This window comes from Pleurodeles waltl, chromosome 2_2 (genome assembly GCF_031143425.1).
Source record: "Pleurodeles waltl isolate 20211129_DDA chromosome 2_2, aPleWal1.hap1.20221129, whole genome shotgun sequence".
Lineage (NCBI taxonomy): Eukaryota > Metazoa > Chordata > Amphibia > Caudata > Salamandridae > Pleurodeles > Pleurodeles waltl.
Window position 1 is genome coordinate 1,161,578,715 of NC_090439.1, and position 144,179 is coordinate 1,161,722,893.

At 47.7% G+C, this 144,179-nt stretch overlaps 1 protein-coding gene across 1 annotated transcript; it reads right to left on the reverse strand.

The window, feature by feature from the left end:
• Positions 1-1,997: 1,997 nt before the first annotated feature.
• Positions 1,998-96,699, reverse strand: LOC138274973 (cytochrome P450 11B, mitochondrial-like). Its single transcript, XM_069219064.1, has 9 exons — positions 95,969-96,699; positions 72,592-72,747; positions 24,004-24,203; positions 23,037-23,240; positions 19,347-19,501; positions 14,307-14,473; positions 9,670-9,748; positions 3,140-3,331; positions 1,998-2,957 (listed from the first exon to the last, which is right to left on the reverse strand). The coding sequence occupies exons 1-9, from the start codon at positions 96,487-96,489 to the stop codon at positions 2,844-2,846; spliced, it is 1,788 nt and encodes a 595-aa protein (XP_069075165.1). The 5' UTR covers positions 96,490-96,699; the 3' UTR covers positions 1,998-2,843.
• Between the last annotated feature and the right edge of the window lie 47,480 nt (positions 96,700-144,179).

The window sequence follows — 144,179 nt, forward strand, 5'->3', positions numbered from 1 at the left end:
GTGTATCCACAGCCACACCTGCTACGAAATGAAAATGTTACCCTGTAACTATCTGCTTGTAGATTCTCCTGCTCCCCAGAAGCTAGCAATGATCACAAGTTTCGTATAGCTTTTCCAAATTATCAGTTTCTGATGCTCAACACATTCTGTCTAAGATAATACAATCCACTTACACTACTTGCCTGGTGAGTGTGGAGGAAATCTGACGAGAAGCCGTTGTGCTTATGCATTCTGGAGCAAGGGAGGAGTCACAACAGGTTTTGTGACTAGGACTTCCTTGAAGAAAAACAAGTTGGAAACATCTGGTCCCAAACCTAGATGACAGAAGTATGCAGACCATGTGAACTTAGAGCACTACATGCTACGAGCAAACGGTTGCGGGTAAAGAACATTCAGATCTCCTTATAAGCATGTGACATCTGTGTTTTTCAGTGATACTATAAAGTGGATAAGATGGGCTGAAAGGATCCGGACCCTCAGGGTGACTGCAGGTGGGAGGGAAGATCCCATACCAGGCTGAATGTTCCTGCATGAATGGTGCTGCTGTGCTGTTTTGTATCTGGAAGGGTGGCACTTGGTTGTTAAACTCATTGCTCTGATCCTGTGAGGCCTGTGCAGAAGATGCTGAAGATGGTTTGTGGTATATTTCACACTTAGACAATTAGGACCAATGGGGCCCAGTAATACATTCAATTCTATTTTAGTGAACAGTTTGTGACTCTCTGTTCAGTGTGCATGGGGCCCATAGTGAAGGGATTCAGAAAACGTCTGTTTCTCCACCCCCTTTGACCTTTATCATGCCTGTTTTCTACACTGTCAATGTCTGTACCCACCTTAGGGTTTGAGATCTATTGCTCCACTATATTGGAGCTTGAGGTACCTTAATTGTCTAGGCTCTGAGGTGCTAACTTCAAAGATGGTATAAGAAGGAGCCTCCTTGTGGACTTCAGGTGGCTCAGCACTGTCACTAAGATCCATGCCCACCTAAGACCTTGAAACAATGAGATTGTTACACGCATGGAGCTGCTGGCCTTTTGGAATGCAGATCGCCCTGTTGACCTCGAGGCACGCTCATCAGGTACCATGACTACCATTGCTTTTCACATGGATTATGGCAACCCATAACATCTAGGCCAACCTCTGTCATCGCTGTCTGACCAGAATGCCCCACTCGGTTTCAAGTAGGTAGCTGCACATTCTAACCTACTTCTTCCTACCTGAGGGCATTCCACAGGGTGCCCGGACAGGAGAGGACTTTCTAGCTAAGGTGATGTGCATGGCTGCCATGTTCTTCTAGCCCTCTTCTTACCAGTATGACATCACTAGTTCTTGTCCTGTGCATACCTGTGTACATAAAGTGTTGTTAACCCCAGACATCCCGCCCCCAGCAGGTGATAAATATCCTCATACTGCCCCTGTCAACTGGGGACTGATGCTTGCTTCTGCCAGGCACTTACTGCCCTTTCATTTCTGGGGAATGTGTTGGCTCTTTCCTGTATGGTGAGGACTGACCAGTGTCTTCTCTTCAAAGCTCGGATTGCATCTCGACAATGTAGGATTTGAAGCAATCGTATTGTTGCCATTATCAACCTCTAGCAGTCTGGTTTATGTGCCCGTTCACCCAGTGTCCAAACATTGCCTTACCCAACAGTAAAAGCAATGGCCTTGGGCCTGGGTGGTGTGGGTCGGAGATCCAGTAGCGTAGGCATCATGTCTGGTGGTGACATTTTAACTCTTGGCTCAACCTAGCCGATTCTACACACATGGCCTGTCTTCTAGACCACACCTCAGCTCACTGACTTGCAATCAATGGACATAGTGATGGAACGATGCTTGGATGGAGGTCTTCGACCTATGTCTGTTGCACTTGGACAGGGACAGAGATAATCCCAGGATAAGGCAACCTTGGCTGAGCTAATGAACTTCATTGCTGTCTGATTGCCTACCGTGAAACAAGTTCAACATGGACTTCAAAACCACGAGATAAGAGCCTTTAATGTCAAAAACAGAACAACAACACATACATTAAGTTAGAGGCTAGGTGGAAGGTGGGGGTTGGATTCCAGGGGATGAGACCATCTGACCTTCCGAGGGCAGGAGAGGTGAAGACAGAAAGACATGAAAAATGAGAATGGATGTTAAGAGCTTCTAAGGCCACATGTGTGCATCCTGGACTTGTGGGAGTGGCAGCCTCTAAGTATCAACCATCCGTTATGCTCCCTGCCACTGATAGGTTCACAAAAGATGCAGTATATGTGCCAGCGATACAGTCTTGGAGACCAGGCTGTGTGTAGACAATGTGATGAGGAGATGGGTAGGCATAATGAACTGACCACGAGCAACAGCTGCGCGCGTATGATAGACAGACCTGAAGAACGGGATGTGTATGGATCAATCAGTCGGTACTTGCAGAGTGCAGCTTATCACCCATGAAGGTATTCAGGTGTTGGGTTGCTGGGCTTGGTCGAAAAGCCAGATGATCAGCTCAGAAGGTAGGCCAGGGGTAATGAAGAGACCTTGCAGATGTATGCTGATGATGGATGACAGGAAGGAAGTGATGGACGGACCATGCGGATGCATGTGGATGATGGATGACAGAAAGGGAGAGATTCCTAGACCTGAACAATGCAATGAATTGGGCAGGGGAGCAATAGAGCAGTGGAACATGTTCTGCAGCTGGTAATATCAGCAGGATAGGCTGTTGAGATGATAGAGTATGAGGATGGGCTGGTACGAGAGCCTAGATTTCTTGAGGACAGCCAGTGCAGAAAACTTGAAGTTCTACAATGGGTGGGAAGGTGAAACATCGCGTTTAGAGGTCAGCTGCTTAGCCATTTATTGCCCTAGCTGATGGGCCGGAAGGTGAGCAGTGGAGGCTTTTCTGGCATGAGAATGAATCTGAACACAGTCTTCACATCTTCTTTGGAAACTGTATCAATTTGAAAGTTTCTCAGAACCTAGAAGGAAGCGGAAAACAAGATGAGGAAATATAGACATACATGGTAGGAAATCACACCCCTCACATGCACCTGCAACAGCAAGAACCAGCCATGTCTGACCTTCCTCTTCATACCCCACCATGTGGTGATCGCAGATACCAGAACATCAGTGAAAGGCCCGCTACCCTCTAAGAACTTACATGGACAAGGAACAGCATCATCTCCATTTCTGCAATTCGGCGCCCAATGCACTGGCGTGAGCCAAACCCAAAAGCCAACGCCTTGAAGCCGTTGTCATCTTTATTGAGCCATCGTTCAGGGTCGTAGCGCCCAGGTTTTGTGAAAACCTCTGAACTTCTGCCCATGGCATATAACCCAACCTGCACCAGCGTCTAGAGGAATGGAAAGTGACAGTGAAGAAACAATTTCAAAAACATTGTGTCCTATGCAGTGTACAGCCGAACTGTCAATCACTTCAAGAATATTCAGTCCTATAGCAGGTACTGCTCCACTGTCAGTGATATCAAGCAAACTACGTACCACATTGTCATCTACACCTTGTACTGTTTTTCTCTCACTCATTTCAAGCACATCATGTCCTGTACTATAGACTGCTGAACTGTCAACCATCTCAAGTACATTGTGTCCTACAACACGTACTGCGCAACTCTCAATCAGCTTATAAAAGTTGGCCTACACTAGTACCACTTGTAGCATCCTCCCCACCCTGGGTACCAACCAATGACTACACCACACACAGGTGTTTATTCATCTGCCTGTAACCACAAACTCAACATTATAAACTTGCATTCAATTCACCACGTTCTATCACTTATGTCACAGCTCTACGGAATTCTTCAGGAGCCAAAAGGGTTTCGTCATTCATACTCACTACATCTCCCCCTCTGTTAACATATCCACAATCATAGCTCTTTAATAAGCCTGCTTTGGCGCTTTGATTACTCGTCCCGATCGTGTCTTTAGAAACTGGAATCAGTAACAGGAGTGCCCATGACCTGCGTTAGCGATGTAGGAGCACAGGTACTCTGGGGTTTTCATATTGTCCTTTCTGAACCATCAGAAAGGACATTAGTATATGACGGGTGATGATCAGCCTGTCTAAATGTGAGGAATCTCGCGTAGTGGATTTCCCAGGACATTGGGCAGTCACCATGTTTCCTTTGCTGGTTACAACATAGAATGGCTCGGCATCAAATGGAGCATCAGACTTACGTTTTCTCAGAGCACTCGATCTTCTCTTGTGAAGGCAATGTCTTTTGCATGAAGTCTCACGCCTGCAGAAGCCTCAATTTTCTTTTTATGATCCAAGTCTTTTGTCAGATTTCTTCTTTATTTCTGGATCTTGTATTGGTCCATTGAGGTAACTTGGTCGTCATTGATCTCCCAAACATCCTCGTTGCAGGGCTTTCACCTGTGGTCAAGCGAGCAGTTGAAAGGTAAGCTCGTAGAGTAGAATTCAATAAACTCTTGCGGTTGAGCTTTTCTAATAGAGCACGCTGACAAGCTTTCTATAATGTACTCACGAAATGTTCAACAAGTCAACTAGCCTGTGGCCAGAGTTGTCCTCTTCTGATGCTTCACCTTAAGCAGATTGAGAAAGACTCTGAATTATCGAATATTGAAATGTGGTCCATTGTTAGATTTTAAAATTACAGGAATACCCCATGTTGCAAAGATGCAGTCTAATCCCTCAATGACTCTTTCCTGATGAGAGATCTTCTGCTAGAGGAAAATGGGAGTATTCATCCACAATCACCATCATGGTGATGCCCTTGTCAAGTGGAAAATGTCAACAGCAATTGTTTCCCATACCTGCTTTGGCAACCCTAACATGTTTAAGGGGCATTGAGTAGTTTTCGATGACAGGCAATTGCATAAGTGACAGGCCTTTAACTCCTGTTCAGTCCTTTCATCAAGGTGAGAAAAACAAACTCAAGCTCATAGAGCTCGTTTTGAGGCAGTGATTCCATAATGTCCTTCGTGGACCACTTCAGTTATCTGTTGTCGCAGACTCTCCTGAATGACAATTCCCAAACACCTCCGGATAATGCCTTCTTGTGTCACGGACAGTTCATCTTAGACATTTTTTTACATTTCTAGTATCTACTGTCAAAGGTGAGAAGTCGAGTATGTTGGTTCCATGACTAATGGGTAATAATGTCTTTCAGTTTTAACATGTCACTATCTAGAGTCATGACAGTGACAATTTGTTCCAAGAATAGGGCAAGAGGCGTGTTTGATTTCACAAAGGCATTTATGTAGGCTTCAGCCGTCTTAGAAGTGTTACCTTGACACTGTATAGGCATTCTGGAGATGTAGTCGGCAGGGTTTTGGTCTTTCTCTGGACAATGCACAATTGTGAAGTTGTACTCTTGTAATCGTAGGTCCCAACATTCATTGCATGGAGGCATCTTGGCTTTTGGATTGCCAAAGATGGTCAGCAATGCTTGATGATCGGTCACAAGCATAAACGTTTTCCATATAGGACTATGTGGAAATGTTGACAAGCCCACACCACTGTTAAACTTTATTTTTCAGATTGTGAATAAGCATGCTCAGTAAGTAACAAGAATACTTGCATATGCCTCAAGCATTTGGACGTCCTTTGTGCTGTGCAAGGATCGCACCAAACCCGACCATGCTAGCATCATCAACAACATCTATATGTAGGTTTGGGTCAAAATATGTCATTTCGGTAGCATTTCAATAGCTTGTTTGATTCTTTTCAAACTTTGCTCGCATGCTTTTGACCAGTTTCATCAACTCCCTCAATGGAGCACTCACAGTGGTAAAGTCTTGTATTTATCTGTAACAGTAACTGGCCAATGAGCATAAACATCTTGTGGGAGACTGGCAGTTGACAGCTCATGCCCTTTAGCTGGATCTGGTGTCATGCCCCAACAGAAAAGAAATGGCCAAAGCATTTTAGTTTTTTTTATTGCATTCACATTTCTTAACTATCAGCTATAAACCTACACCAACAAGTAAATGACATACTTGCCTGAGAGCTTAAGTGTGTTCCTTCTGTGTAGCTCCAAAAAATAAGATGCCACCTTTATAGTTGAAAGCATTCATGACAGCCTGTATGATACATCTAATGACAACTTGAAAGATCTCTGCAGCTGATGACACACCTAAACTGAGTATTTCGTATCAAAACAGGCCAATATGTGTAGAAAAGATTGTAATGTACCTGCAATTCTCCTTGAGTTCCAACTGATGATATTCTTTATTTAGATCAAGGTGAGAGGAGACTTTTGCACCATTCAAATTGTGTTATCATGTCAGCAATGTGTGCATCTAGATGTCGTTCTCTTTCAATTGCCTTGTTCGCTTGATGCATATCCATGCAGATACGTACAGCTTGTGCACTGTCCTTTTTGGGCACTATCACAAAGGGAGAAACCCCTTGCATCAGACAAGTAGAATGCTCAATGATATCATGCTTAAGTAAGATTTGAGTTCCTTTTCAACAACTTCTTGTAAATGGAATGCAATTTGTCTGTGTCTTTGAGCAACAGAAAGGACATCCTCATTAATATTTAATTGTACTTTCATAGTCTTATGTTTTCCTAACCCATGAAACAATGAAGGGAATTGACTTACTATTTTGCAACGAGTATTCAGGTTGTAACTTACTGAGATCAGTCCGATATCAGCAGTTGTGCTGAAACTGATTAAACAGGCACTTCATGCTGTACCTTGAAGAATGTTGATGGGTGCTTGTGCTTTTGTTTTCTTGTGTTTCATAGTCTCTAGGAATGAACCTTTCACTTTCAAGGGTGTCGATGCAGCCCATGGGTACACCTTAGTTTTTGATTAGTTGTGCAATGGAGATAGTTCATTGTATTTCTCCTCAGGCATCACATTTATTGACCCGCCACTGTTGATGATGAAAAGTATGGAACAACCATTTATTTTCAGTGTAATCTTGAGTGACTTTGATGCTTTTTCATGTTGACTTTTCTTTGACTGGTATTTTTATTCACATGCCACCAGTCCAGCATGTGCACATTTTTCTGACTTAAATATCGATATCGCACAATCATGTTCTTCATTTTCACTTGATACTGACAAACATTATGATGATGATTTAGATCATGATCAACTTTGTTTGGTGTTGATTTGTCTCAACTGAGCTTGTCACTTAGCCTTGTGGGCGTGCATCGAACGTTGCTTCTGGAACATTCGGTCAGGCAATTTGTTGTTTCGCCATGATCCACGTACTTTTTCCTTCACCCTACAAACCATACCAGAATGGTTCTCTTTCCCACAGCCTTTGTATATCTGTCCATTGGCAGGACATTTACCTTTGTGTGGAAACGACAATCCACCCCTGGAATACAACTTCTTTTTCGTGTACTTGCTTATCATGTTCATGACTGACTCGCTCTGGGCACCTCCGGCCTCCATGTCAGCAGCATGTCGATTAGCACGCTCTACAGCTCTGGCAGCCATGAGAACTCGCTCCAGACTAAAAGTTTCTTTCAGCATTCATCATCAGAATGAACTGACAGGTATCCGTCAATAACTCTGAGACATATTGCTTCTTCATCATGAAATTCATTGAATCTACAGTGTTTGATGAGTGTATCCAATCTCTCAAAAATTTTGCCTATGGTTTCACCAACCCTTTGTCATTCTTGACTAAAAATGTACGTTTCGTAACCTACATTTAACTTTTGATTGAACTTGTGATTTAAACTTCTTTGATTTGACAGTACGTAACTTTGTCAGCTCGCTGCATTTACTGTATGACTTCTTTTACACCATCACCAGCAAGATGCTTCAGGTACTTGATAATCTTTTTATCTGTTTCCTCTAGTGCATCAATGAAATAATCAAATGTCTCTATCCAAGCTGTCCATCTATCCTGAATGTTTTGCGTTTTGGCTGTATCGAATGGTGGTGGTGATTTCAGAAAGTTGGCAGCAGTGTAACTGTTTATGGAACTGGCTGACACTGCGACTGGAGTTCTCTCCAATTCCTCTTGGTGGTCTTTGTGAATTTGTTCATGCACACCATCTCTGACATCTTGTGACGTGCTGGCCTCCGGGTCATCTTGGACAGTTTGTGGAACAGTGACCTCTTTTTTGGTCTCCATTGGGGCCATTCACTTTCTGGAGACTTACGAAGTTGTGCTGAGCCTCCACCTGCTTTGGTGGTGTGCCGCTTCAGGTATGGGACAGCTCAGTAAGTGCAACCCTTGTGCTTTTCCTTGGGTCTCCTCGCCTGCTGCTGAGGTTGTAGACCTCTTCTGCTCACAGCTCTGGTAAGTGTAACAACAGTATGCTTTGTTCTGTTAGCTAGCACTCTTTTCTGTATCTGTTTGTGGCCGCCTTTCCCACTATCACTCCATTTATCCTATAGATTTATATTGGATAGTTGCGCTGTACCTCTCTGCACGGCATTGCCAGTAGGTTCTTGACCAGTGATGCGTAGACTTCTCAATGAAGCTTTCTTTAGCTTCAAATGCTTCACACTGGCTGGAGTTAGAATGTGACTCCACAAATGCCAAACGTTGACTCTACACTTCGATGAAGGCGCACGTGGCACGCACAAGCAGTTTGCTTGGACCACGGCAAACTCTCTGGGAGAGCACTGTCGATCTTCGGGTTACTCATCCCCTATCTTGTCGCCAGTCGTAGCGTCCTCCCCAGCTTGGGAACTCACCGATGAATACGTCAAAAACAAAGCTATGTACTACACGTCTTTATTCGTCTCCCTGTAACCCTAATTAAACATTCCAACATTGTAAACCTGCATTCACTTCACCACATTCTACACCTTGTACTGTTTTTTCTCACACATCTCAAGAACATTGTGTCCTGTACTATAGACTGCCGAACTGTCAACCACCTGCAGTACTCACAGCAGTATGGTCACATTAGGACTTAGTTGTACGCTCTAGTAAAGACTTGGTAGGAAGGGCGCAGGTACTGCAGCTAGAACACAGTAGGCATGAAGTACGTATGGACACAGTAGGAGTCAACCACTCAAGAAAAGTACATGATAGTGAGGGAGTGAACACTGACCTCTACATGCCCCCGTAGGGATGACATACTCATACCTATAGGGACATAGTAGGAATCAGTTATACACTTTAGTAAATACATGTTATGGAGAGAACAGGTGCTACTCATCCATTATGGACATGGTAGAACATGTACTCACATAAACATTACATGGTAAGGAGTTGATAGGTACTACTCGTATGGACATGGTAGGACAAGTACTCACATAGAAATGACATGGTAGGGAAGGAGTAGGTACTATTCATCCTGTGTGGAGGACATGCTAGGGCATGTACTAACATGAGAAGGACATGGTAGGGAGGACATAGGTAGTACTCATCCGGTATGGACATGCTAGGACATGTACTCACTGGAGAAGGACATGGTAGGGAGGAGATAGGTAGTACCCATTCGGTATGGACACGCTAGGACATGTACTCACATAGATTTGACATGGTAGGGAGGAGATACGTAGTACTCATCTCGTATGGACATGCTAGGATATGCATTCACATGAAATGGACATGGCAGGGAGGAGGTAGGTAGTACTGATCCAGTGTGGAGGACATGCTAGGACATGTACTCACATGAGAAGGACATGACCGGGAGGGCATAGGTAGTACTCATCCGGTATGGACATGCAAGGACTTGTACTCACACAGATATGACATGGTAGGGAGGGAGTAGGTACTCACCCCAGCTGGGACCCGGTAGTTGTGGAGAGTCACATCCTTGGTGGGGTAGCGCTGAACTGTTATCCCGACAGGATACAACCTAGAGATAGACACACAGAGCTGTATGTTCAGTGTGTCTTTTTCTGCAACAACGTCTTTCCAGAGACTCTCACTCCCTCATTGTCTCTTTTTTTAAAGCTTCTCCCTTCTCCATCTTATCTTGTTAAATGTCAAGCTCTCTATCCCTCAACTCTGGTATTCACCTCTCACTGCCTTGTCTCTTCTAACTCTTTCAGGCAGTCTCTCCTCACTCTCTCCATCTTGTTTGTCGCTCTGACAGTCTCTTGACAGTCTCCCCATCCATTATGTCTTTCCGACTGTCTCTTACGATTACCAACATATCTCTCTGTAAGTTTCTTCCTATCCTCTGAACCCTCATGTCTCTTCCCTGCAGTCTCTTCACACTGTCTCATTATACTCAACACACTCCTCTCTCTGATAGTGTCTTCCAACTTTCTCTTTCCTCGTGTCTCTATCTGACAGTCATCAGTACCTCTCTTCCCCCTTACAGTCTCTTCCTGCTCTCTCATTCCTCATGTCCCTTTCTAACAATGATCACTCTACCCTTTACATCGCTCTACGGCAGTCTCTTCCGACTCTCTCATTCCTCCTGCTGGTGTCTGAGCCATCACTCTTTCCATCTCTCATGTCTCTTCCTTACAGTCATTCTATCCCTCACACCTCCCTACAGCAGTCTCTTTCTACTCTCTCATCGCTTGTGTCACTCCCCCACAGTTATTCTATCACTCACCCCTCTCTACAGCAGTCTCTTCCTACTCTCTCATCCTTTGTGTCACTCCCTTATAGTCATTCTATCTCTCATGTCTCTCTAGGGCAGACTCTTCCTACACTCTCATCCTTTGTGTCACTCCCTTTCAGTCATTCTATCTCTCATGTCTCTCTAGGGCAGTGTCTTCCTACTCTCTCATCCTTTGTGTCACTCCCTTACAGTCATTCTATCTCTCATGTCTCCCTAGGGCAGTCTCTTCCTACTCTCTCATTCTTCATCTCACTCCCTTACAGTCATTCTATCTCTCATGTCTCTCTAGGGCAGTCTCTTCCTACCCTCTCATCCCTTGTGTTTCTCTCTTACAGTCATTCTATCTCTCATGACTCTCTAGGGCAGTCTCTTCCTACTTTCTCATCCCTCGTGTCTCTCTCTTACAGTCATTCTATCTCTCATGTCTCTCTAGGGCAGACTCTTCCTACTCTCTCAACCCTCGTGTCTCTCTCTTACAGTCATTTTATCTCTAATGTCTCTCTAGGGCAGTCTCTTCCTAGTCTCTCATCCCTCGTGTCTCTCTTACAGTCATTCTATCTCTCACCCCTCTCCACGGAAGTCTCTTCCTACTCTCTCATCCCTCGTGTCACTCTCTTTCAGTCATTCTATCGCTCATGTCTCTCTAGGGCAGTCTCTTCCTACTCTCTCATCACTCGTGTCTCTCTTACAGTCATTCTATCTCTCACCCCTCTCCACGGCAGTCTCTTCCTACTCTCTCATCCCTCGTGTCACTCTCTTTCAGTCATTCTATCGCTCATGTCTCTCTAGGGCAGTCTCTTCCTACTCTCTCATCCCTTGTGTCTCTCTCTTACAGTCATTCTATCTCTCATCCCTCCTGCTGGTATCTAAGCCATCACTCTCCATCTCTCATGTCTCTTTCCAGCAGTCTCTTTTGTTACTCGTTCATCCTCAGGCCTCTCTCTTGGCCCAGTCAGTGCCATTATCAGTGAGAAGGACCAGCTTCCTTCTTGTATGGACTTTGTTAGATATTATGCAACATTTGCCTAGATGTTTTCAGACAAAACAGAAAACCTGCACATTTTCTTTATAAAATGGAGAAGATACTTGTGGGAGGAATAAGTGCAGCAGAGAGCTCCTGAGAATGGTAACGGGGCAATGGGCAGTGCTGGCAGTCTGACACCTTCTGATCTGAAGAAACCTGGAATGACAGAAGGTGCCTGTGCAGCTAGTCTGGGTTTAACACAGATGAGTGGCGGAAAGAAAAGACAGACTCGTTTGCGTCCAGGGCCCTTTCAGGCACTGAACATAACCACTCAGTCATTGAAAGAGAGGCTCTGGCAGCAGTCTGGGGCACTGAGTATTTTCATAGGTATCTGTGGGGTATTCCTATAATCCCGTGGACAGATCACAAGCACCTCTTGAAAGTTTTGAAGCTGGGGGGGGCAAACAATGGTTCGTGAGGCTGGCTGCTCGTTTACAGCATTTCAGTAATGAATTAGAGTACATACCTGGCTGGAAAAATAAGGTGGCTGATGGTTTCTCTCAGGTGACAGACAAAAAGGAGCCCTCCGAAAAGCTGGAGATCTGAAGACATGGCTGCCAGTGTGTGCAGTGCTATGGAGGTTTCGGTAGAGCTCTTTCAAAGGACGTTTGGGAGGTAGCCATGGCTGAAGACGTGTTTTGAGGGAGGTTGTGTGGTGCTCATCTCAGCCAATTGGAAACTGAACTCGCTTCGTCTATACATCACGGAGCTGTGTTCCTAATACACTTATCCTGCATCATCACTGTGGCAACAGCGCCTTCTTTACAACGCGCCGCATTCCCAATCCACTACAACTGACTTGTTTCTTGTTTGTCACTTTGTATTTCCTCCTGCCCACTGCTTCCTTTTTCTTCTTATGTAAAGAACCGTAATTGTATTTACATAGCACTTACTACCCCTGACGAGTAGTCAACAGTACCAATTTATATTAGTGCTCACTGACCCTTTAAGCTACTACTTTTAGCCCCAGATGTATCAAAACATTTTGCATTCGCAAACGGTGCGAATCGCAAGATTCCACCCTTTGCGAACGGAAAATAGTCTTTCACGATGTATGAAAGGCATCTCAGTCCAATTTTAGGGAATTGCAATTTTTAGCCATTCCCTAAAATTGCGACTCCGAATAGGAAATCACAATTCGCGATTCTCTAACTAGGAAGTCGCGAATAGGGAATTCCTATTAGTGATTTCCTATGCACATGGATCATGCATTTCCTAAATGCGAACTTACCGCCAACTCCAAGTTGGTGCTACCCATGTACAATTTTAAAAAATGCATTAAAATTGCATTTTTTGAAGTGCAATGTAGTGCACACATGGGGCATGTGTGCACTTTACACATGCACATTTTTTAGGGGGGGCATCAAAGGGAGCCTTAGACCCCCAGCACCTCTGGATTTGCATTACCTAATTTGCGAATTCCTAACAGGAATTCGCAAATTAGGAAATGCACAACCATTCGCACCTATGTGCCTTCAGGCCAATAGGAACAAATGGAGTCTCATTCCCTAATATCGATTTCAAATTTTAAGAAATCACTATTAGGGAATTGCTATTTTGTTACAATTCATTTTGCATTACCTAAATAGTGATTTCTTAAAATTCGCTATTGAGGTAATGCACACTGGAACTTTTAAACTTCTGACCATTAGTTTTTAATTTTTGTTCCACGGATTCCTGCTCCTGCACTGTATCACTCCTGTGGGTCCTTCTGGAAGTTCTTCTGCATAGGGTATTTCTTAACTCTGGGTTCAAGGTTGTTCTGTTATGCTTTTAGGGCTTTTCCTTCTCACTACTGGAGGCACCTTTTGTTCACGTGTGACTGCCACTGATGTTTAGCAGCACTGTGGCTGCAGGAAGGAGATGCCCTTGCCACTGACAAGCAAGGAGAGGGAGAAGGCCTGACAACTGCGTCTAACTGTTGACAAAGGCATTGGCTGGCATGAGAATGGTGGGTACGATTTGCCATGCTGGACCCTTCTACAGTTCTTATTATTATGGAGCTGTCAACTCGTCTGAGGGAGACTTCCTGCCACTCCCAGTTTTTCAGGTAACCACTCAAAGCGAGATGAGTAGGCCCACTCCTATACAGGGAAATGTGAAAGTCCTACTATCCTTAATGTCTTGTGGAGAGACATAGGGCCTCAAAATCAGTTTGGCAGACAGGAAAGCCTGTCTACCAAACTCCCGACAGGGTGGCCACCGCCTACACATCGACTTCGCCGCCGGAGTCATTATGAGTTTCCTGCTAGGTCAGCGGGCGGAAACCTGAGTTTCCATCTGCTGGCCTAGCGGGAGACAGGCTACAGCATTGTTTCTGGCTTGTACTCAAGCCAACGGCAATGCTGTAGCCAGCAAGGTGCACCAGCACTCTCGCAATGTTCTCTGTCTGCAAAGCAGACAGTGAACATTGCAATGGTGCTGGGCAGGGGGGCTCATGCCAAGTGCATGGGCAGTGCAGTGGCCCCCCTGTGGTCCCCTGCACCTGTTCTCCGCTAGCCTTTTCATGGCAGTGTTACAGCATGAAAAGGCTGGCGAAGAACAAGCTTGTAATCCCCAAAGCGCTGTGCTGGCAGATTATGATCTCCGCCACCGCCAGGCACCCGGGATCCATGATCCTGGCAGACCTGACAGTTCCCTGGCAGTCTAACTAACAGGGTTTTAATGTGGCGGTAGGACCACCGTGAGTGTGGCGGTTGTAAGACCACCACACTTGTAATGACCCCCATAGTCTCATACATGGGAGTATCCCCAAGCAGGAAGGAGAGGCCTCGTGCAGGGGGACGTGGTCTCCTGCAGAAAGGCGGTTCTTACCGTAAAGTCTCCTTGATGGCCCCCTTGAGCAGCGGCAGTGAGTTGAGCAGCTTGGTGATGTCCTGATGCCCCTGGGAGTCGGCAGCCTTGATTTCCTCTCGAAGGAGCGTCTGCACTTGTGGGTTTCGCGCCAGTTCGAAGAGGGTGAACAGTAGGGGCATGGCCGTCTGGCATAGAAAACAAGAAGGGGGGCCATTAATGCAAAGGAAGAGATGGGAAGGAGAGAGGGCTGAGAGTTGCATCATTTCAGGTATAGCACTTATAGGCATGCAATAATTTTCCTTGGTGTTGGCCCTGTTTTGAACCCTGGTAAGGTTTGGGCATTCATAGTATATGTATCAATCCCATTGAACCATTCTTATTGTACATCACTTTGAGGATGGTATAGGTTAGATCTGTTATTTTTTATTCCATTAAAGTCAACATCGCTTTGATGAGAGGGCTCTCTTTCCTGATCAAATGTAATCTGGCTAGTGGAGATGTAGTTTTTGGCTGGTTAAGGTTCTGTACAACATGCAAAGCAATTTGCTATTATCAGGACATTTTCAGTTTTTGGGTTGTAAAACATCGATACACCCCAAGCCCAAGGCCAGTTGATCTTCCTTTGGTTTAGCTTTTCTTGGTGCGGTCTCTCTAGAAATGCACTGGGCACAGAGCTTACTGTGGTTTTCACCAGCAGTTATGTTTCCAAGCCCAGATGACTATTGTGACCTCTGGTATTCTTCAGATAGTACCAGTTATCGAAACCAGTTGTTGACATGACTCTAGTTGTGGTTCTTAGGCGCCTCTCCAAAGACCTCTTCCATTTGTTTTTAGTTTGTCTCTGTACCTGACAAGACTACAGGCCTAATGTAGATGCAGCCTGTAATGAGACTGGCTAATTTCATCTCTCATCATTGTGAGTTGCTTATTCAGCTCACTCTAGTATCTCTTGGCGCAGCCATGTGAAAGCTGTGAGATACACATTTGGGATGTTTGAGTAGAATGCTGGCCGGGCTTAAGTCTTCACTTGTAAACTTGTAGATACCTGGTAATATCCTGCCTTGGATGGGTTGACACAGTCTTGCAAAGAGCACATACCTATTCTGCCATCATGTTGATCCAGTCTGTCTTGGTGGTCTCTGGGTGAAGGTGTCTTGACAGGGCATCAGCATAGAGCCCTTGACAGGTTGGTACTGGAGCTGGGATTTTGTAGACTGACAAAGTGCCAAGGGATCACTGCCCTTTAGCATTGAACTTGGTGACATCCCACTCACTGATAACTTGGGGCCAGATGTACGACCCAGAGTTTTGCGAATCGCAATTTGGAACTCATTTGTGAGTCCCAAATTGCGAATCGCAAAACCATATGTACAACAGTGTATGTCACACTGTTTGCAATTCCCGATGGGTCACAAATGATCTACCTCTATAATATTCACCAGGTAGGTCGCAATTTGCGACCCCATTAGGAATGGCTGCACTCACAGGGATGGTGGCCTGCTGGGGACAGCATAAAACCATGTCTGTGACTGCTTTCAAATAAAGCAGTTTTAAAAAAAAAAATACAGCTTGTTTTCCTTAAAAGATAACGGGATGCATTTCAAAAGCAAAAATTCAAAGATTTCTTTAAATTTTGTCAGCTCTGAAAAATTATTTTCGCTACCATTCACAAAAGAGGAGGGGTCCCCTGGGGACCCCTTCCCGTTTGCGAATGGGTTAGCACCAGTTTGAAACTGGTGCTAACTGCGATTGTTTTGTGACCACATTCACGGTCACAAAACAATCATACATTGCACTGCAACTCGCAATTTGGAAGGGAACGCCCCTTCCTGATTGCGACTCGCAAACCTATTTTGCGATTCAGTAAATAGATTCCTGAATCATAAAATAAGGTTTGTACATACCAAAATGATATTTTTCTTGTCGCAAACGGCCCGATTCAGTGAATCGGGCCATATGCGACAAGAAAAAAAGCTACAGTCATCTGGCCCTTAGTTTTTGGGACTGTGCAGTATAAAGCCCTAAAATCTCTGGTGCTCTTCTAAAATGAGGGCATCAGGCTTTGTAAGACCTACTTCAGTTCCATGTCCAGTGATGATGTAACCCACATACTTTCTTGTGCACTGATATTTGTCCAGAGACTAAGAAGCATATTTATACTTGTTTTGAGCCGAATTTGCATAATTTGTTTTACAAAAATTCGGTGCAAAACGAACTCCGTAGTTCTACTTTGGCGCTAGACCTGTCTGGCGCCAAATGTATGGAGTTAACGTCATTTTTTGGACGTGAAAACCTACTTTGCGTCAATGAGATGCAAGGTAGGCGTTCCCGTGCAAAAAATTACTATGGCCTTAGTGCCGTATTTATACCCCGTGCTAAAATCACGCATGGGGGAGGAGACGGCAAATAATGGTACAAAGCTTACGTTAGTGGACCTGTGGGCCTACTTCCATGGTGGAACACCATGGAATAAGCCCACATGTGCTCTCCCCAGGCCCCAGGAACACCCCCATCCACGCCAAAGGGACAGTGGAGGATGGGGGACCCCATCCCAGGTAAATATAGGTAAGTACAGGCAAATATTTTATTTTTTAAAGTGCCATTGGGGGCCCTGAAATGCCCCCCCCCCAACATGGCACTGGGTGCAATAGCCATGCCCTGGGGACCCTGGTCCCCTGTGCTGGCCATTGGGGTGTTGGGCATGACTCCTGTCTTTTTTAAGACAGGTGTTATGTGATATGGATGGTTTTGTGTCAGAAAATGACACTAGGCTGTTTAGAGTCATTTGTTTTTACTCTAATCTGCCTAATGTCATTTTTTGGTGCAAAACCCCCTTCTTTCAAACCGCCAGACCCACCCGGCTAACCTCATTTTTTTACACTAGCCTACCCTTTGCACCGGCTTGCACCATTCCATAAATATGGTGCCCGGCTGGTGCTCAGAAATGCTGCAAGCTGGTGCTAAACTTTTTGGTGCAAAACTGCGTTAGTGCACTCTTAGGGCCAGTTTTAGAAGTGGTGCGCCAAAATTAGCAGCGATGCACCAGTTTTGAAACACAGGGATGCACCGTATTTCAAAGAATACAGCACACTCCTGTGTTTCCCCCTGCGCGGGTGCTAAATTAGGCAGCCTGCGCCAACGCAGGCATTCTTGCACCATAGTACAAGGGTGTCTGCATTGACGGGTGTGATTGTTTATGTGCAGGAAGGCGTCCCTTGCTGTATCCATACTGCCTGACACGCTTACCATGGCCGTCACTTCAGTGACCGTTGCTGTGTCCACACTGCCTGACACTCTTACCATGGCCACGCCTTCAGCGACCCTTGCTGTGTCCACACTGCCTGACACTCTTACCATGGCCACGCCTTCAGCGACCCTTGCTGGGTCCACACTGCCTGACACTCTTACCATGTCCATGCCTTCAGTGGCCCTTGCTGTGTCCACACTCGCTGACACTCTTACCATGGCCACGCCTTCAGCGACCCTTGCTGGGTCCTCACTGCCTGACACTCTTACCATGGCCATGCCGTCAGTGACTCTTGCTGGGTCCACACTGCCTGACACTCTTACCATGTCCATGCCTTCAGTGGCCCTTGCTGTGTCCACACTCGCTGACACTCTTACCATGGTCGTGCCTTCAGTGACCCTTGCTGTGTCCACACTGCCTGACACTCTTACCATGGCCTTGCCTTCAGTGACCCTTGCTGTGTCCACACTGCCTGACACCTCTTACCATGGCCATGCCTTCAGCGACCCTTGCTGTATCCACACTGCCTGACACTCTTACCATGGGCATGCCTTCAGTGACCCTTGCTCTGTCCATACTGCCTGACACTCTTACCATGGCCACGACTTCAGTGACCCTTGCTGTGTCCACACTGCCTGACACTCTTACCATGGCCAAGCCTTCAGTGACCCTTGCTGTGTCCACACTGCCTGACACTCTTACCATGGCCACGCCTTCAGTGACCCTTGCTGTGTCCACACTGCCTGACACTCTTACCATGGCCACGCCTTCAGTGACCCTTGCTGTGTCCACACTGCCTGACACTCTTACCATGGTTACGCCTTCAGTGACCCTTGCTGTGTCCACACTGCCTGACACTCTTACCATGGCCACGCCTTCAGCGACCCTTGCTGTGTCCACACTGCCTGACACTCTTACCATGGCCACGCCTACAGCGACCCTTGCTGTGTCCACACTGCCTGACACTCTTACCATGGCCATGCCTTCAGTGACCCTTGCTGTGTCCACACTGCCTGACACTCTTACCATGGCCCCTTTACCTACAGTGGCTCTTTCCGTGTTCACTTTGACAGCCATGCATAGTGCATCCTTTACCTTCATTGACTCTTAACGCTTCTATGCTGACAACCATGCATAGTACACCCATGCCTCCAGCGACTCTTACTGTGTCCATGCTGAGAGCCATGCATAGTGCACCTTTATCTACAGTGATTCTTTCCGTGTCCACGCTGATAGCCATGCATATTGCGTCCATGCCTCTAGCGACTCTTACTGTGTCCACACTGACAACAATACATAGTGCTGCCATGCCTCCGGTGACTCTTACCATGTCCATGCTGAGAGCCATGCATGGTGCACGTTTATCTACGGTGATTCTTTCTGTGTCCACGCTGACAGCCATGCATAGTGCACCCATGCCTCCAGTGACTCTTACCGTGTCCATGCTCACAGCCATGCATAGTGCACCCATGCCTTTGGTGACTCTTACAGTGTCCATGCTGACAGCCATGCATAGTGCACCCATGCCTCCGGCGACTCTTACAGTGTCCATGCTGACAGCCATGCATAGTGCACCCATGCCTCCAGTGACTCTTACCATGTCCACACTGACAGCCATGCATAATGCACCAATGCCTGCGACTCTTACTGTGTTCATGCCGACAGTCATGGAAAATGTGCATATCCTTTCCAGTGATTCTCACTGTGCCCATGCTAACATCCATGCATAGTGCACGCATGCCTCCAGCGACTCTTTCCCTGTCCATGCTGATAGTCATGCTTAGTTCACCCATGCCTCCAGTGATTCTTACCGTGTCCACGCCACCAGCCATCAGCTCTGTGATGTTGGCCTTGATGGAGTCCAGTGACAGCTCTCCTTGCAGGAGCAGCTCGGCCATGATCCCGCAGTACTTCCGCTCTTGGCCCAGGCAGAACTCTTGATAAATGTTCTGGATACACTTTTCAGCTGAAACAAGAGAATACAAGCAGTTTGCTTACCATCTGTACCGTCCAATCTCTTCCTACAAATGCCAGCTCTCAGGGAGAGAGTGCATGGGAGGAGAGCTGACTGCTGGCTCTGGCACATAGTGTAAAATGCAAGAGAGATGCAAGTGCAAAGTTAGAAGTATTATATCCTGAAATATTGGCGGAAACCACCGGATATCACCTGCAATGTGCAGCTTGCGCTGCTTGGGGGCATGGAGGCAGTCCGGGCTCCAACCTTTCCTGTCTCCTCCTGTTGCAGATCTTCCCCCGGACGTTGGTCCTGTTCCTGTCCTCTAATCTCAGATGCACTGTATTAAATTACTTTTGGTACTTATTTCACCTGCCTTGAGAGCATAACTGGCCTTCAGAGCTCCTCTCAGGTCACAGACAGCAGGCCCAGTCCTCTCATAATCTTCCACAGGTCCAGAAAGTATTCTGAAGAGGACTCCTGGGGGTGGCACATTTATGTTGGGCACCAGCTAGTGGGCGAGGGTGATGCCTGGACAATCCCTAAACAATGAGGTAAAAATTCCAAGGGGTAACCCTACTCACTTTTACATTGTTCCTGTTTGCCTTACTACAAACAGGTTGAAAATGCCACATGCCGGGCATTTTAAAGATTACAGAAGTCTTCAGCACCAAACTTGGGCTGTGAGGGTTGTGGATGTGTTTGGAAGTGCACTATGGGAACCCCCGGTGTCCTCCCACACCTAACACTAAAATCCAAATGGAAGCAGGTTCTATACCCACAACAATGTAGGAGTAAGACGGCTGGTCGGACAAAGGCAGGATCCTACAGCACCCAGACAGGGGATTCACAACAAGTGTCCTGGCATTCTGTCCCCCCCCATTCAACGGTGGAGACCTCTCAGGCAGGATTTGACACTATGGTGTCAAAAGGATGCCCAAAGCCGCCACCCAGAATATTCTCCTGAGCTTAGAAGAGAGATCTGTGCTCATTTAGGTCAACCTATCGTGTAGCTCCTTGGAGGAATTTCACACCCATTCGGACCAAGTATTGGGCTGGGCAGCTGATGGAGGGTAAATGGAAATTGGCATACAGCAGCTTCAGGCAGGGTAAAGGTAACTTTCTAATTTTGTAGATATTCAGTAAAATCTGACATTGCCATTAGAGTCGATCTTTATTACATATAAAAAAAAACATTTTATGGAATATGTAGCAGGTACATGTCAAACGTTATATATTAAAGTGCATATATTATCTATACTACGATTTTTCTTATGTGCCAGCTACAGCCTGACCAGTGACGATATTGTTTTGGGCCCAGCCACTGGGAGAACGTGTCATTTCTAATTTGACACATTTTCCACTTTGAGTAGGTGTGCTTCGGGGTGCCTTACTTAATATTTAAAATCTTGTTTCCCTACCTGCCAAAAGGGTACACAGGTATGTGCAGAATGGTTCAAGCTGCCGCTGCTGTTTGCACTGCCACTGTGGTTGATGGAGCAATAGGCACTGCAGTCCACAAGTGGCATTTAACTTTCCATAACATGGGAGTAGTTCTTTGCCATATACTATGGGCTCATAGGACAGTTAAATAAGCCAATCAGGTTTTAAGCCAATCTCGACATGTTTTAGGGGTCAGAAAACATACACTGGGCACTGGATACCAGTGTCCCAGGGCTAGAGTTCCAGGTCACCAGCAGGTGAGTCCCAAACAGAAATGTAAAAACTGCGAGTGACCACCCAAAAGGAGGTCACTTTGCAGCAGACGCAGCCCCAGAATCCCATATTATCTGTTGTCTCCAGGAGGAGGCCATTGTCAGATATGTGAAACACCCCTCATAGAGCGCTCCTAAAACACAACCCTTGACTACCCTCCTGAGGTCATCACAGATAGTGGAGAGCAGAGGTCTTGTGTTGCTCTGTGTCTCTGTGATGGGGGCCATTGCAGGACATGGTTGGTGATTGACAGGCAGTGGCTTGGCTGGTGTGGAGTTCTTTGGGAGTGGTTCTGTCTCTGTGATGGATACCCTTCTCCCTTGCATAACACTGGTGATGACTGAGAGAAGGTGGCATGGCTGGTGTGGCGAACAGTAGGTTATACAGAGTTCTTTTGGTAATATCGTATCTCTGTTATTGAGGCTCTCCACCCCACAGGACATGGGTGGTGATTGACAGGAGGTGGCGTGGCCAGTGTGGAGAGCAACAGCTGTTGCAGTTCTCTGGTTAGTACCATGTCTCTGTGATGGAGGTCCTCCACCCTTGCAAAACACTGGTGGTGATTAACAGGTGGTGGCTTGGCAGGTGTGGAGAACAGCAGGTGTTGCAGAGTTCTTTTGGTGGTTTTGCGTCTCTCTGATCAAGGCTCTCCACCCTCACAGGACATTGGTGGTGATTGAGAGAAGGTGGCATGGCAGGTGTGGAGAACATCAGGTGTTGCAGACTTGTTTGGATGGTTTTTTGTCTCTCTGATCAAGGCTCTCCACCCTCGGGGAATAGTGGTGGCGATTGACAGATGGTGGCTTGGCTTGTGTGGAGAACAGCAGGTGTTGCAGAGTTCTTTGGGTGGCATCGTGTCTCTATGATTGAGGCTCTTCACCCTCGCAGGACATGGTTGGTGATTGAGAGAAGGTGGTGTGGCCGGTGTGGAGAACAGCAGGTGTTGCAGAGTATTTGGCTGGTACAATGTCTCTGTGGTGGTGGTGAAATGAAGTGCAGTTGAGTAGAATGACCTGTGATGAAGGAATGCTTTTCTGTTGCAGCATGACTGGCATTCCATATACATATATGGCATTGGCATCTCACCAATAATGATCAAGGGATTGCTGAATATAGAAGGGAGGTGGGTAAACTAGATTGTGAGTCAGAAGTTTATCAGCGCAACAGAATGACATAATGCCTAGAGCAGAGGTCCAAGGAGGTCCCTGATTTTCAGTGGAAGGGCAGATGGTGGAAGACTGCAGTAAGGAGTCCTTTTATAGCTCCTCTCTTCCTAGCGCCGTTCTCCACAGTTTGAAAGCCACTATGCTCATTGGGGACAGTCCTGGTGCCGCTGCCCTCTCACTCTGCCAATACCAGATGTACAGCTGTAGGGGTGTGTTCTGGCCCTCTTTATGCCCACTCTGGAGTGCCCTGCTGCAGCCGACCTATCCACGCACTCACTGGAACAGATTGAAGATATGCCATCTCTATGCCCACTATAGATAGCCCAAGCCCAGACTGCAGTTCACTTGTTTCAGCATCTAGTGCCAGTCTAACCATGGTTGAAGGTGGCACCCACTATGGGTAGCCACAGTGCACTCACTGTACCACTGCACCCAGGGACAGTCTTACCATGGCTGAAGATGTACACCTCAGTGCAGTCACCCTGGAATTGTACCTGGTGCCTGTCCTACCATTGTTGAGGATGCCTTCCCTCAGTGCAGTTATCTACCCCTCCACACAGAGCCAGTCTTACCATGTTTGAAGATGGCACCCCTGCCCTGTTCCCAGACCACTATAGGTAGCCTCAATGCAGTCACCATGGGACAGTACCTAGTGCCAGTCTTACCATGGTCAAAGATGGTGTCCCAAGCAGTGACGTGCTCGGTCCACAGCTTGCTGTTCATCCTCTGCAGCAGCGCTGGTGGCATGAAGAGCAGGGGCAGGGTGGTCCTCAGCATGGTCTGCACGGCTGTGATGAAGCGCAGAGACTCGGAGTTGGGGTTTTCCTCCAGGAGTCCTAGTCGCGCCCCGTACAGGACATAACTACTCGCTGGGCAGAGGAAAGAGGAGGTGATTGGCATGTTCATCCACGAGGACACGTATATCAGTCTATCCATCCATCCATCCATTCATCCATCAATCCATCCATCTATCCATACACATCCATCAGGCCAGCCATACATGGAGATGTCATCATTACACAACCATTTATCCCCCCCCCCATTTTTCTGTCCGTACACACCCAGGAAACCCTCCACCTTACTCACCTTTACCTTATATGTGGATCAGTCCATTGATTGAACAATCTAGTCATCCATCTGCCCTGTCTGTCCATCCATCCATCCACCCACCCACCTAGTGCTTAATTTGTAAAAAACATAAATGCAAGGGCCCCCGTCAGGAGGACACCGCAGCTTGCACGGTCTATTGCCTTTGCCAGCATAGCCAGTGATAGCACCTACACAACTACGAACCATCACACAGGTAGAAGGGTGACTATTCAGACTGTTCGAGGCCCCCAAAGCTTCAAAAATGGCTGGGGCAGTAGGTATTAATTGTTGTTCATGTATATTGAATAAATAAATAAATATTGTTCTACTCCTCTTTAAATTACAGAAACAGCACCACCATGTGGCAGCTGTCATAAGTGCCGATGTTGGCAATTAAGTGCCAGTGCCGCACACCGGAAACCACCGGCTCAAATAAAGCACTGCATCTACCCACTCATCCATCCATCCATCATCTATCCATCTATGAATCAATAAAAATCCATGAACCCCTTTATCCGCCGTCCGGGTCCCACCAGCACCCACCTTCCAGGGTGAACCGGAAGAGATCGGAGTAGAGGTCGACAGTCAGGGTGCCGCGGCTGTTCTTGTTGACCCGGCGCTGCATGAAGGTGACAAAGTCCTGTGCCACCTGGTCCAGGAAGGGCAGGAACTTCCTGACGCCGCCCAGGGCCATCACTTCCTTGTTGAGCACCAGCCGGTCAGAGCGCCAGTCCTCGCCGTTCCTGCAGAGGAACCCAGGGAAATAGTCACCCCTCGTTTCCAGCTGTGCTGTATCTGTTGTACCATGATTTTCTGTCAGTCCCACGAGATAGAAAGACATGGTCATAGCTCTGTGAGTTGGAAAGCAGCGCTAGAATGGGAAACAAACATTGGCGGAGCCAATGGGTTTTGACTATGTGAGAGTTATTGGTTTAGCCAATGTATTTTACCCATGTTGTACAGCAGCGTGGAGTGGAGTAGAGCGACCTAGAATGGCGAAGAGTGGCGTAGAGTGAAGTGGTGTAGAGTGGAGTGGCATACAGAGCAGTGGCATTGAGTAGAGTGGTGCAAAATAGAGTACAGTGGTCTAGAGTGTAGTGGCAAAGAGTTCAGTGGTGCAGTGGTATAGAGTGCAGTGGTATAGTTTATAATGGTGCAGAGTAGAATGGATTAGAATGCAGTGGCATAGAGTGCATTGGCATACAGTGGAGTGGTGTAGAGTAGATTGGCTTAGAGTGCACTAGAGTAGAGTGCAGTGGTGCAGAGTAGAGTGATGTAGAGTGCAGTGGCATTGCGCATCGGCATAGAGTGTAGTGGCATGTAGTAACTTGGCATACAGTGGAGTGGTGCAGAGCACAGTCCAGTTGTGTAGAGTAGAGTGGTGTTGAGTACAGTGGCATACAGTGCAGTGGCATAGAGTTGAGTGTAGTGGCATAGAGTGTAGTGGCATAGGGTAGAGTGGTGTAGAGTTCAGTGGTGCAGAGTAGAGTGGTGTAGAGTGCAGTGACAATAAAATAGTGCAGAGTAGAGTGGAGTGGCGTAGAGTGAAGTTGCATACAGTGCAGTGTAGTAGAGTGCAGTGACACAGAGGAGAGTAATACAGAGTAGAGTGGCATAGAGTGTAGCGGCGTAGAGTGCGGTGGCATAGACTAGAGTGGCGTAGAGTGCACTGGCATAGATAAGAGTGATGCAGAGTAGAGTGGCATAGAGAACAGTGGCATAGAGTGAATTGGCATAGAATATAGTGGTGCAGAGTAAGTGTAGTGCACAGTGGCATAGAGTGCAGTGGTGTAGAGTGCAGTGCTGTAAGGTGTTGCAGAGTAGAGTGGCGTAGAGTGCAGTTGCCTAGAGTAGAGTGATGCAGAGCAGGCTCAAGTGGCATAGAGGGCAGTGGTGTAGAATGCAGTGGCATGGAGTGCAGTAGCAGAGTGGAGTGAGGCAGAGAAAAGTGGTGTAGAGTGCAGTGGCATAAGTGCAGTGGTGTAGAGTGCAGTGGCCCAGAGTAGAGTGGTGCAGAGCAATGTGGAATGAAGTACAGTGGCATAGAATGCAGTGGTGTAGAGTAGAGTGGTGCAGAGAAGGATAGAGCGGCATAGGGTACAGTGGTATATAGTGCAATGGTGTAGAGTACAGTGGTGCAAAATAGAGTAGAGTGGGTGGGATAAATTAGAGTGGTGCAGAGTAGAGTGCACTGGCACAGACCACTGAGGTGTAGAGTACAGTGTCATAGAGTAATGTGGTGCAGAGAACAGTGCAGTGACATAAAGAGCAGTGGCATAGTGTGGAGTGGCGTAGAGTGGCGTAGAGTGCACTGGTATAGATTGCAGTGATTTACAGTAGAGTACAGTGGCGTGGAGTGCAGTGGCATTGAGTAAAGGGGATGGGAAGGAAAATAAATAACATGTAAGGGGGAAGATGGGAGTCAATAAAAGCTATAGGGACGGGGATATGGGAGACGGACTAAAAACACAAGCACTCACATGGAGAGCTTGAACTCAAAAAAAGTAGCTCCAAAAACGGGAGCAGTGGATGGACCAAAGTACTTGGTCCATGCTCCAGGGGAGGGCCACACATAAGAAGAGGATATGACATCTGCATGCCGTGACAAACGGTAGCAAAGCAATGAGAGAGATGCAGAAGCGTAAGGTGCAGAGACAGTGCATGCTTTGTCTAGACAAAGCCTAAAACTATACTCTGAGAATCCATAAATTGGGTTTAATGCGTGACAGAGGAAAAGACGGAGCTTAAAAACCTGATTCTGACAGTCAATTATACAGTTAAAAAAAAATCTGTGGCAAAGAAATTGGCAACAAGGACAACTGTGACAGTAAATCTGTATCTGTTCTAGGTTACTTAAGTGGTCACAAAGAGGCTGCATTTTAAAATACCTTTCTGCAGAGCTCTTTTTGTGTCCAGCAATGTTGAGGGGATTATAAAAGCAGTGAGATAGCTCTAGTGGTTAATGCAGCTCTGGGAGAGATCTGTGCTTTGTCCAACCACAGTTTCGACTCATTAAGAAGCTTAGAGGGTTAATGTGCCTGCTGAACAGCACATCGCGTAAAATGCAAATCACAGGTTTGTATTTTATGTAGATATGTAAGGAAGCGATTTCTTTTGACACCCAGATAATGTTGTAACTTCCTGTTCATAATGTGCAGTCTTTCTAATATAGCACAGTGATGATCTATTTATTGCACCAAGGAGCAGCATGCAAATTATAAGTCCTGGGTTTAGATCCTTATTGCTTGTTTCCCTCAATCAGTTGTTAAGATTGCAAAGAAAGGCTCTTCTGGGAATTCCAAATTCTTGTTAGACCAGACAAGGCCAATCACTGTGTTGCGTTTTATATCCTGACTTTGTGTTCCTCCCGACCATGCACTCTTAACATGTAGGGCCAGATTTACTAACATTAACCCAGGACAGCAAGCAAAGTTGCTGTGTTGCGTTGCATGAAAGGGAGACAGCAGAAGTGCAACATATGTACTACAATATGGCAGCTTTCTGTTCTCTCCTGGTGCTGATGCACTGTGTGCTGCCTAGCGTCAACACCGACACCCTTGTGCCATACTGCATGGGTGCCTGCATTATGGGCAGGCTTTTTTGTGTGCAGGAAGGAAGACCTTCCTGCACAAAACAATCAATAAAACGTTTTTCTCTTTCGATGTGTGCTGCAGAATTCAGCCTGCATAGAAAGTGGAAGTAACAAGGAGAAAAAGCTAGATTTCTCTTTGTTACGCCTTGATAAGGGAGGCGTAGGATTTTGGCACCATCTCAGGTTTACTCACCTTAGTAAATCTGGGATTGCGTCAAAATCCATGGGTGGATGCATGGGAATGCCCTTGTTTCACCCATACAATGCCCTGCAAAGCAAAGTAACGCAAGGCAGCATTTTGACTTGTGCTGGGTTACTTTTTGGGAAAAATCTGATGCAAAGCTACAGAAATCTGATTTACGTGGCTTTGTAAATCTCAACGAACATTTCGCACCATATCTGTGCCAAAAAGGTGGTGCAACCACGATGCAAAATATTAGCAAATCTGGGCCATAATGTGTGTAAGTTTGGACGATATGTGACGTTTTACACACTTGTATGATTTTTTTGCCTCTAGGTGTGAAGTAAAGTGCTCTGACATTCTACACTGGGATGAGTAGAGCTATCAAAGAACTAAGAAAACAGATTAGTAGGTGCCATTTCAATAAATGTTTGTGTAAGTACTCATGCACACCTATAAATCTTTCGTTCTTACAGTGCATGTGCATCTACACAGGGGCGTTTGGCCAGTCAAAAACCTATCTCCAAGCCATAGTTTCTCGAAAACACCTGTGAAGTGATAATCTACATGCCTTTATTTCCTTCCAGTGCATTGACATTTAGGCGTCAGATGGCTCCCAGCCAGGAAGAGACTAGAACAAAGGAAGATCTGATGGCCCTTTTGTAGGAAGTTTGCTCTCCATATAGCGCACTAAAATGCAGTACACTGTGCAGAGATTCCAGTGGATCCCTAACTGGTATTGGAAAGGCAAAAGTAGATAGGACTAATGCTTTGTTGTGGTAGTGTGGGTGAACAGTTAGGATTATCAAGGAGTCGTGTTAAGCATTTGTTGTACTCACAGAGACAATAAATGAGACACACACTCAAAGAATAAATCTGAGACCAAACTAGAAAAATAAAATTTCTTTTTATATATGTTTCAAAACCAAGAACTTCGTAATCTGGTAAGGAGACTTATAAGCATAAAGACTTTTCAGTTTCGGAAGAAGACAGTGAAATTTTCAGAGTTCTCTTAATGCAATGCTATGGAGGAAAACAATGTTCAGCAACCACAGGGTTAACAATGACTTACAAAGCCAATCTCAGGAAGTTAAGGTTAGTACTGGGCACTGATCAGAACCACACCAGCAGGTCACCCCGGGCAGCGCTGGGGCGGCCAGGTGCAGTAAGGCATTGGGTGCCCATTGGTTACCTATGGGAGTTTGGCCCTTGTGAAAAACAAGTAGGTAGTAGACTTAGGGTACTCGGGGACATAGATGCACCTTTGGTCCTCTTCTCATGTGCACAGGGGCAATGGATGCCGAGGTGTCCTTATGTGTCGGGTTTTCATGTCTGGGAAGAACTTGCGGTCAGGGTGTCCTATATGTTGAGGCTGCAGGCGTCGTAGGGGAGTCCAGCAGGGGTGGACCCAGGATGGGCTCAGGTTCCTAGGAGCCAGGGGATGTCATTGGCACTGATGACCCGCCTCAGGTGGGTTCAGGGGTCACAGGTGCAGTGGCTGCTTGAGATATCGGATTTTCTCTCTCCACAAGCCTGTGGTACATGGGACCTGTGCGCAGAGGCTGCAAGCATGACAAGGGAGTCTAAGAGGGGTGAGTCTCTGGGCAGCTGGGGACCCGCGTTGGCACCATCGTTTGGCTTCACCTCGGGTCTTGGACATTGGGTGCAGAGGTCACTTCAGGTGTCGGGTTTCTGGGGTTCCAGCAGATACAGAGTCCTTTTCTTGGAATTTCCTCTTGCAGGGCAGGTCCGGTGCCCATGGGAAACTCGAGTCTTTATTGAAGTCTGGTCGAGTTGGCTTTTTTGTGCAGGATTCTTCAGGCTCAGCAGGCAGGTCGGAGGGGCTGGGTCCAGGTCAGCTGTTTCTTCTTTTCCTCTTCTGTGGGTACAACTTTTCTTTGTCCGGGTCTTCTTAGGTTGTCGAAATCTTGGGGGTGCCATCTGAATACTCAATTTAGGGGTGTTAAAGGGAGTGCCAGGCAGTAGCCCAGGGGCTGCCCACCTTAAGGGTGACTACACCCTTCTTATGACCACTTCCACTGGGAAGTGGGCATAACCCTAACCCCAGTGGCCTAATTTATTGCAAACAAGATGGAGGAATTTGAAAAGTAGTGTCCACTTCAGCTCGTCCACCTTAGGGGTGGGACTGGTATGAAGTGGGCACTTCTCCTCATTTAACTAATTTTCCCACCTGAGTTGCCACCAGAAGTGGAGGTCAGGGGAGTAGGTCATCTCCGCCATCTGGAGAGACCTGGGTTGCATTACAAAGGCAGCAAGGCCTTTGAAGCTACCTGCCCTGGAATGTCCATCCTGTCTGGGAGAGGAGGTCACACCCCTGGCCATTGCAGGCTTTTGTCTCTGGCTTTCAAGAGCACTGGCTCCCACCCTGTCTGTGGTGTCTGAACTGGTCAGAACCAGTCAGTCAACACACTGGTAGTTGGTAGGTTTTCAGGGGGGCACTGGTAAGGTGCCCTCGGTGCATTTTTTAATAAAGACTTCACTGGGTTTAGTGAGGGTTTATTATTGTGAGATGTTTGATACCAAACATCCCAGGATTCAGAGAAGCCATCATGGAGCTGGGGGAACTCGCACTGACCAGGGTCCAGCACATGCATTTAAAACAGCTTCCCTCCACACTTACTATGCCTCAGAATCGACAAAGACATAGCAGAGGCCTATTTGCTCATGCATATATGCCCACACATGTAATATAATGCACCCTGCCTTAGGGCTGTAAGGCCTGCTGGAGGAGTGACTTACATATATTGCATGAAGTGTTAAGGGACATGGCACACAGACTGTGTGCCATGTGTTTTAAATTTTGGGAGCATCTTGTCACGCAGCCTGCAATGACAGTCTGCATAAGGTTGATGCTGGGTCCCTCAGAGAGGCACAAGTTATGCTGCAGCTCTGAGGGGCCATCATCAGTACCCATGCCCTAGGTACTAGGGGTAACATTTACTAGGTACTTACAGGGGGCTGAAGGGCCTTGTGACTTTGGTATCAAATGATCAGGTGTCTTGTTTTAGGGAAGGAATACTGGCTCTGGGTACCTGGTTAGCAGGACCCCAGTGTACTTCAGTCAAGGTTGCATCTAAAAATGAGGCAAAACGTGTGTTGGGAGGGTACTGCAACCAGAATCCAGCTCCCTACACCTTTAAATTAGGTCTTTGTCCCAGGCCGGAAATGAAAAATAAGAAATCTCCCCTGCTGGCTGCAGGTTGCTACACCAAATGGAATGCAGACAGTGAGTGGGTGCTCCAGAAATGACACCAGGACAAATTCAGCATATTTCCCCTGCAAGAAATAGCTGCTGGAACCTGGATCTGGCATGTTCTCCCTACTTTCCAGCACTGGTTGAAAGTCCTTGTCATAGTTGTCATGTTTCACCTTAGTCACCACTCTGGAAAACCCTACTTGTGTCCTATGTCATGAGACCTTTGAGACGCACTCTACGTCCTCAACAAGTGGCACATCAATAGGGTTGCGGACTTTACAGAATGTGATGGGTGTACACAGAGCCATACTCCTTTTCTCATGTGTGACTAAAGTCTGCATGACCAGACCCTGGCATGACTGGTGCTTGCAGGGAGCTGGTCTGCAGTTGTGGGGTACGCCCCCTTTTTCCTTCACCCCAGAATGATGAGATTGCCTATTGGCATTCCCTGCTTAAGTCCATGCAGCCTGTCATAACTGAGCCCCCGGGATTTCCATGAATGTAAGAAGTGTGTGGAGGGGGAGTGGGTTACTCACCCCTTTTCATCTCAGTGAAGACCTCATGGTCTTAAACAATATTGAATTATATGTTAATCCTTCAGAAACGGGACACACAAAAACAGCTGAAAGCTTGAGCTGTCTGGTGTCCGACAGCCAAGTGGCACCAAAACTAAGCCTGAACAAGCACTGATAAAGCCATTTTTTTAGCTTTGAACTTTTCTTTACTTGCAATAACAGCATTTTATGTGGAGTTCAGTATCTAACCAGCATATTCTTTCCTGTGTAGGAAAAACATGCTAATGGTGGCTTGGTAGGTATTTAGTGCACTCTTGCATTATATTAAAATAAGACATATCCATGTAGCATTTGAAATTGTAGCTTTAGTCGCCAGATATTTGTAATCACAGTTATATTGCCCTTTATTACAGGTGTTGTTGCTGCAACCAGTGAAAATGGAAGTGTTGCTCTGAGGATTCAAATCTGACATTTTTCAACTCAATTCTCTTCCTCTGCCTTGTTCTTCTTCCTGCCGAGTAGGAGAAGTTGGACAGGGTAAGATACTGGGGCAGGAAAGAGACATCAATATAAGATTATTGCTAGAGACGTGGGGTACAGGGAGCATGTGGTAGAACGATATGCAAGGTAGGGAGAGAAGTTAAGTATACAGAGAGCGGCGAGGTAGCCAGAAGTAAAGGTAAAGAGAGGTAAATAGAGGAAGATGTAGGTAGCTAACTTCAGGAGCTTGACATCTAACAAACCAGAGCTTACTTCAGGAGTGTGAGAGCTCACAGCAGAAAGCTAACTTCAGGGACGTGATATCACATAGGACAAGCCTAACCTTAGGAGCATGACATCTCACCGGCCAAGGTTAACTCCAGAAACATGACATCTCACCGGCCAAGGTTAACTCCAGAAACATGACATCTCACCGGCCAAGGCTAACTCCAGAAACATGACATCTCACCGGCCAAGGTTAACTTCAGAAACTTGACATCTCACCGGCCAAGGTTAACTCCAGAAACATGACATCTCACCGGCCAAGGCTAACTCCAGAAACATGACATCTCACCGGCCAAGGCTAACTCCAGAAACATGACATCCCACAGACCAAGGCTAACTCCAGAAACATGACATCTCACAGAGCAAGGCTAACTCCAGAAACATGACATCTCACCGGCCAAGGCTAACTCCAGAAACATGACATCTCACAGACCAAGGCTAACTCCAGAAACATGACATCCCACAGACCAAGGCTAACTCCAGAAACATGACATCTCACAGACCAAGGCTAACTCCAGAAACATGACATCCCACAGACCAAGGCTAACTTCAATAGCATGGCATCTCACAGACCAAGGTTAACTTCAGAAACCTGACATCCCACAGACTAGGGTTAGCTTCAGAAACCCTACACCTCACAGACCAAGGTTAACTTCAGAAGCATGACACTTCACAGAAGAAGGCTACCTTCAAGAGCATCACATCTCGCAGACCAGGGTTGAGTTCAGGGGCAGCAGAGCTCACAGAACAAGGCTAACTTCAGAAATATGATATCTCATACACCAAGTTAACTTCAGGAGTGTGACGGCTCATGGGACAAGGATAACTTCAGGAGCATGATAACAGGACAAAGATAAATTCAGGAGCTTGTCATTTCACAGACTGAGGTTAACTTCACACAGACTAGAACTAGACTAGTGTCTATAGAGACACTATATGCTGGTCCAATTATAAGAGTAAAATCACTCCACGCGGTCCCTTATTTAGTGAACACTCCTCATCCATCAATAGATATTTCATTACACAGCTAGCTCTCATCCACACATTTAAGAATCTAGTTGAAACCCTGCCACCTCGATATGTCCTCGAACCACAGCGAGCCAATCCTGTTTGATGGTCCAAAAGTGACACTGAGGTGGGACTTGTGATCAAGTGTTCTCGTTAAAGCCCTAGAGACCCTGGAATGCCCTCCCTGTATCTGAACTCCAGCTCTAGAACAAACCTTCTTGTTGTGTCCTCAAGTGCTTCATCTCCTGCATGAGACAGGGCTTCTAGATTACTTTTTTCGTAAAATGGAATGTGTGTTTTGAATGGTGTTCGGAGGTAGGGGCCGCTGGAGCCAGGGAGTGGAGGAGACATGTAGTGTGGAGGTTTACAGATGAGTACAACTTCCTTTACCATTGTGGAGTGCTTTCATTTGGATACAACAGAAGTGGCAATGGCCCCGGCAGGGAACCCACGAAGTTCACAAGAGAAATCCAGGGCGTGTTGGATAGAGGCACCAGAGCAGATGGAGGTGCTTGTGGACCGGTGACACTTCCAGAGAAGGCAGCAGATCGGCAGTCTGGTTTGTGGCAGCATGTCCACCTGCCTCATTCACATTGGATCGGCTCGTGTACCTGCCTCGATCACATTGGATCAACTCGTGCATCTGCCTCGAGCACATTGGATCGGCTCGTGCATCTGCCTCGAGCACATTGGATCGGCTCGTGTACCTGCCTCGATCACATTGGATCAACTCGTGCATCTGCCTCGAGCACATTGGATCGGCTTGTGCATCTGCCTCGAGCACATTGGATCGGCTTGTGCATCTGCCTCGAGCACATTGGATCGGCTCGTGTATGTGCCTCGAGCACATTGGGTCGGCTTGTGCATCTGCCTCGAGCACACTGGATCGGCTCGTGTACCTGCCTCGATCACATTGGATCAACTCGTGCATCTGCCTCGAGCACATTGGATCGGCTTGTGCATCTGCCTCGAGCACATTGGATCGGCTCGTGCATCTGCCTCGATCACATTGGATAGCCCTGTGTACCTGCCTTGAGCATGTGTGCATGCTGGAGTCCACCCACTATAGTGAGGGTACGCGCTACATAACATGCAGCAGGGTCACCCTGTGTGAACCCTGGGGGCTGCTATATTGTGTTACCGGTCTTGTGGTAAAGAGAATTGATGGCAGGGCCATAAAGGAGGCCCCCGCGGCCTCTGCAGTGCAGGGGGGCCCCCAGGGTTGCCTGTTTTGGAGGGGCCCGCACTCATCCTCTAATCCATGTCATTGCTTGCCTTGTAAAATGCGTGCAATGGCATGGAATAAGAAATAGTTAAAAGCTCGGTAGAGCCACTATGCTTTCCCGAGCAGGCCCTGCAGGGTGGGGCTGGGGGGGGGGGGGGGGGGGGGAGGGGGTCAACCGTTCATGGAGCCCCCATTGAACTGAAGACCAATGAATATCTGTACAAGGCAGGAGACGCCAGGCCCCTTCTTCACATTCTACAGGGGGCCCCATCATTTAGCCACTGTTTGGTGGTACCTTGTGACCGCCTGCCATGTAACTCTGTTCCGATTCCCAAGGGACAGCTGATCTCCAGAACTACTTATTTCAAGGGTGCAGTGTCTATGGGCAATTCTTGAAGTGAAAGGGGGCTGTGTGCACTGTGCCCAGTACATTTTCGGTTCATATTGCATGCAGAAGAAAAGCAGGACTATTTTATTCACAGTGCATGCCTCGCTGACACCTCCACAACCATGTTTTTAAGTGCCTGGGGATGCATGGAAGGAACATTTCTTAGATACTATTGAAGATGAAGGTTTGAGTCAAGAAAAGAAAAAGAAAATATTGTAACATTCACTTGGCCCTCAAGGCTTAAAGGGTTATAATAAAATAGAAAATAAACTAAGGGCCAGATGTATCAATGGGTTTTACCCATTCTGTGTCTATGGAAAAATGTGTTCAGACATGTGGCCCCAAGACTTCCAGAGGACGGAAATGTATTTTGAGAATGCTTTCGCTGATCTTGACAATTACCATTCACTTTCAGGGTGTGTTGCTAATTTCTTTCACAGGAAACAAGGACAAACAGAATCTATAGAGGCTTATGTGTCGGCCTCAAAGCAGTTGGCAATTAATTGCAAGTTTGGTCCCAAACCTATTGGGGATCACATAATAATGCATGTAAACAATGAATATGCATGAGACATTGTGGGCAGATGGAGATTCATTGTTGGGGAGGTGACTGCTCTGGTGACAAAAGCAGAAGTATCTAACAGAAGGGAGAAGGCAGCATTAGAAAACTCGGTGGGTGGAAGTTTTAGTGCATAGCAAATCTGGAAAAAAGAAAAATGTGGAAATTAAGGAAGTGGGGACGGCAAACAAAGAAGGCAGTGAAAAATGTTAAGTTAGAACCAGTTTGAGAAAAGAATCCCCCTAAAACATGTTAAAGATGTGGTAGTACAGAGCACTTAGCGTAAAGTAACAACTGTCCAGCAGTAAATCAAAAATGCTCTGCAGGTGGATTTAGGGTGCCCTTTGCTAAGTGTTCAAAAGGTAAAATAGGGAATCAAGGGTGAAAACCATTAAAGACAATAGTAGTTCAGACATGGATTTGCACACTACAGTGGAAGAAGTTTGGAGTAACAAAAGAGATTGTTTTTTGAGTATGGGTGGAAGGGAACAAACTTTGTTGGGGTTGTGAGTAGTTTGGCTAAAACCTGTAGAAACACATCTGTGTGTGAGATTAAATTAGGGAGATGTACAGGTCTTGTTAGTGGAAAAGTCAGGGTCACCTTACATTATTGTGGACAAGGAGGTGTGGAAGGAAATTGTTGAAGGAGTGTTGGTTCTCAGCTCTTACAATTCAATATTGCCCTAAGAGTTTTGCAGGTGAACCCATACGTATGGAACAGTACAGATCAGCCAGTTTTGAATTTAAAAATAGAAAAGGGGTGACTAAACTGTACATAGCAGAAGAAGTCCATCATTTTTGGGCTGAATATAATTTTGGACCCTAACTGTCCAGAGCAGGTGTTAGTAGTTGGAGGTGGCGAGAAAACAGGGAAAACCTTCTTGCAGGAATTCCCTAAATATTTTTGGGAAGTAGGTGTAGCAAAAGGATTACCCCATATGATAAATCCTTAGGGGAAATGCACAACCTAAGGTGCATCAAATGAGGACTTTGCACTGGAATGTGAGAGAGGAGGCAGCAATGTAGATTGAAAGATTGTTGGAAGCTGACATTATTGAAACAGTAAACGCTTCAGAATGGATTGCCCCCACAGTGGTGGTGAAGAAACCTAATGGCAAGATTCTATACTTGGATCTGTGATACTTGAATGAAAATATTGTAGAGGAGAGATTTGCCTTAATGAAAATTAAGAAAATGTTAGCTATGACAATGGAAATGGAGTGATTTTTAACGGGTGATTTATCATCAGCTTATCAGATTTGTTTGCACCAATATAGTAAGGATTTGACTGCATTTATAACACCCACTGGTTGTTATAGGTTTGTTAGGATGCCGTTTGACTTCGCTTGGGTGGTCGCAGTCTTTCAAAGAATCATGCATAAACATTTTAAAGGAAGAAGTATAACTTTTTTTTTCAAGACAACATATTTATGATGGGAAAAGACAGGGATCAACATGATTGTCGCTTGAGGAAGTGTTGACCACTCTCCAAGAGAAGTGTTGTCAGCAGAATTTTCTAAATGCAAAATTAGGGTGCAAACATTGACCTATTTGAGGCATGAAGTGAGCAAGGGTGGCATGAACTCAAAGAAGGAATTAGTTAGTGCGATACGTGACACACCTGTACCGTCAAACAAAGATGACTTAAAGTCTTTTCTGGGCCCAGGACAGTTTTATGCCAAGTCTGTAAAGACTTTTTCTGAATAAACTAATAGAATGAGGCAACTGTTGAAAAGCAAAGTCAAATTTGAAGGCACAGGAGTAATACAGGGAGACTTTGAGTCTATCACAGAGGAATTAAGTATGGCAAATACCTTGCATGGATTTGACCCTAGTAAGACATGTAATTATTACACATGCAGGATGCAAAGGAATTTGAGCTGTATTATCACAAAGAGATGATTGTGGCAAGGACTTAATAGTGGCCTTCATGTCTAGAGCACTCTCTTCAGCTGAGGAACATTACTCGGTGGTATAAAGGGAGGAATTGGCTGTGATATGGGAACTGGAACACTTTATAAATTTTGTATGGGTTTTGAGGTGTTAATTAGATGTGATCAGAAACCCCTGGTAAAACTATTATCCACTGAAGGATTGTTAACAGTTACACCCAGAATTGCCAGACTATTTGTATGGCTTATGAATTATAACTACAAGGTGCAGTATGTACCAGGTATAAATGACAAGGTGGTGGAGTATCTTATTTATCTACCTTTGCCGTTAAGTGAAGTACCTGAAGAAAATTGGGAGGAGTGTACAGTGTCTTGGACATGAGAAGAAGATAACAGGGCTATAACTAAGGATGAATGGAGTGAAGTCTTGCGCAAGGATGCTACGTCATATCACGTGAAATCAAATCTGATGGAAGGTTGGACAGACAAGATATTTATGGAGTGTCATAAATTTTGGGAGATTCGTGAGGAGTTGTGTATGTGGGATGGTAATTTGCTGAGGGGAGAGTGAATGGCACCGCCACAAAGTTTGAGGAATAAATTAGTGGAGTTATGTCACAATGGACATCTAGGCAGTGTGAAGAGTAAGAAAAGGATAAAGGAAAAGTACTGGTGGCCAGGGATGGATGGTGATGTGGAATGGGCGGTGAGAGAGTGCGTAGAGTGTGAATGTGGGGACAAATCTAAAATCACATTAAGGCCTTCTCTAGGTCCAGTGGAAGGGCTCTGTGTGGCTTAGGAAATCATAGGAGTAGATATCAAGGGTCCTGCGACGAATGAGAGTGGTGATTGTGTACATGTTTTTGTGGTCATGGATTACTTCTCTAAATGGCCAGAGGTGGGTTTTGTGAGAGTCGCCAAGGCGGAAAGTGTGCTCTCATTTCTGGATGCGTTGTTCCAGAGGTCAGGTTAACCAAGGAAGGTAATTACTGATAATGGCCTGTAATTTAAGGCTGCAGAAGTTGAATTGTTTTTTCAATGTAATGGTTTGGATCATAAATGTACTGCTATGTACCACCCAGAAAGGAATGGTAAAGTTGAGAGGTTCAACTGTGTGATCAAGGGTCTTTTTACACATGGCAAATTATAAAAAGAAGAAATAGATGTTGGAAGTAAAAATAAAAATAAAATGTGTTTATGTATTGTATTACACTTGGGGTGACAGGCTACAGTCCCTTAACAGTTATGGTGGGAGAGTTCCATACACTAAGAATGCTCATGGGTGGAGGGGAATTCCAAACAAGGTCAGTGGTCACCAGAAGTGGTTAGGAAGAACACCACAAATGGTGCAGGATAAGTTTAAAGTGTATCATAACAGTAACTCTGGTGTCAAAAATATGAGAATGTGAGAGGGTGAAATGGTACGAGTTAAAAAAAACAGGAAAGGCAAGAAAGGAAGAAAGCAATTTTTCAAAACCCTTGAGAGTGGAGGAAGTTTATGTAAATGCTGCCAGGTTGAGTGATGGATGTGCATGGCATATGAGCAGGATGGCAAGATGTAAAAGCGTAGGGATGGAAAGTGAGGATCATACGAGGAAGAGGTGGTATGAGTGGTTGAATGAGGAGGACACAAGGTCTGATAAAGTTGTGGAAGAAAAGAATAGACAGGAGGTGGGGATATATACTGCAGTGGTGGTCAGGAGGCTGATGGAAGAATGAAACCCAGTTTATGTGACGTGGGTAACCAGGCGCAAAGTAAATCTGCTTTCAATGTTAAGAAAACAGTGTATTTAAAGAATTATGTTATGAGATATATTTTTAGTCAGTAGTGTGAAGAAACTGTGGATTGAATGATTATTTATAGTATGTGTTATTAGTTTATGTATGAACTCCCTGAGTTAAAATGCACCTGGTGAACTCCAAGAGTCAAAATGCCTGCAGACAACTGGAATGAAAATGGAGAAACACCAAAATTAACCGCAGCCCACACAGTCTACAAAGATGCAGTCACTACACATCATCAGCGCATCAGAGCCTCCAAGAAGGCTTCCATTGAAGAACCCATCAGCACCAACGCACACAGCAGCAACAATCGTTTCACCATAGTCAGGGAATTCACGAACCCTGGAATGGACACTTCAGACACCCCCACCTCTCAAGACCTTTGTGACAACCTCGCCAGCTTTTTCCACTGTAAAATCCAGGACATGTATGAAAGATTTGAGAAACAAATCCTGCCCCCACGGCCCACCAGCACCACCATGGATCCCACGTCACAGCCGACTCTGAGCCACTGGACCCCTATCTCCACAGGAGATACCTGGAAACTCATGCGCTCCATCCATTCAGGGGCACCCTCGAACCCATGTCCACATCACATCTTCAACCTTGCCAGTGCCACCATCGTCCCCGAGCTATGCCGGACTATGAACTGATCCACCGAAACGCCAAATGAAAGCACGCAGAGATCAATCCCCTCCTAAAGAAACCCACAGCCGACCCAAGGGAGATGAAGAATTACAGACCCATCTCTCTGCTCCCCTTCCAAGGTAACAGAAAAGGCCATCAACATGCAACTAACGGAGTTCCTTGAGGCAAACGGCATCCTAGACCCCTTTCAGTCCATATTCAGGAGCAACACCAGCATGAAAATGGCCCTCCTCACAGCCACCAACGACATCCGTGCCATAATGGACCACAGAGACACGGCCGCCCTCCTCATCCTTCTCGACCTCTCCGCCACCTTCAATGCAGTCTCCCCCTCCACCCTATGCACCAGACTCCACGACACCAGCATTCACGGCAAGGCACTGGAATGGCTCTGATCCTTTCTAACCAGAAGAAGCCAGAGTGTCAGACTTCCACCGTTCACCTCGGCACCCAAAGAAACCTGCTGCGGAGTACCCCAGGCCTCCCACTAAGACCGACCCTCTTTAACATCTTCATGGTTCTGCTCGCTAAATTCGTCTAGACATCATCTCCTAAGCTAACAATACTCAATTGATCCACTCTCTGACCGATGACCCAGCAACAGCCAAGAACAACTTTCACAACAGTATGAGAGCGGTTGCCTGGAGGAAAGCCAGCTGCCTCAAACTCTAACACGGACAAGACAGAGATACTCGTTCTGGGCCCTACCCCCTCCACCTGGGACATCCCTTGGTGGCCTACCGTCCTAGGTAACACCCCCACCCCCACCGACCATACACGTAACCTGGGCATCATCCTGGACTCCAAGTTATCCATGACCCATCAAATCAACGCCATCTCATTGTCATGCTTCGACACTCTCCGTCTCCTTGGGAAGATTTTCAAGTGGATCCCCACCAAGACAAGAAGGATGGTCACCCACGCACTGGTCAGCAGCAAACTGGACTATGGCAGCGCACTCTACACCTGCATCACAAGGAAGCTACAAACAAGACTACAGAGAATCCAGAATGCAGCATCCAGACTCATCCTGGACATCCCCCGCCACAACCACATCTCCGCCCACCTCAGAGACCTCAACTGGCTCTCTATCAACAAACGCATCATCTTCAAGCTACCGACTCACACCTATAAGGCACTACACAACATTGGATCAGGCTTCCTCAATGACTGCCTGGCTTTCGACACCCCGTCCAGACCACTATGATCCTCCCAACTCTCTGCCAACCCCAGAATCAGGAAGAGCACAGTCGGAGGCAGATCCTTCTCTTACCTCACAACTTGGACCTGGAACACGCTCTCACTCAAACTCAGACAGGCCCCCTTGCTGAAGCACTTCAGGAAGGACTTCAAGACCTGGCTCTTCAAATGATCAGCGCGCCCACAACAGCACCTTGAGACCCCACAGGTGATAAGCCACGTTATACAAGTATCTGATTGATTGATTGATTGATTGATGTATAGGGGGTTTTGCCACTTTCATTGGCTGGGTTTTGTTGTAGGTATTTGTAACGTATGTTCATTTCTGGGATTGTTGTGGGTATTTTAATTAATCGTTATTTTTGTTAAGGAGAGGGGATGTGTTGTGTCCTCAATAGCTTTATCTTCTCCGTGAGACAGGGCTTCTAGATTATTATTACGTCAAATGGAATGTGTGGTATGAATGGTGTTCGTAGGTCGGGCAGTTGGAGCCAGGGAGTAGAGGAGACATGTAGTTTGGACATTTCCTGATGTTCGTCCCAAATCAAGAGAGCACAATTTATTTTATCGTTAAGAGGTGCTTTCATTCGGATATAACACTTCTCAGCACACATCTTAGCTGTTAGAATTTGGGTTGTTTATTGACTGGTGTGTAAACCTTAATCAAGCAACCACTACAATCCTAGTCAGAGTAAGTGTCAGATACACCTAAATTAACCTGTGCTCACCCTCTGGTAGCTTTGCACTGAGCAGTCAGGCTTAACTTAGAGGCAGTGTGTAAAGTATTTGTGCAGCACTTCAAACAGTAAAACAATGAAAACACCACACAAAGCAATTCCATACCAATTTAGAAACATAACTCTGATTTTAATAAATAAAACAAAATCAAACCGACAAAAAATACAATATATAGAACTTGAGTTATGAATTTTTAAAGATTAAACTGTAAATTAGTGCTTAGAAACAAGGAGCGCCAAGTGAGGATATCTGGTCGCACCAGACTGTGACAAAGTGAAAAATTTCAAATTGACTGCAATGGAATGCGGACTAGTTACAGGGACCCAGCTGGGCCCGCTGAACAAACCTACCTTCAAGTAGCGGAGCGATGTGTTGATTCCGAGCCACGCAGTAGAGGGAATGCATTGCTTTTGACCGCACATCAGCAGCGATGTGTTGGTTCTGAGATGTGGAGAGGCTGCAGTGCAAGTTCCTACTGCTCCTACATCGAGGATCTGATGTGCAGTTGAGGCGATGCGTCAGTTCCGATGAGCACAGAGGCTGCAATGCAGAGTTTCATGGTTGTTTTCGAGACTTCTGTCAATGGGGATGTGAGGACTTTGTGCCGAGAAAAACGCCATAGTGTTTGTTCCGAGGGTGTTGCACTGGTTTCAAGATGCAAGGTACAGCGGGGATCTGATTCTGGTTGCGCCGTTTCTGACCCAGGGAATAGAGGTAATGCGTCGATTTTCTCCACGCACCAGCGGCGATGAGTCGATTCTGCTTCCACAGCTGAGGATTCGTCAATTCTACTGGAGCAAACACCTAAGGCCCACTTCCAAGGGTCTAGGACTGGGGTGGCACCACTTGGCAGGACTGACTCACAGAGGGCAGAGTCCAGGTGCAGGAGCAGGGTGGTTGGAAGCCTGAGACTTTTGATCAGGAGGCCAGTCGACAAGCCCTTGAAGTCACTCTGAGTTCATGTGATGCAGGTCCAGTCCTTCTCACCCAGGCAAGGGAACAACAAGCAGCAGGGCAGCACAGCAAAGCAGGAGTCCAGCATAGCAGCAGTCCAGCAGAGTGGCAGATCTCAGCAGCACAGCACTCCTTTTTCCTGGCAGAGTAGTCACAGGTCTAGAAGTGACCTGAGTTGGTGATGTCAGAGGTGCCTTACTTAGGTCCCCTACTTACACCCAGTTGGGCCTTTAAATTGGAGGAGACTTCAAAGACAGGCTTTTGAAGTGCACAGAGATCCTCCTTTCCTGCCCAGGCTCCAGACTCACTACAGGGGGTTGTGCAGCCCTTTTGTGTGGGGACAGGACACAGCCTATTCAGGTTGTAATTGAGGCTGTGGCCAACTCCTCCCTCCCATCCCGCCCAGGATGGCTGAGCAAGGCCAATTAAGTCACACTTAAGCTCCCATTGTGTTTGGCTGTCTCGGAGGAATACACAGAGCCCAGCTGTCACCCCGCCCATCACAGACATGTAATCAGAGGCAGGCAGCAGGCACCAAATGGTTCAAATAAGAAAATGCCAACTTTCTAAAGGTGGCTTTTTTAGAATTACAATTTAAAGTCCGACTTCACCATAAGTTGTGATTTTTAATTGTGATTCTAGATACACCAAAATCGAAACGTTTATCTTTTCCAGATTGCAAATTACACTTATAATATGTAATAAGGTAATCCCAATATTATCCTATTGGAGAGATAGGCCTTGATGGTGTGAAAAACGACTTTAGGAGTTTTTTGCTACCAGGACATTAAAACTAAAAATACATGTTCTGCCTTTTAAATACATTGCAGCCCGCCCTCTGAGTTGTCCAGGGCCTACCTTAGGGGTGTCTTATATGTATAAAAAGGGAAGGTCTGGGTCTGGCAAAAGAGTTATCCTGCCAGGTCGACATGGCATTATAAAACTCCAAACAGGCTATGCAATAGGAGTCCTGAGACATGTTTAAAGGGCTGGTAAAGTGGGTGGCATCATCAGTACTGCAAGTCCTCAGGTAGCATTTAATGTACAGGCCCTGGGCACATGAAGTGCACTTTAATAGGGACTTATAAGTAAATTAAATATGCTAATTGGGGATAAGTCAGTGTTACCATGTTTAGGGGCGAGAGCACAAGCACTTCAGCACTAGTTATCAGTGGTAAAGTGCAACAGGTCCTAAATCCAGCAAAAACGAGTTCAGCAAAGTAGAGGAGGTTGGAAAAAAGTTGGGGGGGGGGTGACTTAAGGCTGTCAGGTCTAACATTTCCACAATATTCTAGAATGAGCCCTCTCAGCGCACACCCAAAGCCTCCAGAACAAACTTCAGCGTATGCCTCAAACTCTGGAAGCAAGCCTTTTCTGCAGATTGACCACAGAGTGTGGAACACACCTTTCTTTTCAGGGTATGCATAAAGACTCTGGAACAAATCCTCTCTGTGTTTGCTACCTAATCCCTTGAACAGCCCCCCTTGCCTCCGGCCTGACCCAAGGCTCTGGAATAAGCCTTTTCAGTGTTTCCCCCCCAAAACACCTCTTCTCACTGGGCACCCACAGATTCTGGAAATAGCCCCCAAACTCTAGGCCTCCTCAGTGCTGATGGGTTTCAGAATAAGCCTTCTCAGCGTACAACCCCAAGGCTTTTGAACAAACCTTTTCAGTGCAATCTCCAGAAGAAGGATTCATAGAGTGTATTCTAAGACATAAGAAACCTTCTCAGCGTATCCCTAAAACAATGGAGCATTCTTTGTATGTGCAGTATCCCCGTCTCTGGAACCTGAATGCTCAATGCATGTCCCACACCACGGATACTTAGTGTGCGCAACCAGAGTCTAGAAAAATGTTTTTGCTATCTGTACCAGGTCATTGAACCATGGCTTCCTATGGTACGCCCCAGACTCTGAAACACACTATCTCAGTGTGTCGACAGATTCTGGAACACACCTTTTCAGTGTGCACCCCCAGACCTGGCAACACATCATCTCAATGTACACCCTGTACTCTAAAACAAGCTTTCTCAGTGTACAACTGAGACTTTTGAACAAGCTTTCCTGTGCATAGTCCAGACTCTTGAACAAGGCTTCTCAGTGTACACCCCAAGAATCTGGGAGAAGCTGTTTCTGTGTACTCTCCTAGACTCTGAAACAATCCTTCCCAGTATACATCGTAGATCCTGGAACAGCCTTCTTCGTGTACACATCCAGACATTGGCAATCCGGTGGGAAACTGGCACCTTGTTGCAGTAACCTCCTCTCCTAACCCCCTCCCACACACACACACACACACTTTTTGCCTGGTTTCTGGATGCAACTTGGACTGGAGTGCACTGGGATCCTGCTAACCAGGTCCCCAGTGCCAGTGTTCTTTCCCTAAAAATTACAAAGTTAATTGGCAACACCTTTAGCTGCCACTATAAGTCCCTAGTAAATGGTATGTAGCTACCCAGGGCATGGGGTACTAAGGGTAGGCCCCTGAGGGCAGCAGCACTGATAATTCCACCCTCTAAGGACATGCATCCAGATGCACCCAGAACTGCCATTGCAGGCTGAGTGTCCTGGTGCAATCCCAAAACGCAAACTCAACATAGCACACAGCCTGTGTGCCCTGTCCACTACAAACTGCATTCAATGTAGATAAGCCACCCCGTAGGCAGGCCCCCCGTAGGCAGGCCTTCCAGCCATAAGGCAGGGTGCACTATACTGTATGTGAGGGCATAGCTGCATGAGCTATATCCCCACTGTGTCCTTGCAAAACCTGGGACATAGTAAGTGAAGAGAGCAGCCATTTTAAATGCATGTGTTGGACACTGGTCAATACAAGTTTCACAGCTACATGATGGCCACTCTGAACCCTGGGTTGTTTGGAATCAAACAACTTAGAATGAGAAATCCAAACTGGTACCAGTGTTGAATTTATTAAAACATGTACCCAGGGGTCACCTGAGAGATGACCCTGCAAAAGCTACAAACTCTGGCATGGTTGTTGGCCGGTCCCAACCAGCCTGTCCCTTCCAGACACAAGTCTGAACCCTTGGTGTGAGAGCTCATGCTCTCTGGGATTCAGAACAAAGCCCTTCCTGGGTGGAGGTGCTAACACCCCCTCCCTCAGGAATGTGCACTGCCCTGCTGGTGAGCTTCAAAAGGGCTTACTGCCCTTGAAACTTGATCCCCAGGCCTGGTGCTAGCAGCAGATGGCCGTCCCTGTTGAAAACCCCCAATTTTGGCGGAAGCAACAGCGGTGAATTCAAACAAAGGATAGGAGGCGTTGCTCTACCTGGCAAGCACCACCCATAAGGTGTTGCATGTGAGGTGGACCCTCCATTCCATTTTCCTCCCTCTTGGATGGAAGGAAAATAGGCAATCAGGTGTAGGGAAGCCACCTCTACCCACAGGAAGTGGTCACTTAATGGGTGTAGCCATCCTAGGGTAGATGACCCATTGGTCACTACCCGGTTCCCCCTAAAACGCCCACTAAATATAGTATTTAGTGGGCATCCCTAGACCAAGAAATCAGATTTGACGGACAGAAGAAGACCAACACTAAGAAGATCCGAAGCACGAGAACTGTGGGCCCGCTGCACCACAGAAAAGGTGCCAAACCCTGCCAGCTACACCCAGGACCCAACAATCGCTGCTGAGGAGCTGCTGGACAACTGCACAACTCTACAAAAACCCCAGAGGACCTCCAGGCTTTGCAAATCACCAGAGAACTCCCTCCAGAGTGGAGGTGCCACTCTAAACCCACAAGAAACCAACAAGCCAGTGAGGGACACTTGACTGACCAGTTGCTAACTCCAGAACTGAACACTGCAGCTGGACCAAACTGCATCCCGATGACCACAAGGACAAATCCTGTCAGTGTGCCAAGATTGGTGGCACTGCGCTCTCTAGGGGCCAAACCGTGTCAATAGCCTGGGTATTGGTCAGCCCACACCGGACACCAAGAAAAACAGCAAGCCCAGGGCTGCAAAGGACCAGGAGGAAGGCCCAGTCAAGGGACTTCAGAAACAAACTGGACCTCCCACCCGAGTGCCCCCGTTGTCCTGCAACTGACCCTTGAACCAACTTACCTCCTGCTCTTGAGTGCATCCTTATGCACAGGTCCTGGCTCTCCGATTCGCTGTGCACCGGGCCGCCCTGTGCCCTTCACCGAAAAACCCACTGCTCCCTATGGGTACCCCACCCCTTGTGACCTTGACACTGCAAGGGGACTCCCAGGATTCACCTTTAAACTTACCTATGCAGTGCTTTTCCAAGTGGTCCCTCGCCGTGGCCCTGCACAAGCTTCAGAGACTTTCTCCTACTGCTTCCACTGGGACCGGGAGCCGCCCAAACTTCTCCAGCTTGCACAGTGTGCCCACCGACAACCTCAACCAACCTGCAAAAGAAAATCTTGGTAAACCTACTGTGTGATTTGATGTGTATTTTTAAAAGTTATCCTCTATTGATTCCTATGGTGCATAATTACACACAAAAAGAAAATTTTTATTAAACTTCAAAAATTCATATCACTAAAAGCACTCAACCAATTTTGATGATCTTGGTCTTAAATATTACTTAGAAATCTGAAGTAGTTTTTTTAATTGGTCTCGAGTTATTTGTCTGAGTGTGTGAGTTGCAAGATTGATGCTGCGAGTACAACAAATGCTTTGCACTTCTCTAAGATTGGCCTAACTGCTCGACCAAGTTACCTTAAAAATGAGAGCACTGGGTAAATTAGCTTTTACCCCGGTAAACCAATTTGTGGTTGACTGGACCCCCTGCACAGTGTGCCTAGCTTTGCACACTACATGGAGGGCCAGCCTTCTACAAATCCTTCTCAGTGTTCACCCCAAAATGTTGAACAAACTTTTTCTGCATACTCTCCTAGGCTCTGAAACAATGCTGTGGATCAGGCCTTCTTGGTTTACACACCCAGAGACGTTTTAAGGCATGGGCAAAGTGGGCTCTAGCCCAGGGCCCCAGCCTTTTAGGGGGCCCCAGATAGAGCTAGCCCTATTCTGCAGAGAGTCTTGCCCTGATAACCTTGAATATGTCTTAAGCAGATTGTTTTAAATACCGTTTTCCTTTAATTTATTTTTATTGTAGGTGAAGTGTGAGAGTCTATTACATACATTTTGCAGAGCAATTGTTGTGTTTATGTTTCATGCAGTATGCACAAAAAGTTTCTTTTAGATCAAAACAGGACCTTCCATATGAGAATCAGGAAGTGTCATTGATATTATTTGCAGTAATATTAGTGACCTGCTGCTGTTACAATATTGAAAACACGTCACCATCCCTGAATATTAGATGTAAACACATTTAGAACTTGAACCAGTGGCCTGTGCAGTGTCAGTGACGTGGCCAAAGAGGGCATGAAAGAGCTGAAATTGGATCATAAATCCAAAGCTGGTCCAAATAAGGGCCCCCAAATTACGTTTGGCCCAGGGCCCCCAAAATGTCCCTGTGCAAACCTGGACAGTAGGCAAGCCTTTTCAGTGTAAACACAAAACTCTGAAGGAAACCATCTCCATGTACACCCCAAAACTGTGGAACATAGATTCTCAGTGTACACCAGCAGACCCTGGAGCAAGTCTTCTTAGTGGGCTTACGAGTCCAAACACCTCCAAACTATGAAAGAACCTTGTCTGTGTACGCCCCCAAATGATGGAAAAGACCTTGTCGCACCAGACTCTGGAACAGGTTATTCCCCCGGCTCGTGAACAGAGTTTTCAGTGTTCACCCTTGGGCTCTGGAACAAGCATTTAAAGTATTCCCCCATGTTTTATAGCAAGTCTTCTCATTGTATGCCACACGTTTCAGAAACAAATCTCAATATCTGTTTCTAGGCTCTAGATCAGGCATCTCCAACAAGTAGCTTGTGAGCTACTGATAGCTCTCCAACTACCTGTAGTTAGGTCCCCTCTGTGCAGCCCACCTTATTAGCTAGAAGCTTTTGTTTATTTATGTATACGAAATGTAAAAATGTGTAATTTCAGGACTCGTAGGGTGATGTTTGGAGAAAAAAAATTAAATTCCAAAACATGTTTCATGCTGATATTTGAATGTTAAATCATGCTGCAGTGGGGAGACTTATTACTAATATTATTGCATTGATGCCACGTCTTTGCAACTATGGCGGTTGTGTTACCCACTTTGAGGCATTACAAATTGGTACAGCATTTTTTGACATTACGGCTGATGCACCAGCGACCCCGCAACCGGTGATCTTGCACAGAGTGACAACTAAGGCTTTCCTTTCTAATGTGGTCACAGTTACAACACAGATAATATTTATTAATAGCTAGAGGTGATTTGTATTGGATATAAGTGGCTCTTGTTAAAAAAAAGGTTGGAGACGGCTCTAGAACAGATTTTCACATCACACACCCCTATGATCTAGATCACGCCGTCACAGAGTAACCCGCCCAGGCGGACTTTTTTGGTGGTTGTGTGTAGAGATCTGAAGGCTTGAATTGTGAGGGTATGTTGGAGATGGTCAGACTCCTCCAAAACTAAAGAGGCCCTTTCTCAGGCTGAACTCATCTCCTCACTTCTCTCCAATATACGGACATTATATTATCTTTTATGGATAAACTGATACCTCTCACCCTAAGAAATACAACTGTCAGTCTATGAATCATAAAAATTAAAATTAACCTGACAGGGTACCTAAAGACAATGAAATGAAATGCTGTCAACTATTTCAGTGAACTGTTGAGCTGGGCCAGAAATAGAGCAAGAAATCCCTTCCAAATGAAACGAATCTTGCACAACAACAACCAAGAGTGAAAAAAGAGGGCAGGAAAAGGAAATTATTTGATTATGCAAAGTTTTCTATAATAAACTGGATCTGTTTCGACTGGAGTTATGTTCCTCCACCTTAGAGATTTCAGGAAAGCCTGTACCTAAAAAAAATCCAATGGTCTAATTTTAATCTAGTTGCTGAGAAGTCTGTAAATCGGATGTAACCCCCATTTGTGTGCTGACACAGTACAGCCATATTTTGGCAAAGAAACCAGTAAATCCCTAATACCTAACAAGCTTAAAATGATAGATCCTCTTTTAGAAGACAGTTCAGTTCCTGACCTTCTGAAACTTAGACTTGTTAAATCATGAAAACCCAACTGCAGACCCAAACTGCCTTGAGATTGTCCATTCAATTAGATGGCAATCGTCTTTCATGAAAACCACATTGTATTCAAGCTCAAGAACTAGCTCAGAGCAAAAGAACCTTACGCGAGACGTCCATTCAGGCGTCGGAACGCTGTACAGCAAAGAAACATCAGTGGAGGACACAGGAGGTGAATCCTAAAGATTGTTGGTGTGCGTGAAACTGCCTTATGATCCTCCTAATGTTTAAAGAACAAGCCTGTCTGCCCACGTGGACCAGGGAAGGTATGCATTAATACAGCAATTGTCAGATTGGACTCATTCAAAAGAGGTACCTTCTTATGTGTCTTAGAAGGAACCCAGAGTTACTTAGACGTATTCATCAGACCAAAATTAATTACAAAGGAAAAAAACACAGGACTGATATAGATTGCACCTTATTTTGTTTTGACTAGGGATGGCCAATAAATTCCGCTACGCCGTCAGAGTTCACAGAGTTTTGGCCAATGTGTAAAGTGGGATTCCTGCCAAATTCTTCACTCTGCTGCGTGGTGGAGTTTTTTCTTGCGTCTGGCTCACTAATGAGGACTTGGCGAGCATGAGCGAGAATTGGTGTCCCTTGGCATATGCAAGATTTTCAGATGCCGGGAGGGCATCTGCTGAGCGATTCCCAACATGGACGGTTGCGACCGTTCGCGTTAGGAAAGCTGCTGCACCAGTAGAAAATCTACACGAATAGCAGCAAAACCAACTCATGCAGCAATGCCCTCTTGCATGCGGCATGGTGCCATTCGTGCTCATTTCTCAGTGCAGAACAAACTTTAGGTGCTAAAAATCAGTGCGGGCAGTGCAGCGTTCTGATTGCTGCCCACTTGCGGAACTCCATGGAATCTCGCTGAATTTTTATGTAACTCTGCAGAATTCCGCAGAGTGAAACACTGCAAGTTCCGCCCACCACTAGTTTTAATTTGAATCAAGTTTAACAATCAACAAAATAAGTGATCATATTGCAGACGATGCACTGCTCCAATGGTGACTTTATACATATAAAGAACATTGATAAAAGACACTATGTGTAGGAAAGTGCCTCTTTTGACATGGTCACCCCGCCACTTTTTGCCTTTTTCTGAGGAGATTTGGACTGTTAGTGCACTGGGCCCCTGTAGGAGGCTGGACTGGCTTGTAGTGAGTACCTAGGGGTACTTACACCTTGCACCAGGCCCAGGTATCCCTTATTAGTGTAGAGGGGTGTCTAGCAGCATAGGCTGATAGATAATGGTAGCTTAGCAGAGCAGCTTAGGCTGAACTTGGAGACGAGTGAAGCTCCTACAGTACCACTAGTGTCATATGCACAATATCATAAGAAAACACAATACACAGATATACTAAAAATAAAGGTACTTTATTTTTATGATAATATGCCAAAAGTATCTCAGTGAGTACCCTCAGTATGAGGATAACAAATATATACAAGATATATGTACACAATACCAAAATATGCAGTAATAGTATTAGAAAACAGTGCAAACAATGTATAGTTACAATAGGATGCAATGGAGACACATAGGGATAGGGGCAACACAAACCATATACTCCAAAAGTGGAATGCGAACCACGAATGGACCCCAAACCTATGTGACCTTGTAGAGGGTCGCTGGGACTATTAGAAAATAGTAAGGGTTAGAAAAATAGCCCACCCCAAGACCCTGAAAAGTGAGTGCAAAGTGCACTAAAGTTCCCCAAAGGACATAGAAGTCGTGATAGGGGAATTCTGCAGGAAAGACACAAACCAGCAATGCGACAACAATGGATTTCCAGTCGAGGGTACCTGTGGAACAAGGGGACCAAGTCCAAAAGTCACAAGCAAGTCGGAGATGGGCAGATGCCCAGGAAATGCCAGCTGTGGGTGCAAAGATGCTGCTACTGGACAGTAGAAGCATAGGTTTCTGCAAGAACGACAAGGGCTAGAGACTTCCCCTTTGGAGGACGGATCCCTCACGCCGTGGAGAGTCGTGCAGAAATGTTTTCCTGCCGAAAGACCGCCAACAAGCCTCGCTAGCTGAAAATCGTGCGGTTAGTGTTTTTGGATGCTGCTGTGGCCCAGGAGGGACCAGGATGTCACCAATTGCGTCAGGGGACAGAGGGGACATCGAGCAAGACAAGGAGCCCTCTCAGCAGCAGGCAGCACCCGCAGAAGTGCCAGAAACAGGCACTATGAGGATGCATGAAACGGTGCTCACCCGAAGTCGCACAAAGGAGTCCCACGTCGCCGGAGAACAACTTAGAAGGTCGTGCAATGCAGGTCAGAGTGCTGTGGACCCAGGCTGGACTGTGCACAAAGGATTTCCACCGGAAGTGCACGGAGGCCGGAGTAGCTGCAAAAGTCGCGGTTCCCAGCAATGCAGTCTGGCGTGGGGAGGCAAGGACTTACCTCCACCAAACTTGGACTGAAGAGTCACTGGACTGTGGGAGTCACTTGGACAGAGTTGCTGGATTCAAGGGACCTCGCTCGTCGTGCTGAGAGGAGACCCAAGGTACCAGTGATGCAGTTCTTTGGTGCCTGCGGTTGCAGGGGGACGATTCCGTCGACCCACAGGAGATTTCTTCGGAGCTTCTAGTGCAGAGAGGAGGCAGACTACCCCCACAGCATGCACCACCAGGAAAGCAGTCGAGAAGGCGGCTGGATCAGCTTTACAGAGTTGCAGTAGTCGTCTTTGCTACTTTGTTGCAGTTTTGCAGGCTTCCAGCGCGGTCAGCAGTCGATTCCTTGGCAGAAGGTGAAGAGAGAGATGCAGAGGAACTCGGATGAGCTCTTGCATTCGTTATCTAAGGAATCCCAAGAGACAGAGACCCTAAATAGCCAGAAAAGAGGGTTTGGCTACTTAGGAGAGAGGATAGGCTAGCAACACCTGAAGGAGCCTATCAGAAGGAGTCTCTGACGTCACCTGATGGCACTGGCCACTCAGAGCAGTCCAGTCTGCCAGCAGCACCTCTGTTTCCAAGATGGCAGAGGTCTGGAGCACACTGGAGGAGCTCTGGGCACCTCCCAGGGGAGGTACAGGTCAGGGGAGTGGTCACTCCCCTTTCCTTTGTCCAGTTTCGCGCCAGAGCAGGGCTAAGGGGTCCCTGAACTGGTGTAGACTGGCTTATGCAGAAATGGGCACCATGTGTGCCCATGAAAGCATTTCCAGAGGCTGGGGGAGGCTACTCCTCCCCTGCCTTCACACCATTTTCCAAAGGGAGAGGGTGTAACACCCTCTCTCAGAGGAAGTCCTTTGTTCTGCCATCCTGGGCCAGGCCTGGCTAGACCCCAGGAGGGCAGAAGCCTGTCTGAGGGGTTGGCAGCAGCAGCAGCTGCAGTGAAACCCCGGGAAAGGCAGTTTGGCAGTACCAGGGTCTGTGCTACAGACCACTGGGATCATGGGATTGTGCCAACTATGCCAGGATGGTATAGAGGGGGCAATTCCATGATCATAGGCATGTTACATGGCCATATTCGGAGTTACCATTGTGAAGCTACATATAGGTAGTGACCTACATGTAGTGCACGTGTGTAATGGTGTCCCCGCACTCACAAAGTCCGGGGAATTGGCCCTGAACAATGTGGGGGCACCTTGGCTAGTGCCAGGTGTAGGAGGCTGGGCTGGCTTGTAGTGAGTACCAAGGGGTACTTGCACCTTGCACCAGGCCCAGTTATCCCTTATTAGTGTATAGGGTGTCTAGCAGCTTAGGCTGATAGATAATGGTAGCTTAGCAAAGCAGCTCAGGCTGAACTAGGAGACGTGTGAAGCTACTACAGTACCACTTAGTGTCATATGCACAATATCATAAGAAAACACAATACACAGTTATACTAAAAATAAAGGTACTTTATTTTTATGACAATATGCCAAAGTATCTTAGAGTGTACCCTCAGTGAGAGGATAGGAAATATACACAAGATATATATACACAATAGCAAAAATATGCAGTATAGTCTTAGAAAACAGTGCAAACAATGTATAGTTACAATAGGATGCAATGGGGAAACATAGGGATAGGGGCAACACAAACCATGTACTCTAGAAGTGGAATGCGAACCACGAATGGACCCCAAACCTATGTGACCTTGTAGAGGGTCGCTGGGACTATTAGAAAATAGTGAGAGTTAGCAAAATAACCCTCCCCAAGACCCTGAAAAGTGAGTGCAAAGTGCACTAAAGTTCCCCTAAGGACAAAATAGTCGTGTTAGAGGGAGAATGCAAGGAAAACACAAATCAGCAATGCAACAACGATGGATTCCTGTCTGAGGGTACCTGTGGAACAAGGGGACCAAGTCCAAAAGTCACAAGCAGCTCGTAGCTGGGCAGATGCCCAAGAAATGCCAGCGGTTGGTGCAAAGAAGCTCTTACTAGGCTGAAGAACTGTGAATACTGCAGGAACGACAAGGGCTAGAGACTTCCCCTTTGGAGGATGGATCCCCCACGCCTTGGAGAGTCGTGCAGAAGTGTTTTCCCGCCGGATGGACGCCAACAAGCCTTGCTATACGCAAATCGTGCGTTTGGCGTTTTTGGACGCTGCTGGGGCCCAGGAGGGACCAGAAGGTCGCAAATTGGACCTGCAGAGAGAGGGGACGTCGAGCAAGACAAAGAGCCCTCACTGAAGCAGGTAGCACCCGGAGAAGTGCCAGAAACAGGCACTACGAGGATGCGTGAAACGGTGCTCGCCGAAGTTGCACAAAGGAGTCCCACGTCGCCGGAGACCAACTTAGAAAGTCGTGCAATGCAGGTTAGAGTGCCGTGGACCCAGGCTTGGCTGTGCACACAGGATTTCCGCCGGAAGTGCACAGGGGCCGGAGAAGCTTGCAAAGTCGCGGTTCCCAGCAATGCAGCCCAGCGAGGTGAGGCAAGGACTTACCTCCACCAAACTTGGGCTGAAGAGTCACTGGACTGTGGGAGTCACTTGGACGGTGTCGCTGGATTCGAGGGACCTCGCTCGTCGTGCTGAGAGGAGACCCAAGGGACCGGAGATGCAGCTTTTTGGTGCCTGCGGTTGCAGGGGGAAGATTCCGTCGACCCACGGGAGATTTCTTCGGAGCTTCTGGTGCAGAGAGGAGGCAGACTACCCCCACAGCATGCACAAGCAGGAAAACAGTCGAGAAGGCGGCAGGATCAGCGTTACAGAGTTGCAGTAGTCGTCTTTGCTACTATGTTGCAGGTTTGCAGGCTTCCAGCGCGGTCAGCGGTCGATTCCTTATCAGAAGGTGAAGAGGGAGATGCAGAGGAACTCGGCTGAGCTCATGCATTCGTTATCTAAAGTTTCCCCAGAGACAGAGACCCTAAATAGCCAGAAAAGAGGGTTTGGCTACCTAGGAGAGAGGAAAGGCTACTAACACCTGAAGGAGCCTATCAGCAGGAGTCTCTGACGTCACCTGGTGGCACTGGCCACTCAGAGCAGTCCAGTGTGCCAGCAGCACCTCTGTTTCCAAGATGGCAGAGGTCTGGAGCACACTGGAGGAGCTCTGGACACCTCCCAGGGGAGGTGCAGGTCAGGGGAGTGGTCACTCCCCTTTCCTTTGTCCAGTTTCGCGCCAGAGCAGGGGCTAAGGGGTCCCTGAACCGGTGTAGACTGGCTTATGCAGAATTGGGCACATCTGTGCCCAACAAAGCATTTCCAGAGGCTGGGGGAGGCTACTCCTCCCCTGCCTTCACACCATTTTCCAAAGGGAGAGGGTGTCACACCCTCTCTCAGAGGAAGTTCTTTGTTCTGCCATCCTGGGCCAGGCCTGGCTGGACCCCAGGAGGGCAGCTGCCTGTCTGAGGGGTTGGCAGCAGCAGCAGCTGCAGAGAAACCCCAGGAAGGGCAGTATGGCAGTACCAGGGTCTGTGCTACAGACCACTGGGATCATGGAATTGTACCAACAATGCCAGGATGGCATAGAGGGGGCAATTCCATGATCATAGACATGTTACATGGCCATATTCGGAGTTACCATGGTGAAGCTACATATAGGTAGTGACCTATATGTAGTGCACGCGTGTAATGGTGTCCCCGCACTCACAAAGTTCAGTGAATTGGCTCTGAACAATGTGGGGGCACCTTGGCTAGTGCCAGGGTGCCCTCACACTAAGTAACTTTGCACCTAACCTTTACCAGGTAAAGGTTAGACATATAGGTGACTTATAAGTTACTTAAGTGCAGTGTAAAATGGCTGTGAAATAACGTGGACGTTATTTCACTCAGGCTGCAGTGGCAGGCCTGTGTAAGAATTGTCAGAGCTCCCTATGGGTGGCAAAAGAAATGCTGCAGCCCATAGGGATCTCCTGGAACCCCAATACCCTGGGTACCTCAGTACCATATAATAGGGAATTATAAGGGTGTTCCAGTACGCCAATGTAAATTGGTAAAAATGGTCACTAGCCTGTTAGTGACAATTTGGAAAGAAATGAGAGAGCATAATCACTGAGGTTCTGATTAGCAGAGCCTCAGTGAGACAGTTAGTCACTACACAGGTAACACATTCAGGCACACTTATGAGCACTGGGGTCCTGGGTTACCAGGGTCCCAGTGACACATACAACTAAAACAACATATATACAGTGAAAAATGGGGGTAACATGCCAGGCAAGATGGTACTTTCCTACACCAGGGTGCCCACACACTAAGTAACTTAGCACCCAACCTTTACCAGTTAAAGGTTAGACATATAGGTGACTTATAAGTTACTTAAGTGCAGTGTAAAATGGCTGTGAAATAACGTGGACGTTATTTCACTCAGGCTGCAGTGGCACGCCTGTGTAAGAATTGTCAGAGCTCCCTATGGGTGGCAAAAGAAATGCTGCAGCCCATAGGGATCTCCTGGAATCCCAATACCCTGGGTACCTCAGTACCATATACTAGGGAATTATAAGGGTGTTCCAGTAAACCAATATAAATTGGTTAAATTGGTCACTAGCCTGTTAGTGACAATTTGAAAGAAATGAGAGAGCATAACCACTGAGGTTCTGATTAGCAGAGCCTCAGTGAGACAGTTAGTCATAACACAGGTAACACATTCAGGCACACTTATGAGTACTGGGGCCCTGGCTGGCAGGGTCCCAGTGACACATACAACTAAAACAACATATATACAGTGAAAAATGGGGGTAACATGCCAGGCAAGATGGTACTTTCCTACAGCCCCTGCTAACCAGTTCGCCAGTGCCACATCTCTTTCCCCAAAACTGCACAGTCGTTTTGCACAATTGGCAAAATCTTTGGATGCCACTGTAAGACCCTAGTAAGTGGTACCCCTCGTACCTAGGGCATGGGGCAGTAAAGGAAGGCCCCTGAGGGCGGCAGCACAAACTGTGCCACCCTCAGGGACTCTCGCACTAAGTGCACACAGTGCTGCTTTCGCAGGCTGCGTGTCTTGATGCACAACTAAATTAAAAACACAACATGGCACACAACCTGTGTGCCATGTCCCCCGAGCACTGCGTGCAATATATGTAAGTTGTCCCTCTAGCAGGCCTTACAGCCCTAAGGCAGGGTGCATTATATTACATGTGACACCATATCTGCATCAGCAGATATGCCTCTGCTATGTCTCTGTCGATTCTTAGACACAGTAAGTGAAAAGAGAAGCCATTTTAAATGCATCTGCTGGACACTGGTCATTACGAGATCCCCAGCTACACAATGGCTTCTCTGAATCCTGGGATGTTTGATATCAAACATCTCAGAATAATAAACCCATACCGACCCCAGTGATGGATTTATTAAAAACTGCACACAGAGGGCATCTTAGAGGTTTCCTATGAAAACCTACCAACTCCTAGCGTGGACACTGACAAGTCAAAACCAGTGCAGCCACCTTAGACAGAGTTCTGTCCCCTGAAGTGAGAGCCAATGCTCCCGGGGGCTCAAAACAAAGGCCTGCTCTGGACGGAGGTGCTAACACCTCATCCAGGCAGGATGGACGTTCCAGACCGGGGAGCTTCAAAGGCTTTGCCACCTTTGTAATGCGACCCAGGTCTCTGGTAGAGAAGGCCGACACCCATTTCCTGACCCCACCTTTGGTGGCAGGGCTGGCAGGAAAATAGGCAGATTAGGATGTGTGCCCACTTCATGTCAGTCCCACCCCCTAAGGTGGACGAGCTGAATTGGACACTGCCTTTTAAATTCCTCCATCTTGTTTGGAAGGAATTTAGGCCACTAGGGTTAGGGCTATGTCCAATTCTCAACGGAAGTGGTCATAAAAAGTGTGTAGTCACCCTAAAGGTTAGTATTGACTACCAATTGGCACTGCCTGTAAAGCCCCCAAATTCAGTATTTAGGTGGCACCCCTGAACCCTAGAACTCAGATTCCTGATGACCTAAGAAGAGCCGGAGACTACAGAGTTGCATCAGCAGAGAAGACTGCAGACACCAATTGACTTGGTCCCAGCCCTACTGGCCTGTCTGCAGCCCTAGACTATCCTACGCCAGAAGATGACCTGTCCTGCAGCCCAGTGACCTCCAAAGCTTTGGGAGGGCTGCTTGCCTTTAACAAAGAGCAAGATCTCCTGACAACAGCAGACCTGTTCAAGAAGAAACCAACTTTGAAAGAAAAGTACTCTGCTCTGAGGAACTGCAAGACCACCTCTGGACTCACCTCTGCGCCCGACGCCCACAGCCCAAGTCGAAGTGGGTTCTCTCTTTCTCTACCTGGATTCATACCTGTTGCTCTCTTGCAATTATCTTAAAACGAGCAAGTACCTGTGGTTATAACCAGAGAACTGTTTAGAAGGTTGTAATCTCCCTTGGAATTTGTTAAGCAGTGACTGCGAGTTAACTCCGTCATCCTGCTGCTTGTGTCTGTAAGAATATGTGATACACTTGCATATGTACCTCTTGTTATATAATGTATAGGATGGACTAAAGAACCCCCTGTTACACAGTATAAAGATATTACAAGTCACCAAGCGGTTCCAATGACAAATGGAGGAAATACTGGGAAGGCCTGGTTCCTTTATAAGGTCATAAGTCTCCAATGTGACTTTCAATATCCTTATAACATATTGCAGAATGTATTTTATTCCTTAGGGGGACAGGAGTACATAGAATGGAGTTGCAAAGTTGTTGACTTTTACAGTTTCCATTCTATTTTTGCAAACCGACCTATGTACTAATAGGTTGCTTCACAGAAACTTGATTTGTAGTGGGCCGCAATGTGACCTACCTCATCAAACCCAGTGTGGAACTTTAATATAGTACTCACAAGACTAACGGGCCCACCATTTAGGAGGAGCCAAGATGGCGACCGGAATGGACGGCTAGTGCGAGAGCTCCGTCCCGTACTCGCTAAAAACATCCTGCAGGGCGCCTCCGGAGCCTAATCAGTGCATGGGGGCGTGGGATCGGCCACCGGCGTACCGGCGCGAACCGGAGGAGTCCAGCACCGTCGAAATCGGTGCCGCTACCTCGGGCCTTTCCATCGATCGGGTGTCGGTGCACGAGGCATCTGAATCAGCAGCGCCCGGAGAGACGTGGGCGGCGACCGGAAGATCCGATCGCGAGCCCCCAAATTATTTGATCGGCGCGACGCCTGGAGGTTGCCCACATCGGAGGCAGACTGGGGAGATCGGCACACCCGGAATGAGCGGGCCCTCTCTCCCGGCCCTCCGCCTGGAGCCCCATCAAACTGAGCGAGGGACCGGAGCGGTTCTCGGGAGCCCGCGGAGGGAAGCGGTGTCTGGAGACGGTGTACGCGTGCCCTTTCCAATAAGAGCCGGGACGCCTGTCGGGCCCCCGAGGGACGAGGTAGGCCTGGGCCAGGATAAGAGGGGTTGCCTAGCTGCAGCGCCGCGTTGGAACGGGCGCCCGAGGGCCCGCGCCCCCCCGGACCGCGCTGGTGAAAGACGCACGTGGAGGCTGAATTTCATCATACTGCGGTAAGAGGGGGATTAGACTGGGGGCCGCGGCTCCCGGATGCGGGAGGAATATTGCCGCCGGGACTGCGCCCCCCCTCCCCGCTTCTGTATCCGTCCACGGAGGGCCGCGCGGGATTATCTCCCCCTGCGCTGGCATCTAACTGAGCGGCCTCGTCAGGGAGACCACTGGGCGAGGAGGTGAACCCGGGCTGTGCGAGTGGTGATCACAAAAAAGTGCTGAACGGGCCGACACCGGGCGGATTTGCTGGTTATTTCTTTTCCGCTCCAGGGGCCCCTGGACTCCGTCCGAGTGGACAGGGGGGATGGCACGAGGAAGGATCCTCGCGCTCCCTCTGATGCCCCTTGCTCTCCTCACTCCGGCCCCAGCCACTCCCCCCCCGCTGGATAACTCACGCCTGTCTACACTGTTGTCTCCAGGCTGAGCAGCAACTACATTAGGTGCCAGGTGACTCTGTAACCTTAGGAGACATACGATGCACCCCTAAGGTGAACTCAAAACTGGGGTTGCTGGGCTAGTCTGTGGGCCCCCTGCACAATCCCGCGAGCAAGCAGGGGCACGAGCTAGGCAGCCAAGATCGTGAATAAGCCTCGTATAAAGCCCACTCCCCTGCGCGGAACCTGGAATGCAGGGGAGCACACACTGAGTCAGTAAAGGGTGGCAAAAGGGAGATCTGCTGCTAAATAGCGCCGAGAAGCACTCCGTTGTGCCTTATAAGGCACCTTTTAGACTGGCACAATGGCGAGCAGGCTCAAATCAACCAAGACTGAACTATGCATGGCCCGGCACCCAACGACCAACAGACAAACCCGACCCTACAAACACTGGAGAGCACACTCACGACACAATCCGCACAACTTGAGAAAGTACTACAGGCGATTATGGACACTAAAACTTCTTTGGAAAATAGAATAGATGCGGTATCGCAAGACCTGAATTTACTCCGGGTGGATCATCGCAAGTTGTCGGAAAGAGTTAAAATGGCAGAAGCAGGGATGGCCGATCTGACCCCCATGGCCCAGGATAATCAAAAACAGATCCAACGTCTGGAAGCGGAGCTGAAGGCGCAATGGAAGCGGACGGAGGAAGCGGAGAGCAGATCACGCCGCAACAACGTCCATTTCTTGGGGTTCCATGAAAACACACAGCAACTAAGCATGGAAATATCTCTAGAACAATGGTTAATCAAAGAGGTGCTAAATGGAGCCCCATCCAAGTTCTTCTCTGTGGAAAGGGTGCACAGAATCCCGGGTAGGCCTCCGCCCCCTGGACAACCACCCAGGCCATTGATTGCCAGATTCTTAAACTACCGGGATCGAGATGCAATCTTACAACAGTTCCGCAACAAAGGCCCATTTATTTACGAGGAATCAGTTATTAATACATACCCAGACTTCACAGAGGAGGTGCAAAGACAACGTAACTCATATGTTAAAGTCAAGCAGCGTCTGCATGAACACAATATTAAATACGCTTTATTGTTCCCCGCTAAATTGAGAGTGGTATCGGAGGACCGAACCCACATATTCACTTCTCCTGAGGATGCCTGGACATGGTTGCACGCTAAGGGCCTTGCGCACCCCCGAGATGGCACGGAAGGAGAAGAGGAGTGGTTAGCTTCTGCGGCAAGGAAGCGATCCAGGAGGCGCGCCAAAGGACAACCTTCTGCCCAACAAGTAGCAGAAAAAAGCACAAAAGTGTTGAAAGAAACCCCCTTGCTAACACAAAATAATTTTGAAGTAATCAGGGCGACCCCTGAGATCAGCATGGACTCGGACACGGCCAGCTCCGATTCTACTATAACGGGAGAACTGAAGGGGCCGAGGGTTACCCCCAGAACTGCAGACGAACTCTGACCACGTACAACAGCATTACCTCCACACTAGCACTCATAGTAGTTATGGCCGGATGACACGGGGGGTCCCGGGGCGGCGGAGGACCCCGGAAAACGCGCACCCCCCAACAACGTTTATCTTTTACATAAACTCATTTGTCTGAAGAAGGCGCACTTTGGGGTCTGGCGGGGCACGGGGGGGGAGCTGGGAGGATCATACACTTCGGAGGCGCCCATAAGCATTTGCAGACTAAGTCTGCGGTCGGATGTGAGCCCCACAAAAGAGCCACATCTGATCGTAATGATAATACCACCACGGATATCCAGACGGATACAGGTTTTTTCACACATTTACGAGTTAAGTAGTTTCACACTAGTTGATAGTTGGGAGGGGGATTTAGTTGGGGGGGTGGGGAGAAGTAAGTTAGCAAGAATGTACACTACAGATCCATTTCAAACACAGGGAACACTGCTGCGAAAGGCAATTACAACAGATAGCACTATTGGAGGGGCTGCACGCTGGAAGGCCACGGTGTATGGCAGAAATACACGAACAGGCTTACCCCATAATCCCACATGGCACCACAAGTCAAACGCAACAGCAATCAGTATGACATAGTGACATGGAATGTGAGGGGCATGGGTACACAGAGCAAAAGATCTCGAGTCTATGCACGCCTCAAGCGACTGGGCATACACATCGCTATCCTTCAAGAGACACATTTGCTGGAGGCAGACCTGCGGGAGCTGCGCACGAAGTGGGGAGGACAATTGATAGGCACAACATACTCAGCTTTCGCAAGGGGAGTATTGATATGGATCACAGGCGGTGTCCCATTCCTCCAAACGGCACACAGAATAGATCAAGGGGGTCGATTTGTGGTGGTGGAAGGCCAGCTTGACGGTAGACAACTCTCTGTAGTTGGCATATACACCCCTAACAGCGGTATAGCGGGATTCTTGGGCACACTCACGCCAACATTACTATCAAACCCGTCAGCTCCGGCTATTTGGGACGGAGACTTCAATAGCACACCGGATGCCACTTTAGACAGATCCAACGCTCAAGTGAGCTCGATAGCGAGGAGGAACATCACAAGTCCACTGCAACATTGGGCAGGAGATCTGAGACTCTATGATATATGGCGCATAAGACACCCACAACAGAGGGAATACTCATTTTATTCAGCCCCGCACAAAACACACACTAGAATAGATATAATATGGGGAACCCACGACATAGGTGCACTGGTCAATGGGACAGAATACCTAGCGAAGACATTGTCAGATCATTCACCATTGAGAGTAACATTAGACAGGGGCAGGAGACGACAGGGGATCCCCACGTGGCGCCTGCAGGTAGATGCTCTCCAAGACCAGGCATTTGTAGAAACACTGAACACCACACTACGACAGTACTGGGAAACAAACGACTTAACCGCAAATTCACGTGCCGTGGAGTGGGATGCCCACAAAGCGGTGGTACGAGGGCAGTGTGTCTCCACTAGCTGGGGAGTAAGATGCACTCTGCATGCCGAAATTGCTAAATTAGAAAAGGAGCTAAGAACAGCAGAAATAGCAGTTGCGCGGGGGGAAACCCCTTACACAGCACTAAAAGTAGTGCGCATAAAATATAACGAGGTAGACAGTAGACTTCGGTGCCACGACTATAACTATCACTTAACGCGACTGCAAACAGAAGGCGACAGGTCGGGGAAAATGTTGGCGTGGTTGTTGCGGGAAGACAGACAACAGTCCCCCATTGGGGCTATCCGGGTCGACACACACACTACGGTCACTACGCAAGTTGAGATAAATGAAATGTTTAGAGAATACTACGCAAATTTATACACCAAACGCACCTCGTGCACGTCTACACAACTTGAGTCCTTCCTGGGGGGCTCCCCCCTACCGCAACTATCTCAAACAGACAGAGACATACTTGAAGCTCCTGTCACAACAGGGTAAATAGACTTAGCTCTAGCGCAGATGCCTAGGAATAAAGCGCCGGGTATAGACGGCCTCCCGATAGAGTATTACACTGCATACTCGTCCCGCTTGAAACCCCAACTATTGAAGGTGTTCGAGGAGGCGTGGGCCAATGAACTGTTTCCCCCATCCCAGAGAGAGGCTATGATAGTGGTACTCCCCAAACAAGGCTGTGATTCCACAGATGTCAAATCTTACAGACCACTCTCGCTCTTAAATCTAGATTGCAAAATACTGGGTAAAATACTGGCTAATAGACTAGCTCCCATTATGCACACCCTAATTCATGACGACCAGAACGGTTTCATCCCGAAGCGTAACACTTTCTTAAATATCCGCAGACTCTTGGGCGTGATGGGAGATACACCCCCGGACGCATATGATGAAATGGTGCTATCACTCGATATTGAAAAGGTGTTTGACACGCTGGAGTGGGACTTCCTCTTGGCCACAATGCGGCGGATGGGAGTAGGTCCCAATTACGCGCGCTGGGTCCGGACATTATACTTGAATCCACAAGCTAGAGTGAAAACGGGCGGAGTGATATCTGACAGTTTTCCTATCTTCAGGGGTACAAGGCAGGGCTGCCCCCTTTCCCCATTACTGTTCGCTATAGCAATGGAACCACTTGCGTCTAAAGTACGCTCCATGGTAAATAACTGGGGAATAATCAGGAATGGGGTTCATCACGTAATTTCGCTGTATGCTGATGATGCTTTAATATACACCCGGAAAGGAATGGAGACGATACCCTCCATAATAACACTACTAGGTGAGTTCGGAAGGATATCTGGCCTAGTGGTAAACTGGGAAAAGTCGTGTGTGTTCCCATTGGTCAGGTGGCCGCTGGGAAGGCAGGAAACGGCACCACGGGGGCGCCTGAAATGGTGCTTCGAAACATTTAAATACCTCGGGGTACACATATATCACAGCACAGAGGACCTCAGAGACGGTAATCTGGGGAGAACGCTGGCCTCCATGAAGAGCTCACTACGCTTCTGGAACAAACTGCTGCTATCGCCGCCAGGCAGGGTGGCGGTTGCAAACATGCTGATATTGCCCAGGTTGTTATATTACTTTGTGGCCTTGCCAATCAACCTTCCACGAAGCTTTTTCAGTAACCTGAATGCAACGCTGCTACAGCTTATATGATGTGGGGGGGGGGGGTTTGGCAGAGCATGAGTGGCACTAACTACACTGCAACGACCGGTGGACGCGGGTGGATTGGGAGCTCCCAACTGTGAACTTTACTATGCGGCAGCAGAGCTGCAGTGGCTGCAGTATTGGTTCCACAGACCAGCATCAGCTGAGTCTGTATGGTTGCAGATCCGGCTAAAAGGAACCCCACTGTTAACATGGCTGTCAAACAAGCATCCCAAAAGCGAATCTGTCAACCCACTGCTTGCAGTGGCACATGCTTGTTGGGGGAAATATGTTCAGAAGGGGCACAGGACAGTCCCATACACCCTGTATATCCCGCTGGATCGTCTTCGGGGGTGGCATACGGCTGCGTCGCACCCACCGTCGGTGTGGTCAGAGGCAGGGGTACGGATGGTGGGTGACTGTTTAGAAGACGGTAAACTAATGTCATTTGAAGCCATGCAGGCTCTCACTGCAGTGAACCCCGGTCAATTCTTGGCATATTACGCCATATGCCACGCAATCAAAAAAACATGGGGGGCAGGAGCCCTAGAACCAGAGACTTCTCCCATAATACATCACATACTACAGGATGATGCCCAAACAAAAGTAATCTCAAGCCTATACCAGATCCTCAGCAAGCCCCCAGAGCCCTACTTGGAGAGGGCCAGGGAGAGGTGGAACACTGTCCTCCCTGACCCGATCCCTCAAGAAGACTGGCCGAAAGCTCTATCTCACGCTCGGGGTGTATCAAGGAACCCCAGATTCCGCTACACCCAGTTTAATTTCATACACCAAACATATCTGTCCCCAGCCAGGATAAAGCGAATGTTCCCCGAAACGGAGCCGACATGCCCCAGATGCACGGCACCATCGGCCCACTTTCATCATATGGTTTGGGAATGCCCCCGGGTGCAAACAGCATGGAACAAGGTGGTGAAGGAGATATCAGACTTGACGGGACTTGCATTGGCAGTGGATCCCAGGTCTTGCTTACTGGGGGTGAGGATAAGAGCAAAAAAACATAGGCATCCACACAAATTCGCGGACTTAGCCTATGTGATGTATAAAAGATTGATTGCAATGCACTGGAAAGCGCCCAACGCCCCTGATCAGAAATCCTGGCATACCCTTACATTGCGTTGGGCCTGCACAGAACATCAGGTGCTAAAAAAATTGGCACGTGACGGTCAACAACACACGGGGTGCGACACTTGGGAAACACTGGTAAGCAAACTTGAGGCTAAAAACGATGATAAACCTCCATGAAGGGGGTTGTATATCAAACAAATTGCATTCAGCAGAAACCCACCCAGACATAACACAACAGGACGTCACTCGGACACGAAACTCACTGACAGGGCGTAAGCTCCCACACACCCCCGCGTGGATAACACCGGCTTGTACATTAACACAGGTGCATTAGTAAATGTAATGGGCAAACACTCGGGCATGACCATCGCCTTTCATCACTGAACCCATGATACAACATCACTAGCCATTGCAGGGGGTAGGCTCAGAAATAGCTGGACCACCCCAGTAGGCGCACGAGGAGCCCCTCAGCGCTGCAGCATAAGCACAATATCCTAACCATCACAGCAGGAAATAATATTGAATGTAATAAATGGATCTGTAAGTGTGAAAACGGGGGGGTTAGTTGTTTGTACGTAATTTTAATCAGATAAATGTGATCCTGTAGCAGTCAGGTTCAAAAGCTTGTATTATGTATCTGGGCTATAAAACCAATAAAAATATATTTTTTTTAAAAACGGGCCCACCATTTGAACCGTTTCACTGTGGATTTATATTTCTTAACATGGAAAGTTGCCTTCTTAGTGGCTATCATCCCTTTACGAAGAGTTAGTGGGCTTCACACGCTCAATATTCAAGAAACTTTTCTTCAGGTTCATTAGTATAGAGTGGGCAGTGTTAATTTGTAAATAAAGAAAGACCTTCTCTTAAACGCGGGCTGCTGGAATTAAATGGGTGAACGGAGAATACTGAGGCGGCATAATCCTGAAGCCATCTCGGGCCTCTTCAATCCATATAAAGCCCCTCACTGTGTGTATCTACGACAACACGTGCAACGAACGGAAAATGTTACTTACTGTGTAAACTGTAGATTTACATGGGCATTGTCAGCATATATTTTATAATTTATTACGCAGTGGCCACAATGCATGGGTTTTACAATTATGTACACGTATGTATATTTACACTGTGGTTAACTGTCTCTAACTCCTGCGGGTCCGGAAACAGTGTAAGGGTGGGGGCGAAGGCCATGAGCATTGTGGCACAAGGGAGGAGTGACTCGAAACCTCCTGACTCGAAACTTCTTGCAAGAACAACCAGAGATGTCTGGAGCCTGCAAAGCGTGTGAATCTACAGCACTGCGCGCTCAAAGGAGAGGCTTACAGGACAAGTAGTGCTTTCCTTGCTTGGACTGCAGCTGGGAGCTGCCTTCGCCAGGTCTGCTGGGTGTAGCGGCAGGCATTGTGACGTCAGAGCTCAGCCCTATAAGTTAATATTACAGACCAGCAGCGACGTCATTACAGGTGGCTAGAGAGGGCACAACTTGACTGGCATAGCTTTCACCAGCTGAGCAGCTGGGAGACGTCACCCCATGTAGTAAGGAGAGAAGAGACGAGCTTCTACACGGAGAACTAGAAATTGTAAATATGTAAACAACTCTGTGACTCTACATAAAACTTTTGTAAAGTAATCCCAGGGGAAGCCATCCTCCCTTTACCAGTTCCACGGGCCCAACACACACGCACTTAGGACACCCCCGTGTCGAGCGTGGCGCCTCCCCAAGGCCGGGCTAGGAGTCATGGTCTGTCTGGCAGGGGCGGCCTGGCCTTGCTTGTCACTCTTCGGGGGTGGGGGTTGTTTACACAGAGGGGTGCAGGCTGGGGCTGTGGGGGCACGTGGCAGGCATTCGACGCACGTGGTAACACTGGGGTGCACGGGGAGGACAAGGGGTGACGGATCTGTCTGAGTGTGCATGTACGTGCATGTGTGTTTGAGTGTGTGTAGGTGCTTGTGTCTTTCAATGTGAGTGTGTGTACTTGTGTGTGTGCAGATGTATCTTTGGGTGTGTACTTGTGTGTGAAGATGTGTGTGTGTGGGTGTGTGCGTGCTTTGTGTGTAGATGTGTATGTCTGGGTGTGTGCTTGTGTGTCTGTGTTTGAGAGTCCGTATGCGCTTGTGTCTTTCAGTGAGTATGTGTGTGTTTGCAGATGTGTGAGTGTGTGTGTGTCTAGTGTCTGCATGTATGTGTTTTTGAGCGAGCGTAAGTGCCAGGCGTAGTCTGCAGGTTTAATGTAGGTGGGGAGCAATCACGTGCTTGTTGCAGGGTGGTTAGGCCTGGTGTGTGTGTGTTTGGGGGAGAGGGGGAGGGAAAAGGTGAGCTCTAAGGTGGCATCAGTTTTAACGTGTGGAGTCCTCAGCTCACGCCCCTTACAGTGCTTGTTGCTGGGGTGTGGCCCGAGGTTGTAGCTAGCTAGCAACGGGTCATGGGGGGCCCATGGGTCCCAGGTCGGAAGTACTCTTGAAACCCCCATCTCTGGGTCGGCTCCATTCTCCCATTGTCGTTGTTACGGCTCCAACTTGAGAAAAGTGAGGAAACAGGTAAATGTGACCATAGCGCCAAGCTTCACCCGGAGTTAAAGCGCTCCCAGGTGCAAGAAGCTTGGGAGCCCATCTGGCAGCTTTCCAAGGAATTCTGAAGAAACAGGCGCCTGTCTCTCTGAATCCGACCTAAAATCCTGTCAGTTGTTGAATCATTACGTCCCCTTCCAGGGTCAGTAAAACTGGGGGGAGGCGGGGAGAGGGGGCATATCGGAAGGAGTCCTATGTGAGGAAACAATATTCTGTAAAATAACCAATATTTTTGAGATCTTTCCAAAAAGAGAGTGACAGAGTTTGCAGAAGCGTTTCACCTTAGTACATCAGATTACAACACTGCGTATAGACATTTATTAAAAGTGATAGTTTTTAGAAACATTCATAACCAGCCCCCAAACAATGCCATCAGCGAACTAAGAAGCAAGTCAGTCATGTAAACCTTACACGTGGTATGGATTATTATTATATAAGATGAAACATTATAGTCCAGTAAATCACACATAAGAAATGCTCGGGGAGCGCACATCCTAAACTCAAATATTTAAAAGTGCGCTCAAATGTGATAATGAAGAAAAGGCTCTGTGAAATAAAATATTTATCTAGCATCACACAATTTGGACAAGCAGGGAAGCCAGTATTGATTCCAGGTTATCTGATTTCACATTTTGAAATATAACCACAAGATGGGTAGCTCTCTCTCTCTCCCTCCCATTTACATCAAAGGTCACTGTTTTGTCTTTCATTCTAGGATCATGACAAGAAAATCCAACACAGAGATAGCTGACCCGACTCAGGACCCCCCACACACCTACCAAGCCAAGAATGTATTTATTTGGGGAGTCTCACACCTCCCCCCACTGAAGACTAGGACCTGGTAGCAGAAACATCCTCTAACATGATGGTTAAACCCCTTTTTTGTTTAGCACTATGTTACACACAGTAAGGGATTGCTATTACACTCCACTTACCTAGGTGTGCAGTGCTGTTTTGCAGCAAAAATTAATGATGTTCGCCAATTGTATCCTCTCCGCTTTGTCCAGGAACTAGTGGCCCAGACACAGCTAGCCTTCTACTGGCATAAAGAGAACCAAGGAATAACCACACAGACTCCCCATCGACTGCACAGCACTTACAGCATCTCTCAGCATCCTCAGCATCAGGACCACTGCATTGAAGTCTATAGCGGTCTTAATGTAAAGTGGAGAACTGGACTTGAGACTACATTAGTGACACTGTACCGATCCAGATACTCCTTAGTGCCCCTCCTGTCCTTCTCCGTGCTGGATTTGGTCACCCCATTCAGGCTGAAGTAGCTAAACACAAGTCTTTCAAACTTTTGCCAAGTTTCCAAACTTTACGGTTACCAATGCGTTGTTGCACTCTGGACTAAAAAACTAAGCTTTAAGTTTTCTTTAAAGTTCTATACCTCTGGAACCGTCTGGTGGATTCTGCTCATCTTGGTGTCTAAAAATTCATTAAAATATATTCTATTTTTATAAATTGGTGTCAGATTTCTTTAGTTTCGTTTGACTTTCTTATTTCTTGTTTGGTGCTGCTAAATTCTTTGTACTAGTTCCTTTGTTTAAGCCTGACTGCCAGAAATCACAGCTACCCAGGGTTGAGATATACGTTTTATAAACAAGCCTGACTGGACCCAAGACAGTTTTGGGGGGGTGTTACACAATAAGGTCACACAAATATATAATACTCCACAATCCTCACAATATTTGAACTACAATATTACGTTCAGAGCTAGACACGTGCTAGGAGTTTACAATGACATTGTGGATGTGTTGTTTTGTTTGCAGTGGAGGAAATTCTGTGGCCCAGCACCAGAAGCCGAGCTGGTGAAGACTCCAATGCCAGTGCAGTTATTGAAAATAAGACCCTTTTACTAGGAGGGCATATTATCATGCATGGGAGGAGTTTTTGGTATCAGGAGTGAAGAGGCGAAGTTTGGAAAGAGACGGCAGGAAAGCCAGCAGAGAAAACTTTTATAACGCTCTAGCATGAGAAAGTTTTGTCACTGGTGGCTACTGCGGGTAAGCTTGTGGAAATAACAATAATTGGTAAGTTGTTTTGGGGATATGAACCATTGGACGGAGAAATGGGGAGGGGATCTTGGAAAGTTGGGCCAGGGTTAAAGGTAGGTCTAAGGAGAGAAGAATACATGTGACGTGAGGGTTGTGCTAGCATTGAGGGAGGCCGTGTTGATGATTCAGAGGTGGTATTGCTTTCCATGGCGATGGTGTAGTTGTTTTTTGGGCCTCTTAGGGTATCAGGGCTCTTGGGGAGCTAAAAGTTAATAGAGCGAGCAAAGGGCTGCAAAGGCGGGTGGAGCATAGAGAGACAGAGAGGAGTGAAAAGAGTCCCTTGCACACTGTAATGGAAGCACTTGACCTCAGCAGTGGAAGGATACAACACCTTCAATCAAAGCACAATGAAAAGGTAAATGTTCCTAGTGTGGGACAAACACAATTCTATGGAGAACAGCCATCAAATGAAGAGCAGGGAACTGAGACAGAGGGAAACAAATACAATTGAATAAAGAACAAGAGGCAAATACAAAGGTACCTTAGTACAATGGTCTGTTTATCAAATGAGACTTAAAAGGGAGAGTGAGACTTACACAGGAAATACTAAAAGAGAAAAAATAAAACTCAAGAAAAAAAACCTGACACAATATGGGGGAAACGCAAAGTGTAAAAAAGGATGTAAATACTAAAACAAGTTAAAAAAAACTGAGAAGTGAAAAGTTTGAAGAAAAACATTTTACTAGATGATGCAATAAATCTGGATTAGAACAGGATTTCAGAACAGATGATTCATAGAGTGTTAACAGGAGTAGACTGCCTAGGTCTACTGGGCTTGTTGTAGTTTCCATATTAAGCCTGGCATCCGGACAGCTTTGACAAGAGTTCCCTATTGGTCCAGGGAGATACGCAATTTTGACTGCAGAAGAATAGCACAGAGATCTCCATCAGTGCTGCTGCTAGGCTGCTACACCTTCATCCCAAGGTTGAGGAATCACAGAGCCATACTGTTTAATGTTGATGCTAAGAAGCCTGGTTGGCCTAGTCAGGGCCTGCTGGGGAAGATAAGTTGGTTTCAGAATCTGGAATGGTGTCAAATTGTGGTGGCAGGGACATGTCTGAGGTTTAGACTGGGAGGATCTGAGACAGAGTTGTGACATACAGATGGAAATTGAAGGTAAGCTCTTAGTGGTACCTTGTACATGTGACATCTGCTGGGCGACCTGGAGAAATCTTTATTTTGTTGAAGTGCTAGAGGTGCTAACCCTGTTTGCCGATGAGGCCCCAGAAACAGCATCGTGGGAAGCACTAGGGGGCATTCTTACAAACAATAGGCGTAGAGCTGCGATGAAAGTCTTTTGCTGAATGCCCCTACACCAATTTGAAAGGGCAGGAATACACCATATTTACAAGATACAGCGCATTCCCCTCCTTTCAGCCAGTGCACAATTTGGTGCCTAGCGCCATGGTGCAAGGGTGTCTGCGTTGTCGATAAGATCGTTTTTGTACAGGAAGGCGCACCCTCCTACACAAAAACAATCCATGGAGTCTTTTTAATCTTTCTATGTGAGCTGCAAAATGCAGCACACAGAGAAAGAGGAAAAAAAGATTAGAAATAAAGACATATCTCCTCGTTACTCCTCCCCTGGGGAGGCGTACAGTTTTGACGCATTCTCAGGTTTACACGTCCTTGTAAATCTGGGAATGCGTCGAAACACATGGATGTTGTGTGGGAAAACCCACCGCAGCGCCCACAGAATGCCCCCGACTCTGCACTTGCGCTGCGTTGCCTTACACCATATCGACGAGGACATGAAAATCCATGCAAAGTAGCTTTCCGTGGTCTCGTAGATACAGGTCTGCACTCTGCGCCACCACAGCGTCAAAAAAAGTAACGCACCAGCGGCGCAAGGGGCTTGTGAATATGCCCCTAGGTTTGGACTGACATTAGCTGAGTCAGTTCACAACATTAACATCCCCAGAAATGTCGACACTGCATGGACTGTTGGATGTAGTATATTTACCGGCTCAGTAAGCACTTCAATGATGGGACCCTCAGGGATTGGTCATTGACTCCCTGAAATTGTGTTGTTTAGGTTTGAGTCTTCAAGAGGGGATATTTGGGGGAGTTTTTACTTTCCTGAGATGGTATCTCTGCAGCAAGATTTGACTCCACCAAATAGCCTTGTTGGAGGTATGGTCTCCTTTCACTGGTGTTTTGGACCTTGGTCTGAGGGATGTATGTTGGATGATGTATGACTGGATGTGTGTAATAGGATGGGGTGTGTTTATAAACAGGTAGCAAGGAAAATGGGGTGAGCTTAATCCAGAAAGGCATGTAGAGTCCTGACCCTTTTATGTTTGATCAACAATGTTGGAGTTCATATTTATGTCTCACAGGCATCTTGAAGCAAACTGTCACTCAATGGGTGAGAGTAGCAAACTGTTGAACTTCAGAGCTCTAGTTTTTCTCTTATAAAAATATTTGATCTGAACCTTAAAATCACATCCTACAGGGCTCAATCACACAAGTGGTCTCTGATGAAATAAAGTTACCCGCACCTGCTTCAGGTGGCACCAGACTGGTAGCCCAGCCACAGCTATCCATCTACCGGCTCAAAGAGGACCAAGTAATAACCACAAGGACACCCCTGTCGACCACACACCACCCAGAGCATCTTTCAGCATCCTCAGCATTCTGCATCCCGAACATTAAGACCACTCCATTGAAGTCTTCATCTAAAGTGCTCTGACTGTGGAGCTCATTCAATGATAGGTCTCTAGGAGCAGACCATCCAAAAGATGTCCCCTCTTTCAATGACCCCATTCACTCATTCACTTACTTACAGGAGGAAGACCCCGCACTTGTGGTTGCGCAGCTGTCGGTGTGCTGCCCAGGCCTCTACCCTCATACGTCTTGGGAAGATGCCTTCAGACTGGAAGAGCTCTGCCACGTCCCGGGGGTGCATGATGTTCACACTGTGGTGAGTACCTATGTTCTCTCTGCACAAATGAGAGAAAAAAGGTCACAATTTTGAATGACACATTAAAATGTACAGTTTTCCCAAAATAATAGACAGCTGTACACAAGACGTGCATAAGGTTTGGGTGTCTCAGCTCCTGAGCTCCCCACCAGACTTTTACTTTGAAGTTTGGTAACTTTTTGTAAAACTTTCAAATCTGAGACAGTTTGAGTCAACTGCTTGGTTTTCTAGCAAATCTTGCCTAAACCTTGACATCTGAGTAACCAGAAAATCAGATTGTTGGTGTTTTCTGTATGGGAAAGAAGAGGTCACATTCATGCCTTTGCATCTGAGTGGAAAGGCTCTCTGTCTACCACCTGCTTGATTAAGTGACTACCTTCCACCCCCAGGTGTATCATGTGCACATGCTGTAGCAGGAACCATAAGTGCTGAACATATATGGGGCAATGTAGAAGAAGATGGAGGTTTCCTGCATCAGAGTCCATGGACTAGCCCCTGGTGCTTGAGGCTTAATGACCACAACGCGGTTTCGCCCATTACTGGCTTCAGACCAACAATGCAAAGTCAGCCAGAATGTACCCTGTACCAGCACAAAGACAGTTCTGATCAAGAGGAAGGCCCTGTCCTGCCCAGCAAATGCTTCACCCAGTTGGGATGTTTGACTTGTGGTCCCTCCTTGGACATTTCATTGAGCATTTCCAGCTCACCCGCTCTCCATGAGCACCCTGAAGTGGTTGGCAGGAAACCTGGAACTCTAAAGTGGCACAGCTTGTGATTCTGACCTGCTCACCTTCAGTATCTACAGTTTCTCATCAGATACAGGCAACTGGAGGATCCTCTGCCTCTTCCTCACGCAGCTGCTGGTGTGCGTGCACAGTCTCTTCCACCTGCACCAATGGTAAGCCTGCATGGCCTTTTCACCTGCACCCCTGGTGAGCCTGCATGGCATCTTCCACCTGCAACCCTGGTGAGCTTGCATGGTCTCTTCCACCTGCACCTGTGGTGAGGCTGCACAATCCCTTCACCTGCACCCCATGGTGAATCTACACTGTCTCTGTCACCTGCAGCTGCTGGTGAATCTGCACTGCCTCTTCCATCTTCACCTGCTGGTGAATCTGCACTGCCTCTTCCATCTTCACCCTTGGTGAGCCTGCATGGCCTCTTCCACCTGCACCCTTGGTGAGCTTGCATGGCCTCTTCCACCTGCACCCTTGGTCAGCTTGCATGGTCTCTTCCACCTGCACCCGTGGTGAGCCTGCACAATCCCTTCCACCTGCACCCCATGGTGAATCTACACTGTCTCTTCCACCTGCACCTGCTGGTGAATCTGCACTGCCTCTTCCATCTTCACCTGCTGGTGGGCCTGCACAGCCTCTTCCATCTACACCTGCTGGTGAACCTGCACTGCCCCTTCATCCTGCAGCTGCTGGTGAGCCTGCACAGTCTCTTTCTCTTGCTCCCCCTGGTGAACCTGCACTGCCTCTTCCATCTCCACCTGCTGGTGAATACGAGCTGTGTCTTCCATCTCCACCTGCACATCCTGGTGAATCTGCACCGTCTCTTCCACCTGCTGGTGAGCCTGAACAGTCTCTTCCATCAGCACCTCTTAGTGAACCTGCAGTGCCTCTTCCATCTCCCCCTGCTGGTGAACCTGTGCTGCCTCTTCTATCTTCCCAAAGCCTACTCTTAACCCCTTAGCTGCTGGGCCTTTCCCCCCCCAGTGCTGAGCCCTTTTTTGGCTATTTGGGGTAGTTCGCGCTTAGGGCTTCATACCTTTTTGTCCACATAAGCTAACCACGCCAAATTTGCGTCCTTTTTTTCCAACATCCTAGGGATTCTAATGGTACCCAGAGTTGGTGGTTTCCCCTGGAGGAGACCAAGAAAATAGCCAAAATACAGTGAAAATTTAGTTTTTTCCAAAAAAATGGGAAAAAAGGACTGCCGAAGAAGGCTTGTGGTTTTTTCCCTGAAAATGCCATCAACAAAGGGTTTCTGGTGCTGAAATCACTATCTTCCCACCTTTCAGGAACGGGCAGACTTGAATCAGAAAACAAAATTTTTCAACACAAATTTGGCATTTTACTGGGACATACCCCATTTCTACTATATTTGGTGCTTTCAGCCTCCTTCCAGTTTGTGACAGGAATGGGTGTGAAACCAATGCTGGATCCCGGAATGCTAAACATTTCTGAAAACTAGACAAAATTCTGAATTCAGCAAGGGGTCATTTGTGTAGATCCTACAAGGTTTTCCTACAGAAAATAACAGCTGAAATAAAAAAAATATTGAAATTGAGCTGAAAACAACAGCCATTTTTCTTTATGTTTTACTCTGTAACTTTTTCCTGCGATGTCAGATTTCTGAAAGCAATATACCGTTTTGTCTGCTGGACTCTTCTGGTTGCGGGGATATAAAGGGCTTGTAGGTTCATCAAGAACCCTAGGTACCCAGTGCCAATAAATGAGCTGCACCCTGCAGTTGGTTTTCATTCTATACTGGGTATACAGCAATTCATTTGCTGAAATATAAAGAGTGAAAAAGAGGTATCAAGAAAACCTTTGCATTTCCAAAATGGGATCAAGATAAGGTTTTGAGGAGCAGTGGTTATTTGCACATCGCTGAATTCCGAGGTGCCCATACTAGCATGTGAATTGCAGGGCATTTCTCAAATAGACGTCTTTTTTACACACTCTCTTATATTTGGAAGGAAAAAATGTAGAGAAAGATAAGGGGCAATAACACTTGTTTTGCTATTCTGTGTTCCCCCAAGTCTCCCGATAAAAATGATACCTCACTTGTGTGGGTAGGCCTAGTACCCGCGACAGGAAATGCCCCAAAACACAACATGGACACATCCTATTTTTTTTATAGAAAACACAGCTGTTTTTTCCAAAGTGCCTACCTGTAGATTTTGGCCTCTAGCTCAGCCGGCACATAGGGAAACCTACCAAACCTGTGCATTTCTGAAAACTAGAGACCTAGGGGAATCCAAGGAGGGGTGACTTGCGGGGCTCGGACCAGGTTCTGTTACCCAGAATCCTTTGCAAACCTCAAAAAAGTGGCTAAAAAAACAAGTTTTCCTCACATTTCGGTGACATAAAGTTCTGGAATCTGAGAGGAGCCACAAATTTCCTTCCACCTGGCGTTCCCCCAAGTCTCCCGATAAAAATGATACCTCACTTGTGTGGGTAGGCCTAGCGCCCGCGACAGGAAACGCCCCAAAGCGCAACGTGGACACATCAACATTTTTGGAAGAAAACAGAGGTGTTTTTTGAGAAGTGCCTACCTGTAGATTTTGGCCTCTAGCTCAGCCGGCACCTAGGGAAACCTACCAAACCTGTGCATTTCTGAAAACTAGAGACCTAGGGCAATCCAAGGAGGGGTGACTCGCGGGGCTCGGACCAGGTTCTGTTACCCAGAATCCTTTGCAAACCTCAAAAAGTGGCTAAAAAAACAAGTTTTCCTCACATTTCGGTGACAGAAAGTTCTGGAATCTGAGAGGAGCCACAAATTTCCTTCCACCCGGCGTTCCCCCAAGTCTCCCGATAAAAATGATACCTCACTTGTGTGGGTAGGCCTAGCGCCCGCGACAGGAAACGCCCCAAAGCGCAACGTGGACACATCAAAATTTTTGGAAGAAAACAGAGGTGTTTTTTGAGAAGTGCCTACCTGTAGATTTTGGCCTCTAGCTCAGCCGGCACCTAGGGAAACCTACCAAACCTGTGCATTTCTGAAAACTAGAGACCTAGGGCAATCCAAGGAGGGGTGACTCGCGGGGCTCGGACCAGGTTCTGTTACCCAGAATCCTTTGCAAACCTCAAAAAGTGGCTAAAAAAACAAGTTTTCCTCACATTTCTGTGACAGAAAGTTCTGGTATCTGAGAGGAGCCACAAATTTTCTTCCACCCGGCGTTCCCCCAAGTCTCCCGATAAAAATGATACCTCACTTGTGTGGGTAGGCCTAGCGCCCGCGACAGGAAACGCCCCAAAGCGCAACGTGGACACATCAAAATGTTTGGAAGAAAACAGAGGTGTTTTTTGAGAAGTGCCTACCTGTAGATTTTGGCCTCTAGCTCAGCCGGCACCTAGGGAAACCTACCAAACCTGTGCATTTCTGAAAACTAGAGACCTAGGGCAATCCAAGGAGGGGTGACTCGCGGGGCTCGGACCAGGTTCTGTTACCCGGAATCCTTTGCAAACCTCAAAAAGTGGCTAAAAAAACAAGTTTTCCTCACATTTCGGTGACAGAAAGTTCTGGAATCTGAGAGGAGCCACAAATTTCCTTCCACCCGGCGTTCCCCCTAGTCTCCCGATAAAAATGATACCTCACTTGTGTGGGTAGGCCTAGCGCCCGTGACAGGAAACGCCCCAAAGCGCAACGTGGACACATCAAAATTTTTGGAAGAAAACAGAGGTGTTTTTTGAGAAGTGCCTACCTGTAGATTTTGGCCTCTAGCTCAGCCGGCACCTAGGGAAACCTACCAAACCTGTGCATTTCTGAAAACTAGAGACCTAGGGCAATCCAAGGAGGGGTGACTCGCGGGGCTCGGACCAGGTTCTGTTACCCAGAATCCTTTGCAAACCTCAAAAAGTGGCTAAAAAAACAAGTTTTCCTCACATTTCTGTGACAGAAAGTTCTGGAATCTGAGAGGAGCCACAAATTTTCTTCCACCCGGCGTTCCCCCAAGTCTCCCGATAAAAATGATACCTCACTTGTGTGGGTAGGCCTAGTGCCCGCGACAGGAAACGCCCCAAAGCGCAACGTGGACACATCCAAATTTTTGGAAGAAAACAGAGGTGTTTTTTGAGAAGTGCCTACCTGTAGATTTTGGCCTCTAGCTCAGCCGGCACATAGGGAAACCTACCAAACCTGTGCATTTCTGAAAACTAGAGACCTAGGGGAATCCAAGGAGGGGTGACTCGCGGGGCTCGGACCAGGTTCTGTTACCCAGAATCCTTTGCAAACCTCAAAAAGTGGCCAAAAAACCAAGTTTTCCTCACATTTCGGTGACAGAAAGTTCTGGAATCTGAGAGGAGCCACAAATTTCCTTCCACCCGGCGTTCCCCTAAGTCTCCCGATAAAAATGATACCTCACTTGTGTGGGTAGGCCTAGCGCCCGCGACAGGAAATGCCCCAAAACAGAACGTGGACACATCACATTTTTTCATAGAAAACAGTGCCTACCTGTGGATTTTGGCCTCTAGCTCAGCCGGCACCTGGGGAAACCTAGCAAACCAGCACATTTTTGAAAACTAGAAACCCAGGGGAATCCAAGATGAGGTGACTTGTGGGGCTCGGACCAGGTTCTGTTACCCAGAATCCTTTGCAAACCTCAACATGTGGCTAAAATACCACGTTTTCCACACATTTCGGTGACAGAAAGTTCTGGAATCTGAGGGGAGCCACAAATTTCCTTCCACCCAGCGTTCCCCCAAGTCTCCCGATAAATATGATACCTCACTTGTGTGGTTAGGCCTGGTGCCTGCGACAGGAATAGATCACACAACGGTCAATGTTGGTCCTTACGTGAGGCAGCTGTTAACCCTGGGGTGATCCATTCCTGACACAGGCACTAGGTGTAGGCACTCAAGTGGGGTAGTGTTTTTATCAGGACAGGTGAGGAGTCACTGGGTGGTAGGAATGTTGTGGATCCCAGCATATTCCTGTAGTTTGTGTGACAGAAATGCGAGAAAAATAGAGTTTTTTTTCAACATTTCAGCTTTGCAGGGTATTCTGGGTAAGAAAACTTTGGGGAATCCACACAAGTCACACCTCTGTGGACTCCCCCGAATGTCTAGTTTCCAGAAATGTTTGGGTTTAGTGTGTTTCTCTATATGGCCGCCGAATCCAGGACCAAAAACACAGGTGCCTGCCTTACAAAACCAGTTTGTTTTGCCATAGACAATTTTGATGTCTCCACAATATGATTTGGGTGGTGGAATTTGGGGCTGAACTAAATTGGTGAGCTCCCAAGAGAGCACTCTCTCTCTGCTTGCCGCCGCATTCACCTGCTCTCTGGGTTGGCCTAACCCACTATTACCCAGTTGCACGAACAGCTTGCGAAGGGACAGCAGGACTGTCCTCATCACCTCCCTCATAATGTACTGGAAGAGGAGTTTTTGAATGGGACTCCTCTGACTGAAAAATCACTCCCAGAGTCTGCGCCATTGTCCTATCCCTCAGATGCTGTCTCAGTATCTGATGTCTCAGTCTCTGATCCTATGTCAGAGCGGTCCTCTATAACCCGAGTGCAGGCAGCAGTCATCCATCAAGATGCCATCTCTGCTATTGGCTAAACTGTTGCTCTAAAACACTAGCCTACGTAGACAGTCACAAAATCGATGGTGTGTGCGAGATACGTGCAACAGTAGAGGCCACCTTACCTGCACTTCTTCCCTCAATCAGCACGTACTTTCAAGACACTCAAAAAACACCTTGTCACATACCATTCGTCACAGTCTTTAGCACCTCCTGCGCCCAGTCCAACAATCATTATTGGTGCTCCCACTCCCTCCTCCTCGGATTCCCTCATTACCACCCAGCAAAAGTGCCCTTCATCTCTCCATAGACTTTACTAATGTACTCAGCTATTTACATAAAATACAGATGTGCTCTTTGCAGTAGGCATATAAACCTTCTGCGCTTCTTTATGGCACTAAAACTGCCACTAGACAAGTCGGACCCTTTTCCCCCCAGGGAAACCACACACATATTGACAAAAGTGATGTATATATGACAGCCAACCACCTGAAACTCAACTCAAGCAAAACCGAAATAATCCTCTTTGGCCCTCACCAAAAAAACCTGGGACCCCCCATGGTGGCCCACCACGCTAGGCCCTGCACCCACCCCCGCCAACTACGCACGCAACCTCAGCATCATCCTAGACTCCTCCCTCTCTATGACCCAACAAATCAACGCTCTTACCTCCTCATGCTTCAACAAACTCCGTATACTGAAAAACATTCAAATGGATCCCCACAGAGACCAGAAAAACTGTCACTCACGCACTCATCAGCAGCAGGCTTGATTACAGAAATGCCCTCTACGCCGGCACCACTCTAAAACTCAAGTGCAAACTACACGCATCCAGAACTCAGCAGCACGACTCATCCTCGACCTCCACCGACACGAACACATCTCTCCACACCTCAAATCCCTCCACTGGCTCCCCATTGACAAAAGGATCACCTTCAAGATCCTCATCCTCACACACAAATCACTCCACAACACAGGCCCTGCCTACCTCAACGAGAGTCACCTTCCACACCCCCACACGAAATGTCAGTTCAGCTGACCTCTCTCTCGCCTCTGACCCCCGCATCAAACACACCACCACCGGGGGCAGATCCTTCTCCTACATTGCACCCAAAACATGAAACGCACTCACAACCCACATTCGCAAGACCCAAAACCTACTTCTTTTCAGGAAGGGCCTCAAAACCTGGCTTTTTGAACAGTGAACCTCCTAGCCCCTTTCCCTCCCCCCCGTCCCCCCCCCCCCAGCGCCTTGAGACCCTCACAGGTGAGTAGCGCGCTTTATAAATCTCTTTGATACAGATCTACCTATATATATATATATATATATAAATATATATCTACATAGATATATCTATAGATATATCCATGTACCTAGATATATCTATCTACATAGATATATATATATATATATATATACATATATATTTTTTTAGTTGTTGTATGGTTTCCTTGGGGGCCAAAATGGCCCCCAGGGAAACCCTAAAACATCTAAAAAAAAAATTGCCCCCACAGGGGGTCACCCTGCCCACGGGCGACCCCCTGTCATTTCATTTTTTAAATTTATTTATTTATTAATTTTTTTTTAAAAATCCCCTGGGGGGGGGGGGGGCGCAATCGCGCCCCCCCCCCCCCCCCCCCAGGGGGCACCTACCTTTTTTTTTTTAAAGAAAATTATGCCGGGGGGGGCGGCCCGTTTTCCGGGGGGGGCCACCCCCCAAAAGTGAAATCCCTGGTGTCTAGTGGGGTTTCCTGGCCCCCGATCGCAGCTGTGCTGCGATCGGGGGCCAGGAAACCGTTTCAGAAGGCCTCATAAGAAAGGGGAGACTCTCCCCTTTCTTACGAGGCCTTTTCAAAATGTTTCCTGACCCCCCCGATCGCAGCTGTGCTGCGATCGGGGGAGCCAGGAAACCTGAAAGTGTTTCCTGGCCCCCGATCGCAGCACAGCTGCAACCGGGGGCCAGGAAACACTTTCAGGAAGGCCTCGTAAGAAAGGGGAGACTCTCCCCTTTCTTACGAGGCCTTCCTGAACGTGTAAAAGGCCGTTTTCCCCATGAAAGCAGGAAGCGGCCGCAAGGCTGCTTCCTGCTTTCATGGGGAAAACACCTTTGCAACGTCAGCGCGCCTCGCGGCGCGCTGACGTCACAAAGGGGCGGGTGGGGGGCGGGGGGAGACACAGTAGCTTCCGTGTCTCCCGGGGGAAAAAAAAAAAAAAAAAAAAATCTGGTGTCGGCCACTGGTCGTGACCCGCACCAGGGAGGGTGTGTGGGCGTCGGCCAGTGGCCGACGCCCGCACTTAAGAGGTTAAAAAATGAAACTGCAATTTTTTTTTTTTTTTAAATGTATCCTGTTTTCCTTTACAGAAAATGGTTTGCATTTTTTTTTTTAATTGCTTTATTAAAAAGCAGTCACAGACATGGTGGTCTCCTAGCCACCATCCCTGTGATGGCTGCGATTCCTAATGGGTCGCAAATTAAGACCTACCTCATTAATATGCATGCGATAGATCTATTTATGGCCCACTAGGAATTGCTACTGAAACTCAACAGGGTATCATACATTAGGAATACCAATTTCCTAATTGTGATTTGGAGAGAACCGTAAATAGAAAATCTGTATTTCTAATATAAGACAGAGACACAATAAAAATCTATCACCAGTTTCTAAAATCATGCTGTATTTTTATCTTCAAAATTACATTTCAATGACAAAAATCCACTGGAGGGTTCTAGAGGTATGAGGTTATTCAATGCAATGAAATATTGTAACGGACCGTTCTCGCAGTTCAACTTTGCAAACTTTGGAAAACTTTTATTAAGTTGTAAACTAATACTCTGGCCCACTGTGGGTGACCCACTCCAGCAGGGAGCAGGCCACAGAGGCCAATAAGGCCTGGTTGGGCAGTTACCTCGCAGTCAAAGAATTCTCCAGTCCAGTTCCAAAATTCTGTGGGTGAACTGCCATAGACTATCATGGAGTGGTCCTGATGCAAGGGATAAACAATGCTCAAGATGTTGAAGGATGCTGAGGATGCTGATCCAGTGACAGGGTTTCCCTGGGCCAACTCCTTGGTCCACAGTCACTGTGGGGTGACTTTGGCCACAGGGGTCAATGTCCCTCTAAGTCCTGTTGAAGTCCAGCCAAAAAACAGTTCCCACTGGCTGTAGGAAAGTACCATCTTGCCTGGCATGTTACCCCCATTTTTCACTATATATATGTTGTTTTAGTTGTATGTGTCACTGGGACCCTGGTAACCTAGGGCCCCAGTGCTCATAAGTGTGCCTGAATGTGTTACCTGTGTAGTGACTAACTGTCTCACTGAGGCTCTGCTAATCAGAACCTCAGTGGTTATGCTCTCTCATTTCTTTCCAAATTGTCACTGACAGGCTAGTGACCATTTTTACCAATTTACATTGGCTTACTGGAACACCCTTATAATTCCCTAGTATATGGTACTGAGGTACCCAGGGTATTGGGGTTCCAGGAGATCCCTATGGGCTGCAGCATTTCTTTTGCCACCCATAGGGAGCTCTGACAATTCTTACACAGGCCTGCCACTGCAGCCTGAGTGAAATAACGTCCACGTTATTTCACAGCCATTTTACACTGCACTTAAGTAACTTATAAGTCACCTATATGTCTAACCTTTACCTGGTAAAGGTTAGGTGCAAAGTTACTTAGTGTGAGGGCACCCTGGCACTAGCCAAGGTGCCCCCACATTGTTCAGAGCCAATTCACTGAACTTTGTGAGTGCGGGGACACCATTACACGCGTGCACTACATATAGGTCACTACCTATATGTAGCTTCACCATGGTAACTCCGAATATGGCCATGTAACATGTCTATGATCATGGAATTGCCCCCTCTATGCCATCCTGGCATTGTTGGTACAATTCCATGATCCCAGTGGTCTGTAGCACAGACCCTGGTACTGCCAGACTGCCCTTCCTGGGGTTTCACTGCAGCTGCTGCTGCCAACCCCTCAGACAGGCAGCTGCCCTCCTGGGGTCCAGTCAGGCCTGGCCCAGGATGGCAGAACAAAGAACTTCCTCTGAGAGAGGGTTTGACACCCTCTCCCTTTGGAAAATGGTGTGAAGGCAGGGGAGGAGTAGCCTCCCCCAGCCTCTGGAAATGCTTTGTTGGGCACAGATGTGCCCAATTCTGCATAAGCCAGTCTACACCGGTCCAGGGACCCCTTAGCCCCTGCTCTGGCGCGAAACTGGACAAAGGAAAGGGGAGTGACCACTCCCCTGACCTGCACCTCCCCTGGGAGGTGTCCAGAGCTCCTCCAGTGTGCTCCAGACCTCTACCATCTTGGAAACAGAGGTGCTGCTGGCACACTGGACTGCTCTGAGTGGCCAGTGCCACCAGGTGACGTCAGAGACTCCTGCTGATAGGCTCCTTCAGGTGTTAGTAGCCTTTCCTCTCTCCTAGGTAGCCAAACCCTCTTTTCTGGCTATTTAGGGTCTCTGTCTCTGGGGAAACTTTAGATAACGAATGCAAGAGCTCATCCGAGTTCCTCTGCATCTCTCTCTTCACCTTTTGATAAGGAACCGACTGCTGACCGCGCTGGAAGCCTGCAAACCTGCAACATAGTAGCAAAGACGACTACTGCAACTCTGTAACGCTGGTCCTGCCGCCTTCTCGACTGTTTTCCTGCTTGTGCATGCTGTGGGGGTAGTCTGCCTCCTCTCTGCACCAGAAGCTCCGAAGAAATCTCCCGTGGGTCGACGGAATCTTCCCCCTGCAACCGCAGGCACCAAAAAGCTGCATTACCGGTCCCTTGGGTCTCCTCTCAGCACGACGAGTGAGGTCCCTCGAATCCAGCGACTCTGTCCAAGTGACCCCCACAGTCCAGTGACTCTTCAGCCCAAGTTTGGTGGAGGTAAGTCCTTGCCTCACCTCGCTGGGCTGCATTGCTGGGAACCGCGACTTTGCAGCTACTCCGGCCCCTGTGCACTTCCGGCGGAAATCCTTTGTGCACAGCCAAGCCTGGGTCTACGGCACTCTAACCTGCATTGCACGACTTTCTAAGTTGGTCTCCGGCGACGTGGGACTCCTTTGTGCAACTTCGGCGAGCACCGTTTCACGCATCCTTGTAGTGCCTGTTTCTGGCACTTCTCCGGGTGCTACCTGCTTCAGTGAGGGCTCTTTGTCTTGCTCGACGTCCCCTCTCTCTTCAGGTCCAATTTGCGACCTCCTGGTCCCTCCTGGGCCCCGGCAGCATCCAAAAACGCCAAACGCACGATTTGCGACTAGCGAGGCTTGTTTGCGTCCTTTCGGCGGGAAAGCACTTCTGCACGACTCTCCAAGGCGAGAGGGATCCGTCCACCAAAGGGGAAGTCTCTAGCCCATTTCGTTCCTGCAGAAACCTCAGCTTCTTCTGTCCAGTAGAAGCTTCTTTGCACCCGCAGCTGGCATTTCCTGGGCATCTGCCCATCTCCGACTTGCTTGTGACTTTTGGACTTGGTCCCCTTGTTCCACAGGTACCCTAGATTGGAAATCCACAGTTGTTGCATTGCTGGTTTGTGTCTTTCCTGCATTATTCCTCTAACACGACTACTTTGTCCTTAGGGGAACTTTAGTGCACTTTGCACTCACTTTTCAGGGTCTTGGGGAGGGTTATTTTTCTAACTCTCACTATTTTCTACTAGTCCCAGCGACCCTCTACAAGGTCACATAGGTTTGGGGTCCATTCGTGGTTCGCATTCCACTTTTGGAGTATATGGTTTGTGTTGCCCCTATCCCTATGTTTCCCCATTGCATCCTATTGTAACTATACATTGTTTGCACTGTTTTCTAAGACTATACTGCATATTTTTGCTATTGTGTATATATATCTTGTGTATATTTCCTATCCTCTCACTGAGGGTACACTCTAAGATACTTTGGCATATTGTCATAAAAATAAAGTACCTTTATTTTTAGTATAACTGTGTATTGTGTTTTCTTATGATATTGTGCATATGACACTAAGTGGTACTGTAGTAGCTTCACACGTCTCCTAGTTCAGCCTAAGCTGCTCTGCTAAGCTACCATTATCTATCAGCCTAAGCTGCTAGACACCCTATACACTAATAAGGGATAACTGGGCCTGGTGCAAGGTGCAAGTACCCCTTGGTACTCACTACAAGCCAGTCCAGCCTCCTACACTGGCCTACTGGGGTCTGGCTACAACCAAACCAGCAGTTCCCTTTAACTGGTGATAATGTCTGTCTTGGGTGACCAAACTGCCCTGTGACAATTCTCTTGGGACGAGCAGACTTGGGTGCAACTCTTGAGGGTTGGGTCTCAATCTCCCAGGCTGCACTTCGTAGCTGTAATAGAAAGTCAGCCAAGTGACCCTTGGAATCACTGCTTCCATCTGAGACTTGGGGATGAGTTTTCCTCGAGCAGGATACCACAGGCACAGCCCTCTCTTTGCTAGCCTGAAGAGCAGCAGGTGCAATCCAGACTTAGTGCAGCCTCTCTTTGCTGGGTCCAGGGAACATTATGGCGGTCCTTCTCCAGTCACTCCAGTACAGACATGAACTGAGGTCTGGGTGCCAGGAGGTGCTACTTTTATGCCCAGATTCTGACTTTGCAGATGTGGCAACTACTAGGCAATGGGCTATTACGTCCCCTCCTGCCTAGTGATGACGTTCTGTCAAGTGTGCCATCTAGGTATTCAAGAATGCAATATTCTGCACCCTCCCAAGATGGCAGAACCCTTCTCCTGGTATGTGGTGTCCCCTAACCCACCCCGGGTGATGTGGCTACCGGTTGACTATATGCCTATCGAAAAGCTGGTTTGGGAACTGTTTTCCTCTCTCTGTTTCCAATGTCAACCTGTCTGCAAGAACAAAAGAGCAGTCCACCATTTGCCCTACAAAGGTGGCTGCCATTTTGAATCTCGCCTATTGGGCTGGCACACAGTTTACTGCCTTCCTGCCAGGGAGAGCTCACACCTCTTCCAACGGCAGGCCCTGAGAGTCGTTCACACCTCCCCCCAGGAAGGCAGAAGGCTGTCTTGTGGCCAGCAACTGTAAATGATCAGTGCAAAACTTTGGGCAACAGAGTGACTACTTACTAAAGTTAATCAAACACCAGCAGACACTCCTCGGTATGCAGAGCTAAGTCTCTAATATTTGTACTCACAATCTCGACGACTCATACAATAAACAAACCTTCATCCAGCATCAAACAATTCCGGATTCCGGAGAGCTAGATATATATGTTTGTTTTATTCCAATAAATGTTTATACATATTTAAAAAAAATGTAATGTGAGACATAAAACATCATTACAAACAGTACATGACACAATGAAAAAGAGAAACAGAAGAACTAAAACAGACCAAGAAATATGTCTTTGGTCATATACACTTCTACCTTCCAGTCACTGGACTTCCGTAAAGTTTAATTTCTATAAAAACTGGCTCGTGCTTGCAGATAGTGTCAATATATACATACAGCCAGTGTGCACATATGTTCCCCATGAGTACTGGTTGGGGATTCTGGTCCCTTATACAGAACCAGGAGGTCACACCTAGGGGAGCCAGTTGTTTTTTCCAGAAAGTACACACAATAGGTAATACAAGGCGCTGGTAGATCAGTTGGGAAAAAACATGAACATTGAATGATGAGCACTGATCCTATATTATACGTATGGATTTTGATTTTTTGGAGGCTTTTTGGTATTCACTTATGGGGTTTTTCTCCATCAAATAAGTTTTCCCACAAGTGCTGTCGACACGTAAAGTATGTGAAATGATAGTCCCAAGACACAACAGATATCACCCAACACTGAGGACAGTTTTTAAGTTTGGGTGAGGCAAAAGGTATACACCATCCATCTAGCACCCTGACTATTTGCCATCACAGAATCCCAATGTATAAAATTTTGTTTTGCGGTTTAATGTCCTCTCAGCTACAGTAGGACTGAAGTGGGGTCGCTGCATGGCATGTATGGAGCTTGCATAAGGTGCTGGTTTGACAGCTGGTGAGTGAACAGCTCACAGACAGTGTGATGGGAGTGGGGACCCCCAGTGGAGGGGTGGGAGTGAGATAATGGCTGTGTGTGCGTTGATGGGGAGAACCACTGGAAGGTATTTAGACTGTGTTGAATGAAGGGTTTGTTTCAGCTCATAGGGGGCCTGGACTTTGACACTGATTGCATGGTGGTTGGACAGGTTTCAGTATGTGCACGTGGACGACTGACAATAGTACAAATGGGAGATTTTATGCATAGTTTTAGGTATGACTGTGCACATCCTTGTATATCAGGTTGTTTAATTTGGTGATTTAAAACAACAGAATGCAATCTGGCACCAGAATATTTGTTTGTATCCGATAAGGTTTCAAAATCACTATGTCTCAATATATGCGTTATGCATAATATTATGTTGCTTGTTAATCCCTGAGTGGTGTTATATTATGCACACACTGCAGAAGTTGACATTATATTTTTACATTTTATGTTTGTAATGATGTGAAATGTTTGTTTCTTTTAGATGTGTTCATCTGTTTTCCAGTTGTGAGGAAGGCAGATATCTGAGTTGTATCACATTTTCTCAACTGAAAAGCGTCGATACAAAATAATTGGCACTATCTGCGAGCACGAGCCATTTTTATAGGAATAAAAAATTATGAGTGTCCAGTGACAGGAAGGTAGAAGTGTATATGATAAAAGACGTGTTGATTGGTCTGTTTTAGTGTTTCCCTCTTTTTTATTGTGTCATTTATTGCTTCTAATGATGTCGATTTATCTATCAAATTCTACATTTTGAAATATGTATAAAGGCTTCTATCAGATTAAATATATAAATGTATATGTATTTTTTTCTACTACTGTGGCATTCAGAATTGTTTGTTTGTTGATGAGGGTTTGTTTATTGTATCAGTGGTCGAGACTGTGCGTAGAAATATTTGAGATTTGAGACTTAGGTCTGCATACCACTGCAGTTACCCAATGCCGAGGCCCCGCCACGAGTCGGAGGTTCTTTGTGAATCAGCCACTCAGTGCATGCGAGCTGCTCAAACAGCAAGACGCTGCGCGGCCCGCCTCTGGGCGCTCCGCGGCCGGGGTCAGAGGTGGAACAGATGCACTCCTGCCTGAGGGGCTCATTTAGGGTGTCTGTCTTACATCATGCTGGTGTACAGCGCACCTGCACCACCACAGGATGGAGTACAGCACACCTGCACCACCACAGCCTGGGGTACAGCACACCTGCACCACCACAGGCTGCGGTACAGCACACCTGCACCACCACAGGATGGAGTACAGAACACCTGCACCACCACAGGCTGGAGTACAGAACACCTTTACCACCACAGACTGGAGTACAGAACACCTGCACCACCACAGGCTGGAGTACAGCACACCTGCACCACCACAGGATGGAGTACAGCACACCTGCATCACCACAGGCTGGGGTACAGAACACCTGCACCACCACAGGCTGGGGTACAGAACACCTGCACCACCACAGGCTTGGGTACAGCACACCTGCACCACCACAGGCTGGAGTACAGCACACATGCACCACCACAGGCTTGGGTACAGAACACCTGCACCACCACAGGCTGGGGTACAGAACACCTGCACCACCACAGGATGGAGTACAGAACACCTGCACCACCACAGGCTTGGGTACAGCACACCTGCACCACCACAGGCTGGAGTACAGCACACCTGCACCACCACAGGCTTGGGTACAGAACACCTGCACCACCACAGGATGGAGTACAGCACACCTGCACCACCACAGGCTGGGGTACAGAACACCTGCACCACCACAGGATGGGGTACAGCACACCTGCACCACCACAGGCTGGAGTACAGCACACCTGCACCACCACAGGCTGGAGTACAGCACACCTGTACCACCACAGGCTGGAGTACAGCACACCTGCACCACCACAGGCTTGGGTACAGAACACCTGCACCACCACAGACTGGAGTACAGAACACCTTTACCACCACAGACTGGAGTACAGAACACCTGCACCACCACAGGCTGGAGTACAGCACACCTGCACCACCACAGGATGGAGTACAGCACACCTGCACCACCACAGGCTGGGGTACAGAACACCTGCACCACCACAGGCTTGGGTACAGCACACCTGCAGCACCACAGGATGGAGTACAGCACACCTGCACCACCACAGGCTGGGGTACAGAACACCTGCACCACCACAGGATGGAGTACAGAACACCTGCACCACCACAGGCTGGGGTACAGAACACCTGCACCACCACAGGCTGGAGTACAGCACACCTGCACCACCACAGGCTTGGGTACAGAACACCTGCACCACCACAGACTGGAGTACAGAACACCTGCACCACCACAGGCTGGGGTACAGCACACCTGCACCACCACAGGCTGGAGTACAGCACACCTGCACCACCACAGGCTGGAGTACAGCACACCTGCACCACCACAGGCTGGAGTACAGAACACCTGCACCACCACAGGCTGGGGTACAGAACACCTGCACCACCACAGGATGGAGTACAGAACACCTGCACCACCACAGACTGGAGTACAGAACACCTGCACCACCACAGGCTGGGGTACAGCACACCTGCACCACCACAGGCTGGAGTACAGCACATCTGCACCACCACAGGCTGGAGTACAGCACACCTGCACCACCACAGGATGGAGTACAGCACACCTGCACCACCACAGGCTGGTGGTCTGTGGTAGATGACACCTGGCTGTGGTGGGCAGAGGAGATCCACTAACCTGCTGCCACACAAACCTTAGATCGGGGTGAGGGTCAGGCCAAGGTGACCATTGTTGTGCTAATATAATGACACATTTGCAGCTTTCAGGGGAATAACTCCAATTGTTTCAACTGGTGCAGTAGCACTGTGGCCCAAGGGAGTACAGGGCCCTCTGCTCCCCAATTATGACTGTCTTTTACTGGCCAATCCTGAAACATGGCGGGCATATTTCTTGGTCGAATTAGGACACACTGCATTCTTACAACACCTTTAGAGGCTATTAAACAATCTGCCTATGCGAATTGCTCCAGGCCAGGACCTGCAGTAGACATGTGTAATAACTTGACCATCCTTGGCTACATGGGATCCACTCAGCTCTCTGGGCTGTGAGAACATGCACACTCCAGCCAATACTTATCAAAAAATCACACAGCACAACGCAGCAAGCTACACTGCTGCGCTGCGTGAAAGGGAAATTTACCATTATATGGCACATTCCGATCCAGGGAAGTTTTGGCTGCCTAGCGCCAACGTAGGCACCCCTGCACCCTGGTGCAACACACTTAGAAACAGGAAACAACTAGGAAAAATAAAGATATTTCTCCTTATAGTGCCTCTCCTTGGAATGCATAGCATTTTTACGCATTCCCAGGTTTACCAGTGTTGGTAAATATGACAATGCACCGAACTCAATGGGTGGAGGTGTGGGAGCACGCATGCTCCAGCCATGGAATGCCTCCCTGGGGCAGAGTAACACAAGGCAGTGATTTGTGCTGGTTGGTGTTACTCCAGACTTAGCAGGACACTCCGGGCCACGCAAGGATAAATCTGACATAGGTTTATGCCATCTTGCATGGTGGAAGGGTGACGCTAAGCCAGGTTTCTCCAACGAGTAGCTTATGAGCTACTGGTAGCTCTCCAGCTACCACAGAGTAGCTCTCCTGTGTGCGGCCCCACCAACTAAATTAGAAACTTTTGCTTGGTTGAATTAACATGCATATACCAAAATTGAAAGGTCTGCATTTGAGGCGAAAATGTATGTAATTTCTGAACCCATAACTTTAAAAATATACTTACAGCTAATATTTGAATGATAAACCTGCAGCAATAAGAGATTTACTACTACCATTATTCCCTTTATGCTAGGGGGCATTGAAGCTGTGGCTGTTAAGTATTTTAGGGGGCACTGAAGCCGTGGCTGTTAAGTATTTAAATTTCTGCTGGGCATCTTGCACTGCGGTAATCACAGCCGGTATTCTTGCACTGCGGTAATCGCAGCTGGTAATCTTGCACTGCGGTGATCGCAGCTGGTAATCTTGCACTGCAATAATTGCAGCCAGGAATCTTGCACTGCGGTAATCGCAGCCAGTAATCTTGCACTGCGGTAATCACAGCCAGTAATCTTGCACTGCGGTAATCACAGCCAGTAATCTTGCACTGTGGTAATCGCAGACGGTAATCTTGCACTGCAGTAATCGCAACCAGTAATCTTGCACTGCAGTAATTGCCGCCAGGTATCTTGCAATGCGGTAATCACAGCCGGTAATCTTGCACTGTGGTAATCACAGCCGGTACCCTCGCATAGTGTGACCACCAATGCAGTCTTGTTTGAAGTGTACAAGAGTAATAATTTTAGAAATTTGGGATGATGTTCGTTGAACAAAAGTAGGTCTCGTTAGTGAAAAGGTTGGAGACCCTGCAGTAAACTCTTGATAAATTTACACCCCGTGGCCCCCAAGTGTTTCTTTTGAAATCAACCTACATAACACCATCCCAGCAGTGAAACCCCGCGTTTGCCTCGCACCCTTATTTCTTCGTCCACAAGGATGAGGGTGTCCAACGTGGGCCCAGGAGAGCCGCTTCACTGCAGATTTCATGGGTATCCCCTTTCTATATACTTGATTTTCATTTTGGTTTATAGTATGTGAACGTTTACGGAAAACCTATATGTGTGCGACCCCAGCGGGCCTGATTTCGACATGTTGTACATGCTATACATGCGTGTGTCTGAGACTAACAGGCTCTGTGACGTGTATGTAGCAGGTGTCAGTCATCACAGGTGTAGGTGGGCATCACAGCATTAAACAGCTGGTGGTGCCAGCGTGAAAGACACTGCCAGTGGGGCACGCGCTGCGAGGAACCACTCCAGGGGCCACTGCTGTTTGAGCTTCAAAGGAGCCACCATAGAATCTTTACAAAAAATACAAAAAGGTCTGCTTGGGCCCTTTGGTCACAGGTTCCCTCCCGCGAGCATCGCGATGACGCGTCATATCGTCGCTGTGTTGCAATAACGGGGCCTCTCTGGGAGGGAGGCTCTCAATGCTTACTTTCAAATTGACAGCAACAGAAAGGTGAATATGCATTTTTTCTCTGTGTTCCTGTATCCACTTAGCACGATTTTATTTGATTTCATTTGGTACAGCGCTCGCCCTACCCCAAGGCTGCCTCTGAGCGCTATAACAGCTGGTGGTACCGGGACGTCTCTGGTGCGAATGTCTCTCTGGGGAGGGTCTTCGGCTGTTTTCCGCTTCATAAAATCTTTCCCTCGGCATCGGGGAAGCTGGGTGGGGCCGGGTGGGGGGATGCGCGAGGATAGCCTTGGGGTAACAAAATTGGAGTGAAGGGGGGGGGGGGTCGTACTCACTCAGGCTAGGTGCTGTGCTGAGGGCCCCCCTGGTGCTCGCCCCCCTCCCCTCGCAAGGCGGGGGCTGCGGGGGCCTTTGTTACGCCCCTGGAGCTCGGCCCTCTCACCAGACCCTGTGTCAATCCCCGTGGTACCCTCAGTTGACAGTGGCCACAGATGCAATATTGTACTGGGAGTGTGGATGGTAAGAGATGGTGGCATTTGAAATGCTTTCTCAATGCACAATCTCGTAAAAATATTTTAGAACTTTTGCCCTAAATTTTATAAATATTAATAGGCATTTGGAAAAGCACATAGGTTTGCCTTCATTGTGCTATTAAATGGAAACTCTGGCATTTGTGAATGTTGTTTCCCAGTATTACCACACTGGAGCCCGATCTATTGGCGTTGCCAATGCTTGTTGTCATCCCTTCTTACTCCACTTGTCACTGTTCTCCTCTATTTCTCTCCCTCCTTCTTCCCCCGTTGGTGCTGTTTTCTCTCTTCTTCCGGGTCAACGTCTGACGCTGAACAGTAACCCCCCAACCCAAACAATATGTGCAGGTGACCCACATGCACCCACTGACACAGTCTGACCTTCGACCCCACGGGGCCTGCTTACCTGAGTTCTATGGGTGTCATTGTTACCGCACCCCATTTGTTGTTGTTGTGGCCCCTCCCCCTAGCTCTCACCCCACAGAAGCCCCGCCCACTTGTGGGAATGCCTTCCACCCCTACTGCCCCCCCACCTCACACCCCAGTGACCCCGCTCCCCTGTACATACACTGTTGCTCCCCACCCTCTTATACTCAGTCCCTCACAGTGCTGGTAATTAAAAAACACATTACAAGATGTGGCACAGGAAGGGGGTGGAGTCACAAGGGGCGGAGCTTGAAAATCAGAGGTTGACAGTCAACATATATTCTTATTTTAAATATTCAGCAAAAAAAGTGGCAACAAGGGCAGGTGTGGCAGTAACTCTGTTCTGTCACCTAATTAGCCACAAAGAGGGTGTATTTTATATTTTACAGGGGTAAGACACCTGCTGTAGGGATAACTGTGTCCCAATAATTTTGAGGGGATTAGAAAAATACCTCTAGTGGGGAAACAGTTCTGAGTTCTCTGTTTTGTCCAGGCACAGTTTTGACACAAAGTAGCTTAGAGGGTTGATGTACCTGCTGCAAAGCACACAGAGTAATATGCAGATCACAGATCTGTTTGTTGTTTAGGTGGGTAAGTGGGCCACTGCTTTTGACACCGAAGTCATTTGTCACTTGCAGTGCACAAGTTGCAGTCCTTCTAATATAGCACCTAGATCTATTTACCGGCATCAAGGAGCTGCATGCAAGTGTAACTCATGGGTTTAGACCCTAACTGCTTTTTCCTCAGTTGATTGTTTTTCTAAGATAGCACAGAAGGGTTCCTTTGGGAAGTAATAAAGTGTTTTTAGTATAGACAACCCCAATCATGGTGTCGTTTTGTATCCTGACTTCATGTGTCTCCCAGCCATGCACTCTTAACATACAATGCGTACATGTATGGACACTGTGTGATTCCTGCACCTTTTAATCCTCAGTGTGTTATGTGACTCCCTGTGCATTAATGTAACTGGTATGGTTTATTGCGTCTGTGTGTAACGTAAAGCGCTTCGAATTGGGCTGAGTACTGCTACAAAATAAAAAAATACAAACTTGTAGGTGCCCTTTAAATCACTATTGGTGTAATTGCTCATACACACATACACCTGGCATTCTTACAGCGCGTGCACATCTTTTAAATGGGGGGTTGGGGGGGGGGGGGGGGGGTGAACAACGTGAAAAGCCTACCTCCAAGTCACAGTTTCTCTAAAATACTGTGGTAATGATATGCTGGGCACCTTGTTTCCTTCCAATATATTGGCATCTAGGTGTTAGGCCCCAGATGGCTCTCAGCCGGGATGACACTTGAGCAAAAGGAGGGCTGACGACCCTTTAAGTCAGGCATTTGTTTTGGGCCCAGCTGGACGTGAAAATAAGAACGCACCGGGGCTGCTGCACCGTACAAACGGAACCCAGATAATGTGTGGTGCTGCTGAATTGTGTCCCGTGACGGAAAATTACACCAGGACAAATTCGTGTTTCCCTGGATCAGCAGGATCCGAGATCTGGCCCAGAAACAGCTACCAAAACTGGGATCCGACCGGATTCCTCTACTTTTTAGCACTGGTCCTTCCCTCAGCCCCCACCCTGCAGTGACCCCGCTGACCTGTAGCTCAGTCCCGTTGGTACCCGCCACGCCTCTTATTCCCGGTACAGTCCCCCCGCTCAGCCACAGCCCTCAGTGATCCCCACTCACCTCTAGATGGGCCCTCTTGAGTCCTCCACCATTCATGTCCCTTCCCTCACCTGCAGTGACCCCATTCAACCGTTGATGGCCCCCGCTCCCCATGCCCCTGGTACAGTCCCTCCCCGGGGCCCTCACACCACAGCCAGCCTGCACAGAGATGGGAGTTCCTGAGGTCTCCACACGCCACGCCCTGTCCTCCATGACCCACTCTACTGGTGAGGGGGCCTCTTGAGCAGAGACATCTTAAGGATTTTGGGGGCCCTGGGCCAAACGTGTTTCGGGGGTCCTTGTTAGGAACAGGTTTGAATTTATGATCCAGTTTCAGGTCTATCATGCTCCCTTTGGCCAGGTCAGTTACTGCGCAGGGCCCTGGGTCAAATTCTAAATCTGTTTCCATCCAATATTCAGGGGGACTGGTGTGTTTTCAATATAGTAACAGGACAAGAACTCACTAATAATACTGCAAATAATCTCTGTGACACCCCCCATTTCTCATATGCGGGGTCCTGTTCAGATCTAAATGAACCTTTTTTTATGGATGTTGCATGAAACATAAACACATTTCTCTGCAAAATGTCTGTAATAGACTCTCCCACATCACCCACATGAAAATAAATAAAATAAAAAAGGTATTTTAAACAATCTATTTAAGAATTATTCAAGGTCGTCAGGGCAAGACGGCAGAACAGAGGTGGCTCTCTGTGGGGCCCCCTTAAAGGCTGGGACCCTGGGCTAGAGCCGACTTTGCTCCATGCCTTAAAATGTCTCTGCTCTTCCCTCATGTCCCTCCCTCCACTGTCACTCACAGAGACCCTCACCAGTGGAAAGGTCCTGTTGAGTCCTCCAGCCCTCATGTCCCTCCCTGACCCCACAGTGACCCTGCTCACCTGTGGATGAGTCATGTTGAGTCCTCCAGCACTCCTGTCCCTCCCTCCACTGTCACTCACAGTGACCCTCACCTGTGGACTGGTCCTGTTGAGTCCTCCTGCCCTCATGTCCCTCCCTCCACTGTCACTCACAGAGACCCTCACCTGTGGAAAGGCTCTGTTGAGTCCTCCAGCCCTCATGTCCCTCCCTTCACTGTCACTCACAGTGACCCTCACCTGTGGGCAGGTCATGTTGAGTCCTCCAGCCCTCATGTCCCTCCCTCCACTGTCACTCACAGAGACCCTCACCTGTGGAAAGGCTCTGTTGGGTCCTCCAGCCCTCATGTCCCTCCCTCCACTGTCACTCACAGTGACCCTCACCTGTGGGCAGGTCATGTTGAGTCCTCCAGCCCTCATGTCCCTCCCTGACCCCACAGGGACCCTGCTCACCTGTAGATGGGTCCGTACGTCCGGAAGTTTCTCTCCATCACCTGGTGGAAGTACTGGAAGCCGTTGGTCCTCCAGAGGCGGTAGAAGTTGAGCCAGGTGTTTCTGCCGGTGTTGGGGATGGACTCGTAGGGGTGGACTGTCGGGGTGGACTGGGTGCTCAGGGCTCCCACCGTAGCGGCCATCTTGGGAGCTGTGGATAGACACCTGGCTCCAGGTGGATAGGCTTCTCTGCCTGTGCTTGGGATGGACCGGTGATGCTGGGCCCTGGGGATGGGAGGGACACTCAGCGTGGTCGCCTTGGGAGCTGTGGACAGACACCTGGATAGACACCTGGCCCCAGGTAGACAGGCTTCTCGCCCTGTGCTGGGGATGGACTGCTGATGCTGGGCCCTGGGGTTGGGTTGGCCGCCTACCATGGCCGCCATCTCGGGAGCTGTGGACAAACACCTGAAGGGACACCTGGCCCTAGCTGGGCAGAGGGCGAGCTTCCTCCAGAGCGGGTAGAAGACCATCTCGTGCATCTCTGCGCTTCCTAGAGGCGGGAAGCAACACTGGTGTAAAAAAACTCTGCTTGACCGCTCAGATATTTCCTCTAATAGTGCAATGCACTTCTTTTCACAAGTTCATTCTTCCGCCCTGGTTCTTTCTCTCACTTTTTCTTCCTTTGCAATACTAAGCCTCCATCTCTCATTTAACCCCTCTCCTGTCCTCTCTCTTCCCTCTCCACTCCTCTCTTGTCCACTTCCAGCCCAGGCCTCCCCTGCCGGACAGCAGCTTTATAGCACGCCTCTCCCTCCTCTGCCCCACCCTTCCCCCTGGGCAGCACCCCTCTCCCAGGGGCAGGCAGGGCTGGGCGAGGCACAACTCTTACCCAACGCCAGGGAAATGCCAAGGCCCGCTCCTCTCTCATCTCAGGGTCTCTCTGGCGGGAGAGGGCCCTGACTGATGGACTGCACAGGGATGCAAAGCCTGAGTCCACGCCTGTACCCCCAGAGAAGCCCCCTGGCCCCCACCAGCCAGGGCTGGAATGGGTGAGGCTGCGGATGGATCAAAGAGGGTCAGAAGGAAAGGACTGACCCCTCCAGGGCACGTCAGGGCGCCAAACCACTCCAGGGTAGGGGGGGGGGGGGGTGCACTGCTGGGCGCTAGGGCTCGACCAGTAGGAACTGGGAACTCCTGGGTAGGGCCAGGACCCAGCCGTGACTCCAGGTAGCAGCAACTGCAGAACCGAAAGGATCCAACAGAGGGATCAAATGGATCAGGAATCAGTACCCCGGAGGCCTGGGCCCTCCTGGGGTCACGGTGGTACCTGGTGGGAGAGGGCGGTGCTTCCCAGGAGGTAGTCCAGGGGGTCCTTCACCCCTTAAGCTGCTCTTGGCTCGGTTCTCAGCAACTTCTCTGGTTGCTAGGGGTTAGGCCCCCCAAACCGCAGTCTAGGGGCCCTTCACCCCTTCACCTGCTTTTGGCTCGGTTCTGAGTAGCTTCTCTCATTCCTAGGGGTTCGACCCCCACACCGCAATCCAGGAGGGGCCCTTAACCTCTTTCCTCCCTCTTGGTTCGGTTCTGGACAGCTTCTTTAGTCTGTACGGGTTCAACCCTCACACTGCCGTCCAGGATGGGGTTAGACCCATCGCCCAACCCTTAGGGGACCATAGCAGCAGACAGAGCCCTATCACTGGAAAGCTGCAGTCTGGGGTTTAGAAAGTCCACAATCTCCAGATGAACTGCAAAGAGTGGACTCTTTTCTTGGCACTGGCACGAGCCAAGGCTGGCCACAAGGTGATTTGCCTTCATTGATTTCTCCATTGACTTACATTGAAAAAGAGGAGATTCATGCAGAAGACTGATAAACATGACATAAACATAAACATAAACATTTCAAACACTTTGCCAGTCAGGCAAGACTCCATCTTCCTGGGCTCTTTAAGGCCAGGGGTGGTGGTGTGGGAGGCAGAGGGAGAAGCTGGGGTCAGCTTGTGAAACATGTCAAAGTTCAATGTTCTCTTGACCAACACCAACCGGCTCAGCCATGGCCTTCAGGATTGGGACACAACCTCCAACATAACAAAGGAACTAGGAATAGAACCTGGGTCAGGAGGGTCAGAAACTGGGTCGGCTGGGACGAAATTTAGTTTTTTTCCTCCTTAGACCCAGTTGACCCCCATGGTCACTCGAGACAGGGACCCTTGAAGAAGTCAGTGACCACAGCTGTAGGAAAGTGCCATCTTTCGGGCATAGTTACTCCCACTTTTTGCCTGCTGTCAGTGTGTTTGGTCTGTAGTTTACTGGGATCTTGCTAACCAGGACCCCAGTGACTGTGCTCTCCCCCCTAAATTTAGTTGCTGGTAACTTCTTACACCCACAAGTGGCATACTGGTGCCCCCATGTAAGCCCCTAGTATATGGTACCTAGGTACCCAGGGGTCCCAATAGGCTGCAGCATGTATTATGCCACCCATGGGAGCCCATGCAAACTGTGACTTCAGGCCTGCCATTGCAGCCTGTGTGAAATGGTGCATGCACTCTTTCACTGCCAAGCCTGACCACTGCAATTAGACATTGTAAGTCAACCCTCTGGTAGGCCCTTCAACCCAAGGGCATGGTGCAAGTCTCTACGTGTGAGGGTACCCCTGCATGAGCAGGGTACCCCTACAGACCACAGGCCTATTCCTGGACTCTGTAAGTGCGGGGAAGCCATCTTAAGGTATGTGGTGGACACTGGTCAACACGAGTGGTCCAACTACATAATGGCTTCTCTGAACCTAGGCATATTTGGTATCAAACATAATGGAATCCTGCAACAACATCGATTCCCGTGTTAGTTGCATGATAGCAAGTACTCTGGGGGTTCCTTAAGGGATCCCCAAGTTCTGCTTGTGCAGCTTCATGGGGTCTAGCTGCCAGCCCATGCTTCTGCTGACCCCAGACACTGTTCTGCCCTCCTGCAGGTGAGCAGGCTCAGGCTGGAGAAGCAGAACAAAGGATTTCCTGCAAGGTAGAGGTGTGACCCCCTCTCCCTGTGTATAAGGTGTCTAAGGGATGGGGTGGACTCTGAGTGCCACCAGACTGCTTTGAAGGGCACACTTAGTGCCCTCCTTGCATAATCTGGTTTGCACCAGTTCAGGAACACCCAGTTCCCGTTCTGGTGCAAAACTACACAAAGAGCAGGGCAGTGACCACCCCCTTGTACAGCTCCACCCCTAGGGAGGTGCACAGAGCTCTGCCAGGTGGCCACTTGATTCTACCATCTTGGAAATAAGATGTGCATAGGCCCCTGGGAGCATCTGGCTGGTTAGGCAAGGTAGATGACGTCCCTGACCCCCTCGGATAGGTGGGTCACTGTTGAGAGTGACCAACCCCTTTTAGGGTCACTTAAGGGCTTTCTCACGTGGGGGGGTCATCAGATTCATCAACGGAGACCCTACAAGAAACTCTCTGCAAGACATCGGCTCCTGGCCTCTGGAACTGCTGCTGGCCTTCGTTGGAACCAAACAAGTCAGATTCTGGTGGGAAGGCTCAATTGAAACATTGTTTCTCCGGCTCCTGCAAGAATTCTGCAACATCCAGGGCTGTGCATCCTCCAGGGTCACAAGAGCTCTGTTTGCACCACGAAGCATGAAGAAATCTTCCTTGGAGTGAAAGAGTCACTCCCCTGCATCTGCAGGCAACCTCAAGACAATGTCGACCAGCTAGTGGGGTCTGCTGTCCACAGACATCTGAAGATCCTGCAACACAGGTGGTGAATCTATGGCCTCCTCTTGGTCCTACTTGTCTTCTACCCAACTTTGGAGACTTTGGGCCCCTTCTCCTGCCACTGGCCTGGTGCGCCTGTGCACTGTGGCTCTTGAACTTGCCAAGGCTTGTTGCTTCTTCCTCCGGGAGATTTTCAGGTACCAAGGAGCCCCGGCCTCTAGTACTCTGCAAACTGAAGATCAGCTTCTGTCCTGCAACTCCTGCAACGTGAAACTTCTGTTTTGCTGTGCAGGTAAGGTCTCCTTGTGACTCCCTGTGTCCAGCGCCTGTGGGTCATTTCCTGTGTGCTGAGGGCCAGCTCTGACTCCCCCTCCTGGGTAGAGTCTCCTGGACCTTGATGGTCCCCAAAACTTTGCAAACTCTTCTTGAACTCCTGTGTCAGTGCTTATTGGTGACCTGGCTTGTCACTGACCCTCATGCAATGCAGCGACCGTCGAGAGAGAGCCTGTAGGTGACTCTGGGATCTTCTGCAGCTCCTGGACCCCATAGCTGGACTTCTCCTTCCACCGACTTGCAGGAACTCCACCTTCAGGAGGGTGGGCATTGCCACCTGTACCACCTGGGCACCTCTAATGGTGCTGGACTCTGTCCCATTCTTTTTCAGGTCCTTCATATCTAGAATTCCTTCCCTGGGTTCCACAAGCCTGGTCCATGGGTCGTGACAGCAGCTGGACAATCCAAGGCATCCATAGTCTTCAGAGAGTGCCCCTTTATTCACTCTGCGTTCGGGTCCCTGGTGTAGGTACTGCTGTCTTCTCGGCATCCTGGGGTAGGAGCACTCTCCATTCATCCTCTTGCCTATTGGTTTCCTAAGGGTCCAGTGGGAAAGGTCCTGAATTCCAGAAACCCAACACTACGCTTTGTGCTAGTCTATGGGACAACTGAGTGGGTAACTACCTTACTCCTGGTTGCTGGGGTCACTTACTGTACTTACCTCTGGTGTTCCTGACTGCCCCCATTCCCTAAGTAACTACAACACTTACCTCGGCTGGAGTCACTGATTCACATTCCACTTTTTTGGTATATGGTTTGGCCCAAGCTGAATCACTAAAGTCACTAAATTAACCTGAGCTCAACCCCCTGTAGCTTGACACCAAGCAGACCACCTTAACCTAGAGGCAATATGTAAAGTATTTAGGCCATACTAAAACAGTGAAAAGTTGAAAGGCAAAACAATAAAAATCCCAAATTAAATAAGAAAAATAGTGTAAAGTTTAATAACCAAAATGAAACCAAAATGACAGAAATCCAATAAGAGGAACCGGACATATGAATTTTTAACGTTGTAAGTAGAAATAGCACCAAGAAGCACAAAGTGCCAATTATAGTCAATTGTCAAGGTGGGACAAGACCTAGGTCAGGGCCAATGGAATTATGCGGCAAGGAAGGGCCAAATTATGCAGCAGGGTTGAGTAAGTTATGTGGCAAGAAGAAGCAAATTAGGTGGCATTATGCTGCACATTTTGGGTTAGTATTACTTTATTATTTTGCCATTTCTAAATGTGTTAGCACTGTCTGGGCATCAGTTGCAGCTCATTAGTTTAGCACCCAAACACAGCAATAAGCTACATAAAGGGGAGCAGTCAACCTTTGCTAAGGGCCTTCCACTGTGCAGCAACATGTGTCACTGCGTTTTTAGAAACCTTTGAACCGTTTGAGCAAGAAACAATTTTGTTTATTAAAATCTGCAGTTTATGCAACAGATGATAGATTATGTGGCAAATGTATAATTATGCAAAAATCGCCACAGCCGCACAATTGCATAACTCCAGTGGTTCTGACATAGGTGCAATCTGATGCTGACCATGAGGAAGAGTGGGTTGGAAACACTAACCAGGTTCACCCTGGTCAAAGACTTTAGTCTTTTCATTCTCAATGGACTTGAGCCCCCTAAGAACTCAGGTGAGGCACATAGAGACTAATGGGGTGTCAGGCAGAGGCCAACAGCAAATGAAAACAAAATCAAAAACATACTTATATAGCACTGATAATTACCCCAGGGGGTATCCAGGTGCTGTGCTGCGGGTTTCAGTCGAAGAGCCACGTATTGAGTTCCTTCCTGAATTGGTTCAGTGAGGGTGCGGAGGTGGAGGGCGAGGTTGTTCCAGGCTTTGGTGGCGAGATAGGCCTAGGAGCGTCCTCCGAATCAGCTGCTCCAAATGCATAGTGTCTGAGCCAGGGCGCAGTGTGCGGAGCGGAGGTTTCTGGTCGGTAGGTGGAAAGCCAGGAGGTGGTTCGGGTAGGCTGGACCTTGGTTATGGAGGGCTTTGTAAGCGTGGGTAAGGAGCTTGAGATGGCATCTTTTCTGGATGGGGAGGCAGTGGAGGCATTTTTGGTGCCTGGTGATGTGAGTTCTCTTGGGCAGGTTGAGGATCAGTCTGGCTGCTGCGTTCTGGATAGTCTGGAGTCTTTGCAAGAGTTTGGTGGTGGTGTTAGTATAGAGAGTGTTGCTGTAGTCAAGCTGGCTGGTGATGAGGGCATGTGTTACAGTTTTCCTAGTGTTGATGGGGAGCCATCTGAAAATTTTCTGGAGCATGCAGATTGTGTGGAAGCAGGGTGCGGAGATGGCGTTGACCTGTCTTTTCATGGAGAGTTCATTGTTCAGGATGATACCAAGCTTGCGGGTGTGGTCTTTCAGCATGGGGGCCGGTATGAGGTGTGTTGGCCACCAGGAGTCGTTCCAAAGGGCACTGTGTATCTGCCAAAGATCAGCACTTCTGTTTTGTCTGTGTTGAGTTTCAAGCAGTTGTTTTTCATCCATGTTGCGACGTTCATCATGCAGTTGTGGAAGTTGGTCTTTGCCAATGTGGGGTCCTCTGAGAGGGAGAGGTTGAGCTGTGGTGGTGTCGGCACAGGAGATAATGTTAATGTGGTGGGATCTGGCAATCTCTGTGAGTGGTGTAGTGTAGAGGGTGAGCCTTGGGGTACTCCACAGATGATGTGCTTGGTTTGTGAGGAGAAGGGAGGAAAACAGACTCTTGGTGCATCGCATGAGGAAGGATGCCGTCCATCTGAGTGCGTATTCAGTGATTCCAATCCGGCGTAGTCAAATGATGAATATGTGGTGGGAGACGGTGTCAAAGGCTGTGGAGAGGTCCAGGAGGATGAGGGTGGCTGACTCTCCTCTGTCAAGTAGAGCTCGGATATTGTCTGTTGCGGCAGTAAAGGCTGTCTCGGTGCTATGATTGCCTCTGAAGCCCGATTGGGAAGGGTACAAACAAGAGTCGTAGCACTCGTGGTATAAAGACAGAGTTAGAAGTTGTTCGTATGTTCAGTATTCTTCGTAAATTATCAACCAAACTTATGTTTATATCACAATCCGAGTTTTATTAGTACTGTTCAACAATCCTCCACAAGAACAGCTTATTTGAATGTTCAGATATCCTCCAAAAGAACAGCCATTAGTACTGTTCAACAATCCTCCACAAGAACAGCCTATTTAAATGTTCAGATATCCTCCAAAAGAACAGCCAACACGTGTTTCATCCTCTGAGAAGTATCTCTCATTGAGGACTTCATCAGGGCTTACTGTACTTCATAAGTTCAAAACTATCATATCGTTCAGTATTCTTCGAATATTGTCTCCGTCAGAATGTCCGAATAACTTAATAAAGGAAAAAAGGGGAGGAACGCCGCGCGGTCTAATTCACTCGCAGCGTTCCCGAATCTAGTGGCTGCGATGTATCCAGCAGTTTGTTTCTTTCCAGATGATCGGTGAGTTTAAGGTTGAGGGTCTTTTCTAGGACTTTGGTGGGGAATGGGAGGAGGGAGATGGGCTGGTAGTTCTGGAGCTCGATGACGTTGGCCGACGGTTTCTTGAGGGGAGGTCTCACCTTCGTATGTTTTCATGCGTTGGGAAAGCTGACTGTGCTTATGGAGACTTTGAGGATGGCGTAGAGCTGGTGACTGATCTCGGTGCTCCTGAGGTTGAAGAGTTGATTGAGGAATTAGTGGATGGGTGCTCCTGAGTGGATGGAGTTCATCAGGGTGGTTGTTGTCAGTGTGCTTAGTTGTTCCATTGCTGTGAGTGGGTGGTTGTGGTTGATGGGTTGCTGAGGAAGTCGGAGGGTTGGGGGTTGAAGTTTCTGTAGATGGTTTCTATTTTGTTGTGGAAGTGGTCTGCAAGAGCGTCGCAGATTTTCTTTGAAGGGGGGGATTGAGTTCTGCATGGCTGATGGGCAGAGGATTTTCTGACGATGGTGAAGAGCTCCTTGGTTTGGTTGTAGCTGTTCTCGATCTGGATAGTAGGGTCCAGTCCAGGTCCAGTTGCCACTGGTCAGTTGTATACTTCCAGGAAAAACCCTCTTGCAGCTTGTTGTGTTCTGTAGTTTGAACAGGAGGTCGGCCTTATGACCCTTGACTTCTACTTCTTTGTCCCTGTGCAATACAGAGAGCAGGTCCAGTCTTCTAAGCTCTCGTCAGTCTGCAGACAGCAGAGTTAATCCTCTTCTGATCTTCCTCAGGTTCAGCAGAGTTCTAAGGTGCCTGGAGATGTCACATTACTGCCTGGCATGAGCTAGAGAGTGGTAATGACCCCTGGAGATGCCCTAACGAATGGGGTAGAGGTTCTTGGAGCTGACTCTACCCACTGGGGGCATTTTCAAGATGAAGCACTTAGCTCACAAGGTATTAGGGAGAGGCCAAATAGCAGGATCCAATCCACACTGAATAAGGGCTCTGAGGGCAGGGTATGTGTGTGTGGAGAGGGTGGTATGGTAATCTTTGTGTCCTCCCACAGCTAACACAAAAATCCAGTTTTAGGCAGTCTCTGAACTCCCAACAAATTTAGCCACAAATCTGGTAGAACAAAGCCGAGTTTTCAGCAACTAAACACTGGATATACACAAATTGTTTTGCATTCTGTTTTCTTCCATTGAAGTGTGCCACTAATGCTGTATGTAAACCCAGCAGACCTGTCAAACAGGGTGTGACACTGTAATGCCAAAAAGAGGCTCACTGTATTTGGGGCTTGACTGGCTTGGAAGACAATACAAGGTCCCTGTAGGAGGCTGGCCTGGCTGGTAGTGGGTACCAAAGGTACTTACACCCTGTGCCAGGTCCAGTTATCCCTTATTAGTAGAATAGAGGTGTTTCTAGCAGCTTAGGCTGATAGAAGGTAGCTATGACAAAGAAGCTTAGGCTGAACTAGGAGACATGTAAAGCTCCTACTATACCACTGGTGTAATATGCAAAATATCATAAGAAAACACAATACACAGATATACTAAAAATAAAGGTACTTTATTTTTATGACAATATGCCACAAGTATCTCAGTGAGTACCCTCAGTAAGAAGGTAAGTAATATACACAAGTTATATGTACACAAACCACAAATAGATAAGAGTCAGAAAAGTAATGCAAACAGTATAGAATTACAATAGGTTGCAATAGGCAAGTACAGGTCTAGGGGCAACACAAACCATATACTCCAAAAGTGGAATGCGAATCACAAATGGACCCCAGACCTATGGGAGCTTGTAGAGGGTCGCTGGGACTGTAAGAAAACAGGCAGGGTGTCCAAGATACCCCACCCCAAGACCCTGAAAAGTAGGAGTAAAGTACACCTACTACCCCAAGAGAGCACAATAGTCGTGCTAGGGGGATTCTGCAAGAACACCAAACACCAGCAGTGCACTCAAAATGGATTCCTGGACCTGAGGACCTGCAAAGCAAGAGGACCAAGTCCAATAGTCCCGACAATGTCCAGGGGGGGCAGAAGCCCAGGAAACCCCGGATGAAGGTGCAAGGAAGCTGCCTCTGGATGGAAGAAGCTTAGAATTCTGCAAGAACGAAGAGGACTAGGAACTTTTCCTTTGGGTGGAAGATGTCCCACGTCGCGATGAAGGTTGCAGAAATACCGCAAACAAGCCTTGCAAGCTGCAAAGGTGACGGTAGAGGTTTTTGGGTGCTGCTGAGGACCAGGAAGGACCAGAATGTCGCCCCTTGGAGGAGGAGACAGAGGGGGCGCTTAGCAACTCAGAGAGCCCTCACAGAAGCAGGCAGCACCCACAGAAGTACCTGAACAGGCACTTGGAAGATTTGTGAACTGGAGTCCATGGCAAGTTACAAAAGAGGGTCCCACAACGTCGGAGGCCAACTCAGCGGGTTGAGTACTGCAGGACGGAGTGCTGGGGACCCAGGCTAGGCTGTGCACGAAGGAAATCCTGGAAGAGTGCACAGAAGCCAGAACAGCTGCAAATCACACAGTACACAGGTTTGTAGTCTAGCGTGGGGAGGCAAGGACTTACCTCCACCAAACTTGGACTGAATGGCCACTGGACTGTGGGAGTCACTTGGGTAGAATTCCTGTGTTCCAGGGACCACGCTCGTCAGGATGAGAGGGGACCCAGAGGACCAGTGATGCAGTCTTTTGGTGCCTGCGTTAGCAGGAGGAAGATTCCGTCGACCCACAGGAGATTTCTTCTGAGCTTCTGGTGGAGGGTGAAGGCAGGCGACCCGCAGAGCATGCACGACCAGGAAACAGTCGAGAAAGCCGGCAGGATGAGGCGCTACAATGTTGCTGGTAGTCGTCTTGCTACTTTGTTGTGGTTTTGCAGGCGTCCTGGAGCAGTCAGTGGTCATTCCTTGGTAGAAGTCGAAGAGGGAGATGCAGAGGAACTCTGGTGAGCTCTTGCATTCGTTATACGACGAATTCCCCAAAGAAGAGACCCTAAATAGCCCGAAAAGGAGGTTTGGCTACCAAGAAAGGAGGATTGGCTACCAAGAAAGGTAAGAGCCTTTCAGAGGGGGTCTCTGACATCACCTGCTGGCACTGGCCACTCAGAGCAGTCAAGTTTCAAAGATGGCAGGGGTCTGGGACACACTGGAGGAGCTCTGGGCACCTCCCCTGGGAGGTACTGGTCAGGGGAGTGGTCACTCCCCTTTCCTTTGTCCAGTTTCGCGCCACCGCTGGACTGGGGGATCCCTGAACTGGTGTAGACTGGCTTATGCAGAGATGGGCACCATCTGTGCCCATCAAAGCATTTGCAGAGGCTGGGGGAGGCTACTCCTCCCCAGCCCTTCACACCTATTTCCAAAGGGAGAGGGTGTAACACCCTCTCTCAGAGGAAATCCTTTGTTCTGCCTTCCTGGGCCAGGGCTGCCTGGACCCCAGGAGGGCAGAAACCTGTCTGAGGGGTTGGCAGCAGCAGCAGCTGCAGTGGAAGCCCCGGAAAGGCAGCTTTGCACTACCCGGATTCTGTGCTAGAGACCCGGGGGATCATGGAATTGTCCCCCCATCACCAGATTGGTATTAGGTTGACAATTCCATGATCTTAGACATGTTACATGGCCATGTTCGGAGTTACCATTGTGACGCTATACATAGGTAGTGACCTATGTATAGTGCACGTGTGTAATGATGTCCCAGCACTCACAAAGTCCGGGGAATTTGCCCTGAACGATGTGGGGGCACCTTGGCTAGTGCCAAGGTGCCCACACACTAAGTAACTTGGCACCCAACCTTCACCAGGTGAAGGTTAGACATATAGGTGACTTATAAGTTACTTATGTGCAGTGAAAATGGCTGTGAAATAACGTGGACGTTATTTCAAGCAGGCTGCAGTGGCAGGCCTGTGTAAGAATTGTTTGAGCTCCCTATGGGTGGCAAAAGAAATGCTGCAGCCCACAGGGATCTCCTGGAACCCCAATACCCTGGGTACCTCAATACCATATACAAGGGAATTATATGGGTGTACCAGTGTGCCAATGAGAATTGGTAAATGTAGTCACTAGCCTGCAGTGACAAATTTAGAAACCAGAGAGAGCATAAACATGGAGGTTCTGGTTAGCAGAGCCTCAGTGATACACTTAGGCACCACACAGGGAGCACATATAGGCCACAAACCTATGAGCACTGGGGTCCTGGCTAGCAGGATCCCAGTGACACATAACTAACACACTGACAACAGAGGGTTTTCACTATGAGCAGTGAGACAGTAAAAACACCCTGACATATACTCACTAACAGGCCAAAAGTGGTGGTAACAAGGCAAACCTGTCAAACAGGATATGACATTCAAGTAAGACTTGACACTTTAATGTCAAAGAGGATCCTCCTAGCCTCTTCTGCATATTCTGTCAGGTTCAGATGGGTCATCTATGCCAATTTAAGTTGGTCTATAGTTTGCTCCCGGAGCAAGTTCACACCTCATTCACGCCTATTAAAATGCTAATTACTAGCTGGCTGAAATGGGAAAGCAAAATGCAGATTTCGCTTCTGGGGACTTCAGGCAAGGCAAAGGTAACTTTCTAAAAGTTATTTTTCCATAATGCTTAGGGAAAAATCAACCCCACCATTAAATTGGCTTTTTAATAAATAGTATAAATAACTGTTTAATAATTTTTCTAGATAGTCCCATTCTCAAGATACAGTATTCCTATTTAATATTGCCTACCAGTGTTTTCCTGGGGAACAGCCAAACCTGTGACAATGAAAATAGCTTTGAGGTGCAAGTCACTGTAAGGACATATTTAAGATTAATATTTTACATGTCCTACTTTTAAATAATATGCGCCCTGTCATATGGGCAATGAGGTCTACTTAAGGGTGGCATGTATATTTAAAAGGAAGGTTTAGGTCTGTCAAAAGAGGTTAGTTTGACAAGTGAAGTTTGCAGTTAAAACGTATACGGCCAGGATATTAGTGACAGGCCTGCAGTCATGTTTACATTGTCACTGTAAAGGATAGCACAATGGGAGGTACTGTCCACTTGTGGCATTTACTTTACAAGCCCTGGGGTCACCTTGGTACCAAATATTAGGGACAAATAGGTAAGTGAAATATGCCAATCAGGTGTTTCGCCAGTTTCACCATGTTGAAAGGAGGAGCAGAATCACTTTACCACTGGTTAGCAGGGATAAAGTGCACAGAAACAGGGTTCAGCAAAAGGGAGAAAAAACACAGGGTGACCCTGCAGAAAGGGGACATTTGGGAACTTCAACAACAGACTCCAATTTTTACAAGAGGTGAATAGTATTTTTAAAAAACTTGGATTTCTGGAGGAGGGGCTAATTCTTGAGAGAATTTGCTGGTGGAAATGTTGCCACCATCAAGAGAATGTGCTGCTGGAAACCCTACTCGTGGATTTAGCATTTCCTATAGGCCTTTCCATTACTCACTGCAGAGTGATTTCTTGTGGGAATTGCTCTTGTTTATTGATAGTTTTAGCTTTAGTTGCAACTTACAGAAGTCAGTTTGCAGTCTGCAGTGTAGGGAAAGAGTGCATTTGCACATGTTGTTATTGCACGTTCACATTAAGAAGGGATCATGTGAAGGAGTGAGGAGGGATACCATGGGTGTGCGTGGTCGAGTTAATAGTGAGTATGAGAAACCCACCCAAGCCATTGCAAAGCAATCTGTGCACACTCTGCATACTTCCCTCCTTTGCCAGCTCCTCCTTGCTCCTCCCTGCCCACCCTTCATTCTGTCCACCAGTCCTGGCTCCTCTTTGCCCATCGCTGTCAACTCTCACCAGTGAAGCTTCATACTTTATCCTTCTTTGTCAGCTTCTCATTGGTCATTGATGTTCACTCCTCACTCCGCCCTCCAGTGTCAGCTTCTGATTGGTCATCGATGTTCACTCTTCACTCCGCCCTCCAGTGTCAGCTTCTCATTGGTCATCGATGTTCACTCCTCACTCTGCCCTCCAGTGCCAGCTTCTCATTGGTCATCGATGTTCACTCCTCACTCCGCCCTCCAGTGTCAGCTTCTCATTGGTCATCGATGTTCACTCCTCACTCCTCCCTCCAGTGTCAGCTTCTCATTGGTCATCGATGTTCACTCCTCACTCTGCCATCCAGTTTTGGCATACTCAGACTTCTCAGAAAGATTTTCAAAATACTCCCGTTCATCGCAAAGAGACTTATCATACAGGCCTTAATAATCTCACGCCTGGACTATGGGAATGCCTTGTTTCTTGGGGCACCAAAATATGTTGTGAAAAAACTGCAGGTGGTTCAGAATACCGCTGCCCGTCTTCTCTTCAAAATACCTAGACATGAATCGGCCAGATCAGCTCTATCTACTCTGCACTGGCTCCTCTTAGAGCAACGGATACAATTTAAATCTTTATGTTACATCCATAGAGCCCTACATGACAAAGGCCTGCCACTTCTGAGAACCCTAGCCTCCTTCTGCAAACCCACAAGATATCTTAGAACATCCTCTGCGGCCCTTGCTGCCACTCCCCCAGTTAAAAAAGTTAAATAGGGAGGAAGATCGATATCTTACCTTGGAGCCAGATTGTGGAATTCACTACCACTAAATCTACGACAAACCAGCCACGAACTTTCATTTCGGAGGCTATTAAAAACCTGGTTGTTTTAGCTGTCTGTCCCCAGGGCTGTGTTACTGAGGATTTCTGTATAGCGCTGGGAGGCCTTCGGGTAGCTATGCACTCTATAAATTTTCATAACATAACATAACAGTGTCAGCTCCTCTTTGTCACCAGTGAAGCTTTTCACTTTGCCCTGCTTTCCCTGCTTTGACAGCCCCTTGTGTTGCCTTTCGGTGATTGTGTCTTCCAGTGGCATTTTATGATATTGCCTTTTGTGCAGTGCACACAGCTGCCACTGATGTGACCTTGTGAAAAAAATACAGAAGCTACCACAGCACACTGACAACATCAGACCTGCACCCACCCACCATATAGTATCCCACAATGGCCATCCTTCAAACACCTGTCCCTTGCACATCCTTTGTTTTATGTTTGAAAAGGGCTTTATTGTGGTCTGAAACAAAATCCATTAACACAGAATTCATTGAAATAGTAGTGAATACAATGTGTCAGTAAAACTCTAAAAGACAAAGTGAAATGCGAGTCATACAATAGTAAAAGTAGACTATTACATTCTTAAACGCACAAAAAGCCTTTTTTAAACCAAAAGTAGGGGAAAGGGAAAGGAGAAGGTAGAGGGGGATGGGAACCAAAAGGTTCAGAACCAGAGAAATGTACAAGTAGGCACAGTATTTCTAAACCACACTAATTGAGGATCACCCAAAACCAGGAGAATGAGTAATATCCGAACATTTAGAAAAATAATCTGAATGCACATAGGGATATAAGAAATAAACTGTATTTTCAAGGCGGCTTGGAGTATTCCGAAAACCTACCATCCGGGATTGTATTTTGTTTAATGCTATCACCTTTAAAGGTTGTAAGAGGTAACCAAAATAATAAATTTTTACTCTTGTAACCCTCAGATGACGCAAAAGCTCTGTCCAATCTATGATGAGAACAGACCATGTACCACCAAGTTTTATATGACATGGCAGAGGAACTTTTCCAATTAAAAGTAAATTGTTGAAAGGCTACAGCAAGCAATAAATCTAACAATTTATGTGTATAAAACACAGGAGCATCATTAACATCAGCCAGGCTACCAAGAAACAAATAGACAATCTTAAAGGGATAATGAGTAGTTGTAGGACATTGGCTCTGTATATACTATCTAAAAATGAGAGATAGTGTGCACAGACTACGAGGGTTCCTCTTACAGGTTGATAGTGGCAAAATTAGATAATACTAATGCTATATTTGTGGTAGTGTGGTCGAGCAGTAGGCTTATCAGAGGGTAGTGTTAAGCATTTGTTGTACACACAGAGGCAATAAATAAGAACACACACTCCAAGACTTAAATCCAGGCCAATAGGTTTTCCTTTCTTAATTTATTTTAGAACCACAAGATTCAGAATTCAAGTAAGTACATACATTGTAAGGTACTTGGCATAGGTAAATATAGAACTTTGAATGAAAACAGTAAGGTACACAGTTTTGGCAAAAATTGCAAAAGGCTATTTTTAAAGTGGACACTGCAAAAATCAACAGTTCCTGGGGGAGGTAAGTACAAGTTAGTTTAGCAGGTAAGTAAAGCACTTACAAGTTCACTCTCCGGGGCATAGGCAGCCCACAGTTGGGGGTTCAAGTCAACCCCAAACACCCAGCACCAGCAACACAGGGCCGGTCCGGTGCAGAGGTCAAAGAGAGGCCCAAATAGCATAGGCGCCTATGGAGACTAGGGGTGCTCCGGTTCCAGTCTGCTAGCAGGTAAGTACCTGCGTCCTCAGGGAACAGACCAGGGGGTTTTTGTAGAGCACTGGGGGGGTCTCAAACAGGCACACAAAATACACCCTCAGCGGCACAGGGGCGGCCGGGTGCAGTGTGCGAAGTAGGTGTTGGGTTTTACGTTGGTTTCAATGGAGAGACCCGGGGGTCACTCTGGCGATGCAGGCAGGGCACAGGGGGGCTTCTCAGGAAAGCCACTGACTGGGGAACCATGAGGGCCACCTGCTGATCACTCCTGCACCGGTAGTTGGTTCCTCTCGGGCCTGGTTCCTGCAGGTGCAGTGCTTCTTCCAGGCGTCGAGTTCTTTGTTACAGAACAGTCACGGTCAGGGGGAGCCTCTGGATTCTCTCTGCAGGCATCGCCGTGGGGGTGCAGGGAGGTGGTCTCAGGGTGCCCACGCCGTGGGAGTCGCCTCTGGGGCCTCACTGCAGTGATGGTTTCTCTGGAAACGAGCCAGGGGTGTCAGGTGCAGAGTGTTGGGGACCCACGCTTCTGGAGTGAGGCTGGAGTCCCTTTAAAGATGGTTTCTTCTTGGTTGTTTTGGACAGAGCCGCTGTCCACGGGAGTTTCTTGGTTCTTTGGGTTGCAGGGCAGTCCTCTAAGGTGTCAGAGGTCGCTGGTCCCGCTGGACAGGCCGGGAGCGCTGGGGCCAAATCAGTTGTCGTCTCCATCTTCTCTGCGGGGCTTTCAGGTCAGCAGTCCTTCTTCTTGTTCAGGTCATCAGGAAATCTGTTTTCCTGGGTTCAGGGTCGCCCCTAAATACTCAATTTAGGAATGTGTTTAGGGCTGGAGGGCAGTAGCCAATGGCTACTGTCCCTGAGGGTGGCTACACCCTCCTTGTGCCTCCTCCCTATGGGGAGGGGAGCACATCCCTAATCCTATTGGGGGAAATCCTCCAAAGCACGATGGAGGATTTTCTAAGGCAGGGGTCACCTCAGCTCAGGACACTTTAGGGACTGTCCTGGCTGAGGGGGTGACTCCTCCTTGTTTTTCTCATTATCTCCTCTGGACTTGCTGCCAAAAGTGGGGGCTGTGTCTGGGGGGCGGGCATCTCCACTAGCTGGAGTGCAGCGGGCATTGTAACAGGAAGCCTGAGCCTTTGAGGCTCACTGCTAGGTGTTATAGTTCCTGCAGGGGGGAGGTGATAAGCACCTCCACCCAGTGCAGGCTTTGTTTCTGGCCTCAGAGAGCACAAAGGCTCTCACCCCAGGAGGTCAGAAACTTGTTCCTCAGTGGCAGGCTGGCACAGACCAGTCAGTCCTGCCCTGAAGGAATGGGTAAAATACAGGGGGCATCTCTAAGATGCCCTCTGTGTGCATTTTGTAATAAATCCAGCACTGGCTTCAGTGTGGGTTTATTAGTCTGAGAAGTTTGATACCAAACTTCCCAGTATTCAGTGTAGCCATTATGGAGCTGTGCAGTTCGTTTTTGACAAACTCCCAGACCATATATTTAATATGGCCACATTGTACTTACAATGTCTAAGAATAAACTTAGACACTGTAGGGGCATATTGCTCATGCAGCTATGCCCTCACCTGTGGTATAGTGCACCCTGCCTTAGGGCTGTAAGGCCTGCTAGAGGGGTGACTTACCTATGCCACAGGCAGTATTTTGTGTGCATGGCACCCTGAGGGGGATGCCATGTCGACTTTGCCTTTTGCTCCCCACCAACACACACAATCTGCAATGGCAGTGTGCATGTGCTAGGTGAGGGGCCCCTTAGGGTGGCACAACATATGCTGCAGCCCTTAGGGACCTTCCCTGGTCACAGGGCCCTTGGTACCACTGGTACCTTTTACAAGGGACTTAACTGTGTGCCAGGGGTGTGCCAATTGTGGAAACAATGGTACATTTTAGGTGAAAGAACACTGGTGCTGGGGGCTGGTTAGCAGGGTCCCAGCACACTTCTCAGTCAAGTCAGCATCAATATCAGGCAAAAAGTGTGGGGGGGGGGGGTAACTGCAACAGGGAGCCATTTTCCTACAGGATGAAAAAGTGTGTTGGGTTGACGGCATACCTTATGCCAAAAGGAGAAAGTGTGAGGGTCCCGAATAGCATGTGCATCACATCAGTGGTTCCCAACCTTTTGACTTCTGTGGACCCCCACTTTATCATTACTAGAACCCGGGACCCCCTTTGAATCATTATTAGAATCCGGGGACCACCCAGTAAGTCATTACTGATAGGTGGGGACCCAATCGATTAATATTATTTAATTTTCTATGCAGTCACGGACCCCCTGAGGAGGCTTTGCGGACTCCCAGGGGTCCCCGGACCGCATGTTGGGAACCACTGCATCAGATCACTCGTAGGGAAATCGTAGGACCAACAAATACCATTCTTCCTTTTGGAGAATTTAGTCAAATTGAAAGCAGTAATTTATTATCTATTATAGATAAAGAACAAAGTCTGTGTTGCGTTAGCTGCTTTGGATGTTTTGTACAATTCCACCCAAATCTTTTTCCCAAAAATAATAGGCCATGTATCACTCAAATCTTCTTTCCAAAGAAGTTCTACTGTAGACTTTTCTCTCAAAGAGCCCACAGAAGTAAGATCTTTATGAACCTGAGAGGCTTTTGGGGTGGAAATTAAGAACTCAAACATGGTGTTATCAGACAAAGTGGAAGAGGACCTACTCGGCATCCAATAATATGTTCATCAGAAGGGCAAAGTGAGACAGAAAGGAGTTGGGACAGTGGAAGTTTCCCTGAAATTGAGGAAACGAAAGAGGTTCATCATTTATAAACAAATCAGCAATCCAAACTATATCTCTCTTCCTCCCGGATTTCCAGAATAACGATTTACTTTTATGTTTGATCAATTTATTATACAGCAGAGGAGAACGCAAGAACTCGCCCCGGGAAATCACCTCAGGGTAAGGACATAAGGCCTGATTCACAAAAGTAAACTTAGACCAGAAGTCCAAGTTTAGACCAAAAGTGTAAACATAGAGCAAAAGGCTAACTTTACTCATAGTAAAGTTAGACTTTAGGTTTAAACTTAGACTTTTTGATCAAAACGTAGACTTTTGGTCTAAGTTTACCTTTGTGAATTGGGCCCATTGTTGTAATAAACAACATGTATATTTAAAAAACGGAGAGGTCGTCAAGTAAGGGGAAGAGAAGGAGTTAACTTCCTGCGAGGTGAAAGGGAGAAGCAATGACCTTTCCACCTCCAGCCATAATGGGGAAAAGGGCGGTAGGTGAGTTTGTAGCCAGAAAGCTCTTTATCATAAACAAAAAGGCGTAATGATGTATACTAAAATAAGGAAAAGTTGTTCCGCCTACCATCTTGGATCTTTTAAGTTTAAAAAACAATATTCTCAATTCCCGTGCTTACATAAAAATTTACACTGAAGAGAGTCAACTTTTTAAAAAAAGAGAGTGGGAATGTACAATGGTGTCTTGGATAACATGTGTTGTAACATCAGGGAAATTATCATTGTAATTGAATCTACGCATCCCCACCAGGAGAAAAACAGGTGAGTTCCAGGGATTGAATAAAGTTAGGGTTTTACTCAGAATTTCTTTCAAATGAATCTGCACCGTTTCAGAGATAGCATTAGTGAACCAGCTATGTAGGTATTTGATCTTAGAGGAGTTCCAGAGAAATCCAGAAGATTGAAGACAGTGCTTGTTAAGTGGAAGAATGTCAGACTTATCAGGATTAGTTTCATTGCCCGAAACTGAAGAAAAAGAGGATATTTCAGTCAGGAGTAGAGATGATACTCTCCGGGTTTGAGATTAAAAAATAGAATATTGCCAGCATAAGCTGCAAATTTCAAGTACTTATCTCCATATGGGAAACCCAAAATCGGTGGATTGTGATGAATACGAGAAAGAAAAGGTTGAAATGCCAAAATGAATAACAGGGGCGACACCCTTGATAGACTCCCCGGTGCAAAGTACAATGGGCGGAAGTTGGTCTATGAACTAGTATGGAGGCTCTGGGAGAAGGTACTGTACAGAAATTAAAGAGATCAGAAGACCTAACCCATGCCACCTTAGAGAATGGAAAAACAACAGGTGGTGGGTGGAGTGCTTGATTTAATCTCAGCCACTGGAAATAACTTGGGCCACATCCCAATCCATCATTATTTTGCGCACCTTGTACCTCAGTTTGGACCCAGCCATATGTAAATTAGTCTTGACCCTGTTCCCCATGGGAATCAGTTTAAGCATTATTCAAGGTCATAAGGGCCAGGCTCTCTGCAGGAGAGAGATGGATCTACCAGGGCCCCCCTGAGAGGCTGGGGTCCAGGGCAGAGCCCACTTTGTACGTGCCTTGGGGTCATGAAGGGGGTCATACTTATGTGAAGTTAGACTGGAGCTAGTGGAGAATACTGTGGCAGGAAAGGACGGAGGGGGCGTGAGCGGCCTCAGGTTGATCGGGTGTAGGTGGTGACCCGACCACTTAATGCCCGCGGCAGACACTCACACACCCGTGACCCTCGTCACATGCGGCACTCGCCCCTGTGGGTGGCTGGAGTAGGGGGTGAACTGACCTCTGCCCCATCGCCCGCCCCCAAGCAACGGCTTCCTGCCCAAAAATGCGCGTTTCCTGGGAAAATGGATAAATGTGATATGAAATAAATAGATCAATGAACAGCAGGCCCGTCTCCCGGGGGCGGGGGGCGCTGCTAATAATAACTGCGGGGCCGGTGCTGACAAGTTCTGCTCTCAGGACAGACCCTCCTGGCAGCCAAGGCCGAGCTCTGGAAACATCTGACAAGGCCTGTGAGGGGTGAGGGCCGCAGGGGTGGGAGCGCCGAGGGATGGATGAGTGGGAGCGCGCCTCGAAGGTGGGAGGATTTGGGGTGTGTGGCTGGAGGGCCTCGATGGGTGAGGGCCTCGAGGGGTGGGAGGGTCCGAGGCAAGCAGCCGTCTTCTGAAGGGTGGGGGTGCGGGTACAAGTGGAGGATTGGCGGGCCCTAGAAGTGGGGTAGGGGCAGGCGGACACTGCATGGCAGGGTGGGTAAAGCAACAGTGAGGATAATTCTAAGATATTGAAAGGGGAAGACCTGGTGTTGGGGGGTAGTACCCCTATGCTAGGGTGTGGCACATAGGGGGGCTATTGATGAGGGGTGGAAAGAGGGGGTGGGTGGGTTGCAGATAGCAGGTGATTGATGCACGATCACTTCTAGACAGAATCGTAGCACCAACCACCAGGGTTGCTCTTTTTATGGAATAATTCGGAGATTCTCCTTAGGAGACCGCAAACACAAGCAGGGGCTACAGAGCTTCTCTAGCAGTCCGGAAGAAGTTATTTGTGGAACCTGAAACAAAGACTTCTGCAGGCTTCGTATCCCTCCATTTAATTTTAAATGATCTTTACGTCACCTCCAAATGTGACTCAAAGACTCATTCGCGCAATGTTTGTCCTTGGGAACTCCACACATGCCCCCCCCCCCCCCCCCCCGTTCTATGGCCACCACCCACCTCAAAGGGCGCCCCTTTCCACAGCGAGGGCCTGGTGCTCCTGTGCAGCGCTGCGGGCCGCAGGACCCGACTCTGGGCGCTTCAGTCCCTAAGGGTGCAGCATTGGTTGAGTCCCTGCTGCATCCTGCGGCCTGAGCCCAGGGCTCCTAGGGGTAGATACTGCTCAGGGGGGGCAAGAAATACACGAGTCAAGGGCCCCCCATTATCGTTCATTGTATGTAAATGTCTCCCCTGGGAATGTTTTGAAATATGGAGGGGTCGGCCCTTCTGGACCTGCGCTGGACACCGGTTAGGGTTAAAGCCCGAGGCCCCCCAAATCCATGAGAAGGTGCGCATCACCCTGAGCAGTATACAATGTGCCCCTCTTGGGTGGAGTGTGGAGGGGGGGGGGTCTGTGCAGTATACAATGTGCTAATCTTGGGTGGAGTGGGGGGGTCTGTGCAGTATACAATGTGCCCCTCTTGGGCGGGGTGGGGGGTGGTGCAGTATACAATGTGCTCCTCTTGGGTGGGGTGGGGTGGGCCATGTGCAGTATTCAATGTGATCCTCTTGGGTGGGGTGGGGGTGTGTGCAGTATTCAATGTGCTCCTCTTGGGTGGGGTGGGGGTGTGTGCAGTATACAATGTGCTCCTCTTGGGTGGGGTGGGGGTGTGTGCAGTATACAATGTGCTCCTCTTGGGTGGGGTGGGGTGGGGGGTGGTGCAGTATATAATGTGCTCCTCTTGGGTGGGGTGGGGTGGGGTGGGGGGCTGTGCAGTATACAATGTGCTCCTCTTGGGTGGGTGGGGGTACATACTCCAGTCCACACCAGAGAACGCCCCTTCCGTGTGGGTGTTCATTACAGAAGGGGCTGTAGAGAGCCTTACAGGCGCTTCTGTGATTAAGGAGGTATTGGGGAGCAGCGCTTAACGGGGCACCCACACCCGTTGTGCTTCTATTATTTTTCACAGATGTAGCTCTGGATGGACATTGAGGGGCATATTTACCAGAAATGTGGCATGCCCTCCTACCAACTAGCAGCTGACAACAGTCCAGGAGCCTTAGCATTCCAAGTCGCAGCCCTGGGCCTGATTTAGAAAGGGAAACTTAGACCAAAAGTCAAAGTTTAGACCAAAAGTGGAAACTAAGACGAAAAGTCTAACTTTACTACGAGTAAAGATAGACGTTTGGTTTAAACTTACACTTTGGGTCTAGTTTTGGTTTAAGTTTACCTTTGTGAACCGCCCCCCCGGCTTCAGGACCATCAGTACAAGGTATGTTGTAGTTTACCTGTAGCATCTCCTTTTAGGGCAGCATTGTGTACTTTGGTAACTGTTGTTATGTTTCTGTCTGAACCAGCACAGCTGCCAAGTTTCACAGGTCCATGCGTGATGTGCTGCTCCAGTCCAGGTTTTTTTCCCCTGAATTCTGGGACTTGTAGTCCTGTTTTATCATAGAACAAACAAGACTACAAGTCCCAGAATTCAAAGAAAAAACCTGGACTGGAGCAGCACATCAGGCCAGGACCTGGGAAACTTGGCAGGGATAACCACCAGTCTTATGATTGTGTCTGAAGAGTGTGGTATCACACAGATATCAATCTTATCCATCCAAATTCCCATGTAAGTGTACATACATTCAGGCATGTTACATCTTGCTTGGTTGAGACGTCATAACCCTGTGACTTGCAGTCAACAATAAAGTTCAATCATTGGCCCAGTGCAGAGGAGGTCTAAGTCGTGATATACCAGGGAGCGAATCACAACAGACTGCACTGCTTGGTTTTGGCTTCCTTGGTGTTCTCTCTCTCTCTTCTTCAAACTTTCTTTCCCACACTTGGTGTGGATTTCTGTATTGCATTGGAGGCTTCCTACACCAACAGTGTCATGATGGGGTTAGCGTCGCTCCCTCATGAATTCAGGACACAAGCTTAGTTTGTGTGTCCTGACAGGAACTGAGGACAGCAACTCCAGTGTTCATTCCATCCCTCTCCAACCTCTGAAGCCTGTAATGATGACAAACTTAGGAAGACCATCTGGCTGTCCAGCAGATCTCAACAAGTGGAATCCTCTACACCACCACCAAGGAAGCAGCTGATCCCACATTAACTGGTCCTGGATCCCTTCTGGAGCAAAACCTCTACCAATGTATGCATGAAAAAAGGTCGTGAGGAAAGCCAAACGATCCTGATCCTCCATCCCAGATGCAACAAATGGCCAGACTTTTGAAAAGGACAAGGCCCATTTAATTCAAGTGCACTAGGAGATTCATGCAAGCCTCAAGGGAATTCAACACTATCTCTTGAGATGGACAGGAGGGGACAGAGGCAGGCAAGACCACTTTCAACTGCTCAGAACCATGAGGCAACTTTAGCAAAAGCCCTTGTTCAGCGGTCCAGCTTCCTTATTTTCCATCAACCCATCTTCCACAATCTCTAGTTCTTTCCCTGGAGGAACTTACTAACCCTGAAGTTGTTATGAAGTGTTCCACCTATAACTCCTGACTTTTGTCACAGTACCTAACTCTTAAACTCCTGACACCGGCCGCAGTCTCTCTATGTAATTCCTGCATTTACAACTTAAACTCCACAGACTGGGGACAAGCTGTGTGGGCTCATTTTTATCAGAGTCCATGGGGTTTAAAACAGACGCTTACCACCTTCTCTGAGCAGATGGTGAGTGCCTGTGAGGGCTTCTGTGTGGAGTAGGAGGCGTGCTGGTTGGGGTACAGGAATGGTAGCTAATGGTGGAAGAAGGATGGGCGAAGGAAGGGGGGGATGTAGCCTAGCAGAGGCGTAACTTGGCAGAGAGTTGGAAAGCGGGTAGGGAAGAGTCCCGGCTGCAATGCAGTTCATTCCCAAAGTGATTTCACCATCCACAATATCTGTAGGAAGAACACCAACCAACCTGTAGTTGTGTGAAGTAGAGATTCACATGGGGATCCCGCTATCCATACCAAGTAAGTGGGGCCTAGGAAGGCAAATTTCAGTGTCAGAAACTTCAGGTCCACTAAGGGCGAAGACTCCAAAGGATGGATCTTGAAATCCCACAGGAGCAGAGTTAAGTACCAGTGAGGAAAAGAAGGACATTCCACACACCAGGATGAAGAGAAGTTTAAAGAGGTAAGTCACCAAAGCGTTTACATTACCTAACCTGCCCACTTCAGTCAAACTGCTCATGAGCCTGCTGTCTCCCCAGTGTGCCCTGAAGGTGGAAACAGACGGATCCAAGTCATACTCAACCCAAAGATGACTACAGCATACAGAAAAGTGATCTCAGATTCCACTAATGGACTGGAAGAAATCATAACATCTCAAAATTAACTTTCTGGTTGGCTTGTGTTGGTCCACTTGGATAGGTTTTGTCGACAATTTACTTTAAGTGTTCTTAGTGCCACGAGGCCTGCATAGGTGTAAAGGTGCTCCGTAAGAATAAATCAACTCAAGTAAAAAACACCCCCTTGCGTACATTATAACAGGCGCAGGTCTAATGTGGAGCAAAGGTTTACAAAGTGGCGCAATGCATGCATTGCACCTCTTTTTAAGAACAGTGCAGGGTGAGGGCCTGTTTAGTGCTGTCACAGAGTTAAAAAAAAATTAGGCCACAGCACCGTGAAGGGGCGTAAGGGGCTTGTACATACACCCCTTAGTAGGACTTAATTATTCCTACAGCAGGTTGGCGGTGGTTCCTCTTTACAGAGAGAGAAGAAGCTCACATGTATGATATTCACACACGCCAAGACTCAATTCTGGCAGAAGACTCCTGATTTTGTAAGTCAAACATCAGTGCTTAATTTGTAAACAAAAATGTGCCGGTGCCCAAAGCCCTCCTCTTATGTATGCGGCTGCTGCAATTAAATGTGGGAACACAAAATACTGAGGCAGCGTAATCCTGAAGCCATCTTGGGCCTCTTCAAACCATATAAAGCCACTCCCTGCCCCTTCAGCTCACTCTTGCAGCTTTCTACTTCCTCCCTTTGTGATGCTTTTTCATTTTGCCCTTCTTCTGTCGTTCCCATATGTGTCGTTTGCTCGCAGCAAATGCTTGAGGCAGAAGAATAAGCCCCAACCCTCAAAAATAAGTGCCGGTGCTCAGCACCGGGAACAACAAGCACAAATTAAGCACTGCCAAACATGGCATAATTTAGGCTGTCCCCCGCCTAAAACTGCCTGTCCTTCACTAGAAGTCGATGGAGGCACTCCATCCTCCCGAATATTTTTTTAAAACTTTCACTTTCATCTTTCAAAATGTTGGCATGAATGGACATTAAACGTCCATCAGTGCTGGAAGCGTCCTGAGACTTACAGGCTTGTCTCGAGGGACAAAAGCCCAGGTCACACCCGGGGAGTGATGACACAGCCTGGTCCTCTCCCTGTCGGCGCCAGGGCCACGGAAGAACAACAAACTGAGACGGACCTGCCTGCGGCCCAAGGTCTCCCGGAAGCAGGGGCTCATCATCAGCACGTGCGTCACGTGCACCGTAGAGAGGGGACTGAAAATATTTCTGCATCTTCATGGGGGAACCAAGGTTCATCACTGTCACCCCCTCCTCCTGCAGTATCAGGAGGCCCCAGAGCTCAGCCCCAGGGGCATCGCTTGGTCAGTAAGATTGGGGGGGGGAGGTGAGTTTCAGGCTGGCATATAATGCCAAAACATTGAACAACAAGCTGGGCGCGTGAGAAGGGCTTAAAGGGCAGCGGGAGGGGGATGCGGCTTGGTAGGAGTTCTATGTGAGCGAAACACAACATTTTGTAAAATAACCAACATTTTGAGGACTTTCAAAACAGATGAAGTTGTGGTGTGTTTTTTGTCAGTGTGTGCATGAAAACATTCCTGGTGAAATCCGACAGCCACGTCAGCATACCTGGCTGAAAGCTCCTGTACCCAACTATTCATCAGAAAAGATACTTTTTAGTGGTGGCATGTATCACCCCAAACACCCCACCTCCCAAAGCGATTCCGCTGCTCAGCCTCATGTCAGAGTCAACCACTGATAGAATTAGGAAACCGGTGTACCCAGATAACCCCTCCCAGACGTGCGAGAAACCCCTCTGCCCACGGCCGCCCCATGTCTCTACCTTCTTGAAGGCAACACTGGAGGCATTATTGGATAATACACAGCTGCACTTTCATTAAAACATTACAACATGGTTCCTAAACTTCACACATGACTGGGAGTAATTTATATGCCCCAAGCAAAAGTTCCCCTTTTACATCTATTCATTTCAGTGCAGTCCTCAGCTGATCCGCTCATCAACCTTTCGCTCATACAGCTTCTTACATGTTATAACCATCGGGGTTTCAGCGTGCACCAGGGGATAGTCTTCCCTTGTGGGACGCCTCCGACCCTGTCCGGCCGCAAGTGCTGTGCCCACCCACTGCTGCCCCTTTTACAAATTATTTCCCCCCCCCCCCCCCCCACGCCCCTGCCATCAGGCATCCCAGGGTCACTTTCGGGGTGCTCCTTCTTCTTAGACAGCTGTGTTAACTGGGTGACCTCTCTGTCCCCGCCCCCATGATCAACTCCTTGTGTGCGGCTGCGGCACCGCTCTGGGGTGAGGGTGGGCGGGTTAGTCCTCACGTTTCTGAACTTGTACCCTTTTATGGGCGAGCACAAAGCGCTCCATCCATCCTGTATTCTCTCTTTGGGCTTGAAACCACGCGCATGCCTGTCAGTCACTTGCATTGGTTCCTGAGCTTGCCTTTTAAACTTGCTTTGTTTAGCCCACCTACAAAGCACCGGTAAAGTACCAAAAACATACGAGGCTCGATGTTTTCAGCCTGGAGTCCGACTACTTTATCTGTTTATTTTCCACGCAGCGCGACCGCGCTGCCTTTTTTTGGCTTCACAACGCTAATAGTTCTAACTCGAACAAATGCAAGACCCGTTGCATTGAAAATGCTTGTTTACCTTGGGGCTTAAACTGCTCCTTTCTGCTGGATTGATAGATTCGAATCCCGCCACCAGTCCCAGCTGAGCCCATTTGCGGGCTTTTCTGGCCTTCGCCTCTTCGTTCCCGCCTTCAGCAGCCGTCTGCCACTGGCCTCTTTTAGGTCCGGCTTTGCCTTCTGGCCCGTACTCTATTTCGCAGTTCCAATGTCTGTGATTCACAAAAAGTTGAAAAAATATTTTGTGAGTCAGAAGGGTCCTTCCAAATTGAAAAATGGCTTTTGTAACCCTTTCCAAATTGCAAATACTATGGGATATTAAAGGGGTGTCTCCATGAATGTCTAGTTGTCAAAATGCTGGCGGTAGCAGAAATGCATCCCACGCCATTTGACCTTCACTTTCACTCACATGCACATCCTTACTTATACAAACACATTCACACATAACACACACTCTCTCATATAAACACACTCTCACCCCCAAGCATGCACATAGCATACATTTATAACTATTTTTTACTTACCTGACCTGCCGGAAAGGATCATATTCCAGCTAAATGTACTCCATTCTGTATTACACGCATAATGAATAATGTAGCATTATTCAATACTAATGCAATAAAAATTGATACAAAACAAGGAAAGTGGAGCCCCAACTGATGTCCGTAAACTTCAGAGGTCAGGGGTCGCAAAGGCAAGGCCAGGGTTCGCAAAGACAATGCCAGGAGTCACAAGGGGCAACACAGGAGTCACTACTGCGACCTCTGGTGACCCAGGGGTGTCTCGCCCCTAACAGTGTGTCACAAAGAGATGGCTCAGTGGTATGGAAGGGCAGCTACCTTCCCAAACCCCTGGCCAGACACACCTCACTGAGCTGGGGTGGAAACTGTGGGACAGCTTCTCCTCTGGGAATCCTTGATACTGTCACTACACGTCCTTATTAATCACTATAGAAATTAGCATGACACTCTGAAGACCAAGATGGCAAAGAAAACAAGAGAAAATATGAAGCTATATGTACAGGACTCTAAAACCCACGACAGACATGTATAAAATAACTATATGAAAATCAGCAGTTATAGTTAGAGTTCTTTCAAGTAACTAAAACTTACGCCCTAAGGTAACTCTAACTCTGACCCTCACCATATACAGTTGTCTCATCAATAATTGTATTGGAAATGTTGCAGTGAGAATATGAAAGAAGGCATAGAATATGTCATTAATGATATAATATGTGGAATAATTAGCTGTGCATTGTGAAGGCGCAAGTTATAGTTACCTCAGGGTGCGAGATTTAGATACTTGAAAGAACTCTAACTATAACTGCTGAATTTCAATGGTATTGTACTAGTAAATTCAGAACCTAACTATACCGTCCCTGTAACCTATGCTTTTTTCAGTGAGTTTCTATGTTTTTTTTAATGTATAGGAATTTTCATTGCTATATTTAAATACAACCACTGCTGCGCATGGCCTTTGGCCGTGCGCGGTGGCGGTTGGCCACAGGGCCTGGCCTACCCCCTATAACAACCCAACTTGCACAATGCACGGCCTTCTCCTGTGCGCAGTAGGGGTTTCCTGCAAGGGCTGGCCTGCAGCCAGTCCCTGCAGCCAAGCCCCCCTAACCACCCAACCCAATGCTGTGCATGGCTTTTTGCGCATGCACAGTGGAAGTTGGCCGTGGCCTCTCTGGGTGTGAGAATAGGTGTGAGAGGCTGTTTCTGTAGGTAAGAGTGGCTGTCAGAGTGTCTGTCTGGGTGTGAGAGTGCATAAATCAGAGTTTTAGTGGGTGCACCAGTATGTGCGCAGGTCTGTGAGTGGGTGTATCCGGGTGTTAGTGGGTCTGTGAGTGGGTGTGTGAGTGGGTGCGTAACTGTCTGATTGGGTCTGAGTGGGTGCGTGAGGGTCTGACTGGAGCTGTGAGTGAGTGCATGAGGGTCTGAGTGGGTCTGTGAGTGGGTGCGTGAGTGTCTGAGTGGGGTATGTGAGTGGGTGCATACGTGTCTGGATGGGTGTGTGAGTGGGAGAATTGATTGAAAGAGAGACAGAGAGAGAAAAAAAGTGAGAGGAAGAGAGATAGAGCTTTTTAGACTTTGATGTCTGATATACTTAGAATGAGCTATTTGTGTGCAATTTAAAAGAAAAAAGAAAAAAGTATTTGTTAAAAAATATAATAATTTGAAACTTTATTATTGTTAAAAAAAAAAGGAGTAACAAGTCCAGCTGGACTCGAACCCCTAATGCTCACTGTGAAGGTGTGCGACCTTCACACTGAGCTACAGCTTTTTTTTATTTATTATTATTTTTGTAGCCCATTATGGACTATCAGGGACCACTAGGGAGCCCTCAAGGGCTCCCCCCGGTCCCTCCTTATTTATTTATTTATTTGTTTATTCTTTTTTCAAAATAAAAAGCCCTTTACAGGCTACCTGACACTGTGGGGTAAGCCTTAAGGCTTCCCTCGCACTGCCACAGCACTGTGCTTGCTGTAGCATTTCATCTCTGTCCTCTGCACGCGTGCAGGGGACAGAAATTAAACTTCGGATTTTGGCAGCAGGACCTGCTTTACAGGTCCCGCTGTCAAAACCCGAAGTGTTTGCTGTGGCTTGGCTGCAGCTAAAGTGCTGCAGCCAAGCCACAGCAAACAGCTATGTCCCGGGGGTTGGCACCCCAGGGGATAGCAGGAGCCGGCCCTGGGGGTGGTGGTCCCCAGGGCCATCAGTGGCTCCACAAGGGTGGCTTCATGGTGGTGGTCCCTAGGGCACGGGAACTGCGGGCCCCTGCATATATTTTAAGTGAACCCCCTGGGGTTGGTAGTCCCTGGGTTGTGGGGGGCCATAGGCCCCCCATATGATATAATAGAAGCCCCAGACAGTGATGGTCCCCAAAACGGGGGAGCTGTGGACCCCCATATATAAAAATGAAGCCCTGGGCAGGTGGAGGTCCCCAAGGCAGTGTGCCCCCGCATATAAAAAATGAAAGATCCCTGGGCCCTGTAAAAAATCGTGGTAGCCCAACATTGTTTTAAAAAAAAAAAGAAATTGCTGTAAATTTTCGAATCTCGCGAATTTGTGCCAAAAAATAATTAAAAATGTTTTTTGCTCTGGGAGGGTCCCTCTGGGACCACCCCCCCACCAGAGCTAAGGAGTCAGGGTGCCTCTACCCTGGCTCCTTTTTTTTTTTTTTTTAAACTTTCAACTTTTTTACTGGGACTCGGCTGAAGCTGAGTCCCAAGATGGCTGCCAGCACTTCCTGGTTTGAAGTGTTGACAGCCAATCATAGCTGTGCACTTCCCTGCACGAGTTCTTCTTTTTTCACAAATAATTTGCAGCCAGATATATGCAATTTTGAATTTCCCTAAATTTCTCAAAAACTACTGAATGGATTTGCTCCAAAGAAGTGAAAGCGTAATCTGCGTACCAACAGCTAAACCTTCTGCCAAATTTGGTGTAATTTCATCTAGTGGTTCAGGCTGTAGACGTGTCTAAAGAATCCTAAGGGAATAAACATGGGAAACACAACGTTTTTTGAGCCCCCTTTTTCTTGACCCCCGCTTGTTGGATCACCCAACACTTTCCGTGCGCCTCAAAAATCACAGCAAAAGTAAAAAAACGCAATCATTGAATCTATGGGAGCACACACAGATGCTGCTAGAAATGATGGAATTTTGTCTTACCAAGAATATCTTCATTTTTGGGGGTGAATATTATATTCAAAAGAAAGGGACAGCCGCGGGATCATCTTTTGCTCCAACCTATGCGAACCTCACGATGGGTTATTGGGAAGCGGAATATGTGTGGATAGAAGAAAATGCTGAGATCCTCAGTAAAGTAATTCTTTGGGGCCGCTTCATAGATGATTTATTCTTAATCTGGGAAGGTGAACAGGATGAATTAGAAGTGTTCCTAAATTCACTAAGCATAATCCACTTGGATTGCAATTTACATTTGAGACAAGTAAGGAAAAAATAACTTTTTTGGACATTGAGGTGTATATTAATAGTGATAAGATCGGCACAAGAGTATACCATAAACCTACCAGTTGTAATAGTATTCTATTTGCCAACAGCTCACATCCTAAAGCACTCAAGCGGAGTGTGCCGTATAGAGAATTTTTAAGAGCTAGAAGAAACTGTTCTGATCTAAGTGCCTATAAAATACAGGGTGAATGTTTCAGGCATTTGCAAAAAAAAAGGTATCCAGTGTCCGTATTGGACAATGCCATGAAAAGAGCTTTGGAAATGAAGAGGGAAGATCTATTAGTCTAAAAAAACGCGAGAGAAAGGAAAGGTGATGAAGATCGTACCATTAGATATATTTTAGATTATAATCGTTCAGATAAGGAAATCAAAATAGCCCTGAGGAAGAATTGGATAATAATAAGGAAAGATGAAGAGTTAAGAGACTGGGTAGCAGAGTATCCCAGAATCACCTTTAAAAAAACACCATCCTTAAATGACTTGTTGGTTAAATGCTACCTAACTGTGCAAGGGAGTGGGACAAGAAATTGGCTCCAGTTGGAAGGTTGTTTTAAATGCACTAAATTTAAAGCATGCCGGTATGGTAGGAACATGACAGAGTTTAAATGCTTTGATGGGTCCATAAGGATAATCAGAGAACAGATATCATGTGAAACTTAATTTGTAGTTTATGCCATAAAATGTGGTTGTTACAAAAGATACATAGGGAGTACTGTAAACAAACTGAAATTACGCATATTGCAATATTTAAGAGCAATAACAAAGATTATTCCTATGTCATTGCCAAACGTATTTGGGAACAGCACAATGGGGAATAGAAGGGTGTTTGCTCTTATGGCATCCATCATGTGAAGACAAAGATAAGAGGAGGGGATTGTGAATGAACCCTTAGGAGATCAGAGTTGAGGTTGATTATGATAATTGGAAAGGAAATACCTTGGGGGTCTAAATACAGATGCTGAGCTTTATGTGAGCTTATGAACAAATCAATGAACTTGTTGAGAAACCTTCAATTAGATTTAATGATTTATTGCTCAGGAATTTGTCATTTACTGTATTGATATTGTTTATGACATACGCTGTCTGGTATAATCTCTTTGCCTATACAAACCATCACCGAGGATGCACATGGTCATGAACTTGCTTGTTGTCATAAGATTAGTTGCCCATTGGGAGGAGGAGATGCTGTTTGAGACCTTGGTTAAAAGGTATTTTAACGGAATTGCAATTCTGTAAGTAGCAGAATTACTGCTGTTCTTCCAATATATACTGTTTATCTCCTTTTGATGAATTATGTTGTCATTACATGATCGATTATACTTTACCTAGTAAGTAACAACTTAAGCAAATTGAGTAGGTACTTTACCAGAATTGCAATTGTAGAATGGAGCATAATAACTGTTATCCTCTCAATTTATACTGCATATTTCTTTTTGTATGAATTATATTATTATTTTGACTGAAAAAGATTGTATACGGCATAGACGAAATTATTTGTTTTCACGCGCTGTGTATGTACACCTTTATGAAAGGGTGTGGGCAAAAAGGAGAATGTTCCTTTAAATAGACGTTTTGCACTGCACTATGGGTTGGCCCAGTCGAAGGCTTTTACCGAAATGCGTAGGCCAGGTTTTTCTTCGTGGCACCTCGCATTTTCCACTTTATAATGATGGAATAAAAAAAGCCTTTTAACAGCAAGTTTATGTGTACCGATTTGGGCCGTCTCTTGGATTTGCCCGAAGCGAAGGTGAAGGTTGTGCATTAGGGCAGGAGTCCTAGAAAAAAAGAAAAAAATATATATGTGTATATATATATATATATATATATGTATAAAACCTAGTGGCGGTCGCCACAAGGTAGTTATAATTAGGATAGTTTCTATATAAAAAAGCCCAGTTTTATGCTGGCTTAGCGCCATTCCAACACCACATTAGCGTCATTTTGTTATGCTAATGTCGCGTTGGAAGGGCAAAAATGCAACGCCAGCATTGCGCCACTTTGTAACCTCTTGCGCCACATTATGCCTGCACTAGGCATAATGTATGCAAGGGAGGGTGTTCCGGTGCTAGGGGGAGCCATAAAAATGGCGCAAAGGAATCTATGAGATTCCTTTGTGCCATTTTTATCAGCATTTTTTAACGCCTGGTAAGTGCAGGCGTTATAAAGAGGCTCCCATTGTGTTCAATGGGCCTCTGGGTGCTTTGCAGGATTAGCGTAAAAAATGTTCACGCTAGTCCTGCAAAGCGCCAGAGTAGCATAAAAAATAATGACGCTAGTCCCCCTGACTACCTCCATGGTGCGCAGTATTTTAAATAAGGCGCACAAATGGTGGCATTAGGAGGGCACTCAAAAAGTTGCACTGCACTAGGTGGCGCACCACTTTTCATAAATCGAGAAAAATGTTTTCCCCATTAATTTTTCATAGGGATTTTGAACAGCAATAGCGCCAAAACTACTGCACAGAATTACAGTATTTGGCAGAAAGGTAGGTCCTGGTCCAGAAAGGAACTTTTTTTTTGATTTGGTGTATTTACGTTCTGTAATTTTAGAGAAATTAAAGAAAATCCAAATTTGTATATATAGGGACGCAAAGGATTTGCAAACCCTCATTATCTCATGCAGAGGTGTGATTGGCTGATAACACTTCAACAACAGAAGCTGTTGAAGTGATGTCAGCCTTCACGCATGCAAAGGACAGAAATGAAATGCTTCAGCAAGCACATGCAAGCACTCCATGCTTGCAGAAGCAATGGCACCGCGGGGGAAGACTTAAGGCGTACTGCACTGCCAGATGGCCCGTAAAGGGCTAGGAAAAAAATAAAAAACCAATAGCTCAGTGTGAAGGTCACTAGACCTTCACACTGAGCAGTCAGGGTTTGAGTCCAGCCACCGGCACACAGACCCACTCACACCTTCTTGCACCCACTCACAACCACAGTCAGACCCTCACGCATCCACTCACAGACCCACTCAGACAGTTACGCACCCACTCACAGACCCATTGACAGCCTCATGCACCCAATCACAGACCCACGCACACCCTGACACACCCACTATTACACTGTTGTACACACTCTCACACAGACAGACACTCTCACAGCCACTCTGACCCCCAGATACACCCTCCCACACCTATTCTGACACCCAGAAAAGCTGCAGCCAACTTCCCCTGCACATGGCCAAAGGGCTGTGAACAGCATGGGGTTGGGTGGTTAAGGGGGTTTGACGCAGGGTCTGGCTGCAGGCCAGGTCTTGCAGGCAACCTCCGCTGCACACAGGCAAAGGCCGTTCATGGTGCAAGGATGGGTGCTTATAGGGGCCATGCGTGGCAGTGGTTGGATTAACGTACAGTAATGAAAATTACTATACGTTAAAAAACATGGAAATTCACTTAAAAAAACAAAGGTTACAGGGACGTTATAGTTAGGCTCACATTTTAAACGTACAAAACTATGGAAATTCACCAGTCATAGTTAGAGTTACCTCAAGTAACTATAACTTGTGCCTCAAGGTAACTATAACTTGCGTCCTTGCCATGCACTGCTAATTACCCGACAAATTACTGCACTTATGACATTGTTGATAACATCATTGATAAAGTCACTGTAACATCTGCAGTAAAATTATTGATCACATACCTGTGGATGGTGGGGGCACGAGTTATAGTTACCCTAGGGCACGAGTTATAGTTACTAGAGGTAAGTAACTATAACCAGTGAATTTCTATGGTTTCTTATGGTAAAATGTGAGCCTAACTATAACATCCATGTAACCTTTGTTTTTCTAAGTGACTTTATCTCTCTCTCTCTCTCTCTCTCTCTCTCTCTCTCTCTCTCTCTCTCTCTCTCTCTCTATATATATATATATATATATATATAGAGAGAGAGAGAGAGAGAGAAAGAGATAGAAAGATAAATATGTAAACATTTTGAAAGCTTTAGAAAACAAACCAGTTGAAGCAGGGCTCTTCTCTCAATAAGGGCAGGTAACAACTCATTACCAAGACGCCGTGGACAGCCCACCACCCTCTTAAGGGCAGTTTCTACCTGACTTAGTCGGTTGTTTACTGAAGTTTTGTGTAGGCGTTTGCGCAACACAGATTGACAGAGGCAAGAAGAACAATTGATGGACGCAATGTAGATCACATCAAACATTCACCCCCAGTCACAGATCTCGGTTTACTGGGATGGCGTGGGGAGCCAAAAAAAGATGCATGAGACCCAGATCTTTGTGACTGGGGGTGAATGTTTGATTTGGTCTGCATTCTGTCCATCATCTGTTCTTTTTACAGATTGACAGAGAGCATCGCCCACAGGTGCAGAGCAAAATTGTGCATATCACACAAGTGGTCACACAACTCTAAATAAATGAGAAAAGCCTGTAGAATGCAGGTAGAGAAAAGGGAGAAAATGCAAACAGTGAAGGAGTTATAAATAACTAGAAAACAAAATGTAAGGAACATCAAAGTATGAAGTGCCATGGAAACTTAAGTGCAAGGAGGTCCTTATGGCATGGTGTTTCCCCAGGGGTTTTGCTTTTGGGATGTCTACCATTTTGAAACCTATTATTAGACATGTCAAACAGGCCTAAGAAATGAAATTTCTCATCCCTCAGTTTTTTTACTCACATGCCATTCCAGTTTGGACCCAGCCATATGCAAATCAGTCTTGACCCTGCTCCCCTTGGGAACAGTCCAGCCCACACTGCCAGGCCAGGTCCGCCCTGGACCAGAAACAAGAATCCTAGGACCGGTTTCAGGGCATCACCCCTCATCAGCCAGGCTAGCTTGAATCTGGTCGCATGGTGAGCACGGGACCCACGTCTGGGCATACCCTTCCCACTTGGGGCAACAAATGCAAAAAGGACAATTGATGGCCGGAATGTAGACCAAATCAAATATTCACCCCCAGTCACAGATCTGGGTTTAATCCATCAGTTTTTTTGCTCACCATGCCATTCCAGTTTGGACCCAGCCATATGCAAATCAGACTTGACCCTATTCCTCATGGGAACAGTCCAGCCCGAACTGCCAAGCCAGGTCCTCCCTGGACCAGAAACAAGCATCCTGGGACCGGTTTTAGGGTATCACCCCTCTTCAGCCAGGCTAGCTTGAATCTGGTGGCATAGTGAGAACGGACCCACGTCTGGGCATTCCCTTCCCACTTGGGGCGACAAATGCAAAAAGAACAGAATGGATTAAACCCAGATCTGTGACTGGGGTGAATGTTTGATTTGGTCTACATTCGACCATCAATTGTTCTTTTTGCATTTGTCGCCCCAAGTGGGAAGGGTATGCCCAGACGTGCAGTCTCTGGCACTGTAGACTGAGCTGACATGAAGGCAGGGCAGTGGGTTGTTAATGGGAAAATATTTAACAATCAGCATATTTCAAGGTGTAGCTATGTCAAAACCCCTTTCAGAGATCCTCGGGACACACAGGAGGTACTGGGCCCAACTGTGGTGGTTGAGGACTTTCAGTCCTGATGTCCAAAGCCCGGCCTACTATGGGCTCTGAGTAACTGGGCTAAGTGTCCTTTCTGCATTTGACTCTCAGTGGTAGCAGGAGTTGAGTAGTCCCTTCTCGAGAAGGATGGAGGTGTGGAGCAAACACAGGCTCACAACTCAACATACGTTCAGCAGCCTCAGTCATTTAATGTCCAGCCAAAAACCTGCTTTAAAAAAAGTTGTATTTATACACATGCAAACCGAAGTTTGGTATGCACTAAATACTAACACATTCATCATCATGTCTGTATGCATGGGCACCAGCGTCCCGCTCTTCTACCTACTGACTGCGGTTATTCCACATTTACTTGTGGCAACATCCAGAGTAGGCCCCACTAGAAAATACAAGTCTTAGAAGTTCCATAAGGGTACTAAAAGTTAAATGTGTTCCTATTCCTTTGGTGATTGAGTCAGAGCAGATTCCCCTTGCAAACGCTTTACGACTCAAGATGCAATGTTACTTCCCGGAGATGAGGTGGCGGCCCGGGAGAGTTCAGAGGTCCTGGGTTGAAGTGGACTTTGGCTCGTGTAGGTGATGAGCAGCAGTCTCATCACGGGTGGCATGGGTTTTGGACCTACGCAGTGCTCCTCCTTTGTCCCGGTAAGTACTGTCCATCTCTGACAGAAGACCCGGGAAGCTACTTGAGTTCCAGGGACAAACTGCTTCCTCCGTGCCCCCACTTGGCATATGAGGGTCATGTTCTGTGCAGTGAAGACGGGCCCCTTTTAGGTCACAACACTTTACAGGGTGATGACCCAATCATCACCACAGCATTGCGCCAGGGCGACAGCCCTTAAGATTCACTGTGGCCCCCACATGCATACAATGGTCGTGAGCTACCGACATTGGTCTGGCGGTCCCAGCGGACTAAAATCTCACACTCCCCTCTGAGTATCTATTTGGGAGGATCCACACTGGACCACAATCCCTCCAGGCAATCTTTTTCTCCTTACAGGGTCTGCTGGTCTCGAGTCAGGCAGACGCTGGTGCTCTGGGATCCAGGTGAGTTCTTGTGTCTCCTGGGAGATGTCCCCTCACCCAGCATGCACCACTGAAAGACCCTTAGGGGGTTATTCTAACTTTGGAGGAGGTGTTAATCCGTCCCAAAAGTGACGGAAAAGTGACGGATTTACCACCAGCCGTATTACGAGTCCATTATATCCTATGGAGCTCGTAATACGGCTGGTGGTATATCCGTCACTTTACCGTCACTTTTGGGACGGATTAACACTCCTCCAAAGTTAGAATAACCCCCTTAGTCTCTAGTTCTGGTCATAACAGGCAGAACTCATGCTGAATGTCTTTATGCTGATTTACAGCTCAGTTTAACAATTTGGGAGTCTCAAGTTCCCATTTTTATAATCCATTTCCTGAAACAAATGTGATTTGGTGTTCCTGCTTTTGAAGTTCGTGTTTTGGAGGTTGCCCACTTTGCAATGCCTTTCCCTTCTTGCACTCCGCTAGGCAGCCGTCTATCACAGCAAGACAGTCTCCAAAGCTGACAGCCCCAAACACAGGCAATAGGAGAGACTAGTGGGGCACATACGGATGCCAGCCTCAATGATGTGCATATTAAAGGATTATAAAAGCCCACCCTACTCCTAACCCTTCCCTTATCAGCCCCATCTCCTTCTTGAGTTGTGCCGAGGCCCCTTTGACCAGTTGCCTCTTTTAGAACCCCTTTGGAAGTGTGTGCTGAGGAGCCTGGCTCTTCCATCCTCCAGAGTGTGTCCCACCCAGCTCTCATGAATGTGGCAAACCACAAATCAGTCTGGGAGACTCCTCTACCTTCACATGCTCCCCATGCAAGCCCTGAGTCTCCCAAAATGGAACCCGGAGGCCTCCATATATGTTGCTCTTCACAAGCACACAAGAACACATACATTACTGTGCACACAGCCTACCATGTGCGTTGACTTCCATGCACTGTACTACTTCACAGGCACAAACGCATCCCTGCGCATGCACACAACTATGCCTGCTGACTCCCATGTACTGTACTACTTCACAGGCACACATGCATCCCTGCACATGCACACACCCATGCGTCCTGACTTACATGCACTGTACTACTTCACAGGTGCACACGCATCCCAGCGCACGCACACAACTATGCGTGCTGACTCCCATGTACTGTACTACTTCACAGGCACAAACGCATCCCAGTGCACGCACACAACCATGCATGCTGACTCCCATGTACTGTACTACTTCATAAGCACACATGCATCCCTGCGCACGCACACAACCATGCGTGCTAACTCCCATGTACTGTACTAGTTCACAGGCACACACGCATCCCTGCGCACACACACAACCATGCGTGCTGACTCCCATGCACAGTACTTCTTCACAGGCACACATGCATCCCTATGGACGCACACAAACATGCGTGCTGACTCTCATGTACTGTACTACTTCACAGGCACACACACATCTCTGTGCATGCACACACCCATGCGTGCTGACTCCCATGCACTGTATTACTTCACAGGCGCACACGCATCCCTGTGCACGCACACAACTATGTGTGCTGACTCCCATGTACTGTACTACTTCACAGGCACACACGCATCCCTGCGTACGCACACAACCATGCGTGCTGACTCCCATGTACAGTACTTCTTCACAGGCACACGCGCATCCCAGCGCATGCACACAACCATGCGTGCTGACTCCAATGTATTGTACTACTTTACAGGTACACACGCATCCCAGCGCACACACACAACCATGCGTGCTGACTCCCATGTACTGTACTACTTCACAGGCACACACGCATCACAGCGCACACACACAACCATGCATGCTGACTCCCATGCACAGTACTTCTTCACAGGCACACACGCATCACTGTGGACGCACACAACCATGCGTGCTGACTCTCATGTACTGTACTACTTTACAGGTACACATGCATCCCTGCGCACACACACAACCATGCATGCAGACTCCCATGTACTGTACTACTTCGCAGCCACACATACAGCTCAGAGAGCACAAACAGCCATGCGTGCTGACTCCCATGTACTGTACTACTTGATAGGCACAAATGCATCCCTGCACATGCACACAACCATGCGTGCTGACTCCCATGCACTGTACTACTTCACAGGCACACACGCATCCCAGCACACACACACAACCATGCGTGCTGACTCCCATGTACTGTACTACTTCATAGGCACACATGCATCCCTGCACATGCACACAACCAAGCGTGCTGACTCCCATGTACTGTACTACTTCACAGGCACACACGCATTCCTGCACATGCACACAACCATTCGTGCTGACTCCCATGTACTGTACTACTTCATAGGCAAACACGCATCCCTGCGCACACACACAACCATGCGTGCTGACTCCCATGCACAGTACTTCTTCACAGGCACACACGCATCCCTGTGGATGCACACAACCATGCGTGCTGACTCCCATGTACTGTACTACTTTACAGGTACACACACATCCCTGCGCACACACACAACCATGCGTGCAGACTCCCATATACTGTACTACTTTGCAACCACACATACAGCTCAGAGAGCACAAACAGCCATGCGTGCTGACTCCCATGTACTGTACTACTTCATAGGCACAAATGCATCCCTGCACATGCACACAACCATGCGTGCTGACTCCCATGCACTGTACTACTTCACAGGCACACACGCATCCCAGCACACGCACACAACCATCCGTGCTGACTCCCATGTACTGTACTACTTCATAGGCAAACACGCATCCCTGCACATGCACACAACCATGCCTGCTGACTCCCATGTACTGTACTACTACACAGGCACACACGCATCCCAGCACACGCACACAACCATGCGTGCTGACTCCCATGTACTGTACTACTTCATAGGCAAACATGCATCCCTGCACATGCACACAACCATGCGTGCTGACTCCCATGTACTGTACTACTACACAGGCAGTGCTGCCTAACTCCCAGTGAAAGTAGCAGCTTTCCACCACTTAGGTGTAATGCTTTGGGTGCTCCTCCCAGTCTTTAGCAAGGCCGCAGTCCATGAGACAGGCCTAGGTCATGCGCACACACATAAATTAAGATCGCCCGTGACCAAAAAATTGTTACGGAGGATCAAAGTATCACTGCAGGGATACACGTCCATTACCATTCTATTCCAGGAGATTTCTAAAGGGCATGGATGCCCTGAGTCTTCCCAGCGCTAGTCGAACCACAGTACAGCACCCGTGCTGAGCAAAGATCTGAATAATGAGCGGTTAACTGATTAGGAAAGAGCCATGTTTTTAGCTTTTTCCTAAACAGAGTCTCCTTGTCTACCACCCTTAGTTCTGTGGGTAGTGAGTTCCAAAGTTCTGGTGCTAAATGGGAAAAGGGGCGCGCCCCCCCCATCGAGTCCTTTGTATTCGAGGTCGCTTTAGAGGTTGGGCATCGGATAATCTCAGTGCCCTACCTGGGTTATATGGAGTTATTAGGCTACTTAGCAGAGAGGGCCTTTTTGTATGTAGTCCTTCGTGTAATAGACATAGGCCCTCATTCCGACCCTGGCGGTTTCAAACCGCCAGGGTGGAGGGCAGAGGAAGCACCGCCAACAGGCTGGCGGTGCTTCCCAGGCCATTCTGACCGCGGCGGTAAAGCCGCGGTCAGAAAAGGGGAACCAGCGGTTTCCCGCCGGTTTTCCCCTGGCCCAGGGAATCCTCCATGACGGCGCTGCTTGCAGCGCCGCCATGGGGATTCCGTCCCCCTTCCCGCCAGCCTGTTTCTGGCGGTTTACACCGCCAGGAAGAGGCTGGCGGGAACGGGTGTCGTGGGGCCCCTGGGGGCCCCTGCACTGCCCATGCCACTGGCATGGGCAGTGCAGGGGCCCCCTAACAGGGCCCCACAAAGATTTTCAGTGTCTGCTTTGCAGACACTGAAAATCGCAACGGGTGCCACTGCACCCGTCGCACCCCTGCAAATCCGCCGGCTCCATTCGGAGCCGGCTTCCTCTTTGCAGGGGCTTTCCCGCTGGGCCGGCGGGCGATCTTTTGGAGATCGCCCGCCGGCCCAGCGGGAAAGTTGTAATGACCCCCGCGGTCATTTGACCGCGGTGCGGTCTTTTGGAGGTTTCCGCCCGCCGCCCGCCGGGGTCGGAATGACCCCCATAATGCCTTGAACTTCACTGGTTGCTCAACAGGGAGCCAGTGCAGTAAGGCCAATGCATTTTTAGCCGAGGTGTATTTTGGGACATTGAGCAGCAACTGTGCTGCTGTGTTTTGAACAACTCTTTTTGTTATGTGTCCAGGGGAGCCTTGGTAAAGGGAGTTCCCATAGTCAAGACGAGAAAGTACGAGGGATTGGATCACAATTCTTCTGGGTTGCTGCAGAAGTAGATCTAGTTTTTTTTAAAGTGTTCTGAGGATGCCATATCAACTGTATTTTGCTTGTGCTTCAATAGAGAGGGAGCTGTCAAGCCACATTTCCAAGCTTTCAATGGGGGAGTTAGGAGTTGGTGCTTTGTCTAGGTATTTTGGCCATTCGAGAGTAGGCTGTGGGATGGGACTGTTGCCCAATATCATAAACCCTGTCTTTTCCCCATTTAGTTTGAGACAGAACTTTGCCATCCAACTGGTTACTTTTTCTAGACAGGGGGCCGGCTGCTGGTGATGTGCACCTTTTCCCTGTGTGAGGGAGATGTCCAGCTGTGTGTCATTGGCATAGAAGACCATTGACAACCCAAATTCCTGAACGATGTCAAAGAGTGGAGCATATATAAATTAAAAAGTGTGGGGCTGAGGGCTGGGTCATGCACGGGAAATTTCTGTCCCATCAATGTAGAAGTCTGTCCTATCTATTCATATACACTTTTGTCATGGGACGGTGCAGTAGAATGTTTATTCAGACAGTCCTCGAATATGTCTTGTGGAGCTTAGAATGTTACTCTGCAAACTGACCGAAAGGTTTGAGGGAAAACTCCAATAGAAATGTCTAAATTAAGTCAACTATTTTGATAGACAAGTACAGGGCATTAATGACAGAGCTGTGAAGTAATGATCCCCGCTGCCAGGAACAAGTTGATCGCCCTGTTGTCCAGCTGCTTTAGAGAGAAGCTGCACCCCCAGTGTTGTGTTAACTAAGTCTCTGGCCCAGCTATAGAAGGTTTGCTTTCACACCCAGAGGTGTCACGAGTGGCCGTAGTTCAATGCACCAGCAGCTGAATATGAAAGAACAGGTTGCTGTTGCCCCACATAACCCCATTCAATACATAGTTGAAATGGTGTTCATGTTTTTCGGTTACTAACAGTCCCTAAACCGGGATCCAAGGATGCAGTGGTAACTTGAACGTCCAGTTTAGTTATTTGGAGTATCACACACACATTGCACTAGGAGTAAGACACTTTGACCCTCATTACGACCCCGGCGGTAGGCGTAACACTGGCAGTAACACCGCCAACAGGCGGGTGGTGTTCCGCCAGCGTATTATGACCATGGCGCATTTTCCACAGTCATACCACCGGTCTCTCCAATATACCGCCAGGCTTCCGCCGGGCGGTCATAATCCCCAACCGCAAGCCTGTTCATGTCTGTAAACACCGCCATGGAAAGGCTGGCGGTAAGGGGGACGTTGGGTGCCCTTGCAATTCCCATGCACTTGGCATGGGCAGTACACGGGCCCCCAGTCACAGCCCCATCGTGCATTTCACTGCCCGAATTACGGGCAGTGAAATGCGCGACGGGTGCTACTGCACCCGCTGCAAATCAACATTGCCGCCGGCTTGAATACGAGCCGGCTGCAATGTTAATGTGACTTTTCCGCTGGGCCAGCAGAAGGAAATGCTGTTTCCGTCCGCTGACCCAGCGAAAATGTCATAATAGGGGGCCAAGCATACCGCCAGCACTGGCGGTATGTTGGCTCCTGCGGCTTCGGCGGTCTTTTTCCAAGACCGCTGAAGACATAATGAGGGTTTTTATGCTTAAAAGTGTTTATTTAAACAGTCTCATCTTTTTGCTTAGTACATCTAAAATAACCACATAAAATATTATTATTTTATTATTAGGACAGAACACATGCATGTTGCACACAACAAGAATAAAATGAACATTTCTGCCATAGTGGAAATATCATCTAGTAACCTAACACCTTCTATGTGCTATAGCAGGTGTCTCCAACCAGTTGATTGTGGGCTTGCAGTAGCTCCAAGATAACGTAAGAGTCGCTCACAGCCTTGAGTTCAATTTTAAATAAGCACAGAGTTAAATATTCCTTTTCAAGTTCAGGGAGGGCTATGTTCACTTTACATTATTCGAATTTGGCTGCAGATAGCAGGGCCTGATAATGAGCAGTGCTCAGTCAGATTTATGGCCCAGGCTGGGCCACTGGGGTGAACAACTGAAGCCCTGAGGTATTTAACTCTTAAATAAAAGTCCTTGTCAACTCAGTATTGGAGCTGTAAATAAAATGATGTTTCTGAATGTTTTTAAATGTCAGGAAATGAAAAGCTACCTTGATGATTAAGTGAACTCTTCATTTCAATTTTCCCCCTTTCCAAAGTGTTGCATTTACAAACAGCAGGCCCTTTGCTTTTAGTAGACAATGTGCCAAACGTATCAGTCAAAAATGCAGATATTTTTTTAAAGGAGAGAAATTTAAAGTGCAAAAAAATGATTCATGTTATGAACTTGTGTGCAAATTCTGACCTTTAAATTTCTCTCATTTTCAAAATAGCAAGAGTATGTTTGTGTTATACATGTAACTGTGCCACATATGGTGAAAGGTATGTCCTGTGCTGCAAGTACATACGACATAGGCTCTCAGTCACCCATACAGATATATCCAATTCCTACACACACATGTTCATACATTACCAAAGACCACGCTCTGACACATACGGCAGCCCTTTCATAGTGGCCTTAGTCATAGTATATGGTTCAAACCACAGTATCTGGCACTATGGACATTAGATATTGAGCCAATGAAGTCGGGCGTGGATGTGTCAACAAGGCGCAAGTTGTTTAGCCTTCAGTAGCTCACAATGATTTTCAGTGTTCAGAAGCAGCTCTCACCACAGGAAATGTTGGAGACCCTGCCTTTGGGCCATAACCTACGCACAGGGATTGGTACCTGTTTAACACTCATACCTAGCTATACGCATCAGAACATTGACCAGCCCAGCTTTGCTGAAGGACCTTCCATTGCACAGCAACACGTGTCGCTGCATGTTTAGTAACTTTTGAACTGTTTGAACTAGAAACAAAATTGTTTGTTGTTAAAATCTGCAGGTTATGCAGCAGATGACTGATTATGTGGCAACTGTGGCAAATCTATAATTATTAGAAAACGTTCACGCCTGCACAGTCACATAATTCCAGTGGCCCTGTCTATATATAATAACATCAGTGGTGCTCCTTCACAAAAGAATTCAAGCTCCAACGTCTGTTAATGCTCTAAAAGGCTCTGGCGACAATGCCTAATGGAATAGGTGAAAAGTACATTTCTCAACACAAGCTTACTTTAAAAATTGTTTCCTAAGAATTTCAAATTCCATCATACTGCCCTGTAATGTGGTTATCCTCAACAATTCTCTTGAATGTGGCTTCCACAAACATGTATCACAAATCCATGAAGCAGGAGTCCTCACTGCAGCAGCATCACAATTTGCTTGCCTAGAAAGGATGCCGTGAAACTCAAGAAAAGTTATACGAGAAGCCCACGATGGGTGCCACCATATGAAAACAATGTAAGAGATCAGAAACTCTGGAACTTGTGGCTCTGAGGCAAGGCTCCACCGCACAACATGCTGTCTAACTGTATGCAGCCTCCTGCCAGACGGCTCTAATACCCTTCTCATACCCAGTCGTGGCTCACAGGCTTTACAGGGGGCTGGGCGGTGTGCGGGGTGGTGGGGGCAGGGAGGATGGCGAGTGGACAAATATTAATAACATTAAAAAAAAGAAATACAAATAAATGTACCTGCATGCCGCGCCACCGCTCCTTTGTCTCCTGACAGGCACAGACTCCCAGCCTGCCCTGTGGCCAATCCTGATGCTGCTCAGAGCAGCATCAGGACTGGCTGGGAGCGCCCAGCCACTGCCCTCCCAGGCAGACTGGGAGCCTGTGCAGGCTCTCTCCAGCCCAGCCACTGTGTGGCCGGGCTGGAGAGAGCACAGTGCGCATGTGTGCTTGGCCGGCACTCCCCCTCTGTGCCATTGACGCCTGTGGCTCTGCCCCTTTTGTAAAAACATAATGAACAGAGTTTATTATGTTTTTACTATAAATGTTTTGCAGCTGCTGCTGCTGGCGGGGCGACACCCCTGCTCAGGAGATATTTTATATATTGTTAACTCCATCCAATAGGGTTTCAGAGAGCTACATAGAAGGGGGTGTGAGAACACCAGGCAGGAGTCAATCAAGCACAACAAATCAGATATTATTACAGTGCACTGTTTGTTCTGGAATTACAGAGGACTTCAGAACAAAGGTATAAAGCAGGTGATGGGGCATCCAGCTGGTTAATGTGAAATGTTGAAGAATTGCAGAGGATCACAATGCATAAGCATATAAGTTAGGTAGTGGACTTGACACAGCAAATATTATTTACCCGTTTGCAATATGTCAGAGTTCACAGTCTCATAGGTCAGCAGTATGAGGCATGGAACCCAAGTGAGGCAGGCTTAATTGCCCACATTCTGAACACACACAAAAATCACAGCAATAAATATGCAGATAGAACAAAGCAGAAAACTGCATGAGAAGCCACCGGTCACATACTAGGGTCCCATGAATGACAGATAACTGGGTTGCAAACCATGAGAGCACAAGCACAATAACTCCAGGGATAGACAAAGGAGCAACTTGCACGAGGTGCAACTAGTCAAACTAGTAGAGGTGCCAGACCCCATTTGGAGTGGCACGGCAGGAGTCACTGGACCCCCAACTGTGGAGATGGGGGGCCGTTTGCCACTTGTGTCTTGGTGTCCGTCCCATGCAAGCTGGACCACGTACACCCCCTTCTGCACTTGACTCTCAGGGTAGCGAGATAGCAGTCAGATGTTCTCAGGGCGGTACTGTGGGTGACAAGGGCTCAGAAATCAACAGTCAGACAAGAGACAGAATAACATAACGTTCAACTCAGAGCTTCTTTTATGGAAAAAGAAGGTACTTTAATTTCACATCAGAACTAAATATTACAGAACCCCCTGGTTAAATCTTACAATGTTGCAATATAGGTTGCATCAAACAGCAGGGTGCCACACCCCCTCCTCTGGTATACCCACTGGTACTCCTGCTATGGTTGAGATCCTGTGCTTACCATCGTCAACGTTGCAGGTTAGACAAGGATTAGGTACCGGTTCCGATTACGCAAAAATCTTGCTGGTTAAATGATTGATTCAGTCCAAAGTCTTTTACCCACTTTGACAAAAAGTCGCAAGCGGGCACAGGATATGCATCTGTGCATGTTAATTTGTCGTCCCCAGGTGAAGGCTATCGCCCGTGGTTTACCTGCTGGTTAGTTGTTGTAGTGCAGGCTCTGCAGTGGATGCGTTCGTGTTCCCTCCCTCGCAGTGTTATATCTCTTCCTGTGGGGGGCCGCTGCAGCGACCTTGCTCAGGACAATGTTCTTGGGGCAGGATTGTGAGGCAGACCTCCACAGCAACACTTTGGCAATGATTGCCTTCCTTGCTAGCTGCCACCAGGTGCTCTGAGTCAGCATTTGTGGGTTCCAGGCTGATCTCTGCATGGTAGGTTGTTTGGTAGTTATGCCTTCTGGATGGTTAGGGCCTCCGGCTTTGGCCATGATGCAGCTTCCTCTATCCTCGTCAGCAGCAGAGAGACAAGCGAGGGGCTATTCATGGCACGGGACACTTCTGGCTTCATTCTCCATGGGATCAGCAGCTTTCTCTGAGTGGTCCTCATGCTGCAAACACACCGGGCTTCTCCTCTTGGACAGTCTCCCCTCCCACAGGCCAGATGTGTGCCTTCTTCCCTCTCTCAGCAGGCAGACAGGCTTCTAGGCACTGTAGGCAGATCCTCAGCTCCTCCATCAGAAATAGCAGACTTCAGGTAATGTCCCCTCATGTCTGATAGACTGGCAGACATCAGCTCTGGTTGTACAGCAGACCTCTCAGTACTCCGGGGGAGCGCTCCCTTCCTTTGTCAAGATGAACTTGGAAATGGAACAAAGTGGGTGGTTTTAATCCCACGTTTATAACATTTTACAGGCAGAGGACGACGATCCACTATCTAAGGCTTCCGAGCCAGTTTAGCTTGATTCGCTTCCAAACCTCATTTTCAGGCTGTGCCTCAAACACAGTCTTCGTGCAAAGTGATGGTTCCCATAGTAGGTACCACTGTGGCTGACTCAAAGCAGGAGTAATCAAAACAAGGGTACAATGACGTGAGAGGTATCTCCACCTGGATCCCATCAGCCTTCCATCATAAAGCAGTAATTATAGACAAGCAGTAGGACAGGTCCTGCCTCATAACTTTCCCCATTGAACACCAGAAACAGCAGTCCCACCTCTGAGCCGTCCCTTCCACCACATAGCAGTGCTCAGGAAGAACTGATCTGCAGCCCTTTGCTAACAAGGTTCTCGTTGAAGTTCTAGTGGCAGTCCTGTGTCCATG

What these genes read in the sequence shown, in the direction of transcription:
- LOC138274973 (XM_069219064.1), bottom strand. Translation starts at nt 96,489, where the DNA reads ATGCACGAGATGGTCTTCTACCCGCTCTGGAGGAAGCTCGCCCTCTGC. An exon ending in GCCATCAAGGAGACTTTACG is followed by an intron (nt 9,749 to 14,306) that starts GTAAGAACCGCC and finishes GTCTATCTCTAG; the next exon opens with GTTGTATCCTGTCGGGATAA. An exon ending in ACTACCGGGTCCCAGCTGGG is followed by an intron (nt 3,332 to 9,669) that starts GTGAGTACCTAC and finishes CCATTCCTCTAG; the next exon opens with ACGCTGGTGCAGGTTGGGTT.